Source organism: Oryx dammah, unplaced genomic scaffold (assembly GCF_014754425.2).
Source record: "Oryx dammah isolate SB20612 unplaced genomic scaffold, SCBI_Odam_1.1 HiC_scaffold_19, whole genome shotgun sequence".
Lineage (NCBI taxonomy): Eukaryota > Metazoa > Chordata > Mammalia > Artiodactyla > Bovidae > Oryx > Oryx dammah.
The window spans coordinates 80655378-80792510 of NW_024070203.1; the positions used below are offsets into that span (position 1 = coordinate 80655378).

General features: G+C 44.9%; 1 protein-coding gene, 2 long non-coding RNA genes and 2 other non-coding genes across 5 annotated transcripts; 3 read left to right on the top strand and 2 right to left on the bottom strand.

Moving 5' to 3' along the window:
• Window positions 1-23749: 23749 nt before the first annotated feature.
• LOC120878465 lies at window positions 23750-37365 on the bottom strand. The gene is made up of 2 exons (XR_005724551.1): window positions 36943-37365; window positions 23750-23806 (listed from the first exon to the last, which is right to left on the bottom strand). It is a non-coding gene; the product is annotated as an uncharacterized LOC120878465 (long non-coding RNA).
• On the top strand, window positions 37005-37086 carry TRNAS-AGA. Its single transcript has one exon. It is a non-coding gene; the product is annotated as a tRNA-Ser (tRNA).
• Window positions 37366-37471: 106 nt separating the features above from the next.
• Window positions 37472-61412, top strand: CUNH8orf37 (chromosome unknown C8orf37 homolog). The gene is made up of 6 exons (XM_040261038.1): window positions 37472-37720; window positions 42350-42437; window positions 44627-44691; window positions 45220-45285; window positions 52953-53048; window positions 58967-61412. Exons 1-6 carry the CDS (start codon window positions 37566-37568, stop codon window positions 59118-59120), a joined length of 624 nt encoding a protein of 207 aa, XP_040116972.1. The 5' UTR covers window positions 37472-37565; the 3' UTR covers window positions 59121-61412.
• On the bottom strand, window positions 57877-60421 carry LOC120878467. Its single transcript, XR_005724552.1, has 2 exons — window positions 59076-60421; window positions 57877-58750 (listed from the first exon to the last, which is right to left on the bottom strand). It is a non-coding gene; the product is annotated as an uncharacterized LOC120878467 (long non-coding RNA).
• Window positions 61413-72577: 11165 nt separating the features above from the next.
• TRNAS-GGA lies at window positions 72578-72649 on the top strand. The gene has a single exon. It is a non-coding gene; the product is annotated as a tRNA-Ser (tRNA).
• The last annotated feature ends 64484 nt before the right edge of the window (window positions 72650-137133 follow it).

The window sequence follows — 137133 nt, forward strand, 5'->3', positions numbered from 1 at the left end:
GCAGACCCTCCCTGCAAGAGTCAGCATCCCACGGTAGCACCCAAGCCTCTCAGGTGCCCTAATGCCGTTACAACTGTTCTGTCAAATAAGACCTCCCAAGCCCCTTCTTCCCTCCCACTACCCCCAGCACAGCAGAGGGAACGGGGTGGAAGTGAAAAGAACTAAATATGAAAATAGAGTAGCCAGCCAAGCCCTCCCGCTGTCCCCATACAAGAGCCCGAGCTGTGCGAAGGAAAAAGCCTGGTTCTAACTGGATTCTGCAGTGACTATTTGCTATTAGTAGAGAAGGGGAGGAAACACAGGCTCAGGTCCCAGACGTGGCGTGACAGTTGGGTAATGATATCGGAATACATTCCACACCAGTCTCTGAGTGGAGGTAAAAAGCAAACACCTGAGACCCTACGGTGTGTCTTAACTTAATCTCCTAGTCTAGGATATAGGACTTAGGAAGGGTAACATCTAGGATTTGAATAGCATGTTACAAACCACATTCATATACATTATTGCCTCATTTAACTCCCATATTCATTCCTATTTCAAAGACATGGGAACCGAAGTTCAGAGAAATAACTTACTTGGAATCAAGCATCCTAGCAAGTGAATTTGAACGTAGCCTATCTGACTCCAGGGTCCTGAGTCAGGTTACCATTCGTAAAACTCAGCTTCTAGCTTTTTGTAGAAAACTCTGGAAATTTCAACAGATATAAAGAATCTGATATCTTATTTCTGAGCTACTAATCCATAAATTGGAGAAGGAAATGGCAACCCACTCCAGCATTCTTGCCTAGAGAGTCCTGTGGATGGAGGAGCCTGGTGGGCTGCTGTCTATGGGGCTGCACAGTTAGACATGACTGAAGCAACTTAGCAGCAGCAATCCATAAATACAATCTACTAGCCGAGCCCACAAGTCAAGAATGCCCTTATAAGACTCCCCGAAAAATATTGGTTCTCCTGTGCCTTCTTAAATTCCCTAAAATACTCTTCTTAAGACTTGATCATCTTCAACTACTTAAAGACAATAAGAAGGTTCCTTTCACCTTATCCAGCTCTGGTCTCTAATTCGTTTCCTCTCTGCTGAGAGCTTGCCTGTCTGTCACTGGCTCATTTCACTGCATGGGCACACATGATGCCCTGGATGCTGTGTTTATCTACCACCCACAGCAAGCTGTGACTGTTCCTCAAAGCCGAAATGGGGCTTGTTCACATTAACAAATCCAATCCCAGCACATGTTCCCATAACAAGGTCATTTGACTAATTAAACATCATGATACACTATTTTTAATTATTTAGGTCACATTTTCTCAAACAGCATGGCAGATCTCATTAGATCAGATTATTAGCCAGAGTCCCTCTTCTCTTTCAGCAAAAGGAAGGAAGAATGGAAGGGGAGGAAGGAAAGGACAAGGAGGAAGGAAAACAGAAACTGTCCAAAGAAGTAACAGAAAAACAAAGAAGGTTAAGAGACAGGAAGAAGATGTAACTCTCCTCCACTTTCTAGTCCTTCCATTCGCCACTTCCCAGCCCTCAGCCCTGTTGGGTAAGACACTTGTTTCTGTCCCTCAGCTTCAGGGTTCTGAAGCCTGGCTTCTTACTTCACGTATGAGCCCAACCCCCTCTCCACAGGGATGGGAAGGTCTTCTTATCTGTCCTCCAGTTCCAGCTCTGCGGACCTTCCGTCCACAGATTCTCCCACTACCCCAGGGGAGGGCAGCATCCTCCAGGCTTTGGTCCCTTAGAATTTCATCCTGGTATCCCCGCCTGTGTTTACCCAGGAGGCATTGATTCAGGGGGTGAGTCTGTTCATGACACAGCACTGACTCCGCACAGCTCACCGTCCCGCTGTCCCACCAAGGCAGGTCCTCAGGGCGTTCCCTCTCCCAGTTGATCCCAGCTGCTTTCTCTCTTTTTTTCTCATCTCACTTACTATAAACCTTGCTTCTACTCCTGTCTTCCAACCCCTCCAGAAGGAATGCATGGAGCTACCAAAAGAGGTGAGGAAGACTTCTCCCCTAGAACCTTTGGCGGGAGTGCAATCCTGCTGACACCTTGATTTTAGACATCTAGACATCTGACCTCCAGAAATGTGAGAGGATAAATTTCTGTTGTTTAAGCCTCCAAGTCTGGGCAGTCTCAGGAAATTATTACTATACTTTAACTACCACCTGTTGCACACTTCCTTACTGTGTATATTAATAGGAGTATGTGAAGGAGACCATCAACGGAGCGGACCCTAAGGACACAGAGGAGGGAATCAGGTTAAAGAGGAGAGCTGAGAAATGACCAGAGCTTGACTTGATTGATCCAATGGGCAGCCACAGGTTCTTGATTAAAGCATTTTTTTTTAAAGGTTCAACTAAAATTAATGGGCAGCATGGATAGAGGGGTATAAGCAGAGAGGGGTGGTTTCTGAAAGTCAGGATAGCATTGAGAGGTTTAGTTTTAAGAATCCAGACATTAGATGAAGACTGTGTCAGAGGAAGGACCGATGGGAATTAGTATACTAAACATAAAGAATTCCAACTAGATATCAACTAACAGAACAGGAAAAAGGTAACACCTCTGCCAAAACTGAGAATAGTGGAAAGAAAAGCTAGCTCAAATGGCAGCTTAATCAGTGTTCATCTGAGTCCTCTACTTCATTGGCACAAAAACAGACTGGCTGGATTTTCAGTGTCAGAGAGAGGAGGCAGGTATCTATCTCAGTTGTCCAAAAAAAAAAATCTCTCTTAGTGAGTTTCTTAGTCATTTTCCATCCTGGCCTTCCGCCACTCACCACTCCTATCACCTTACACCTGCAGTATTCCCTTTGCAGCTAGCAGTCCCTCTGACTGGGACATTCAGTAACTATGAGATAACCCTAGTTTGATCATGGAAGTAAGCTCTGATCCACGTGGCTGGTGACTAGACATACGTCACCTTAACAAGAGCCACACTGCAGGTATAAAGAAACTCGAGCAGTTAGGATCCGAAAAAAAAAGTAATTTACTCCACCTCTGCTAAGGAGATTTTCATGAGAACTTATCTTCGGGGCCTGGAGAGGAGGGCGGTTGACATGAACGTCATTCAGTTGCAAGATGTTTTAGCCCAGTGAAATGGCTGTAAGAAGAAATGGGCTAGTAGACAGATGAGGAGGGAGCGGTTAAGGCATGAGCACTACCCATGTATGTTTATTAAACACATTTACTTGAAGCTAAACAATTCTTAGCTGCAATTTTGTTTTTTAAAATTGTTTTATTGATTTATTTATTTTGGCTGTGTCTGGGCCCCCTACATTGGGAGTGCAGAGTCTTAGCCACTGGACCACAAGGAAAGTCCTGTTTTAATTTTTTCAACTTTGTGAAAAACGCGTGCTAGTCCAGTAATGACAAAAATTCATTAAAATAGCAATGAAGTAAAAGTCCTGGCATTGAATCAGACTTCAAGTTCAGGTCAATCAAGAAGCTGTTTCAGAACTGATTGGGGTTGTGGGAGACCCCCTAGCTAACAGCATTAATAGTAAGAATCAAGATAGAATGAGTTAATTCATTTCAGAAAAGTTTATTGGGTAACTTCTATGTGCTAGACTTTCTTCGAGGTGCTGGACAGACTGTGGTAAATATGACAGACCAATCTCCCACCTCCTTAGGTGGCTTACCTAAAAGGTATGTTGGAAATGGGAGCAACAGAACTTCCCAATCCAGTCAAAAGATCCAAGTGTTGTTAGGTCCTTAAAGGTCAGTAGGATGTAGTCACACAAAAATATTAATGAAATGTAAAGGATATAAAGGAAACTCTAACCTGCTCAATTGCATTGCAGCAACATGAGCTAATAGTTCTTTCAGAGATAGAGCTTTCTTCTTTAAAAAAGAATTCGAGGATCTTTGTGGTGATGGAAGAGTTCTGTTTCTTGATAATGGTGGTATTATAATACAAAAATGTACATATGTGACTGTGGAGGTGGGCCTGGAAACCCACTCCAGTGTTCTTGCCTGGAGAATCATAGGGATGGAGGAGCCTGGCGGGCTGCAGTCCATGGGGTCACACAGAGCCTAAGACGACTGAAGCGACTTAGCACACACACACGCACACGTGATAAAATTGCATAGAGCTATTCACACACACACACACACACACAAATAAGCACATATAAAACTGGTGAAATCTGCAAAAGGTCTAATGGACTGTATCAATGTCAATTTCCTGGCTTTGTACTGTGCTCTAGTTAGGTAACAGTACCACTAGGGGAAACTGTACCACGAGAGGGACTGCTCTGCAATATTTTTACAAATTCCTATGAATCTGTAATTATTTCAAAATAAAAAATTTTTTAAGTATTAATAATCTGAGAGTAAAGAATGTAATGGTGACTCTGATCCACCCAGTGGAAGGTGGTCTGATTCTGGTCACTGTCAGAGTCCTAAGCACATCCCTAGAAGGAGGAAGGGCGATCCATGCCGCTATCCTGCTGCTGCTACTGCTAAGTCGCTTCAGTCGTGTCCGACTCTGCAAGATCCCACAGACCGCAGCCCCCCAGGCTCCCCCGTCCCTGGGATTCTCCAGGCAAGAACACTGGAGTGGGTTGCCATTTCCTTCTCCAATGCATGAAAGTGAAAAGGGAAAGGGAAGTCGCTCAGTCGTGTCTGACTCTTAGCGACCCCATGGACTGCAGCCCACCAGGCTCCTCCACCCATGGGATTTTCCAGGCAAGAGTACTGGAGGGGGTGCCATTGCCTTCTCCAGCCGCTATCCTAGAGTCCTAGAAATGAAGTTTGCTCTTTGGCAGCTCTTTTAACATTTCCCAGGATGCCCACACCAGAGGTACACATAACAAGCCATGGCAAACACTGGACTCTGTCTCAGGAAATTCTTCCAAAATGCCTCCCCATAGCTTGCTTAGAGCCTTTTCACACAACACACATGGTTCTTGGTTCTCTTGGCGTCTCACCTTGGCTCCTTCTCTGCTTATTTCCCAGGGCAGAGCTAGTAACCGTGCCCCAGACTTAGCACTAACCTAAGACTTCATGGAACAAGATTTAGTCATCACTTCACGGTTCCTAACACTGATGTGTCTCCAAAAACAACAGCTGGGGCCATGTAACCTGGAGCCCAGCATGCACGTGTGTTAGTGTTCAGTCGAGTCTGACGAACACGGATTATAGCCCTCGAGACTCCCCTGTCCATGGAACTTTCCAGGCAAGAATACTGGAGTGGGTTGCCATTTCCTTCTCCAAAGGGTCTTCCAAATCCAGGTATTGAACCCAAGTCTCTTGTGTCTCCTGCATTGACAGGTGGGTTCTTTACCAGCTGAGCCACCAGGGAGCCCCAACCTGAAGCCCAGAGGGACCAATAATGCTCCCTAGTTCCCTATCATACAATCTGATTAATTTTTTAAATTTCTTTGTTCTGGTTTTATGCTCATCTAGCAACAGTTGATCATAATTTGGACATTTAAGTGGATTTTCTCACTTCAGTGACCAGAGAAAATAATCAATGTTTATTATCATGGCTATTATATCTCATGTTTTAAATAAGGCAATCTCCATTCTGGTTTCAGCGACAGTTAAGTCTATCCTTCAGTAGAATATAATAGTTATAACTCCAGGATGCTTTTGAACTGTGGTGTTGGAGAAGACTCTTGAGAGTCCCTTGGACTGCAAGGAGATCCAACCAGTCAGTCCTAAAGGAAATTAGTCCTGAATATTCATTGGAAGGACTGATGCTGAAGCTGAAACTCCAGTGTTTCAGCCACCTGATATGAAGAATTGATTCATTGGAAAAGACCCTGACGCTGGGAAAGACTGAAGACAGGAGGAGAAGGGAATGACAGAGGATGAGATGGTTGGATGGCATCACCAACTCGATGGACATGAGTTTGAGCAAGCTCCAGGAGTTGGTGACGGACAGGGAAACTTGTCCTTGAGGTTGCAAAGAGTCGGACATGACTGAGCGACTGAACTGAACTCCAGGACCCAGCTTCTTGAGTTTAAATCCTTTACCTTCACCAGCTCTGGGACCCCAGACATGACCACTCACTTGCTATGGGGCCCCAGGCAAGAACCTCATCTCTCTGAAGCACTTTTTGTTTCCTCATTTGTAAAGTGGGTGTAATAACAGAACTTACCTCATAACAACTGCCAAAGCATTAAATGGAGTAGTATATCTAAAGTACTTAGAACTATAGGCTTCCCCGCTGACTCAGTGGTGAAGAATCTGCCTGCCAGTGCAGGAGACGCAGGTTCGATCCCTGGTTTGGGAAGATCCCTTGGAGAAGGAAATGGCAACCTGTGCTAGTATTCTTGCCTGGGAAATCTCATGAACAGAGGAGCCTGACGAGCTGCAGTCCATGGGGTCGCAAAAAGGGTCAGACACACCTTAGCAACTCAGCAGGAACAACTTAGAACCATGCCTGCACACTGTAACAGTTCTGTAGTAGTTATTATTACAGCCTGGAAATTAATAAAATAAATGTTGAGGTTTGTAAATTTAGGAGACAGACTCTGTAATTATAAGAAATGAGTTACTCCTAAGGACTGACACACTAGCAGACCCAAGCTGAGAAACAAAACAGCCTCTGAGATGTCTCTTGCTTCCAAGGCCCTATAAAATTGGTCATTGGTCTGCCTGGTGATAAAGGACACAAACCAATGCTAAGTTTTGCCCTATAAAGTCAAAACCATTTGGCAAGTGACATAAGGCAGAGAAACCATCTAGGAGTTCAGACACATCTGTTATCCTGCTCAGCCAGTTGACACAGTAAACAAAAGGAGTTGCAAAGACAGCCCGTGTCATGGCACCTGAAAGAATCCCCAGTAGCAGGATTTTAAGAGCAAGTACTGCTTGACAAAGAACCACAGCAAATTAGTACTTATGTGTGCATAGGGTTAGGGCAAGTGAAACTGTTGTAGGCTCTATCTATATGATAACAGATCCACTATTCAAGAAAAGTTGGCTGAGGGAACCAATAAATTAATCTCAATAAATTAATTCAATTAACTTGCTAGTTTAGTATAAGATTCGGTTAACTTTGTGTTCAATTCAGTCAAAGTGTTTAAACATTTTTTATTGTAATCCCAGCCTTTATCTTTAGCTCATTGCCAAAAAAATGAAAACGAAAGTTCACCAGGGAAAGATACGAGAGTTAGACAGTGATTTACCCCATTTCATAAAATTACCAAGACAAGCTAAAACTTAGGTATGGAAAGAGCTTCGAAAGCCAAGTCACAGTGCCTGCCAGTATTACTATAATTAGTGTTCCCCGAAAAGGTGAATTTGGCTAAGCTGCATAAGCAAAAACATACCTTAAAGACCAGTCACAGAATAATTAATAAATACCAAAGAAACAGCTAAATCAGAGCAGGTAATCCAGGCAATTAGGAAGGGACAACTGGATGGAGCTGGTTCCTACTGATTCCCTCAAGGCAGCCAGGGAAGTGATACAGCTGTTTTCCTGGAAAGACATAGACAAGGCTGAAAACTTCTTTTGTTTTCCCCGTGGGGACTCACCGTGCCCATCAGAAGAGCTCCAAAGGCAAAAATCCTATGCCCATACTATGCACAGATTAGGATCTCAGGAGTTAGCCAAATAAACCCAGAGATTTTTCAAAAATGAACACAGTTCCAAGGACCAATGTCCATTCACAGCAGTGCTCCTAAGGGAGGTGGTTTGGAGACTGGGGCCAGAACATGAAAGTGTCAAATCATAAAAGCCAGTATAGTTAGGGTGCTTACAGTGTGCCTTGCACTCTTCTTAAGCATTCCCACGCATAACTCATCTCATTCTCAGGAGAGCAGTGTTCTCAGCTCCACTTTACAGATGAGGAAACTGAGGCACAGAAAGAGTATGTAACTTCCTCAAGATGCACAGCAATTAGGTAGCAAAGCTAGAATATTTTATCTGGGCAGTGTGGCATCAGCATTTATTTGACTGAATATATATTCATTTATCTGCCTGAATATATATATATATATATATATATATATATATATATATATATATTTGCTTGAATTATATTCAAGGCCAAAGAATCCCCTTAAATAATGCACTATGGGGTCAAATGAGAAACAAAGAACTCTATCAAGTCCCCTTTGGCTTAGAAGTACCTCCAACAGTGGGTGTCAGCATATATAAAGCCAGTATCTGCAAAGAGGTAATCTTTTGGAGCTGTGGAGCAAACCCAATGACATCTTTAAAGAACTAGAAAAATGGGGGTCAGGGAAGAAATTGGTTCTGTGAAAAAACGCTTAGCTTGCATCGCTCACTTTCTTGAACCTTGGCAGCCCCCTCTACAGGCTGACCACATCCACAGCATTCCATGCCTGTGGGGCGGGGCAGCCGCTCTAAAGCAGCTTCCTGGCAGCTCATCTTTGCAACAAAGTTCAGAGTTACAAACGGACAATAATGAAGTGCAGCTCCCCACCCGCAGCCCTGCCAGGCCCCCTGAACTGTTTGCAGGTCCTAGAACTTGTCGGGCCCAGGGCCAGTTGGGCAAGGCCCTTCCTCCTGTTTCAGAGAGATTTGAGGAAAAGGAAAAGGTGACAAAGCCTGTTGGTGCACAGAAAAGATCTCATCAAATAAAAGCTATATCCACCTGAAAAGTGTAAAAATATTAATAACCAGAAACCTTAATTAAAGAGAAGGGGAAATTCCCACACCCTGTAACGATAGCAGAGCCCAACAGAGAAGATGACTTTTCTCTCCATCGAGGACTCAACCAATGAAGAGCCATGAACTCTTCATTTCCTCAAGCCTCCCAACTTCCTTTTCCCCTCTATGAAAGTGTTCTCCCTCCCTCGCTATGCAGGGACCTGCTTGTGGCTCACCATGTTTGCAGACTCTGACTCGCAATTCTTTGCCAATCCTGAATAAACCCATCTTTGCTGAAGAAATTTATTTCAGGTCTACAAAGATAAAAGCAATTGGTATCAGTGAAAAGTGAAACAGTCTGAAAGCAGAGAACCAAAAACTAAGTATGTCTCTCATGGAACAGTCAAACCTGGGCACAGACCAGAAAAAGAACCAGAATGGGTTAAATGGAGTTATTTACAGAAAGAAAAAAAAATCTATTTTAAAAAATCAAAGGCTCTATGCCCATCTGCAGTTAAAAACAGCTGAAATCTGACAGTATGTTTGCAGAGGGAATTGACTGGAAAACCAGAGAAGCATCCTCTGTTTGCTCAGAGTTCTTATTGGACCCCACTAAGGAAGATGGGGGGCTTCTCAAGTGGTGTCAGCAATAAAGAACCTGCCTGCCAGTACAGGATATAGAGCACACGGGTTCAATCCTGGGGTTGGAAAGATCCCCTGAAGAAAGAAATGGCAACCCACTCCAGTATCCTTGCCTGGAGACTCCCATGGACAGAGGAGCCTGGCAGGCTACAGCCCATGGGGTCACAAAAAGTCGGGCTCTACTGAAGCGACTTAGCACACACACAAGGAAGATGGAGGGCTTTTTTGTGCCTTTATCCCAGGAAGCCTGGTGTCCTGAGCAGAGAAGGGCTATATCATCTAAGCCATGAGGAGCTTTCAAGAGAAGACGGAACCGTAAAGGCAGAGCAGCCATTTCTCACTGGGTTAAACTCCCATAAAACCTTTGAAATGATGCAACACACAGGGCGCACCACGAAAGGCCCCACTGGGCTGGGATTGGAGAGTATTCTCTCCTTTTACTTGTAATGATTCAAACACAGGGATGCCAGACAAAAATGAGGAAGCAGTGGGGGGAGGAAGGATCCTGATGGAGCTTGTGTCTGCAACATATGGAATAAGTTATTGAAGAAAGTGGCTCTTACAGAATTTTTAAAAGTTGAGGGGCGGCTTTGCTTCTTTTGGAGACAGAGAAGATTGAGGGCGTGGTGAAAAAATAGCAAAACGGGATTAAGATAAACCAAAAACAGAGGAGAAATATTGGGCCAGATGAACTTTCACCTTCCCTAAAATGATTTATGTACTTATGAATAGCTAGACTGGACTTGATTTCTGGGGGTGGAAGTTGCTGGTGAACCTGCACGAATCCAGCATTTCTGCAGGGACTCTGGGCAGAGCTACAGTTGTACAGGCTGAGCTAACATCAAACAGTTGTGGTAAACAGGGTTAGTGTATAAGTGGACACACCACGACTAAGTCTTGACTTGAGCACCACACTCTGAGGAGAAGAAAATATGGGAGGGAGGGAGGGAGAGGGAGAAAGAGAAGAGAATTTGACGGTACAGAAATCAGGTTGTATAGGTCATCAGATCTAACCAGGGGATTTCATAACTGCTTGGACCAGAGAAGGCTGGGCAGAATATACTGTTAGCACACAGCTGAGCTAAATGTCAGAATATCTAAGTAACGATAGGAGCCAGGATCCCAGGGAGATGAGATGTAAAGTAGAGAAATCTTACTGGGAGTTGGGGAGTGAATAGGGAGAATGAAGACTTGCCAAGTTAAGGCCCAAGGAGTCAGTTGAATGCTGACTCTTAAGCCTTACTAAGGGTTGAGGTCCATGAAGGGCTTCCCAAGTGGCGCTAGTGGTAAAGAAAGCAGCTGCCAATGCAGGAGACAGAAGAGACGGGAGTTCAGTTCCTGGGTCAGGAAGATGCTCTGGAGGAGGGCACGGCAACCCGCTCCAGTATTGTTACCAGGAGAGTCCCATGGACAGAGGAGCCTGGCGGGCTGCAGTCCATAGAGTCGCACAGAGTTGGACACAACTGAAGCGACTGAGCTCAGCACAGGATATAGACTACAGCAGATTATACTAGACGAGGGCATCACCTTCTGTACTAGGGTAAATACTGTGCAATGAAGCTTTTTTAGTATTATGTATTATTTTATTTACTTACTTTGCCTGCGCCAGGTTGTAGTTACAGCACGGGGGGGATCTTTGATCTTCGTTGGGGCATGCGTTATCTCTGGTTGCAGTATTCGAACTTGCCGTTGCAGCATGCGGGCTCTAGTTCCCCAACCAGGGATCAAACCCTGCATTGGGAGCCCAGAGGATTAGCCACTGGACCCCCAGGGAAGTCCCTATTCAATGAAACTTTTAATTCACGGTGTGTGTGTGTATTTGTGTTTGTACACTGAGTTGTTTTATAAAATCCACATCTTACCATGTATATTTACCAAAAAAGTTTGAAACCACTGATAAGCAGAAGCTCCAGGAGAAATAGAGGTCGAGGGAGAAAAAGAGTTGTAAAATTCATGAGAATGGAGTTCTTAGCAAATTCCATGATAGTAATGCCTTCCTTGAAGAATAGAAGCCCAAAGAAGTAAAATAAGGTGCCCAAGGCTCCAGGGTTCAGGACAGTGCAGAAATGGTATCTTCCTTACTGTAAGGTCAAAATGCCTGACATTAAGCTTTTGATTGCTGAGGCATCCATTTCAAAGATATCCATCTGTAATAAATATATTACCGGTTGTCTGACACAGCTACTAGCAAAAACTCAGGTAAGTTAGACTGACCTCACCTATGCAGGTCCCTCTTTCAGAAAGCCCTGGGTCACCTAGACAGCTGACAGCTTGAGTGACTTCACTTCTCCCTTCTTGTGCCCCAGTTCTCCCTGTTGCCCTTTAAAGTGGTCAATAGTGAGCCTACAAACCCTAGACTTCCCACCTCTGGGCCCTAATGAAGGCAGAGCCCCAGGTTCCCTCTTTCTCCCTCTCTTCCCCTCTTCTGGGCTGTGTAGCCTGCAGGTGTGCCATGGACCCTCAAGGACTCCTAAGTAATAAGTCTTGTTCAGCAAAGTTCCCTGGTGTCTTGACTGAAGTGCATCCTGCAGGGACAGGAAGAACCTCAAGGGTTGCTCTAACCACAGCACTGTCCTGGGGTCGGGGATCGTCTGGGGTTGGGGCAAGGGGAGTTCCCTCCAAGTAATGCTGGCCAGGCCTGCCAAGTGCCTCAGGCATTCCAACAGAGAGCATCACCGTCAATAAGCTGGAACCCCACAACAAGGCCAGTGAGTACTGTTTTCTAAATTGTGAAGGAAAGAGGATGAGCAAGGAAGCAGGGAGGGGCAGAGGAAGGGCGGAGGAGGGGGAGGTGCTGCAGACAAACTTCTGCTTTGAGTATTGTCTTGGGTTGGTTTCACTGCTAAAGTGCACAACAGTTCAACAACCGGAAGCGTCAATTCCACCACCACTGAACTGAGAGATCTTGGGCATCCTTCAACTTCCATAACCCTGTTTTTTCCTCTGTAAGTGAAGTCATTCAGTTGTGTCTGATTCTTTGCAACCACATGGACTGTAGCCTACCAGGCTCCTCCGTCCATGGAATTTTCTAGGCAAGAGTACTGGAGTGAGTTGCCATTTCCTTTTCCAGGGGATCTTCCTGACCCAGGGATCAAACCCAGGTCTCCTGCATTGCAGACAGATGCTTTACCATCTGAGCCACCAGGGAAGCCCTTTCCTCTGTAAATTAGCACCAAATACTGGCAGTAAACCCTGTTGAGTGCTACCAGTATCCATTCCCTTCTGCTTATTTCCTAAGAGACACTAGACTTTGTTCATCCACCCCTTCCATGTCACCCAGGGGAAACAGACTCCCTGTCCAGCTCCAGGGAAGAATCCTGACTGGTCTATGCCAATCACTTCCTTGCCAGTGGGGCTTCCCAGGTGGCTCAGATGTTCAAGAATCCACCTGCAATGCAGGAGACCGGGGTTCAGTCCCTGGGCTGGGAAGATCCCCTGGAAAAGAAAATGGCCACCCACTCCAGTATTTTTGCCTGGAGAATCCCATGGACAGAGGAGCCTGGCAGACTACAGTCCATGGGGTCACAAGAGTCAGACACAATTCCTTGCCAGTAATTGGTCCAGGAACCCAAAGCCGTCATTGTAGGTCATCACCCCACCTCATTGACCCCCCTACCATGGGATAGACACATTGTCTAATCTGACTATTCAGGATAAGAGGATTTCTCTTCCATGCTTGGGTGAGAGATTTTTCTTCTTTTGAGCTAGAATAATGAGATGGGTAGCCCCAGTTGCTACTGAGATGGTTCTTAACTACCATAAGGGAAAGTGGTCTTGAGCTGATGATGCCCTGGCTAACAGCATGAAAGAGAGAGAGGAGAACTGTTGCAGAAAGGGGGACCCCTTTCAGGGCCCAAAATGAGGCTCTGGTCTAACATTTAGAAATGAATTGTCTGAGGAGACAAACATGCTTACAAAGCAAAAGACTTTATTGGGAAGGAGGGCCCAGGCAGAGAGCAGGAGGGTAAGGAAACCCACGTGGCTCAAAGTCTCGGGTTTTATGGTGATGGGATTAGTTTCCAGGTTGTCCTTGGCCAATCATTCTGACTCAGGGTCCTTCCTGGTTGTGTACACAGTGCTCAGGCAAGATGGATGCCAACGAGAAGGATTCTGGGAGGTAGAAGAACACAGGGCATCTCCTTTTGACCTTTCCCACACTATTCCAGTTGGTGGTGGCTTATTAGTTCTGTGTTCCTTACCAGGACCTCCTGTCCTAAAAAACACTAGTGCGAATGGTTACTATGGTGCCTGGCCAGGGTGGGCAGTTTCAGTCAGTGTGCTCCCCCTAACAGTACCTAAGTCCTCATCACTAATGGATTAACAAACCCAAACCATGATACCTCTGGATTTGGACTTAAGCCAATCGTAAGTTTTCTTACTGCTTGATGCCGTTTGAGTCAGGTTTTCAGTTGCTGGCTACTGACTAAATCACAATGCAACAATGCTAAAGATCAATCTATGTAAAAAGACTTTATAAACTGCAGAAAATTTATACAAATGACAGTTTTTTCCAAAATTATAAAGTTTCAACTAACCTAGACAGGTAGGGTTTTTAGGAAAAATCCATAACATTCTTTCTTTAGGGACATACTTGCCCTCTCTTGACCTCTGAACTGAGATTGTATTCTGTACAACTCCTATTGCATTATCAACACTTAATAAATGCAGAATAATGTTGTGTTAACTACAAATTGCCACCAGATGTTCTTAAGACTTTGGAACCTTCAAGTGAAACTGATTGCACAAAATAGTAGTTTAATTATTACATCATCCATCTCAGTAATGGCGAGCGTCTGTCTGTCTCAGGACTGAAAGCTCGAGTTAGACCGCTGCTGCAGTGCTGAAGATCAAATGTTCGATATGCGGTCCCTAAAGGCAGATTTTGGGGAAAACCAACAATCGGTTTCTCTATACATCATCATCTTGAATTATTTTGTTCAGAGACAAAGCTCAGCATCCAAAATAAGATGTCAAACAAGAAGAAGTCAAAAAAAGAAGTAAAGTTTCTGGTTGAAATGAAGTTTAGGAAGACAAGTACTCCCAGCAGTGCAGACAAGCAACCAGAAGCATTATCCATAAGTGGTTAATAAATAATAAAATAGGATGACAAGTCTGTTTAGAACAGCTAGAAGGAATTGCCTCCTCTGCTGAAGAGCACCAGGAAAGGATTCCTGCATTCCCAGAAAATGTTCCTCCCATGCAGTGAATCTCAACCCTAGCTGTATATTGGAATCACCTGAGTAGGGTTGTTTTTTGTTTGTCTATTTTGTTTTGTTTCTTCCAGCTGTCCCAGAACTCCACTGCAAGCAATTAAATCAAAATTCCTGGGGAAGGACTTAAATTAGAGATTCTGAACCAACATCATTAACATCTGGAGAATCCCAGGGACAGGGGAGCCTGGTGGGCTGCCATCTGTGGGGTAGCACAGAGTTGGACATGACTGAAGTGACTTAGCAGCAGCAGCAGAAATTTGTTAGAAATGCAAATTCTCAAACCCCACTCAAGCCCCCATTCAAGGACTACTGAAGTTTGAGAAATATAAGCTTAGATGACAAAAAAAGCTTCTTTTTCCTCCCAGAACAGTTACAAGGCTAAAAGTCCAGCATAGCAGGGAAGACGACTCCACACAGTCAGCTGGGATCCAGGTTCCTTCCTTTCTGTTGCTCTGTGGCCCCCTAGGACATTAACATCTACCCGGTCAAAGCTGGACCACTCCAGATTGCAACCTGCAGCAGGGAAAGAGAGAACTGGAAGAAAACCTATTATGCTGAGCCCTAAGGCCAGAAGTCCTACACAGTGTTTCTTTTCTGAATTTAGCCACAGGACCACATCTAATTCAAAGGATGTTGGGATATCTAGTTTTGTCTAGATAACTCATCTGCTTTCCTGGCAAGGACTCAGACGATGAAAAGCCATCGATTCTTCATTTTCTCTAGCCCTCCCAACTTCCTTTTTCCCTCCATAAAAGTGTTCTTTCCTTACTGTGCAGGGACCTGCGTGTTGCTCACGATTATGGTAGTCCCCAAATTGCAATTCTTTGCTGATCCTGAGTAAAACTCCTTTCTGGAGAAATATCTGGCAGCCTATTTCAGGTCACTATTTTAGTGGCCCATATGGGAACCAGAGAAGACCCCTGACAACTCTGGGTCTAATGAGCAAACAGGTGTAATATTCAAAATTGAATCCATTGTCATTCTTTTTCTCACCAACCCTGCAGTTTAAAGTATTCCTTGATCCTCACTGCAAACGCTTTCCCTTTTTGCATTTAAAGATTTCCAGGTTTTACTTGGGATCTATTTTAAAGTTTCATCTTTCTGGTTAAGGCCCTGCTTTGTATATGAATATTCATTTAGACTCAGTCAGTCTCTCTCATCAGGAAGCTTCCATAAGCCACTTATCCTTCTCCATCAGAGGGCAGACAGACTGAAAACAACAATCACAGAAAACTAACAAATCTGATCACATGGACCACAGCCTCTTCTAACTCAGTGGAACTATGAGCCATGGCACGTAGGGCCACCACAGACAGACAGGTCATGGTGGAGAGTTCTGACAAAATGTGGTCCACTGGAGAAGAGAATGACAAACCACTTCAGTATTCTTTCCTTGAGAACCCCATGAATGGTATAAAAAGGCAAAAAGATAGGACACTATCTTTTTCAACTCCCCAGGCAGATAAGTGCCCAATATGCTACTGCAGATCAGTGGAGAACTAACTCCAGAAAGAATGAAGAGGCAGAGCCAAAGCAAAAACAACACCCAGTTGTGGATGTGACTGGTGATGGAAATAAAGTCCATTAATGTAAAGAGCAATATTGCATAGGAACCTGGAATGTTAGGGTCCCTGAATCAAGGTGAATTGGAAGTGGTCAAAAAAGAGATGGCAAGAGTGAACATCAACATTTTAGGAATCAGGGAACTAAAATGGACTGGAATGGGTGAATTTAACTCAGATGACCATTGTATCTACTACTGTGGGCAAGAATCGCTTAGAAGAAATGGAGTAGCCATCATAGTAAACAAAAGAGTCCAAAATGCAGTACTTGGATGCAATCTCAAAAACGACAGAATGATCTCTGTTCGTTTCCAAGGCAAACCACTCAATATTACGGTAATCCAAGTCTATGCCGTGACCAATAAAGCTGAAGAAGCTGAAGTTGAACGGTTCTATGAAGACCTACAAGACCTAGAACTAACACCCAAAAAACATGTCCTTTTCATTACAGGGGACTGGATGCAAAAGTAGGAAGTCAAGAAACACCTAGAGTAACAGGCAAATTTGGCCTTGGAGTACAGAATGAAGCAGGGCAAAGGCTAACAGAGTTTTTCCAAGAGAATGCACTGGTCATAGCAAACACCCTCTTCCAACAACACAAGAGACCACTCTACATATGGACATCACCAGACTGTCAATACAGAAATCAGATTGATTATATTCTTTGCAGCCAAAGATGGAGAAGCTCTATACAGTCAGATAAAACAAGACAGGGAGCTGACTGTGGCTCAGATCATGAACTTCTATTGCCAAACTCAGACTTAAATTGAACAAAGTAAGGAAAACCTCAAGACCATTCAGGTGTGACCTAAATCAAATCCCTTATGATTACACTGGAAGTGAGAAATAGATTCAATGGATTAGATACACAGTATTAGATCTGATACACAGTGCCTGAAGAACTATGGATAGAGGTTCGTCACATTGTACAGGAAGGAGGCAGGGATCAAGACCATCCCCAAGAAAGAGAAATGCAAAAAGACAAAATGCTTCTCTGAGGAGGCCTTACAAACAGCTGAGAAAAGAAGAGGAGCGAAAGGCAAAGGAAAAAAGGAAAGATAAATGCATTTGAATGCAGAGTTCCAAAGAATAGCAAGGAGAGAGAAGAAAGCCTTCCTCAGTGATCAATGTAAAGAAAAAGGCAAAAACAATAGAATGGGAAAGATTAGAGAGCTCTTCAAGAAAATTGGAGATACCAAGGGAAATTATCATGCGAACATGGGCTTGATAAAGGACAGAAACACCATGGACCTACCAGAAGCAGAAAACATTAAGAGAGGTGTCAAGAAAATGCAGAAAAACTGTAAAAAAAAGATCTTCACGACCCAGATAATCACAATAGTGTGATCACTCACCTAGAGCCAGACATCCTGGAATACTAAGTGAAGTGGGCCTTAGGAAGCATCACTATGAACAAAGCTAGTGGAGGTGATGGAATTCCAGTTGAGCTATTTCAAATCCTAAAAGATGATGCTGTGAAAGTGCTGCACTCAATATGCCAGCAAATTTGGAAAACTCCACAGTGGCCTCAGGACTGGAAAAAGTCACTTTTCATTCTGATCCCAAAGAAAGGCAATGCCAAAGAATGCTCAAACTGCCACACAATTGCACTCATCTCACACCCTAGTAAAGTAATGCTCAAAATTCTCCAAGCCAGACTTAAAAAATACGTGAACTGTGAACTGCCAGATGTTCAAGCTGCTTTTAGAAAAGGCAGAGGAACCAGAGATCAAATTGCCAACATCTGCTGGATCATGGAAAAAGCAAGAGAGTTCCAGAAAAATATCTACTTCTGCTTTATAGACTATGCCAAAGCCTTTGACTGTGTGGATCACTACAAACTGTGGAAAATTCTTCAAGAGATGGGAATACCAGACCACCTGACTTGCCTCCTGAGAAATCTGTATGCAGGTCTAGAAGCAACAGTTAAACTGGACATGGAACAATAGACTGGTTCCAAATCAGGAAAGGAGTATGTCAAGGCTGTATATTGTCACCCTGCTTATTTAATTTATATGCAGAGTACATCATGAGAAATGTTGGGCTGGAAGTAGCACAAGCTGGAATCAAGATTGCCAATCAATAACCTCAGATATGCAGATGACACCACCCTTATGGCAGGAAAACAAAGAACTAAACAGCCTCTTGATGAAAGTCAAAGAGGAGAGTGAGAAAAAAAAGGTTGGCTTAAAGCTCAACATTCAAAAACTAAAGATCATGGCATCTGGTCCCATCACTTCATGGGAAATAGATCGAGAAACAGTGGAAACAATGACAGACTTTATTTTCTTGGGCTCCAAAATCATTGCAGATCGTGACTGCAACCATGAAATTAAAAGACGCTTGCTCCTTGGAAGAAAAGTTATGACCAACCTCGACAGCATATTAAAAAACAGAGACATTACTTTGCCAACAAAGGTCTGTCTAGTCAAGGTTATGGTTTTTCCAGTAGTCATGTGAGAGTTGGGCTATAAAGAAAGCTGAATGCCAAAGAATTGATGCTTTTGAACTGTGGTGTTGGAGAAGACTCTTGAGAGTCCCTTGGACTGCAAGGAGATCCAACCAGTCCATCCTAAAGGAAATCAGTCCTGAATGTTCATTGGAAGGACTGATGTTGAAGCTAACTCCAATCCTTTGGCCATCTGATGCGAAGAGCTGACTCACTGGAAAAGACCCTGATGCTGGGAGAGATGGAGGTGGGAGGAGAAGGGGATGACAGGATGAGATGTTTGGATGGCATCATCAACTCAGCGGACATGAGGTTGGGTAAACTCTGGGAGTTGGTGATGCGCAGGGAGGCCTGGAGTGCTGCCATCCATGGGGTCGCAGAGTCGGACACAACTGAGTGACTGAACTGATGATATGAATTTGGTAATAGAAGTCAGGGACACCAGGCTGTTAAGTTTGAGTGACTCTGCTGCATTTCTCAGCAAATCTGTGAAGATCTTCGGTTACTATGAGAAAGTCTGACTATTGCTTGCAGTTCAGCTTTAGTCTAGGGAGTATAAGAAATTAAAGGCTCAGCCTCTTGACCCCTAGGAGGCTTAATTTTAAAGGGACAGTTTCTGACTGGTTCAGCGGAAAAGGGAGTGGGGAGAATTTCAGAGAAAGGGGGTTTGGTTTTAATACAGAATAATACAGAATTAATACAGCAGAACTGAAGTAGAAAAGAAGGTGTTGGCAGTGTAGATGGTAAGAAGGAAGATGGCACTGGAGGCAGAGTCTGGATGTGAACAGCAGAAGGAAGACAGACCAGGTGGCTGTGGAAGCAGAGCCTCAGCCATCAGGAACCATTTTATTTCTCTTAAATCAATTGTTTGCCTCAGTTAATCTTAAAATTTCATTTTGCAGAGAGGCAATTTTTAGATTCCTGATTACATTGGGAAACCTCAAAACACCAATTGAAATAAGCATTCCACTCAGTTCTGGAAAATTTTGAGCTATTGTAGTCCAATTTGGTTTTAAGGAAATTAAATTTGAGGATTTCAAAAAGCTCCCCATGATGGCCTTTGATACCCTAGATTGTCTTTGGTCAGATTGGCCCTTTTAGTTAGAAATGTGCAGGAGGAAAGGACATAAAAGTGGCTGCATTTATTGTGTAGGGGGCACCCTCAAAATATTTAGATAATTGGGAACCCATTTATCAGAGGTTTTTCTCTAATGTAAAAGGACAGTTTTCAAATGGTTCAAATAGCTTACAGGTCAAGTCAAACAGCTTGCAAGTCTAAATATCAGCCAATTCAAAAGAAACAGCGTGGTCCTGGAGAAGTGGCCAGGCCAGAGGCTTTTCCAGAAGATAGTCCCTTCCTGAGGAATAGGCTGAAGGCTGAATGGCCGCAGTTTTATTTGAAGCAGCTTTCTCCTGAAGGATAAGCCAAAGGCATTTTAAACCACTTTGGCTGAAATATCAATAGTTTGACCTCAAGATGAGACCAAAGAGTCAGCCGTGTCTGACTCTTTGCAACCCCATGGACTGCAGCATGCCGGGCCTCCCTGTCCATCACCAAATCCCGGAGTCAACTCAAACTCATGTCTGTTGAGTTGGTGATGCCATCCAACCATCCCATCCTCTGTTGAACCCTTCTCCTGCCTTCAATCTTTCCCAGCATCAGGGTCTTTTCAAATGAGTCAATTCTTCACATCAGGTGGCCAAAGTATTGGAGCTTCTGCTTCAGCATCAGCCCTTCCATTGAATATTCAGGACTGATTTCCTTTAGGATGGACTGGTTGGATCTCCTTGTAGTCCAAGGGACTCTCAAGAGTCTTCTCCAACACCACAGTTCAAAAGCATCAATTCTTCAGCGCTCAGCTTTCTTCACAGTCCAACTCTCACATCCATACATGACCACTGGAAAAACCATAGCTTTGACTAGATGGATCTTTGTTGGTAAAGTAATGTCTGCTTTTTAATAAGCTGTCTAAGTTGGTCATAACTTTTCTTCCAAGGAGCAAGTGTCTTTTAATTTCATGGTTGCAATCACCATCTGCAGTGATTTTGGAGCCCCCCCAAAATAAAGTCTCTCACGGTTTCCATTGTTTTCCCATCTATTTGCCATGAAGTGATGGGACCAGAAGCCATGATCTTAGTTTTCTGAATGTTGAGTTTTAAGCCAACTTTTTTACTCTCTTCTTTCCCTTCCATCAAGAGGCTTTTTGTTTCTCTTCACTTTCTGCCATAAGGGTGGTGTCATCTGCACATCTGAGGTTATTGATATTTCCCTTGGCAATCTTGATTCCAGCTTGTGCCTCATCCAGTCCAGCATTTCTCATGATGTACTCTGCATATAAATTAAATAAGCAGGGTGACAATATACAGCCTTGACATACTCCTTTCCTGATTTGGAACCAGTCTATTGTTCCATGTCCAGTTTTAACTGTTGCTTCTAGACCTGCATACAGATTTCTCAGGAGGCAGTTCAGGTGGTCTGGTATTCCCATCTCTTGAAGAATTTTCCACAGTTTGTAGTGATCCACACAGTCAAAGGCTTTGGCATAGTCTATAAAGCAGAAGTAGATATTTTTCTGGAACTCTCCTGCTTTTTCCATGATCCAGCAGATGTTGGCAATTTGATCTCTGGTTCCTCTGCCTTTTCTAAAAGCAGCTTGAACATCTGGCAGTTCACAGTTCACGTATTTTTTAAGTCTGGCTTGGAGAATTTTGAGCATTACTTTACTAGGGTGTGAGATGAGTGCAATTGTGTGGTAGTTTGAGCATTCTTTGGCATTGCCTTTCTTTGGGAATGGAATGAAAACTGACATTTTCTAGTCCTGTGGGCACTGTGGAGTTTTCCAAATTTGCTGGCATATTGAGTGCAGCACTTTCACAGCATCATCTTTCAGGATTTGAAATAGCTCAGCTGGAATTCCATCACCTCCACTAGCTTTGTTCATAGTGATGCTTCCTAAGGCCCACTTCACTTAGTATTCCAGGATGTCTGGCTCTAGGTCATGACTTCACTTTCTTTCTGGGCTTCCCTGGTGGCTTAGATGGTAAAGAGTCTGTCTGTAGTGCAGGAGATCCTGGTTCGATCCCTGGGTCAGGACGATTCCCTGGAGAAGGAAATGGCAACCCATTCCAGTATTCTTGCCTGGAAAATCCCACGGATGGAGGAGCCTGACAGGCTAAAGTCCATAGGGTCGCAAAGAGTCAGACACAACTGAATGACGAATTCATATGCTCGTTGGTAAAGGCCAGACTCAACGTTGGATGGAAACTGCTAATTGGGAAAATCCTAAAAAGGCTCTAGAATTAAAACTGGGAGACCAGCCTGTTTATTATATGGTCAGGCTTGCACAATTGCTAAGTGACTTCATTGAGCAATTCCTAGGGCTTGTCTAAAACCTATTGATTGGATAAAATTCAGGCTTTCACACAAAAATCCAATGAAGCTTTTCATAATTATTACCCTTGACTTCAGCTTATTTTTAAGGAAAATTCTGGTCTTCCCTTCAGCTGCTGAGTCCACATGGCGAGTTTTTGCTCTATTTTTATTAATGGACCAAACTGAGACCTTTCCCTTCTGGTAAAAGAAAAGACCAGGTTGGAATAGGAAACTACCTCCACTGCAGATTTAGTTAATCTGGTAAACCAGCTCTCTCGAATCCTAAATGAGTCACCTCAAAAGAAGATTGCTGAAATTCTTAATCTTCACCTTAGCAAATGCAGGCTCCTAAATGAAACCAAACTCGCCTCGTTTCTGCTGTTATGCAAAGACCTAGGGTATTGAAAAGAGATCTTTACACACTTAAGCTCTTAAGGCATTTTCAGCCCTTTAACCAGCCTTTCCAATATCCTCCCAGTTCTCAATGTCAGGCCTCCAAGGAATTACAGAGGTCTTCCCAATCCTCCCTTCTAGTCAGCTTGGAGAAACGTTTCTCTAGACTGGGGATGACTCTCTTCTAGTCCTAACTGACCCTGGAGCCACATTCTTGGTACTCAACCCCACTATTGTTAAACAGCCCTGGCCTTAGAGTACTGAACATTGCAAACAGCAGGAATCTCCAACCAACCTCAAGAGGTTCCTCTTTGAACCTATTTCCTTTTGTCTAGGCCCTTGTGAAATGCACACCCTTTCCTCCTAAGTTCCTCCTCTCCTATCCATTTATTAGACCAAGACATCTCAGAGAGGTATCATGCTGGAATTTCGTTCTCCCAAAGGGGTAGGGTAAGTAATTCTAGAATTTCATAGAAGTCATCAGTGTAACCATGGTAGGTGACTTAAATGACCCTTTGACATTTTATTTCCTTAATCTCTGATGATATTAGAACTGATTCCAGAAACACTGATCATCTGTCCCCATTGAATCAGTTACCACTTTCCTTATGGACTAAATCTCTAAGTGACATTGGCAAAGTTCACCGTGTACCTCCCATCAAGATTCAGATCTCTCTAGAATTAACCAGTACTCTTTCCAGGTGGCGCAGTGGTAAAGAATCTACCTGTGAAGACAAGAGATGTGAGTTCGATCCCTGGACTGGGAAGATCCCCTGGAGAAGGAAACGGCAACCCACTCCAGTATTCTAGCCTGGGAAATCCCATGGACAGAGGAGCCTTCCAGGCCACAGTCCATGGGGTCACAGAGAGTCGGACATGATTTAACAACCAAACAACTGTAAGTAAAAGAGACCTTCAAGGCATAAAACCCATATTAGAAGATTACAAGGCTCAAAACTTCATTATCACTTGTATTGGTCCCTGTAACACTCCCACTTTACTGCTGAGAAAATCTAAGGGCCAAAGGGAGGTTTGTCTAGGACCTCCAAGCAATAAACAACATTGTTATCCCTGGACACCTTGTTGTTCCTAAGCCTCATTCACTACTAACATCCATTCCCACCAGAGGCAAATTCTTTCCGGTTATTTATGCAGTGCATTCTTTGATGGTTTATTCACTAAGTTGTATCTGACTCTTGTGACCTCATGGACTATAGTCCGCCAGGCTCCTCTGTCCATGGGATTCTCTAAGCCAGAATACTGGAATGGGTTGCCATCTCCTTCAGGGAATCTTCCCGACCCAGGAATCAAACCTCGGTCTCCTGCACTGCAGGCAGATTCTTCACTGACTGACCTGCAAGAGAAGCTATTTCAGTTGATGAAGCAAACCAATACCTTCTTGCCTTCACTTGGGAAGGAGAAGAATTCACCTGGACAGTAATGCCTCAGGCTTTTACGAAGTCTTTATTTCTTGCAAATCCTTAAGGCTGCAAATCCTAAAGTCCCCGAGAGCTTCCTTCTTTGTTGCAATATGTGGATGATTTGCTTCTTTGCTCCCCTTCTTAAGCCTCCTTACAGGAAAACAGCATCCACTTGAGAAAGCTTTTCACCTTAAAGGGACTTAAGGTTGACAAGGAAAATTTTCAGTTTGCCCAAACCCAGATTCAATATTTAGGGTATCTGATATTAGAACGAGGGTTATACCTGGAGCCAGATAGACTTAATGGATTCCTAAGTTTCCCAAAACTCAAAAGTGCCAACTTAGAAAAAACTTCATGGTTTTCTTGGGCTAGTTGGTTATTACTGAAATTAGATTTCAAATTTCTCTCTTACAGCCAAACCATTATATACTTTACTGAAAAAAAAAATCCAGACCCAATTTTATGGGAATAAGGAGAGACATAGCTTTCAGTGCCTTAAAGAAGAGTTTGATGAACTTACCTGCCCTGGGGTATCTCAATTATCAAACGCCCTTTTTCCTTTTTTGCATATGGAAAGGAAGGAGGCGCCATTGGTGTACTCACCTAAAAACACAGATTTTTGTTGAACCAAGAAAGTGCCTTACTTGTTCCACTTGTCTGAAGTACAAACCAGGGAAGCCTGTTCGTGTTGCTTCCTCACTTTTTACACAGCCTAATGGATCACCCATTCGAGGTCTGGCAAATGAATTTCATACAACTTTCTCTGTCTAATGACAAGCAATTAATCTCCAAAATATGCAAATAACTCATAGAGCTCAATTAAAAAAAAAAAAGAATTCAATCAAAACCTGGGCAGAAGACCTAAATAGACATTTCTCCAAAGAAGACATATAGATGGCCAAGAGGCATGTGAAAAGATGCTCAGCATCACTAATTATTAGGGAAAAGCAAATCAAAACTACAATGACATCACACTGGACAGAATGGCCATCATCAAAAAATTCACAAACGATAAACACTGGAGAGGGTGTGGAAAAAAGGGAACCCTCTTACACTATTGGTAGGAATGTAAATTAATACAGTCACTATGGATAACAGTATGTAGGTTCTCTAAAAAGCTGAAAACAGAATTACCAAATGACTTAGCAACCCCACTCCTGGGCATATATCCAGGGAAAACCATAATTCAAAAATACACATGTACCCCAATTTTCATTGCAGCACTATTTACAATAGCAATGATATGGAAGCAAGCTAAATGTCCATCAACAGAAGAATGGATACAGAAGATGTGCAGAAATACAATGGAATATTCAGTTCAGTTCAGTTCAGTTGCTCAGTCATGTCCAACTCTTTGCGACCCCATGAACCACAGCACACCAGGCCTCCCTGTCCATCACCATCTCCCGGAGTTCACTCAAACTCACGTCCATCGAGTCGGTGATGCCATCCAGCCATCTCATCCTCTGTTATCCCCTTCTCCTCCTGCCCCCAATCCCTCCCAGCATCAGAATCTTTTCAAATGAGTCAACTCTTCGCATGAGGTGGCCAAAATACTGGAGTTTCAGCTTTGGCATCATTCCTTCCAAAGAATATTACTCAGCGATAAAAATGAACAAAACTGTGCAATTGGCAGAGATGTGCACAGATGTCTGTCTAATGGATTTATATAAGTATATTTGAGTCAAGATCTGTATGTTTTCATACTGGACTAAAGCCTTTTCTTTCAGACCACTGCCTCTCCTGTGGCTAAAGTCCTTTAGAAAAGATTACCCCTACCTGGGGAACTCCTCTAAAATTCCTCTAAAATAGTGATTGACGAATCCATTTTACTGGCCACATACTTCAAAGAGTCTGCACTGTGTTTTCTGGTTCAATAACACTTTTGTTATCCTTATCACTCCCAATCCTCAGGTTTTTCAAACATACTAATGGCATTATTAAGACTCAATTGGAAAAAACAAAAGACTCAACTGGGGACTTCCCTGTAACTGAGGATAAGAATCCACGTGCCAGTGAGCATACATAGGTTTGATCCCTAGTCCAGGAAGATTGCACATGCCACAGAGCAGCTAAGCCTGTACACTTTAACTACGGAAGCTCGAACCCTCTAGAGTCCGCAAGCTCCAACTACTGAAGCTGTGTGCCACAACAACTGAAGGCCAAGGCCCTAGAGCCTGTGCTCCACAACAGAAGAGGCCGCCACGAGAACAGTGAGAAGCCCGTGCACTGCAACAAGAGCAGCAGCAAAGACCCACCACAGCCCAAACCAAATTGCTTTAAGACTGAATTGGCAAAAAAAATTAAAAATAAATAAAAAAAAAAAGACTGAATTGGCAAAATTTGTAAAGGCCCTCCAAGTACCTTGGTCAAAAGCATTGCCATTGTTGTTGTTGTTCAGTCACTAAGCCGTGTCCCACTCTTCGTGACCCCATGGACTGCAGCACGCCGGGCTTCCCTCTCCTTCACTATCTCCCAGAGTTTGCCCAAATTCAGGTCCATTAAGTCTGTGGTGATATCTAACCATCTCATCCTATACAGCCCTCTTCTCCTTTTGCCTTCAATCTTTCCCAGCATCAGTGTCTTTTACAGTGAGTCAGTTCTTCGCATCAGGTGGCCAAAGTATTGGAGTTTCAGCTTCAACACCAGTCCTTCCAATGAATATTCAGGACTGGTCTCCTTTAGGATGGACTGGTTCAGTCTCCGTGCAGTCCAAGGGACGCTCAAGAGTCTTCTCCAGCACCACAGTTTGAAAGTATCAATTTTTCAGCTCTCAGCCTTCTTTACGGTCCAAAAAAATCTCACATCCATACATGACTACTGGAAAAACCATAGCTTTGAGTAGACAGAACTTTGTTGGCAAAATGATGTCTCTCCTATTTAATATGCTGTCTAGGTTTGTCATAGCTTTCCTTCCAAGGAGCAAGCATCTTTCAGTTTCATGGCTGCGGTCACTGTCCATAGTGATCTTGGAGCCCAAGAAAAGAAAATCTGTCACTGTTTCCACTTTTCCCCTTCTATTAATATTTGCCATGAAGTGACGGAACCTGATGCCATGAACTTAGTTTTTTAAATGTTAAGTTTTAAGCCAGGTTTTTCACTCTCCTCTTTCACCCTCATCAAGAGGTTCTTTAGTTCATCTTCCCTTTCTGCCATTAGAGTGGTATCATCTACATATGTGAGTTTATTGATATTTCTCCTGGTAATCTTGATTCCAGCTTGTGATTTATCCAGCATGGCATTTCACATGATGTACACTGCATAGAACTTAAATAAGCAGGGTGACAATATAGAGCCTTGTCATACTCCTTTCCCAATTTTGATTTGGTCAGTTGGTACCTCTTCAGTTCTAACTGCTGCTTCTTGATCTGCATACAGGTTTCTCAGGAGGCAAGTAAGGTGATCTGGTATTCCCATCTCTTTAAGAATTTTCCAGTTTGTTGTGATCCACACAGTCAAAGGCTTTCACATAGTCAATGAAGCAGATGTTTTCTGAATTCCCTTGCTTTCTCTACAATCCAATGAATGTTGGCAATTTGATCTCTGGTTCCTCTGTTTTCTAAACTCAGCTTGTACATCTGGAAGTTTTCAGTTCATGTACTGCTGAAGCCTAGCTTGAAGGATTTTGAGCATAACCTTGCTAACATGTGAAATGAGCACAATTGTACAGTAGTATGAGGATTCTTTGGCATTGCCTTTCTAGAAATTCCCTGATAGCTCAGTTGGTAAAGACTCTGCCTGCAAAGCAGGAGACCCTGGTTCGATTTCAACCCAGGGATTGAACCCACGTCTCATGTCATTGATGGGTTCTTTGCCCCTAGTGTCACCTGGAAAGCTCCTCTTGATAACATATGGACTTTAGATAAAAAGTGCCTGAGTATTCACCCTCCTACCTCCTTGTTACTTAAATGTGACCTTAATAAGTTTCCAATCTGTTCACTTTCCCTCCAACTTGACACATCTTTCTTAACACTGAGAGACAAAAAGCCACTAAAACTTGAAAGTTTGACTCTTGATCAGGGATGCTTTCAGAGAAAGATCTTGATCAAAAAGGGAAAATATAAAAACTTGATAAACAGAAACCTCAGTTAAACAAATTAAGGAGACCAGAAGAGGGAGTCCCAGGTCCTGCAACGATAGCAGAGCTCAACAGGAACAAGAATGACTTTCCTTTTTTCCTGACAAGACTCAGTCAATGAGAAGCCGTGGACTTTGTTTACAACAGCCCTCCCAGCTTCCTTCTTCCCCCTATAATAGCATTCTCCTTCTCTTGTCATATAGAGATCTGCATGGCTTGTCACGGCTGCAGTGCCAAAATCACAACTCTCTGCCAATCCTGAATAAATCCATCTTTGCTGGAAAAATATCTAGCAGTCTATTCATTTCAGGTCAACACTGTTTTTAAAAAAATTTTTTTAATATAATTTACATACAGGAAAGTACAGAAATCACAAGTGCACAGCTTGGTGAATTTTCACAAACGGCGTACATCCACATAGTCAGTACCCGCAACATAAAAGCCAGCATATCCAGCACCCCCAGATACTCTCCTCATGCTACTTTCTAGTCATTCTCCCCAACTCGCGCAATCGTTATCCTATTTTCTAGCTGTCATTGCCTGGTTTTGATCTTTACATGAATGGAATCATACACTATTTCCCTTTTCACATCTGGTTACCTTCACTCTTTACTACGTTTGTGAGATTCATCCATGTTGTTACATGTTATGATATTCTATTATATACAAAAAATGGAATTTATTTATCCATTGTACTATTGATGGGCTTCTAGTTGGGGCTATTATAAACCATGCTGCTACGAACATTCCAGGAAATGTCCCTTGGTAAATACCTGCACTCGTATCTACTGGATGTGTGCCTGAAGTGAAATATGGTGCATGCACAGTGTTCTACTGGTAGATGCTGTCCAGATGCTGTGTAAGTCCTTCACATGTACCAACTATTTCAATCCTCACAGTAGTCCCCAAAATGTAGATACTATTATTAGCCCCAATTTATACAGATGAGGACATAAAGACATAGATTAAATAGCACAACCAGTAAATGAATGAATTTTATTTATAATAAATAGGGTTTAAATTCAAGAGTTTTAGGTCCAGAGCCTGTGCTCATAACCTTCAATCTATACTGTTAAGCTGAGATTTCTTCTAGAACTATACCATTCTTTTATTTTGCTAACAATTTTCCTTTACCATGCACTGATACAATGATTAAAGCACACATATACACTTGCATATAAGATAACCCTAGGAATGATTGATAATTTCTTTGATATCATTGATATAAAACCAGCTATAAGCTGGTCACTTATTTATATACAAGCATTTTTACTCGTACATGTTACTACTTATATATTACTACTTATTACTTATATACCAGCTGGTCACTTTCATATATACAAGCTGTGTGTATATATGAAAAGTTCAGATAAACCAAGGATTATTTTTTTTTCTGATGGAATTAAAAATATAAGATAGGCAAGACATCCTCAGTTACATACACAGTTATCAAACATTCTATATTAACTGGAAAACTTAAGAGTCATACTTATCCCAGGTTCCTATAGCAAGTGGTAGTTTTACACATGAAATCACCCAATATATTATATTATTTGTTCTAAGTGTTTTGAGGGGATGCATGGGGAAAGTATACATGGGGTGAACACATTCCCTATCCAAAAAGTCTCTCACATTCTTGTAAAGGACCCTAGAACTATGACAGACAAGAAGCACCAAAACATGGTTATAAGGCTACAGACTCACAAGGGAGACCAGACCACTTCCCGCTCATCGACAAGAGGAGACTAAAATGGTGACATTTTGATGAAGTCAAGAAAGACTGGTTTCTCCAAAAAGGGCAGTTGGGTCAGGAAGGGATAATAGAATGAACAAATGGACAGATACAGGAGGGCATCAAATTCTTCTGGAAAACAGCCAAAAGTGGAGTATGTTGGGAACCAGAGCATGTCTTGGGCAGAAAACCTCCCCACTAATGTTTACTGAGCACCAAGTGTGTGTTCTCTCATCTGACCCTCACAGCAGCCCAGAAAGGAAGGCACCCTGATCCTCTTTTACAAGTGAAGGGACAGGGACATAAAAAATGAAGTTAACTTGTCTAAGGCCACAGCACTTCCAAGTGCCACAGACCAGCCTTCAGGTCCAAAGCCCCCAGTCTGCTGCCTCCTGCCAGGGATAATGGATCTGAGGGGGCAGGGGAACTAGGAGACTTCCAGGCTGGGGACCTTGGACTTCACATGGAAAGCAACATAAGACCATCAGAGAGTTAGTCAAAGGGGCTTCCCTGGTGGTCCAGCAGTTAAGAATCCGCCTGCCAATTCAGGGAACTGTGGTTCAATCTCTGGTCCCGGAAGATCCCTCATGCCGCAAGGCAGCTGGGCCTGCAGTACCTGTGTGTCCTAGAGCCCACGAAGCAGTCACTGCTCTCAGCAACTGGAGAAAGCCCTCTTGCAGCAGTGGAGACCCAGCACAGCTATAAATAAATACAAAAAAAAAAACAGATTTAAAAAGAGTTAGTAAGAAACAGGATATAATCAGAGCAGTGCTCTAAGAACAGAATACAGCAAACTATAGGTCACTACTTACTATGCATCAATTGAAGTAGGTCTTGACTAGCACTTTTTTCCAAATAAAATGATAGAATAGAATGAAATGGAATTAAATAGAATAGGAAATATCAGAATACATCTCACATCAATTAAAATATAATTTCATAAAACTTTTGTCTCATTTTAGATAGATAATATAAAGAGGTAGATTAGATGGATGAATAGAGAGATTAATAGCAGAGAGATGTGTATACTGAGTTGTGTATACATGAACATATTCATGTTGACTCTTTACCTTAGCCAGAAATAAGAAAGACAAGGGGCTCATCCCCCAGGAAGAGCCAACACGGGCCCAGAGATATCAGAACCTTTGTAAACTAAGTAATGACTTCTTCCTCCCTAAAAAAAGATATCTGTGTCAAATCCCTAGAGTCTAATTCTCTTTAAGACTCACCCAAATTGTCCAGGAATATCTGAAAAGGGAGCTTTACCAATGTGAGTAACTTAAGAATCTTGAAAGGAAGAGCTTACCCTGGGTAATGTGGGTGAGTCTTAAAGGCAATTAGATGGATCCTCATAAAATAAGACACACAGAAGGCAATGTGAAGACAGAGGCGTGACTAGAGTGATGAGTCTACATGTCAAGGAATGCTAATAGCTACCAGAAGATGGAAGAGGCAAGGAACTAATTGTCCCTTGAAACCATCAGAGAGTGTGGTCCCGCCATATCTTGATTTCAGACTTCTGGCCTTCAGTATTGAGAGAATAAATTTCTGTTGTTTTAAGGCACCAAGTTTGTGGTGATGTATCTTTGGAAGCCCTAAGAAACAACTACAGCCCTGGACAAGGGTTTGGGCTTTGGACAAAACTTCAGCCTCAGAATAGAAATGGGAGTTCAATCTAAAAGTAGAATAGAAAGTGAAGTGAAGTGAAGTCGCTCAGTCATGTCTGACTCTTTGCGACCCCATGGACTGTAGCCCACCAGGCTCCTCTGCCCATGGGATTCTCCAGGCAAGAATACTGGAGTGGGTTGCCATTTCCTTCTCCAGGGGATCTTCCCAACCCAGGGATAGAACCCGGGTCTCCCGCATTGCAGGCAGACGCTTTAACCTCTGAACTACCAGGGAAGCCCAAAAAGTAGAATAGAGGGACTGCCAATTCAGGCGACACAGGTTCGATCCTTGGTCAGGGAAGATCCCACATGCCGCAGGGCAATTAAGCCCATAGGTCACAACTACTGAAGTCCATGCTCTGGAGGTCATGCCCTGCAACAAGAGAAGCTACCATAATGAGAAGGGCGTGCACCACAACAAAGAGTAGCCCCTGCTCACCACAACTAGAGGAAGTCCACACTCAGCAATGAAGACCTAGCACAGCCCAAAATAAATACAGAAAATTTTAAAATAAATTTTAAGGAAGTAAAAGAAATCCATCACACACTGGTTCATAGGGCAGCCAGGCATGCCAAATCATTTTAGTCATAACCTGCTCTTTATGACCCTGTGGACTGTAGCCCAACAGGCTCCTCTCCATAGGATTCTCCAGGAAAGAACACTGAAGTGGGTTTCCCTACCCTCCTCCAAGGGATCTTCCCAACCCAGGGATCAAACTGGTGCCTCTTACATCTCCTGCATTGACAGGGGGGTTCTTTACCACCAGCGCCAGCTGGGAAGCTCCATTAGATATAGGCCATCCCAGACCAATTCCAAAGCCAGCAATGATCGAGAAGAGTGAGTAGGTCCTGGAGTGACTCAGGGACTTGGTGTGTATGTGTCGGGGTGGGGGGGGGGGGAGCGGGGGGCGGGGCAGGGACAGGGGGTCGTTCATCGTGCAGGTAGGACTTTTCAGTACCAAGCAGGGCAAGTAGGAACTGATAGAGCAATCAGAGATGTTCTACCAGTCATAAATATCTGGTAGAACCTGGCTGCATGCAGTCTGAGATGATGTCCATTTTCAGGAAAAAAAAAAAAAAGAAAGACCAGAAAATATGCTGCTCCTTCTATGGAAGGCATCTGTCCCTTCATTCAAGGGCCAGGCACATGCCAGTGCAGAGGTGTGGAGGTAAGCACGAGGTCTGCTTTGACCCTCCTCGGTAGCCCTCACAGGCCCTCCTGGAGCTGAGACCTCCCTGCAAGCTCAGAAGATTCATTTTCCTTCAGCCGAGAGCTTCTGAGGCTTGAACGGACCATTCCGCACCTGTGTTAGCAGGAATTGGGGAAAGGAAGACCTAATCATCTCTACAAGCTTCTAACTCACAAGTCGTCAGAGAACCAGCCTTACTGTTAACATACAATGGGGATTTCCTAGTCCCTAAAAGTCACATAAAAGTATTTCAATTTAGATGCTCTCAAAAGGCACTCTTCTTCCCCACCTTCCTAGGCAATATAGGGCAAACAACTATGCGTCAGTTCAGCCCCTGTCCCTCAAGTTGATATGTGGTTGATATGTGGAAGTATGGCTGAGGAACTAGAGCAAACTGGTCAGCCTAAAATGCTGAGTTCCTCCCTAAGAGGCACTATGGCCAACTGGGGACCAGGAAGGCCACTAGGCACTAAACCTAAGCCCTGGCCTGCGAGACATTTCTAATGGCCTCCATCCATTTGGTTCTTACTTTGCCTGGTGGCTCAGATGGTAAAGCATCCACCTACAATGCAGGTCTGGGTTCAATCCCTGGGTCGGGAAGATCTCTTGGAAAAGGAAATGGCAGCCCACTCCAGTATTCTTGCCTGGAAAATCCCATGGATGGAGGAGCATAGTAGGCTACAGTCAGACACGATTGAGCTACTTCACTTTCTTTCTTTGCCTTCATTATAACGCCTAGCTCAAACTTTTACTCCCCCACATAGCTCCCCAACTGATCCTTTTTTTTTGAATCAGGTTTAACTTTCTGAAGGCTAAAAATCATAAAGCAAAAATTTATTTGAGACAAGGAGAGAAGAGGGAGCTGGACTCACAGAATGATAGAAGTGAAAAAAAATATATTTTAATGTCAAAGCCTCAAACAAAGGCTGGACTACTGACTCCTCAGGGGGTTGATGGGTTTGAGCCACAGGAATTAGCACTTGCCTCTTTGGGTTGATCTGTTTGTTGGTTGCTATGTGGATTGGTGATAAAATATCCATTTGGGTGGGATCAAAAATTATATTACCCTCTTAGAGCACATCTGTGAATACTGGCCTTTTGAACAAATGACTGTAGTTCACCAGGTCTCTGGGCTGTCAGAGGCTGCTTCCCAAATACCAACTTTGAGCCTAGCCCTACCATATGGACTCATGGGGGTCCATGAAAAATAGTGTTCGAGGGGCCGGAAAGCATGAGAAGTTCTGACAAAAAGTGACAGGGTTTGTCCAGGCTGCTGAAGAGAAATGTACTGAAACTAGAAAGACGAAGGAAATGCACACCTTTGGAACGTGTCTGTGGATCAAAATACATCCTAACAGATTCTTGAGAGAGCGCCGGGAGCCGTGTTAACCTTGGCATTGCTATCATTAAAAGGCTATGCTCATTTCTGGCACCTAACATGGGACACTTTGACAGCAACAGGGTTGATGGAAGAGGAAAGAATCTGTTTTGCAGTTAAAAAAAAAAAAGTTCTCGGATTTCTCAGGCCATTTGAAATCACGCCAGAGAAATACTCGATTTCAACATTCTTCAGCTCTCTGCGATGATGCCGCAAGTGGTGTCCCCCACATGTGATGATGTATTTCAGAGCCAGAGTTTTCTCAAGATGTTCCAAGTCTGCAGGCTCCTGATCCTTTTTCAAATTACAAAGATGATAGGATCCCAGTGAGAGTTGTGATTAGTCTAAACTCTCCACAGCTGTGAGAGACGAGTGTACAAATTCCAATAAAGATTCTGCGTGTTCTGGACTGAATTTACCTATGGGGCACTGAGGCCTAACTTGGGGACCACTTAAAAGAATCAGAACTGCCCCAGTGCTATTCCATCTCCAGCATTAGCAGCTGGAAGGCTGGCAACTGTTCTTCGAAGATGCCTCCCCTCACACCCACGACACTGTCACTGCCCAGCAGTGAGTACCTATTTTTGGTGTAGGGAGAGAAAAGCATTAATACATCGACCCAATGGACTGTAGCCTGCCAAGTTCCCCAGTCCATGGGATTTTCCAGGCAAGAACACTGGAGTGGGTTGCTATTTCCTTCTCCAGGGCATCTTCCCAACCCAGGGATTGAACCTGGGTCTCCTGCATTGCAGGCAGACTCTTTGCCATCTGAGCCACCAGGGAATCCCTATTAATGTATGGGAATCCAAAGAGGCCTTGCAATTCATGATGTGAACAGCTAGGACAACTATAAAACACCTTGTAACTTAAGAGGTTGGCCTGAACTGTGTGTGAGAACAGAACCAGTTGTATTACCACCTCTAACTCATTTAGATCAGTGCTAGCAAGAAGGCAGGTTCCGAGCAGTCTTCAGTTACTTGGCAAAGTCAGCAGGGCTTTAGTTTTCTTATTTTGGACACCTTTTCCCTAAAATACTTCTTTGGAATGCTAAGTAAATGTAATAATACACAGCACGCCACTTTTACCATGCTTAATAACTGTATTGTCTGAAGACTCTTGGCTATACTCCTTTACGAAACATCTGACACTTGGCATGCTTTCCAAGACTGGGAAAGAGTTAGGGGACAAGTATTCACACCACTGTCAACACATATTAACAATTACAGAGACAATACAAGACTATTTTGGAAAAAAAATGAAAAAATATGTTTTTTTAAATTGTTTTCTAATATGATTTGCATGAATTTTCCAAAGCCATGTATACATTCACCAGGTACAACCACCTCCACTGCTTAGAGTCCACTGAAGTGCACCTGGTATTGCTCCTGACATCCGGAGTTTTTCTTTTTTGTTTTTTTTGTTTTTTTTGGCCACACTGTGTGGCTTGCAGGATTTCAGTTCCTCCACCAGGGCTTGAACTTGGGCCACAACAGTGAAGTCTGGAATGTTAACCACTAGGCCACCAGGGAAGTCCCTGGAGATTTTTAGTAGTGTGCTTTCATTTTCCAGTTTATAACACAGCCATCCACATATGTGGATATGGCATTTCTCACTGTAGACATTGAACTTGACTTTCTCTAAAGCCAGAAAGACCACACAACTGAAGTCAGAAGTTCCAAAGAAGAGATGATAAGCTGTAAGTGAAATTCTCAAAACACCTACCTCTGGATGATCGACACATGATATCTACACACTAAAATGGCGGTGGGAGTGAAGGAAGAAGGAAATAAGCTTCATTTTTCCTAATATTCATATAAACAAAACACAAAATTAGAAACACTTCCTCTTTTATCTTTCACAATCCTTCATGCAAATCTACATGCTAAGTCTTTCCACTACTCATGGTATACCTCAGATTTCATCTTTTATAAAGAAAAATCAAATTATTAACTTAAGTGTATTAAACTGTATGCCAACTATGCATAACTCCCCCTGGAAGCATATTGCAAGGGTAATTTCAGTATCAAGTGGTTTACTCCTATCTTTCTGCTGGAGGTCAGTTCTGAGTAGAAATCACCCAGCAAGGCAAGTTGGGGAAAAACAAAACAAAATATCAATATACTGAGTGGGATGTCATACGATGCAACAAGATTCTGATAGTTAAAGTAAGAACCAGGGAAGCCTGACAAGTAAGGGGAACAGTTGCCTTGCTGATTTGCCTGGTGGTAAAAATTAGTGACATGCTGATAAGTGCCTGACAACTAGCTCTAGCAAGAAAAGTATTTTGTACCATTTGCAATATCCCTGGTGTAAATACACCCAGGAAGCCTAATTTCAAGCTACCCAAGTGACATCTCTGAATGGGAAGTTAGGAAGAGGTTCACAACAACAGACCACTGTATACTATTTCAGATACAACAGATGTAAATAACCTCAAACATAAATTATAATAAAATGTAGGGTAATAATCAGACCGTGAATTCTGACTACTGTTTTTGTTTTTTAATATAGTTAATTTAACTGTAAGTTTACATAATTTAATTTTTTAATAGTGGTTGCATTTAATAACTGGCTTCCAAAAGTCATGAATATTGAAAGGTTGGCTCTACATTTGCTCCATCATAGGTTGTCTGTTCAGAATATCTATCTTTAACAGATATTCTGAACAGACAACAAAAAAAACAAGTAAATGAAGCTACTAATTCATTTCGATCGAAGTATCTCCAGAGTTTCCAAGGTTGCCAACCTCTGTGCAATTCCCTTTCAAAAATACTCAAAAGTTCTGGTTTCAGTGTGCATACATAGTATTTACAGGAGAGACAATATCTTGCAGGTGTATCACACATCATACTTTTCCAAGCAGTGTCTTTAAGACACTGTGGGACATTCTAGCCCTGCATAGTGAATTTGAATCAGTGGGGAACACTATTTTAATGCGTGGTGGGTAAAAAGAGTCCTGGAGCTGTTTGTTCTTAGACAGCGGCGGGGGAGTGGAGCTGATCACGCAAGGAGGCCGGGAGGCTGATCCGGGGCTAAGATTCCCAGTTATCTCCGGAAAAATGCACACCTCTGCAAGCCAGTGTACAGCAGCACCAACCTTTCTTCCCTCTCTCTTGTTTTCTGACTAACTAGCGACTTTACTAAAATTCCGTTTTTTCTGATTGGAGATACTCTCAAGATCCCCTCCAAGAAACTAAAATTATTAAGAAGTAAAACATTCAAATGTGCGCTTAATCTGACAGAAAAGCTTTGTAGTGTTTTCCCCGTGATGCAAACATACCTGTTACTAGACACTTGTGTGCAAGCTCTACATAGATCTCACTGCCAAAACCATCACCAGCAGTAGTCGTGGCCGAGTGGTTAAGGCGATGGACTAGAAATCCATTGGGGTCTCCCCGCGCAGGTTCGAATCCTGCCGACTACGGGAAGTTAACATTTTGACACACGTGCTTATTTCTCTTTTGCAGGCTTCTCCGCAGACATTTAAGGAATTTATGAACGGCTGGGATACGACTGGGATCCCAAGGGGGCTAGACGAGGAGGAGAGGACAGAGCTAGGGAGTCGGGCGATTGTGGTTACAACCTGAGTCCAGGAGGAGCGGGAGACGGGACAAAACACTTCAGACAATCGGAAACAGGAAAGCCAGTAGCGCAGAAACGGACAACGCCGACCTCCCGCCCCGCCGCCGGAACGTTCGCGCAGCCCGGGGGCCTCGCGACCCCACCGAGTCTTTGCGCGCGAGCTTGTCAGCAGCCAAGCCTCGCGAGGCTCGGAACGGGCGCGCGCATGCGCGGGGGCGACGAGGCGTGCGCCTCGGGAGGGGATGGGGGGGTGGTCCTCGCGTTGCCCCTGGAAACCACCGGGTGCCAGAGCGACCCGGGAGCAAGACGTGAGAATACAAGATGGCGGAGGACCTAGACGAGCTCTTGGATGAGGTGGAGTCCAAGTTTTGCCGACCAGACCCACTGAGACTGGGTACGGTCGAGCGGCCCAGAGGCGGAGGCGGCGGCTTCTTCGGCAACGACCAGAACCGAGCCGAGGCGAAAGAGAATCTCAGGTTAACAGGCGGGAGGGATGGGCTGTTGTGGTGAAGCCTGCTCCACGCCCTAAGGCCACCCCTCCGCCACCAGACCGAAAGAAACGTACCCCCACCCACTCACCCCCGCCCACGACCTCCAGCTCCTCTCCGCGTTCCGGCCCAGACCCTCAGTTCCTCACTGCCCGGGGCCGCACGTACTCCCGCGCCTCGTCCTCGAGGATCTTAGCATCTCTCTCCGAGGCCCGACTCCGCCCCCGAGCAGGCCCCGCCTCTGAGAGCCGGCGGCTTCCCCAGGTCTGTTCCACCCGGACACGTCCCCGGGGCTGCCAGTGGGGCAGAGAGGGTGCAGCTTAGGCCCGTGCTCTAGAACCCCGAGGGGGTCACGGTGACCCGGGCCTACGTCTGCGTGAGTGATTCTCGTCCCCTTTTCAGGTGCGGGGACCCCATTCCCCAAGCAGAACAATCCTTGGGCCAGTTGCTGGAGAAAACGTTTGCATTCTAGTCCATCATTTGTTGTTGTTTTTCCCTTTGAAGCTCAGAATTGAATGAGGTTGGATTTCAGATAAAAGGTTTAGTTACTGATCACACTCTATTAATCCCACCACGCATCCTTCTACCCAGGGCCCCAACTAAGGGTCCCAGAGGATCTCAGGCATCCAAATTGAAATTTGGGGAAATTTCTTAAAGTCTTGGTTTTTGATCCAGAAAGTATCTTTCATAATTGTCAGTCTTTTTTTTCCCTGTGTAATTATTAAATAGCAATGACTTTCTTCTTATCTCCACTTCCCCTCAATTCCATTTTTGCCAGAGTGAGTATAGGCCTTCAAAGTGATAACTTGAGAGGCTCTGCAATAACTCTTGCTTGAATCTCTTGGAAACTTGTGGAATTACACGGAGGCAGCTTTGGAGCAAACTAAGAGAGTCAGTCTTGTTCATTTATGGTTGCATCTGTGGATTTTGTTCTGTTTTTGTGTACCTGTGTGTGATTTCCCAGAGCCCAGCACCATTGCCTCCCAATTTACTAGATTTACCTCTAATGACATGTTTGTTTAAAAACTCACTGTCACAATAAAAACGTTCCAGAGTCTAAAGTTCAGAAACAGAAGTTCTAAAAATTAGTTGAGTGCTGGGCAGCATTCTAAGAAATAAATATTGAGCCAACTAAAATGACTGCTTTGAATGGGCTAAGGCTCACTTGACTGTATATGTAAATATCACTCTCATTAATTTGTATATTGTTATCTTGAAGGCTGGACATCCTTCTGTACTGATTTCCAGCAGATCTACCATTCCTGTCCTACAACAGTGTTACCTTGCAGTTTCTTTGTTCTTTTTATTCACTCCTTTGAGGGTGGAGAGAATTTATCAAAGAGCCTTCCAGAGCCTATTCATCTTAGGAGAACTAGCACAGAGGGATAGGATAACTTGGAGCTGGCTGCTGAAAATGGTAAGGATTAGTAAGATGGACAGATCCTTTCCAAGCACAAGTCCTTTTATGCCTCTCTCTCTCTGTAAAATCCATCCATAATCCTAGCACCCCATCCCACCATACTAAGTCAAATTCTTCAATAATACATTTACAGAAGCTGTAGCAAGCCAGTCCTACTGTTATTCACATGTTAAAACTTTTCACTTGGCAGTATATTTTTAAAGGTAAATTGCACAGAAAGCACCAACAAAGACCCTAAACTTAAACATAAATGCGGTATATAACGTCAAACATTAAATTTTGTCCTGAGCCAAAATTGATACCAGAAAGTTAGGAACCTACTTATATTATGAATTTATTAATAGGAGACTACCTGCCAATTGTATAGTGATTTACTTGTATCTCTTTTTCTTAAAAGAGTTAAAATACTGGAACTATGTCTTTAAAATGACAATTCTGCAACTAATACATGACTATGCCACATCTGGGTATCAGGAACAGCTGCTAATATTTACAGATAATATCATAATCTCCTGGATAATAGGTATAATGATAACCAACATTTATTGAATCCTTTCTGTATACTAAGAGCCTTATGTGTGTTATTTCATTTAATTTCCAAATCCTTATGAAGTGAATGCTATTATTACACTCATTTTACTGACCAAACAAAGACTTAGAAAAATAGTTACTTGCCCAAGTTCATATTTCCAAGTCTACCAGGACATTGTACACCTAGATATAAGCTTTTTTGTATACCTTTCACATTTAATTGTGGCTCAAGTGTTAAACCCCAATTGTCTGTATTATGTAGAATATGTATTTTATTTTTGACAGAAACTATATTTTAAATCAAGATTCAATATAAGAAGCAAAATCAGAGAGCCAATAGCTATTTATTAACCTTTGATGAAGATTATTGTATTGTAGCATCAAAAAACCAAACATTATACCATTCTTTAAAATGTATATTTCTCAGTGAAGTGATGGCATTTTTTTCCCCACATCTATAGGAAAACATAGGCAAGCATAGACATCGTAAAATTGTGTACTCTGATAGCAGACCAGAGTCTTAATGTAAGCTGGCAGTTCGAACCCCTAACAGTGCTGAGTAGACTGGTAACATTTGAATGCATCTGATTCTTGAAATTGTGAAACTGCAGGGAAGAGGGGAATCCAGAGAGAACACTCTGAAAACCAAAGGAGAGAATTTCTCAGAGAGAATTTTGCAACCTGCTGTCACGATAGAAATTGAAGGAACTGGTACCCAAGTGTCAGGTGCTTCTGAAAGATTAAAAAGGATTGTTACTGAGAAAGGCCATTGAATGTAATGATTTGGGCAGTAGAGACTTTGAGGGCAAAAAGGGAGCTTCATTGTAGTTGAGGGATATAGAGGCCAGAGACGGAATATTACACCTGGAAGAAGTTTTAAATAGTTGTCTAGATCTGCTTGTTACACACAAAATGTCTGAGGTTCTGTGTGCTTAGTCACTTAGTCACATCTGACTCTTTGAGACTCCATGGACTATAGGCCACCAGGCTCCTCTGTCCACAAAGATTCTCCAGGCAAGAATACTGGAATAGGTTGCCAAGCCCTCCTCCAGGGCATCTTCCCAACCCAGGGATGGAACCCAGGTCTCCCACATTGCAGGCAGATTCTTTTTACCATCTGAGCCGCCAGGGGAGCCCAAGAAACAAACCCTTTACCCTCTGAGCCACCAGGGAAGCCAAGAATAGTGGCATGGGTACCCATCCCTTCTCCAGGGGCAATTCCCAACCCAGGAATCGAACTGTGGTCTCCTGCATTGCAGGCAATTCAGAGAGATTAAATATTGGGTTGGCCAAAAAGTTCTTTTGGGTTTTTCCACAACAGCTTATGGAAATTTAATTTAAGCTTAAATTCCATAAGCTTAATTTAAGCTAGGTGGATAGTTCTCAACTGTTGATGACTTTACCACTCACGGGGCATTTGACAACAGCATTTTTTGATCGTCACAACTGGGGAAGGGTGTGCTACTGGCATCTAGTGGGTAGAAGTCAGGGATGCTGTAAAACATCCTACTGTGCACAAGCCTGCTGCTGTGACACACACATCAAAGAATGATCTGGTCCAAATGTCAGTATTTCTAAGGTGGAGAAGCCCTCAGCCAGGTCACCAGCTGATGCTAAATCCAGTATATTAATACTTGTAAGGAGGTAGAACAATGGATAAAAACTGCTCTTCAGTAGTGATAAGAGAGGGTGGCAGCTTCCAGAGGGTTTTTGGAGTGCTTCTGTGAAGAGGAAAGCATCCTTGGCAAGAAACCAGTATGGTGGGAAAGCATCCTTGGCAAGAAACCAGTATGGTGGTAGTTTAGTCACTAAGTCGTGTCCGACTCTGTGCAACCCCATAGACGGCAGCCCACCAGGCTCTCCATGCCTGAGATTCTCCAGGCAAGAACACCGGAGTGGGTTGCCATGTCCTTCTCCAATGCATGCATGCATGCTAAGTCGCTTTAGCTGTGGCCGACTCCCTGTGACCCCATGGACAGCAACCCACCAGGCTCCTCTGTCCACAGTATTCTCTAGGCAAGAATACCGGAGTGGGTTGACATTTCCTTCTCCAACATTTAGTAAATGTTAGCTGTTAAATAGAAGTCCCATGCAGTGACAGTTTGTCAGTAATCCTGGGATGGCTTTACCTGCAGAAGATAAAGAGGTAGTTGAGGTACTCCGTCAAGCAACTAACACTGTTCTGTGTGGGTTTGTAATTGATCGTTTGGTTATATAACCTTTGGCTCCTGTAGTAAAGAGACTATTATTTGACTTACAGTGGAACCCTTAGGGGAAAATTAGACATATGAAAATCATCTTTGTTTATAATTCTCAGGTTTTACTTATAATTGTACATATTTTTTATTCTTAAATAAGTGGTTGATGTAATTTGGAAAAGTACATACCTAACTTTCTCTTATATATCATATGGCTTTAAATGTTATATTTTAAGTATGTAAAAGTACACATGTGAATTTGTACTCAGTAAACTACATCTTTTTCTCAAGAAACTTGGGCTATGCCCATAGTACAAAAAAAATTACATCACATTTGTCCTTCTGTTATCAACTCTAACAATAGACTTTATTGAAACAAAACTCTTCGGATACTTGACTGACTTTATCTGCACTTAAGCTTCAAATGTTTTCTTGGGGTTTTTTTGTTGTTGTTGTTTGTTTTTTCAGATCAGCAGAAACATTTGAAAAAGAAGATGATCTTGACAGTCTTATTAATGAAATATTTGAAGAGCCCCACTTCGACAAAAAAGACTTTGTAAGTAAAATGTCGTAAAGGTAACAGCAATTCTTTCATTATCTCAAGACATGTTTAGAATAATCTGAAAGCTTATAGAATTTACAAGCTATAGAATTTACAAGTCCTGAATTATGAGAAGTAAAATTGTTTAAAGAAATTATTCCACTTAGATTTATATAGGAAAGAAGTATTAGAAACTGTGTGTGTTTTGCTGTTTATTTCTCATCAAGAATGATAAATTAGAAAAGCTGTTGAACAAAATGCAACTTACAGATGAAGTTGATTGCTTGTATTTATTTGTAGACTCTAAGAGCACTCCTCTACAGGATTAAAATCAGCTTGCATTATAGGAATGTGCTTAGCATCTCAGATGCTTTGCCATTGCTCTCATCCCTGAACTAATGTGTTAGTTGGTAATATTTTAATTTTTTAAATACTTGTGTATCTATGACAACTTTATAAAAGCTTGTAAAGTAATGTAACAGCCACCTGTATATTTACTACTCATACTGAACATACCCTAACATTTTGCCAGATTTACTCGTTTGTTTTTTTTGTTTGTTTTTTTTTTTTTTGGTCACACTGCGTGGCTTGCAGGACTTTAGTTCCTCCCCTGGGAATTGAACCCGGGCCAAAGTAATGAAAGTGCCACTGAACTACCAGAAGCTGTATATCTTTGGATCAAGGCATTTCAGAAAGAGAAGGAAATACTTTTCTAAAGAAGTATTAGAGAAGATAATTTGAAACAAAAATAGCTTTTATAATCATGAAGAAATACACTTTTATACATTTCTTCTGTGTGCTCCCTTTTTTTTGAGGGTGAGGAAACAGATTTTATTTACTTATTTGGCTGCACGTTGCAGCATGCAGAATCTTAGTTCCCTGACAAGGGGTTGAACCCATACCCCTTGCATTCAGAGCTTGGAGTCTTAACCACTGGACCACCAGGGAAGTCCTTGTATGTTCCCTTTTTGAAGTTAGTTATTACATTCAGTTTTGCAACCTGCAGGAGAGAAAGCAACCCAAGTAAACTTCTGGAGAAAAGCAGATTGATGTCAAACATTGACTGGATGAGAAGTGTGAATTGCCAGTCCATGCCCAGCTTGCCCTAAGAGGCCAGATCATGCTCCTGAGAACAATACTCCCTCCCCCATTGCTCACCCATTGTGCTGTGTTTTTCTTTCTTTTTTTTTTTTAGTTAAAGTATAGTTGACTTACAGTATTATGTTACTTGCCAGTTATTTTGTTCATTAACCATTTTCAGACTCACCCAAGAAAGCCCAGAAACAGCTGCAGATGTCCCAGTGTGCCAGCTTTGAGTCATAAACGTGAGCCAGGATGGCACATGGAGCATGCCTCCAAAGACAAAAAGAGACTCAGGCACATTAGTATTTTTCAGATATGCACCAAAAATGTTTCCAGTTCTGTTTATTTAACAAATAAAAGAGTTAAGAGAAAATAGTAAAACAAAGTATTTTGCCTCCATTAAATTTCCTCACCTACTAGGTAAAATGATGGTATGTCTCTGCATAGTTTAAACTGCCTTTTCTCCTTCTCATTTCCTCTCCTTGGCGGTGGTCCTAGTATGTGGTTGGCATATGTTGTTTGGTACCTTATACCAGTTAACACTTAATAAATGCTTGCTAATGATGATGTTATGTAACTATATAGGAACTACTGTATGGTTGTGACTAGGTAGCTCTACATTTTCATTGAATATCTAATGGTTGATACCATTCCGTTTGATCAAAACTAATATTCCTGAAGTTACCCAGGAGTTTGGTTAATTTATTTTTAGTTCAGGTGAGTACCATTCACAGCCTTTAAAATGAGTCTGAGGTTTTTTTCCTCAATTGCATTTTTCCAGGATGAAGTTTTAAATAGCAGACCCTTCATATTAAATCATTGAAGTCTAGTATTAACTGAAGAGTTATAAAGTGACTCTAAATCTTAGCTTGCTAATAATGGCAGTATGTCAATTTTCTAGACTAAATGTTAGCATAGTAATTTGTAAATTCCTCAGGGAGGTCTACTTCCCTTTTGCTTTTAAAAGGTTTTGATCATTGTTTTTATTTCTGAAACTTTAAAATCATAGGAAATTTTTATTTAAGCCATTTTTAAATACTTTTGTTATAACAAATATTAGTTTTCATGTTACAATTATCTAAGTTACCTGTGGTCTTTTATTATTTTGGTTTTTTAAACAGAAATTAAAATCTAAATCTTCAGGTAACACATCTGTCAGAGCTTCCATTCAAGGCCTTGGTAAAAGGTAAGTCGGGATTGCTTCAGTAAATTACACCCAATGCTAAGCATAGTCTAGTAGATTTTGTTACCATTTAACAACATTGAGCAACAAAGCACTGGTTAGTTTTCAGGGGAAAGACCAAACCGCAGCGTTTTTGGTGCTCTTATGGTCTGTGACTCCTTAGTGCAAAGGAACTTGAATGGGAGGTTATTGCTGTTGTAAATAATTTTCTACTGTGTAAAAAAAAAGTGTGAACAGTTTCTCAGAATTAATGTGCTGTTATACTCTTCAGTATTTACTTTGTCCCTTACATTATTTGGCAAACACATTTTCCTCTGACTCATTTTAACTCTTTGAGTGGTCCTGAATGTACAGGTTTTATCCAATAAAGCACTGACCCTGGAATGAATACCTATTCCTTATAATAGTTGACTTGCTCAGGAAAATATACAGTTTGATTTCAAGAATATAGAGTCAGTGAGGCCAAATTAACTTCTCATACCTCTTTTATGTTTTGGTTTTATTTTTCTCCTCTCTGTTGAATATGTCTAGCTGCAGCCCAGTGTACATTGGCGGAAGCACTGTTCCATGTGGGATTGGGACAAATACTTCACAGAGGTAAGATGTCAAAAATACATTACACATTAATTAGGTCTTTCCAAATTGATACCCTGTTGAAACATAGTTCTTATCATCTTGGCATGAGTCTGTTTCATCATAAGAGGTATGTTTTGGTAGCCAGTCTGAGGACACTTTCCTGAAATGCATATTATACTTAGATGATAGTTGTGAAAGCTGTGATGTTGGGTATGTGGTGTTCATTGTGTTGACACCTTCTCTGAGATCCACCTGAAGTGGCTGGGTCACTTCCGTCCCAGCTTGGTTTCCACAGGACACCGGGAGCTGAGCTTCTGCTTTGCCCTGTTTCCCTCCAGGCGCTGGAGGCCAGTGAGTAGACAGGGGAACGCAGCCATGCACTATATGGTGTGTTATGCACCCTGCCTGGGCCAAGCAGCCTGAGAAGCTGCGGGTCTGGAGTACCAAAGAGTTCTTAAGCATAGTCTCTTGATTTTACTTATTTCAAAAGCAGAAGCCCTCCTTTTGGCGTCTCTTCCCAGCCCACCTTTTACCCAGTGTCTCACTCAGGACCTCGTTCAGGGTGGTCTTACAGTCACGGTGCTGCCTGTCCCAAGCCCCCTCAGACTCCCAGGCTACTCCACTGTCATTTGTCATAAAGTGGGGAAACGGACTGATCTTTAGTGAATCTTTTTTTATTGAAGTATAGTCGTTTACAATGTTAATTTCTCCCGTCCAGCAAAGTGATTCAGTTGTACATATATATGCATTCTTTTTCATATTCGTTTCTATTACGGTTTATCACAGAATACTGAATATAGTTCCCTATGCTATACAGTAGGAGGACCTTGTTGTTTATCCATTTTATATATAATAGTTGGCATGTGCTAGTCCCAGACTCCCAAACCATCTCCCCCCACCCCTTCTCCCTGACACCCAAAGTCTGTTCTCTTGTCTGTGAGTCTATTTGTTACCTAGATAAGTTCATTTGTGTCATATTTTAGATTCCACATATAAGTGATATCATACGGTATTTGTTTTTCTGTTTCTAACTTATTTCATTTAGTATGATAATCCCTGGGCCCATCCATGTTACTGCAAATGGCCTTATTTCGTTCTTTATTATGGCTGAGTAGTATTCCATTGTGTATATGTGAGGTGAAGTGAAGTCACTCAGTCGTCTCCGACTGTTTGCAACCCTGTGGACTGTAGCCTACCAGGCTCCTCCATATGTGTTATTTTCCAGGCAAGAGTACTGGAGTGGGTTGCCATTTCCTTCTCCAGGGGATCTTCCTTACCCAGGGATCGAACCCGGGTCTCCCACGTTGTAGGCAGACGCTTTACCCTCCGAGCCGCCAGGGAAGTCCATTGTGTTGATGTACCACATCTTTATCCATTCATCTGTCAGTAGACACTTAGGTTGTTTCCATGTGTTGTTTATTATTAAATAGTTCATCTTATCATTTTACTGCCCTGATAAATTTGATTCTACTTTGACAGAAGCCTACTTAACTAAATTACTAGGTTTTGTCTAATTATTTCTAAAACACTTTTTCTGGTAATTTTTTAAGAAATGAAAGACTGTGCTATATGACTACACAGTCACACTTCAGGAGAGATAATCACTGTATTGAATAATAAAAGTGGGATCCAAAAAGACATTGTTGGAGGGTGCAGCTGGCCTAGACCTTGGAGGCCCAGAAAAAAGGGCTGTGGGACCAGAGGGAAATTTGGGATCTGAGGCAGCCTAGACCAGGAAGACCAGGCCGTGGACAGGCTGCAGCAGCCCACAGGAATGATGCCTGCTGCGAGGGCTGTAAGGAAGTGTTGATAGCACCTGACTCATCCTGCGTTGAGGACTGTCTGTACAAAGAACGAGAGACACAGACTGCCCTTAGAGAAGAATTCTGTCTAGTTGCTATCAGTCCCGACTTACCTGTGTCACCCAGTTGGACTTGTCTCAGCCATTGCCAGACCACTCTGCTTTGGATCCAGGCTTCTCTCAAGTCACCCGTGAACTATACAGCGAAGGTCTCCTAGTTACCATCCACTTCTGTCTCCTGTAGTCTCACCCACATAGAGCATTAAAGAAAAGATCCCTCACATACAGTCTTGAGCACCTCTCCCCTGTTCAGAAGGAAAATGAGAGCTGACATCTGTCTCATATTAACTCTAAACTCATTGTTTGCTTTACTAAATTGTTGTCCTTGTTCTTCCTCTTCTTTTTTCAGTTCTTTTACCTCCAGTTGAAGCTTAGGTCAGATACTCTACTTCCAGTAGAACACTTGTTATGCTTCTATTAATACTTTCCACTTAACATTTTTCTGCCTTTGAGTATTTTTACATTTATTCCCTGTCTAGAATGGAAAACACACTTACAACATACAATTTGCATGTATATGCACAGGTAAATGTTTATATTCCCAGATCTTCTTCACCCATCACAAAGATATTAATCATTGACCACCCTCTTCATGACACAGATCAGCACCCACAGAAAGATAAGCACGTACATATTCATGTGCATGTAAAACATTATATGTGTGAAGTACTTTATACTGTCCAGAGTACTTTTTTTGTATATGTGTATTGGTTCATCTGCTCACAGGAAAAAACCAAGATGCAGATAGAACAAGAATTTTTAACCCCATTTTATAAATGAGGAAGCACTGGTGTTATTTTCATTAAACATGTACTAATTCATCATGTTCTTGCTAAGTCCTAGATTTTAAGTGAATACCTTGTGGCAAACAAATAAATGGACACTTCCCTTCCCTCCATGAGCTTTTAGTCTAGATAAGGAAAGAGACTTTAATTCTACAAATAACTATTTAATTTCCACATAATATGTAATATAAAAGATAAGTGCAGAATACTATACACATAGATAATTGGCATTCTAACTAATCTGAAAGGTTAGGGAAGGATTTCCTAAGCCAGTAATATTTCATCAGACTGTGATGCAATAAGTAGGAGTTAAGCAGAGAGAGGGGACCATTGGCACCACCCTGTTAAACAAAGACACACCACATTAGATGGGCACACCATGCTAGGTCATCCTGAGCTTGAGAAGCCAGAGGTTCTGGAGGAAGGGAGCAGCCAGGTGAGCTGGAGTGTGGTGAGTGGGGGAAAGGGTGGCTCCGGAAGGAGCTGGAGAGGTAGTCAAGGGGTGTTTGGTTTGGGGCCCTGAGGAGGATTTTAGAAACATAAGTCCTAGGGCAGTGGAAGCCATTGGGTTGTTAGGTTTGTTTTTTTGTTTTATTTTAAGCAAATAAAGGTGACATAATCATATTTGCGTTTCTAAAGAAATTTTGGTTCTAGAGTAGAAAACGGATTGGAACTTGGAAGGACAAGACAGGAGGGAACACTGGAAGACCAGTCAACAAGCAGTAGTTAGCAGTGGTCCAGGAAGGAGACAGTGATGGCCGCGGTGACCTAAGTGCTGGCAGTGGCTGTAGGGAAAGGGCTCTCACTTGAGATACTTAAAGTACATAAATGACAGAATTCAGTGATTAAATGGCTATTGGAGGTCAGAGAGAAAGTTGTCAAAAATGACTCCCAAGTGCTGTTCCTTGCCCAAGGCAAGGACTCAACTGTGTAACTTGATTCCTAGTCCATTATGCTTTCTAGTATACCAGTTAATTATATAATGTATGCAAGAAAGGAAGCTCTTCTGCTACTGTAACTGTTATTTTCCAACTGCCCAAACAGCAGGACTCCCCAGTACATGGTGTAGATCTGACTGAGAACCACAGAGTCTGTGCAGAAGACGGCATTGGGCTGTGTTATGGACATTTCCACCGCTAACATCTTTTTACTTACTAGCCAGATAAAAGGACAAAGCCATTGGTAACACCTTCATGTTTGTATTTTCTTACATTTTAGAGGAAAGACCTGACAGGTATCTTTAATTGGAACCATGAGTTTGTGTTAGATATTCTTTTTATATAGTTAGGAAAGAAAAATATATTTAAGCTCTGAAAATAAGCACTGATGTACATGCTGAGGGTATAAAGGAAGGTCTGCTCTACCTGTTAGATCTGTTTGATTTTGGATAAAGCTCAAGTTTGAGAGTAATCCTGAATGATTTTAGAGTGTAAAGATTTGAGTCTTTTACCCAGCTGGTGGAAAGGAGGAAGAGTAATAGCAAAGCGTGGTGGCATTGATAAGGTATAGATAAAACCAAAGCGTTATTTTCAAGCCAAACTGAATTTTACCCTGCTCATTTTTTAAACTACTTGCAAGCCTGAAGTATTCCATAGACTGGTACTAATTATGATCTAATAGAGTGAATCGTAGCAGCAGAATGATTTCTTAGCTGCAAGTTAGTTTTATGTTTCTCAGAGGACAGTGTTTGTAGGAAAATGTGGTAGTGTGAATAGATTTGAATAAACTACTAAATTTTAAATTAAAAAGCTGTATTTAACATTATGGTTGAAATTTTACACATACAAAATGTCAGGAAATTCTAAATTATAGTTCCCACAACAGCAGTAATTCAGCCAAATTGCACATATGTATTAAGGCATTAAAGTTAACACTCTGTGCAGTCATGTAATAAACTACATATGCATAAGAAAGCCAGTTATAGCAGCTTTGGGAACCATCATTTTGCATTTTCCTGACCTGTCCATTCAAAGTCCAAGTTCAGATGTGTACAAATATAAGTGTGTTGAATTTCCATATGTACAAATTCAATTTCATAGGTTTCTAACAGTTCAAAAGAAAATATGGAATTGTTTTTCAAGCTTGTATAGATTTTAAATGTTTAGTTATTGTTATAATTAATATTTTTAGAAATATAAAGCATTATCAAACTTTCAGGCTAAAATATATTTGCAATTTTGAAGTTGACACATCTGAATTTTAGAGGGAAATAAATGAAAAAATATAATGATGGACTTTATTTTTTAATTGCAGAAGTATTATATGTTTATTGAAAAAAATAAAAACAAAGTCAAAGTGTATAAGGAGAAAGATAACAATCTCCTTCCAAACCTAGACAGGATATTAAAAAGAGACATCCCTTTGCCAACAGAAGTTCATATAATCAAAGCTATGGTTTTTCCAGTAGTCACGTACAGATGTGAAAATTGAACCATAAAGAAGGCTGAGTGCCAAAAAATTGATGCTTTCCAACTGTAGTGCTAGAGAAGACTCTTGAGAGTCCCTTGGACAGCAAGGAGATCAAACCAGTCAATCCTAAAGGAAATCAACCCTAACTATTCATTGGAAGGACTGATTCTGAAACTGAAGCTTAAATACGTTGGCCACCTGATACAAAGAGCCGACTCATTAGAAAAGACCCTGATGCTGGGAAAGATTGAAGGCAGGAGGAGGCAACAGAGGACGAGATGGTTGGATGGCATCACTGACTCAATGGACGTGAGTTTGAACAAAGTCTTGGAGATGGTGAAGGACAGGGGGACCTGGCATGCTGCAATCCATGGGGTCACAAAGAGTCAGACAGGACTGAGTGACTGAACAACAGCAAAATGTTTTTATAAACTTACAAACACCTGTGTAGGAAAATCTGGGCAGTAGTTTTTACAAAAACAGCATCATGCTATATATGTTATTGTGCACCTAGGTTTGTGCACCTTTAGGTCAATAAGTAAATGTAATTATCTATCTCCCTTTATCAACTACCTGATATTCCATAGTATAAATGTTATTCAATCTTTTCCCTCTTGGATAGCTATACAGGTGATATCCTATTTTTCTGCCATCTCAGCAATACTGCAGTAGAAATTCTTGAGATATATGCCTATATTCTGGTACTTTTATTTGTAGATTCCCCAAAACGGGATTGCTGGCACAACAGCTAGGTATAATTTTAATTTTAAAATTAAAATTATAATTTGTAAAATTAAAATTATAATTTTAAGTTTAACATTATACTAAGATTTTCCCCAAAAGGTTATAAGTTTACATACCCACCAGAAATGTCTGAGAGTGCTAATTTTTGCTAACATAATTGGTTTAAATATATATTCCATAGTTGCTTTAAATTTTAATTCTTTATATAGTGTTTTAACTTTAACAAATGCTGTGTGCCAACCACTGTTATAAGCATTATCAGTATTAGCTTATACTTACTAGTTAGCTCCTCCTAATTGTGAGCATGTAAGTATTATCACCATTTAAGAGATAAGGAAACTGAGTCACAGAGGAATTAAGTTACTTGACTATAATTACACAGCTGGGGAATCAGCATTTGAACCTAGGCAATCCTGTCTACACTCTTAACCACTCATCTATGCTACCTATATTAGTGAGAGTATATTTTAGGTTTTTTTCATTTTTGTCGTTTGTAAGCACTGTTTGTCAGTATAAGTATTTGATTATGTGTGAAGGATGTTTTCTTTCACTCTGTTACTGGTCTTTTCACTTTGTTTTGGTATCTTAGAAAACCCTTATTTCCTTATAATTTTTAGATCAAATGTATATTGATTCTAGTTTTAAAATACTTCAAACAATGGAGATTTCTTTAAAGTAAATCACAGTTACTATACAAGTCAAATTGTTTGCAGCAGCAATTAATAATTCTCACTGTATGTTATCGTTTTACTCCTGATGTTACCGTATAGTACATGAATTTTGAGATTTGCGTGGCATTTCAGTTCCTCAGGTTGTCACCGACTACCTGTTATGTGCTAAGTATCGTTTTAGCAGTTCTGTCCTCTTTCATCAGCAGCATTTGGCCCTTTACTGCATCTCTGCCATCAACATACAAGCCTGCTCTTTTCCCATCTTTTTTAAATATAACCATTTCTTAGTCCCACTTTCTTTACAACTACCACTTCATCTAAAGAAACTGTTATATAGACATACCTCCCCAGTGAAACCTATGCAGACTACTGTATTTAAAATTACAGTATAGTTCCTCCCAGTGCTTCCAGTTTTATTGACTCGACTCTACTTCTTATTTTATTTAAAGCATTTTTACCATCTAACATAGTATATAATTTAGTTATTGTAAGTATTGTTTATTCTCAAATTAGAATCTCACCGGCACATAGTAGGCTTTCAGTAAATATTTTTTAAGTGAGTGAATGAATACGTTAATACAAAGTAGTGGGAAAACAGAAGCAAATAAGATATTGTCCCAGCACTTACAGGAGAGACAGATTCATTTCAATACAGTGTGGCAATTGTATGGTAAAGGTATCCTGAAATTTTCATTAGGAAGGGAAACACTTAAAAAGTTAAATTAAGTGAAGATCTACTTAGGTGCAATTTAAAAACTAAAAGATCTACACATCAGTTTTTTTCTTTAAATCTGTAAATATATATGTGTACATATATATATCAGTATGTAAGATTTAGTAAAATATGTAGGTTTATGCAGAAATTTAACCTAAAAATTCAAATAGGTAATCCTATTTGAATCCTAGTCCGTTAGTATAAAAATTTATAATCAGATTCATCTTTGTGTTTCTGTTTACTCATAATCTGTAATGTATGGTATAGTCTATGAATAAGTGCAGCAGATTTTCACATTTTTTAAATATTTTATTTATTTGGCTGCATCAGGTCTTAGCTGCAGCATGTGGGATCTAGTTCCCTGACCAGAGATGGAACCTGGGCCCCCTGTATTGGGAGCATGGAGTCTTAACCACTGGACCACCAGGGAGGTCCCAGATTTAAACTCTTCAAATTTAAACTTACCAATCATTTCTAATGTACAGTGCTTTTTCTCTGAACAGAGCATGTGACCGTCTGCGTTGTACAGCCTGTGATTTCTGGGTAGAAAGCTACAATGACTATAGGTGGGACAAATCATGTGATTACCTGTTTTTCAGGTATGTTTCTAAAAACTTCACTCTGTGAAAAATGTACTTAATGCAACTTTATATTTCTTATTGTGCTATGATGCCTCTTGGTGGCCTTGGCCAGACTGTGTGACCTGCACTCTTTGATATTTCTCACATCATCTCCTTTCCACCTGTGCTATCAGCCTAATTAAGGACATGTTAGTTCTGTACAGGAGTTCAGAAGTAGCCTTCTCACTATTTTTCCTGAGCATAGTCTCTTTTTCCAGACCACCCTTCACTTGCCGAGAATTAAAGCATAACTCTTGAGTATGCCATTCCCTTGCCCCAAACCCCTCTGCTTACAGAATAGTGTCCAAATTCCTTACCATGGCATATGAGACCCTCCACGAGTCAGTCCCCATCTGTCTATCACCCAGCTTTGTTTGTCTTTCCACCATATAGTCTTCACCTTTACAAGATTATAGCTACGTCAGAGCACTCAGTGCTCCCATTCCCTATGACTTGGTGTAAACTCTCCGCCTCTTGGGGTACCTTCCCACCATTTTATCTACCTAAACCCTACATGTCCCTAGGTACAATTCATTGCTCATTTTCCACGATTCCCTTACCACTCTCTCAGCTTGGATTAAACTCATCCTTTTTCATGTGTCCACAGCACTTTGTACCTGTTACAGTACTTAACTGTAATAAAAGGTTAAAAAGCTCTTAGGTTTGTATATGTCTGCCTCCCTCCTTATGGTTGAGATAATGTCTTACTCATGTTTTTGTAATACTGAATGCCTAATATTTTTTTTTTGGCTGTACCTTGTGACATGTGGGATCTAGTTCCCTGACCAGGGATCAAACCCGAGCCCCCTGCATTAGGAGCTCAGAGTCTTAACCACAGAACCACCAGGGAAGTCCCATGAATGCCTAATACTTTTAAGTTATAAAAATATATTTGAAAAAAAAAATATATATATATATATATATTTTTAAGCTATACCTTCACGTTTTCAAATAAAAATTAAGGGCTAAAAATTGGTAAAGTACATATATCATGCATTTTGGGGCCCCAAACCTATGCCTAAACAAAGACTATATTCTCAGATACAAGTAATCAGAATTATTACAGCACTCTTCTGTAGCATAGAAACGGGTGCATGGCTTTCTTCACACCTTTCTGGTAGCTGTTCTCATGTAAATCTATAGGAGTCTCCTCTAGTGTTAATGTAAGAGTTTTTAAACTTTTCACATCAAGAAATGTTCTGAAAATCTTGTGAAAACTTTGAATCCTCTCCATATATGCAAAGAAAAACTCAAATATGTAAATACATAGAAAAATTACAATTTGAGAAATTTCATGGTCCCCAACCCCAAAAAAAGCCTAGTGTAATCCCCAAATCCAGGTCAGGAGCCCTTATTCCTGACCTGGATTTGTGTTAGTCCACTTTTTAATCCCATTGTTGGAAAAGTTAGCTTTTAATTTCAGACTCATTTCATCTTTTCTGACTTATCTAAGCCCTCTGCTCTATGCTTTCTTCTAGTTGATGCAATGCATGGGGAATAGTTCACATATTTCGCTAAGATGAACCATCAATTTTTATAAAACTAGTATAATAGAAATGCGTATACCATCAAAACGTCAGTGAGCATGGGCATAAAGGAAGCTTTTTGGTGATTTAGTTGTCCTTGAGGAACTTAGAGTGTCTCTGAGTTATCAAGAGCAATCGCAGTTGGTTTACTGTAGATCTGGTTGTTGCTGTTGTGCTTACTTGCTCAGTCATGTCCTACTCTTTGTGACCCCATAGACTGTAGCCCGCCAAGCTCCTCTGTCCACGGAATTTTCCAGGCAAGAATGCTGCTGCAAGTTGCTATTCCTTACTCCAGGAGATCATCCCAAGCCAGGAATCGGACCCACATTTCTTGCATCTCCTGCATCGACAGGCAGGTTCTTTGCCACGAGCACCACCTAGGAAGCCCATAGCTATGAGCAACCTGGTTTTTAAAAACTACAGACTTCTAGATAGAGCTAGAAGATTCATTACACTATTAAAAATAGATGATGTTTATTGTGATTTATTTTTACACAGCATACTGAATACAGTGTTTAAAATAAGAATGATGAGTAGTTATTGAAATCAGTAGAAGATACCATCTCAGGCCTCAGGATGCTTGGGAATATGTTTGGGAGGTAAGAGAATGGAACAAATAAAGGAGAGGCTGTGAATCCCCATCAGGATATAGATCATCGATATATTTTGTAGAGCTTACTAGCATTTCTTTTTATCAGGCTTTCTTTAGGACCTAGTCTGTAGCGTTGTTAAATACCAGGCTCACAAGATGAATAGGACACAGTGCCTGCTCTCAAGCAATGCTTAGTTTTGAGAAAGAGAGACACTGTTACAACATCACATGATAAATGTGAAAGAGGAGTTTCACAGGGCAAGGTGGATACATTCCACCCTGAGGTATCAGAAAAGGCCTCAGAGCCTTGAAGGATAACCAGGAGTTTGCCTGGCAAGCCGGATGGACACTGGTGTTCTTTTAGAGGATATTTTTAAAGACACAGGTGAAACCGCATGGTGTGTCTGGCAACTTCCAAGCAGTTTGGACTGTGTGGAGTTTTGGATATAAGAGCGGAACTTGGCAAGAGGTGAAGTAGGAGCAAGAGATCAAAAAGAGCAGAGGCATAGAAGAAGTGCTGAGGAATTTGGACTTAATTTTTTTAGGCAGTGGATAACCACTGAAGATTTTTAATCAGGGAAGAGATCTGAATATTTGAATTTATAAAAGATTGCTCACTATTTATGGGAACCAGACCAGTTTAGAATCACAGGAATTAGTGATTCCTGAGATCATGGCATCTGGTCCCATCACTTCATGAGAAATACATGGGGAAACAGTGGAAACAGTGTCAGACTTTATTTTTTTAGGCTCCAGAATCACTGCAGATGGTGATTGCAGCCATAAAATTAAAAGACACTTACTCCTTGGAAGGAAAGTTATGACCAACCTAGATAGCATATTCAAAAGCAGAGACATTACTTTGCCAACAAAGGTCCATCTGGTCAAGGCTATGGTTTTTCCTGTGGTCATGTATGGATGTGAGAGTTGGACTGTGAAGAAAGCTGAGCGCCGAAGAATTGATGCTTTTGAACTGTGGTGTTGGAGAAGACTCTTGAGAGTCCCTTGGACTGCAAGATCCAACCAGTCCATTCTGAAGGAGATCAACCCTGGGATTTCTTTGGAAGGAATGATGCTAAAGCTGAAACTCCAATACTTTGGCCACCTCATGTGAAGAGTTGACTCATTGGAAAATACCCAGATGCTGGGAGGGATTAGGGGCAGGGGTAAAAGGAGACGACAGAGGCTGAGATGGCTGGATGGCATCACCGACTCGATGGACATGAGTTTGGGTGAACTCCGGGAGTTGGTGATGGACAGGGAGGCCTGGCGTGCTGCAATTCTCATGGGGTTGCAAAGAGTCAGACACAGCTGAGCAACTGAACTGAACTGATTGCAGATATTGTGGTAATCCAGTGGGAAGGAAATGAGGATCTGAGTTAGACTAGAGATGGATTCGAGTGCTATTTTAGAGGTAATCCTGACTGGAAGATGAGAGACAAATGTCACCCAGGATGGGTCCTAGATTTCTGTCTTGGTTTACTAACGTGGGCCATGATACAGTCCATTGATAGAATTTAAGAACAGTTTTGAAGGAGTCTATACGTTCATTATGGGAGCTGATGAACCTGTGGCTTAGAAGCTTAGATAAGAAATGTCTGTACAGTGGTAGTCAGAACCATGAGACTGGAAGATGTTACCCAGAAAGGTGACTTGGAAACCTGTCACTGAATGCAGAGTTAAAGGCTCATTTAGTTAAGATAGGAGATGCTTTGATGTTTATATTCCAGAGGGGAGGGAAGACATTGGAAGGGGAGGTTATGTGAGAAGCAAGGTCCTAGAGGCTTTGGTGCAGAGTGCTGATGGAAGTGAGCTGTGGGTAGGAAGAGGCCTCCTCTGTGCCTGGGTAGAAGGTGGTCATATGCTGATGTGTTCGGGGGGAAAGCTAGGAAACGGAAGCCTTTTCACATCTCATTGCCTGGTTTTATGAATGAAGATGTGATCTGCTTGAAAGAGAAGTAGAGGGGAGATAAAACACTTGAGGAGGATGGGAAATGATCACTGGGGAAACCAGAAGTAGGTGATGACCGAAGGCAATGTAAAAGTTCTAAGAGTATCCCTGAATGCCCAGCAGGACATTGGGAGCCATTCGTTTTTAGTGGTACCAATCCGCATGTTGGTTATACGGTAAAAACCATTTTAGTTGTTTCATTGTCCTTATCTTACAAGTGAGGACAGTAAGTGTGGCCTAGCTTTGACAAGTTCTAGAACTTTCTAAAATAACTGTAAGCTATACTTGACCATCCTGCTGTAATAGCTAAATAGTGAAAGTGAAGTCACTCAGTCGTGTCCGACTCTTTGCAACCCCATGGACTGTAGCCTATCAGGCTCCTCCGTCCGTGGGATTTTCCAGGCAAGAGTGCTGGAGTGGATCGCCATTTCCTTCTCCAGGTATCTTCCCAACCCAGGAATCAAACCCGCATTGCAGGCAGACACTTTACCGTGTGAGCCACCAATAGCTAAATAAAATGCTCTTATTTTTCTGTTAAATTGTATTTCCTTTATGGAAAATAATGATATTTTCTTTCGAAGCTTTTAAAATAATGCACTACTTGAAATGTATTAATTAATTAGTTCCTTGGCCTTTGTGATTTCTGTTCCTGAAGTCTGTAAGGATTCAGTCCAATCAAGTGTCAGATGTTAAGTTTGTCAAAATATATTACAGATTGAATAAAGGACACTTATTCACGTAGCCATTTAGTTTTAATCAAACATATTTAGTTTTATTCGGCTGTTCTCTTTCCCATAAAACTTATTCCTTCCTTCCCCTGTCTCACTGTAACCTTAGCTGAGTCATTGAGCTGGTCAAAGTCTCAGTTTCCTGAAGTCAGGCCCTTGGCCTTGGAAAGCCTCTCAGGTTTTTGTTGGTGTCAAACTTGTCCCTGAATTTTGTGCGGTGCTGTGTGTGGTGCCCACTGGCCGCCAGAGGGCACTTCGTACCCTGCTTTCCGTTGCAGACATCAAATAACGGCACTTTTTTTTTTTTAATTTGTACTGTATTTCATTTTTACTGTGTATTTTTTCAGCATTCCACTTGGAATTTTTTCATCTTCTTTTGCCATGGAATAGTTACATAAATTCAGTACATGAACTGTGACAATCATAGTTGATTTTCTGTTAATTTCTATGAATTAACTTCTGTAGTCTTTTTTATAATAGCACCAAGTCAGATGGTTATCATTTTTCATGAGTTCTGCCCATTGACTCAATTATGTTAAAATTATTGACATTTATTTCAGGATAGGCTTTCTTTTTTTCCTGATACTATAAGTGAATAAGAACAAATTGACACAAATGCGATACAATATGAATTCAACACGTAGAAATAACAAGCACTTTTTCTCTATTAATGAAAAATTTCTGTAGTTAACATATCAGAAGCCTGTTAACTTTATGCCTCTTACATGCCCTCCATGTGCAAGCTTTTCAAATATGGTACGAGTGAGTGTTTGAGGTTGGAAATGAACCACCGTCTTTTCCACTCTGTTCTTACTTCATGTTGCCTCTGATGGGACAAATCAGTGATTCTTCAGCTCTTTACTTCACTCTGTTCTACAGCAGCCCTAGTAAACAGACGTAGAGGATTACCATTTAAAATATTGAAACCCTCAGAAAGAGAACACCAAAGCGCTTCTTCTGTTTTGCATGGGAGAACACCGAGTAGTTTAGTGTTTGGCTGTAAAGATTGGAAAATAAAGCAATGAGGATTTCTTTTTTTTTTTAAGTCATTAAGCACTGAACAGAGCTATTATACTAAAACCTTCTTGTTTTACCAACAGGAACAATATGCCAGAATTCCACAAATTAAAAACAAAGCTGGTAAAGAAGAAAGGAACACGAGCATACGCCTGCCAGTGCAGCTGGAGAGCTGTTGAAGAACTGACTGACCTTCAGACTGACCATCAGCTTCGCTGGGTTTGTGGCAAACACTAAGGATCCAGACTTCCTACATTCAGACAGCTGCATCCACGAGCACAGTCTCTATTCATTGCCACAGTGTTTAGGTAAAGGTACATAATATCGTGCCCTTTGGAAAAGACAAAATTTCATTTAATGGCTGTACAAATTTTCAAGGACTAAATGGACTTGGGAAGATAATGTGCTTTAACATTTTGGAATTACTCCTTTTTGATATATGAGGATTTCACTTAGTAAAGTAACAGGTTATCCAAATACTTCTTTGCTAGGTTGTCTCCTGGAGTTTCATACAGATATAGAGCCATTCACTAATAATTGCCGTACTCCTGACTACTAATACACTTAGCATGAGTATTCCTCTTTATAGCAGTTAAAGGGGATAAAGCTGGCCCTGCAGAGAGGTCACTGAGGGGGGTACATGTCACCTGCTCCGGTCAGATCTGCTGTTAGCAAAAATCATAATTTAGACACATCAGAATCCATATAGTCAGTGACTGAGGAAAGGGTTTTCAAGAGTGTGGGTGAATTGTAGGTGAAAACACTGCCTGTATCTGATCTTACTTCACAAATTCAAAGTAATTCTATGCACAATAGTAAGTATATATTACCAGTTTTAACTTATTTCTCCTCCTTTTGTTCATTTAGATATCAAAAGGTATCTAGTTTTGTATTTTAGCAAATATTCATTTCTATATTAAAAAGGTTTTTTTGATGCACCTAAAACTAGAAGGAAAAATCCTGATACAGATCATTGCTGGATTTTCCAAGTACCTTCTTGCCTTTAATGCCATAAAACTCCATTAAGTAAAGAGAACAGCAAGTAAGATATTTTCTTAGGCAGCCTATTGATTTTTCTGGTAGGATCAGGTTGACGTGCTGTTCATTAGATAACTACATGAAAAGAGAAATAAAGCATAGCTGAACCAGCAGGTAACCTGTTGGGCTCCTTAATATGACTAAGACTTGAGGAATCCTACAAAGCAGCGCATTTGGAAAAGCGGTTACCTCAAAATTACCATCTCCCAGCCTCATCAGGAGATTCCAGTTTGCCAGACGCTCTTCACCGCATGTGTCTATTACGCAGTTCAGATATGTGACACAAGGCTTCCTTAAAGGGAGTAACCAAACACAGTTATGATCTGTTTAGTCTTATACTGAATCTGTTCCAGCCATTTTACTCAAGCAAAGAAAGATCTGGTCATTCAAATCCTTCTCCTAACCGTGACACTTTTGCATATGTGTATAACTTGCTCTAGTAAGTAAGTCTAGTATTCTAACAGGATACATCTCACTGGTAGATGCTCACATTTTTATATTAAGGATATGTTTACAGATCTTATCTTTCAATAAAAGTGTTTTATCCCCTAAAATTTTATCAAAAACATAGGAGGATCTGGGTTGAATTGCCTATTGCAAAAAATAGCAGAGCAGCAAGATTCACACATTCAGGACCTCATGGAATTTGGCACATTTAGTCATAATGGTGATTTTTTTTTTTTTTTTCAATTTAAAAGAGCAAATTTGCTAAATTATGGATTTGAATTTTTTGCTTTTATTATTTCATTATAACTATTCTGTAACTTAGATATATTGCCCATGTGTAGCAGTCCATAACATAATAGTTATAATAATTAATTCCCCAATGTCAGAAATGTGTAAATGAGTTCATATTTTTGTTGGCAATTTACTTTATAAGCTTTTTAATATTGTATAATTTTTAATCTAAAATGTAGAAAGTATATGTTTACATACAAATGAGTAGACTAGTACCAGATGTAACTTATTAGCCAAAACGCAGCTACTTTACTGTCAATGTAGAAGAAGAGTGTAGCTTGTAATCAATTTTAATTTTTAAATGCAAAGTCTATAAAGCTTTCAAGATGTTTTGCCCATTTGTTTTCAATATTTATAATAATTTTCTACTACCTTCAAGTATCTTATTTTTTTAATTAAAGTTTTGTTGAAACACAGTATGTAACAAACCCACTTGTTTGTCTAGTTGTAGAGCCCTAGTGCTGGCTCGGTAGTTGTGGTGCACAGGCTTAGTTGCTTGGCAACATGGAGGTTCTTAGTTTCTGGATCAGAGATCAAGCCTGAGTCCCCTGTGTTACATGAATTCTTAACTGCTGGACCACCAAGAAGGTCCCAGAAAGTGTCTGTTTTTTAATCAAGCCAGGTAGCTACTTTGTTTGAACTCTGTTGTACTCTCATACCTTTATCTTGCCCAGAAGTAAATAAATAATAAATAGCCTTACTCTGTATTTAGGTGTATTTTTTTTGTTTTATAATAAAATATTCATATGGGGATTAATGTGGTATAATTTTGATAATTTCCTTTAAAATGTCAACAAAGTTTTGCGCCATCCCGTTGAACAGAGAATGTATTTATTTGCATTGAGGAAGAGAAGCATGCCATAAGTTTCAGTGCCTGTGTAAGCATGTATGTGTACGTGCACATGTAAGAAAGTGTGGCAGCTAAAGGAACAGGTCTGCGTGTAGGAAGGAGCCTGTTGATACAGTGGTTGGTGTCCATCCAGACCCATATGATGATGTCTGTACACTTAACACCTTTCTTTTCTTGGCCCAAAGAAATGCATCAAACTGATTTTTAATGGTTTTCTCTCCTTTTCTTATTCACCTGATATTTTTTAATGCAGGAGGGAAGGGTCTTATATCTAATAAGTATTGTAATGAAGCTTAATAGTAACTCAAATGCTGATTTTTTTTTTCCAGATGTTAGGTTTTTAACGAAATCTCTATCAGCCACCATACTAGCTTTATGTATTGTTTAAGGTAATTCTGAAAGGAATGAAAAATTTCAAAATATACAATCTCTTTTCAAGTTTTACATTATATCACATTTATTTGGGTTTGTGACACCAAATGTACCCGATTTCAAAGTATGGCATGGAATATATAGGTATGGTTGATAATTAAATTTGTTTTCAGACTTTCCCCCAAATGAGTGACAATATGAAGTGTTACAAAATCAGAGTTGGAAGTCATGTCCCTTTGAAAGCTACTTAACCTTGGGGCTTTATTTGCCTCATCTTTGTGCATGATGGTATCCCTTTTGGAAGCTTGTTGTGAAGATTAAATTATATACTATGTGAAAATGATATGACATAGTATAGCATTTAGTTCAGAATAAGTGCTTAATAAATGCTCTCACTCTTCTTCCTTCTATCTAAATTAATTGGTACCACATGTTTCTTAAACTAAAGCATTTGATCACATGTTTATTCATTCCCTAACATTCAATCTGTGAAAACCTACTCTGCTGTCATTTTATCTTATTTCTAGTAAATATAAACATGTCTAGCTTTATTTTCATGTAAGTTGAAATAACTTTCAAAAACACCCACTCACTGTAGCCTTCTCTTCCTACTTTAAACCTATTTGAGCATCATGAAGGCCTCCCAGGCCTTTCACAGCATCTTTTTGGCTTCTTCTGCCTCCCTCCTCTTCCAGCTAGACCTACAGCACACTCACTGGTCCTTAGACTACTGCATGTTTTGCTGTCTCAATGTTCCTGCTTACCCTCATGTAATTCTATCAAAATTCAACTCATTTCTTAAAGTCTGTATTCTGTACGTCAGTGGTTTTCATGGTGTTTTCCATTCTCAGAGAAGTCCCCTAGAGTCTTTCAGGGGGTCCACATGGTCAGACCTATTTTTGTAACACTTAAGACATTAGTGCTTTTTCACATTTTCACTTTGTTGACATTTAATACTGTGGTGGAGAGGCAGAGGAACCAGAGATCAAATTGCCAACATTCGTTGGATCATAGAAAAAGCAAGAGAGTTCCAGAAAAACATCTGCTTCTGCTTTATTGACTGTGCCAAAGCCTTTGACTGTGGATCACAACAAACTGTGGAAAATTCTTCCAAGAGATGGGAATACCAGACCACCTTACCTGCTTCCTGAGAAACCTGTATGCTGGTCAAGAAGCAACAGTTAGAACCCAACATGGAACAATGGACTGGTTCCAAATTGGGAAAGGAGTACATCAAGGCTGTGTATTGTCACCCTGCTTGTTTAACTTATATGCAGAAATACATCATGCAAAATGCCAGGCTGGATGAAGCACAAGCTGGAATCAAAATTGCCAGAAGAAATATCAGTAACCTCAGATATGCACCCTTATGGCAGAAAGCAAAGAAGAACTAAAGAGCCTCTTGATGAAAGTAAGAGGAGAGTAAAAAAGCTGACTTAAAACTCAACATTCGAAAAACCAAGATCATGGCATTCTATCCCATCACTGCATGGCAAATAGATGGGGAAACAGTGACAGACTTTCTTTTCTTGGGCTCCAAAATCACTGCAGATGGTGACTGCAGCCATGAAATTTAAAAAAACATTTGTTCCTTGGAAGAAAAGTTATGACCAAGCTAGACAGCATATTAAAAAGGAGAGACATTACTTTTCCAACAAAGGTCTGTCTAGTCAAGGCTATGGTTTTTTTCCAGTAGTCATATATGGAAGTGAGAATTGGACCATAAAGAAAGCTGAGCACTGAAGAATTTATGCTTTTGAACTGTGGTGTTGGAGACACCACAAGGAGTCAGACCAGTCATTCCTAAATAAAATCAGCCCTGAATATTCAGTGGAAGTACTGATGCTGAAGCTGAAGCTCCAATACTTTGGCCACCTGATGGGAAGAACTGACTCATTAGAAAAGACCCTGATGCTGGGAAAGATTGAAGACAGGAAGAGAAGGGGACAACAGAGGGTGAGATGGTTGGATGGCATCACTAACTCGATGGACATGAATTTGAGCAAACTCTGGGATTTGGTGATGGACAGGGAAGCCTGACAAGGTGCAGTCCATGGTGTCACAGGGAGTCAGACACAACTGAGCAACTGAACTGAAGTGGGAGGGAGGTACACAGAAAGCACTTGTGCAGTTGAGTTGTGAGCTGAACAAACCACTTTTTTCATGGAATCCATTTTTGCCTGAAAGAACAAGTGACAAACTAAAATTCAGACTTTTTAGCACACATTTTCTCAAAAATTAACAGAGTCACCTCCAGGAAAATAACTGGCAGTATTTGTTACCAATGATAAAATGTTAAGTCTTCAAGCAAAAATTAGAATTTTGGAAAACTTGGATCTACCACTCTGAGCATATGACTTTCCAGATGAAACTAGTAGTGATTTGAACAAGTGATTTGTAATGGATTTAAGTTAACTAAATAGTTTTTCATGTTCTCAGTTTTAACTTCTAATATGATAAATATCAATAGATATAACCACAAATAGAACAAGCTCTTCAGGGTTCGCAATAATCTTTAAAGCAGGAAAAGGGTCCTGAGACCAAAAAGATTGAGAGCTATCGCACACTCTTGATCACCTCCCTTCCCGTACCTCACCCCAGGCTACCGGTGTGATTGCTCCCCCTCCCACCGTCTCTCAAGCTTTCATTCCTCCTGTAATGCCTTGCATTTTAATTATTTGTGTGCTTGTTGTATATCCATCTTGGAGATTTATCTCAAGCTCTTTATGGCTTTGAAGGAACTCCTAGAAGTTCAGGGAAAACTGTCTGGACCGTTGTTCCACTAACTTCCTGGAGCACCGTGGGTAAGCCACTGTGTCTTGGGCTTCAAATTTAAAATGAGAGTTGCATTGACTGACATGAGTTTCCTTCCAACTTGAGATACTTGAATCCTGTTCCTCTCAGAATACAGTGCTGTGCTAGCCATGCTTTGGGAGATGGGGTTTGTGTTGTGGGGAAGAGCCCACATTCTGGCGTCAGGGATGTGGGGTTTCAGAAACACATGATCTGAATCCTCTTGGAGCTTTCAGTCAGTGGTGGAAAGAAGTGAACCACCAACTGCTGAGACCTTGAGTGCTCTCAGAGAAAAGTAGTCAGGGTTCTTACAGAGCACAGGCGTTGAAATCCAAGTGGGAGAGAAGGAGGCTCTTCCTTCTTGTAGATGATTCTTAAGTGGCCTTTAAAGAACTAGAAGTAAATTTCCTTGGCTTGCTTTATACTGTAAGTGTAGGAGAACGGTAGTAAGAGCTGAGGCTGCACTGGGGAGGTAGGATTGAATTCAGAACCTGCCCCATGTAGTCCCATGGGACAGAAATGGAACTAATTGGAAGCAGCAGTTGAGGGAGAAGATGACAAACTCTTTTTCCAGGTGGCACATGCTTTGTATGTGGTGCTTTTGTTCACAGTTCCTCTTTCCTGTCCCTCCAGAAGACTGCACGTCCTCATCTGAACTCAGGCAGAAAAGAATGGCATCTCAAACTTGTAGAATGAAAGGACCTCAGGGAGGCATCCCAAGAAAGCCATGTTTGTTAAGAGGGTATCAGGGCGTGTGGAGTTCATCACAAAATGGACGTTCCAGAAGGCATGGGAAATGGAGTTGGCCAAGAGGCAAGAGTAGTGGGAGGTGGGGCAGCAGGGGATTGCTAGAGATGTTGAGCAGTGTTGAGATGAGAGCCTGGAAGGAACTTATATTCTATCCAAAAAAACTATAGGGAGAGAGCTCTGGGGGTTGGCTGGCCTCACAGATCTAATCAACTCTGGTTCCAACAAGAAGCCAGATGGTTTCTGTGCATGACATAGGCTCAGGGCTCGGATGATCACCCAGGTGATGACCCAGGCTGCTGGACTGCTGTTCTTGCATCTGGTCAGCAGCCTACACCCTTTACTCTTAGATTTGAATAGAACTGATTCTGATAAAATCCAAACTGTTAGGAGACTACAGAGTTCATGTCTGGCTAGAAGAATACAAAGTACCCATGAAGAGAGGTTTTGTAATGTAGTCATTGTCTTCAGAAGACCGTTTAGAGGAACTCTGAATATTAGTGATCTAGGCCTTTCTCCTCAAGGATTTGTTCATCCAAACAAGTTGTTGTCAGGGGCCTGAGAGGATTGAGATTCGAACAGATAAAGACAACTGGAAAAGACTGCTGGCCTAGGCTTCAGTTTTGCTGGAGATCAATACCAGAGGAGAGGCAAGAAGGCTGGACTCTAGAGATCGTTTTATCATTATTCTTATTTACAGATGAGGAAACTGAGGCACAAAGAACTGGCCCCAAATCACTTAGGTTGTAAATAGCAGAGTAGGATCTGAACCTTGGTCCACTCTACTCTGCATCTGTGTGTAAGGGAAAGGAAAAGTTGATTTCTGCAAGATGAGCTGCAACCTCAGTTGTGTAACCAGGGCTTTCACCCTGGTATTCCCCAGCAGAGCCCTGGTAGACTAACTGATAAATACACTGGACTGTGAAAATATACAATCCTGGCTTTACCAAAATAGTACTTGAAGATATTTCCATGACTTTGTTTAGAGGAAGCAGGTGTACTAGGCTTCAGGTTGTCCCCCAGTGCTGAAGGACAGGTGGTAAACTCATGAGAAGGAGGCCAGGTTAGATGCAGCGAGAAAGAGCTCCAGATTCCATTAGTCAAGTCTCTCAAGGGCTCTGGGGTGAGGAATGAGAGCCTGCCCTGAATTTGACAACCCTGGAATAGTAGGGCCCAGATTCTTGTCTGGTGCAGTGGTTCTCAACTTTGGCTTCAGTTGAGTTGCCTGGTGAGCTTTAAAAAGTGTCAGGGCCTGGCCCTAGGCCCAGAAACTGATTAATTTGTCTTGAAGTTAAGGCCCAAGCATCAGTATTTAAAACAAAAAACTCCCAGTTATTTCAGTGTGAGGCCTGAGTTGATAATCTCCTAGTAGTGATAATGACCTTCAGCACATCACATTCCTCTTTGGTCTTTAGTATCATCACCTGTTTAAAAAAAAAATTATTTGCTAAAAGCTGTCATTGCCAATATTTTTATATGAGGCTATACTAAGTGATTTTTAATGTCCCAGGATTAAATCTTCATGAATTTCTTTTCATGATGTAAGCGTTTTAAAGTACTTATTTCATTTAGGGTTCAGAGTGTACTGTCATCAGTGTTTCCATTAGTGCCTAGAAACAGCGTGGGGTCAGTGCTGAGTCTGAGGCTTGAGACTCATAATAACTCATTCACCTTAATACAGAAAAGAACAGCAACCTCCAAATTTGGACCATGCAAATCCTTTGCCACTAGAAGAAGCATCTCAGAGATGTAGCCCCCCAGAAAGTGAGTCACTGGCACCATCTTCCATTGCAAACAGCAGCCCTCACTAATAATATTAGGCAGAAAATAGGATTCTAGAATGTGCATGAAAGACAATTTTAAGTCAATAGAGAAATTTGATGTACTTTCAGGATTCATATTAACAGCCACTATGGAGAACAGTATGGAGATTCTTAAAAAAAAAAACTGGGAGTAAATAGAACTGCCATACAATCCAGCAATCCCACTGCTGGACATACACCCTGAGGAAACCAGAACTGAAAGAGACACACGCACCCCAGTGTTCATCTCAGCACTATTTACAATAGCTAGGACATGGACACAACCAACATGTCCATTGGTAAATGAATGGAAAAGGAAGATGCTGTACATATACACAATGAAATATTACTCAGCTATAAAAAGGAACGCATTTGAGTCAGTTCTAATGAGGTGGATGAACCTGGAGCATATTATACGGAGTGAAGTAAGTCAGAAAGAGAAAGACAAATACTGTATATTAACACATATTATGGAGTCTAGAAAGACAGTACTGACGATCCTACATGCAGGGCAGCAAAGAAACCCAGACTTTTGGACTCGGTGGGAGAAGGCAAGGGCGGGATGTCTTGAGAGAATGGCACTGAAACGTGCATTGCCATATGTAATATAGATGACCAGGGCAAGTCCTACGCGTGAAGCAGGGCACCCGAAGCCAGTGCCCTGGGACAACCCAGGGGGGTGGGGTGGGAGGGAGGCGGGAGGGGGAAGCACAGGTATACCTGTGGTCCGTTCATGTCCATGTATGGCAAGAACCATCACAATATTGTAATTATCCTTCAATTAAAATAATTTTTTAAAATATACAAATTTTTTTTAAAGATTCATACATACATTCAAGATTTTTCTTTTTAAATTGACATGTGTAGGGGAAATTACGAAAGATTTGCTCTCAAAGAATACTGTGTTTTATTTTTACATTTTTCTAAGGGGTAGAGGTTTAAACAAAATTTTTTCCCAGCGGACGGAGGCATATCCTCTTATAAGTGTCTTCAGTCTCAGCATCTGGAACCTTCCCAGTCCCTTCTCTTGGTTTCATTCCACAGCGGGCTATGCCCTGAAGACCACTTGGGCTTCTTTCCACTCAGCTTCTATGGCAGACGTTTAGACATTTAATCGACAGCACGTTTATTCTGAAATATCCACGGTCCAATAATAAACCCAAGAAATGAGACGGAAAAATTTGTATGGCCCCACCTGTAAAGGCATAGATGACGCAGGTATGCGTGTGGCCCCGTGTCCTCAGCGAAGGGGCTCCGTGACCCTCCTTGCCTTGGCCCTGTTCATCAGCCATTAGTGCCATAGACGAGTGGCTGGAATGGGTGAGGTGAGGAGCACGGACCTGGAGGCAGACGGCCTGGCTTGGAGTCCTGGCTCTGAGCTCACGGGGGATGTGGTCATCTGCAGGTTTCTCATCCACCCCGAGTCCCTTCTCCCCAGCTTGTGCAGGATGATACGAATGCTGACATCACAGAATTGCTGGGAGGAGGTGAATAAGATGATCCACGTAAAACATTTAATGTGGTGCCTGGCGCTTAGTAAGTGCTTAGTAAGTGTGAATGCATACCTTAAAGATAACTCCCCTTTCAGCATTCTCCATCTTGCCTTAAACATGTCTTAGTACCCGCAAGCTTGCCTTATAGCAGGAGACCCGAAGGTACCCACTTAAAGGGAACATCAAAGCACAGGCGCCTTTCACCTAAAGTGCCCTCCTGCACTGTGCCAGGTTGTGGGAAGAGAGGTGCCAGTTTCCAGTCAGGAGTCGAGTTGGTAACACATGGGTCACTTCCTAAGGAATCATGATAACAGGTCTTTTACTTTACGTGTCTTGGACTCTGGCCAATGCCAGACATCCAAGTGTGGACATCTACAGGCAGAGCTGGTGCAAGGCGATGACTTCCCCACTGCGTGAAATTCACCGCTGGACATCCCCCGGTTTGCTCATCATTGACTCCAACGTGACAAAAATGGAAACTGCTAACCCATGTGTCAGTACTTTTGCTAGAAACAGGCCCTGCTCCCCAGGAGGGAGAAAGGAAAACACTCGGTGAAACTTCCCCTTTCATAGTCTAAAATCCCTGCTGCAACTCCGGGTCAGCTGTCCAGTAATCAACCCACAATCTGAGCCCAGCACCAGCCATCCCCAAGACCTGGACCAGCAAAGGAAGGAAGTCCTGAAGAAGCCTTCACGTGGCTACAGCTCGTCGCAGTGGACAAGAAAGGGGCGATTTTTACTCCAGGAACCTGGGGATTTTAAAAGTCCCATCTGAGTAGGGCTTCCTCGGTGGCTCGGTAGTAAAGAATCCGCCTGCCAATGCAGGAGACACAGGTTCCATCCCTGGGTGGGGAAGGTCCCCTGGAAAAGTAAATAGCAACCCACTCCAGCATTCTTGCCTGGGAAATCACACGGACAGAGGAACCTAGTGGGCTACAGTCCGTAGGGTCTCAAAGGAGTCAGACACAACTTAGCAACTAAACAACATCACTTTGTTGTTGTTCAGTCACTCAGTTGTGTCCGACTTTTTGTGACCCCATGGACCGCAGCACGCCAGGCTTCCCTGTTCATCACCATCTCCTAGAGTTTGCTCAAACTCATGTCCATTGAGTCAGTGATGCCATCCAACCATCTCATCCTCTGTCATCCCCTTCTCCTCCCACCTTCAATCTTTCCCAGCATCAGGATCTGTTACAGTGAGTCAGTTCTTCACATCAGGTGGCCAAAGTATCACCTTCAGCTTCAGTATCAGTCCTTCCAGTGGATATTCAGGATTGACTTCCTTTAGGATTGACTGGTTTGATATCCTTGCTGTCCAAGGGATTCTCAAGAGTCTTCTCCAGCACCATAGTTTGAAAGTGTCAATTCTTTAGCGCTCGGCCTTCTTTATGATCCCAACTCTCACATCTGTACATGACTACTGGAAAAACCATAGCTTTAACTATATGCACATTTGCCTGCAAAGTCATGTCTCTGCTTTTTAATATGCTGCCTAGGTTTGTCATAGTTTTTCTTCCAAAGAACAAGCATCTTTTAATTTCATGGCTGCAGTCACCATCCACAGTGATTTTGGAGAGAAGATAAAGTCTGTCACTATTCCCATTGTTTCCCCATCTGTTTGCCATGAAGTGATGGGACCGGATGCCATGATATTGTTTTTTTGAATGTTGAGTTTTAAGCCAGCTTTTCACTCTCCTCTTTCACTTTCATCAAGAATCTCTTTAGTTCCTCTTCACTTTCCGCCATTACTGTGGTATCATCTGCAGGTCTGAGGTTATTGATATTTCTCCCGGCAATCTTGATTCCAGCCCGACATTTCATATGATGTACTCTGCAGATAAGTTAAATAAACAGGGAGACAATATACAGCCTTGACGAACTCCTTTCCCAATTCTGGGAAACCAAAAATTGAACCAGTACAAGCTGAATTTAGGAAAGGCAGAGGGACCGGAGATCAAATTGCCAACATCGGTCGGATCATAGAAAAAGCAAGAGAATTCCAGACAAGCATCTGCTTCATTGACTAAAGCCTTTGACTGTGTGGATCACAACAAGCTGGAAAATTCTGAAGGCTGACTTAGTGACCCTAATAAGTTGAGAATCTAGCCCATAGGGGGCAGACCTGCACTGAGGACTGGATCTCATTTTTTTGGTTGGACTTTGGTCTCTGGAAAAGCACCCAGAAGAACATTCTTAAACATCAGGCATTTCAGTTTTTCATCAAAATCCGCCTTCTGTGTTTAAAGATACCTTGTAGTGCTGGAGCTAAATGTTTTTTCTCTGGCTGAGAATAGAAACCCTCCCTAGTCTAAACCACCTTCCTTGTTCTTAGAAAAAAAGGACAGGCACCAAAAGCAGCTGAGCAGTCTCACCCAGGAAGTTTCACAACCCTTCATACCCAGAAGCACTTGTCATCTGAGCTTGTGAACCCACCTGGAAAGTGGAACACTTTAACTGATTCACTTCAAAATTCAACTCCTTGAGCACTTCAAGGAATATAATTGGACCTAAAGTTAAGGAGGAGCAATGAAATGACTCCTCACAACAAAAGATGGGAAAGCAAGGTGATGGACTTGGCAGAGGCGATGGAGGAAATTGCAAGGGTGAGCCAGTTTGTGCTGACGGGCCTTCTGAGACCAGGAAACCTTATCTTCATGACCTTTAAGCCTGATTGTTCAGCACAGATGTTCCCAGAATACAGTGATTTGGTTTTATTTTAAGGCTTTTTTTTTTCATATACACAGAAAGCAAAACAAAATAAACAATTATTTTATATGCTCACTTTTTTTGTGCATCAACATACAACATATAAAAATGCAAAAATCTCTCCACTACCCCAAAGGTAAATATTGTTCATTTGATGTCCATCCTTCTGAACTTTTGGATGGATGGATGCTAGAGATAGTTCCTGACTTTTTTTCTTAACAAAAATGGAGTACTGATACATAGATATATTACCCTGCTATTTGTTTGAGTCTTTGAGAGGAGGGAGCTTAACCAAATAGTATATCATAGATATCTTTCCAGACCAGTATGCATAGATTTATCTCATTTATAATGGCTCTGTGATATTCCATGGTTATGGATGTTCTAAGATTTAACTATTTTTCTGTTTATGGAGATTTCTGTTTCATAATTTTTCTGTTAAAGACAGTGCTTCAGGCAATACCTTTGTAGAGATATCTATACACTTACTAGTATGTAATATTTCCTACAGATTATTAAAAATGGAAATTCTGGTCAGATTCTGCATCTCTAAGAAGCTTTCAGGTGATGCCTGTAGTGCTGGTCTATGGACTGTATTTTGAGCAGCCAGGTCATGTAAACAGTCCATCAAATAAAAGTCCAACTAATCTAAGATCTATCCACATGCTGAAGAGACCCTGTATAGACCTTCTGGTTGATGATGCTGGTGGAGCCAAGCCTTTCATACTCAGTAAAGTTATCTTAAACCATCCTAATAAGCCCCTCTGCCATCTAAATACTAGCAAATGACCACAGTTGATGTGGAACAAATGATTTGCTTAGGCAAGCCCTGTCTGAATTCATGGTCCATAAAATTGTGAGATTAAATGGTGGTGGCTTTAAGAAAGAAAAAAAAAAGGATTGCGTGATCAAATTAGCACATTTTAAATTTTGATGATACTGTCAAATTACCCTTTCACAAGATTGCATCAATTTATGTAGTGGTGTGAACTATGGATGAGAGTGACTAGTTTCTTCCCTAAAGGAATGGGATGAAGAGTCTGTATTTGTTTATCATTATTAGCATTTTAAAATATATTTAATGATGAAATATTTCAGATATACAGGAAAGTATAAAGAATAGGCTAAAATAGTGGTTCATACACATTTTTATTATCCCTGGTGGCTCAGAGGTTAAAGCGTCTGCCTGGAATGCAGGAGATCCGGGTTCGATCCCTGGGTTGGGAAGATCCCCTGGAGAAGGAAATGGCAACCCACTCCAGTACTCTTGCCTAGAGAATCCCATGGAGGGAGGAGCCTGGTAGGCTACAGTCCATGGGATCACAAAGAGTCGGACACGACTGAGCGACTTCACTTTTCACACATTTTTATTACTTTTTGCATTAAATTTAATAATTATTTTTCTCCAGAAAATTGCCCACTTCAGCTGAATGTTAAATTGATGTTTCAACCCAAATTTGGTTAACTTCAAAGCCTAAACTCATTTAGGCCTGGAGCAGAGACGGAGGGCAGAGCCCTGTGCTCAGGATGCCAGAAGACAGCTGAGCCAGCCCTTCAGCTGCTGTTCCAGTTCCCTGTTGGCTGCCTGGGCAACCACGAGCCCATCACCCAGGGGGCCTCCAGGAGGATGAGGCTGGCCCTCCTCCAAACACTGTGACTCCCAGTGAGAAAATGAAGGCTCAAAACAAAGTCACAGAAATACTGATATTGTTTTAATTATTATATAGAACAAATTACTGATCACAAAAACCCAAGCCATGTAATCATAGAATTTAATGACATATATTTGCAAAGCAGAAAAAGACACAGGTGTAGAGAACAAATATATAGATACCAAGGAGGAAGGGAGCGGATGGGAGGAACTGGGAAACTAGCATTGACGCAGGTACACAGCTGATGCTGCGTAGGAAACAGGCAACGAATGAGGACTTCCTGTGGGGCACAGGGAGCTCTGTTTAATACATGAGTGGCCCAAAGGGGAAGGAGAGCCAAAAGGGAGGGAACACATGTATACGCATGGCCGAGTCATTTCACTGTGCAGTGAAAACACAACGCTGTACACTCCCAATTAGTTTACAGTTATATAACTATATATATCTCCCAGTTATAGTTTATTGGAGTATAAACTATACTCCAATCAAAAGTAAAGAAAAATGACATATAGGTAGTACATAAACTGTATATCTGTATTTTTTTCTTTTACAGTTCATAACAGGCAGTAGGGTCTAGAGGGCTGGAGTAGCATCTCTACTCCCACTCTCTTTGCCCCTCCGTGAGCAGCTGCTGCTGTTCTTACCATAAAGGCTGGATGCCAGGAGCTGCCCGTTTTATGTGATGTGACAAGCAGCTTTCGGTTCTGTCACTCTAACTCGGTCCCTGAATTGAGTGACTCATTTGCTGTCATATCAAAACCTAAAGCTGAGTCCTTGTGAACATTCCCACTGGGCCACCTGTCTTCCTGCCCCTCAGCAGAGCCTGTTCCTGAGGGACACCCCTCCTCCAGCCCCACAGACCAGCCTGGGTGCTCCATCATCACCCCACACCAGGTCAGAGTTCTTCCAGTCATCACCAAATGCTGCCCATTGCCCATCCCCCTTCCCAACTTGCTGCCCCCTGACCACGGATGACCACAACAATTGCTACCACACTGTGCTCCAAAGATGAGGGTCTTCCCATTCTCACAGGGGTTCTCTCAGAGGTGACAGCCAGCAGCCTTTCCAAGGTCACAGTCACTGGCACAGGTTTTCAGCTCTGCAGAAGCCCACTGGCCAGCGGGGGCACATTGCATCAGGAGGGCCACAAAGGAGCTCCCAGGTGCAAGGCAAATGGGGCAGGAAGCACATCAGCTACACAGTCAACTGATACACCACCTGCTCATCCACTTAACTCTACTGAGCAACATTTAAACACGGGAAGGAACTGTGACTGCTCTTGTTAGGTGCTCTAACAGCCAAGCTCTCTTCAAGGTCTAAGCTTGGCATGTCCTGAAGGTATATGAATTGTTCCCTGTGTCTTTTCTGAACAGGGGTCTCAGGGAGAGAAGACATCATCATCTTAGTAAAAGAGCATCAGAACTGGAAAGGACTTGGGACTAGGTCATTAACCTGGCCCTTTTGTTTTATAGATGAGTCAACAAACAGGCTTGGAAAGTTGAGGGTTGTGCCTGCATATACACAGAAGAGGGGTGTCCGGAACTTTTTTAAATAAGAGGAGTCTTGTGTGCTGTGTGCTTAGTTGCTCAGTCGTGTCCGACTCTTTTGCGACACCATGGACTGTAGCCCACCAGGCTCCTCTGTCCATGGGGATTCTCCAGGCAAGAATACTGGAGTGTGTTGCCATGCCCTCCTCTAGGGGATCTTCCCAACCCAGGGATTGAACCCAGGTCTCCCGCATCACAGGTGGATTCTTTACCATCTGAGCCACCAAGAGGAGTCTTGGAAACCATCAAGTCCACCCAGGGACAGATGGGCCCCTGGGAAGGAGGGTCTTTAATGTCTTACCCTTCCCTTGACCTGCCTAATTCTCCTCCCCCTCACCTTGTCAGATATGTGACACAACCACAGGGTCCCCTGAATGCTTTGTCCCTGTATCTCCCCTTCCTCAACCAGGGCAAACCACTCTTGCCTAATCTATCAGTGACTCCCCCAATGAAACCAGCTCCCCCAGTTGCAAAAGAAGCTGGTAAATAAATGCCCCCCTTCCCAGCTGTTAAGTGCTGACGATGGCTTCTAGTGGTTCTGCACTCTCATGGATATTCTCTAACTTAATTTTTTTAAGGTAACACATTCAAATGGCCCAAAATTTAAACAATATAAAAATTATCATTACTATACCCACCTGCCTTCCATTGTGCCGATTCTCATCTCAACTCTCTGCAGGTAACTGTTTTTTTTAGCTTCTTGTGTATCTTTTCAGATACTTTATACTCATATAAGCAGATATATATTTACAAAGAACTCCTAAGAGGTCTCAGAACTGTAAGCCAAAGAAATCCTGATAATAGTAAAACTATAGACACTCTGAAAATCTGAGCAACAGGTCTTTCCCAGGACCCTTTAGTCATGACTTGTGGCTGCTTTCTTGTAATTGAAGTTCTCAGCTCTAAAGAAAACTGGTTCCAGTGGGACTCTGTAACAAGTTCATCACCCAGAAAGAACTACAACCATTGCCTCATTTCTAGGTCTGAAAGGAGGAAAGGGTGAGATTAGGGGAGCTCTTGAGACCCATCTCTTCATTGGTTGATTCATTTGTTGACCATTCCTATGGACCAGGCACTAAGCCAGGTCCAGGACATGGATATAATGCCTGTGCTCACTGCAAAAGGAAGACAACTTAGACCAAGGCTATTATTTAGATGATGTCAATTGCAACTGACAAAATATCCAACACAAAGTGTCTCTGTTTTAAAATGTCTATGTAGTCAGAGTTATGGTTTTTCCAGTAGTCATGTATGGATGTGAGAGTTGAACCACAAAGAAGGCTGAGAGCCAAAGAATTGACACTTTCAAACTATGGTGCTGGAGAAGACTCTTGAGAGTCCCTTGGACTGCAAGGAGATCCAACCAGTCAATCCTAAAGGAAATCAATCCTGAATATTCATTAGAAGGACTGATGCTGAAGCTGAAGCTCCAATATTTTGGCACCTGCTGTGAAAAGCCAACTCATTGGAAAAGACCCTGATGCTGGGGAATGTTGAGGGCAGGAAAGAAGAGGGTAACAGAGGATGAGAAGATTGGATGGCATCACTGACTCAGTGGACATGAGTTTGAGAAAATTCAGGGAGATAGTGAAGGACATGGGGTTGTAGAGAGTTGGACATGACTTAGCAACTGAACAACCGAAATATGAAAACATAGAGTTGACTTTAGATACTGCTCAATTCAGAGCTTCAGCAATGTCACTAGGAGATATCTCTTGGCTCTTTTCCCTCTGGGTTGGTTCAGTTCTCACTCATGGTTGTCCAGGAACAGTCGGGTTCATATCATCACTGATTCAGGTTAGTGGAAGTGAATCTGTGCTTCCTGCAAATCCAAATATCCAGAGGTTGAGTGTCCTTAGCCTTGATTGGCTTAACTGGATCACCTGCCCATTTCTAAACCAATCACTGAAGCCCACAGGGATGGACTATACCGATTGGTCTAGTCTAGGTCACATGTTCCACTCTCAGTGCCCAGGGTAAATTTTTCCCAAAACACATAGGTCTAGAGTGAAGGAGAGGTGGTACTCCCCAAATTAAACAAGGGTACTATAGCCATACACACAAAACAGACTGCTGGGGCATAAAAATGGGAAGTATCCACTCCATCCATGCAATTACAAGTGCAGTGAATAGTGCAAAGGGGAACTGCAGGGTGCCATGGAGAGTCTGCCCCCAGGGTGAGGCATCAGAGACTTCTCCCTGCAGAAGTGGGCAGCAACCCAGTGAAGGTTGTGGGTTTATATTCATGGGAGGGAAAACTTGTCTTGGGAAAGCCCAGATATGGGAAAGCATGAAGCCCTTTCCCAGAACTAAAAGATCTATGATATGACTGGAGCTCAGAAAGCAGGAGTGGGGAGAGACTGAGACCAGCTAGGAAAGGAGCCAATAGGGTGGACTTGCCCCTTTAACCCAGGCCGTGACCCCGTGCCAAGCTCCACACGTGATTTATTCCTTGTGTTCAGTCCTGTCACCCAGCACAGTAACTGGAGACCCAGTGCTGCGTGAGTGTGAGGATCAACTCTCACCAGGTCACTTCCTGGCCCTGCCCGCTCTCCAGCTCCTGTTTCTCCCACTCTTGACTTCTCCTGACCCTGCTGGCCCCACACACCCAATTCAGAAGGGTGTTTAGAGGGAAATCTGGCCAGGTGGGCATACAAGCTGAGAGCCAATCCTCAGGACCTAGCCTCACCATACTTATCAAGGCTGCCTCTCCACTGAACACCAACCCTGTGAACTGAGGCCCAGACATACACTGTCTCAAGGCCTGGCTTCCAGGACAAACATGGGGAGTGAGCAATAACCTTCCAAAGTGAGCAGAGGGCAGCAGAGCAAGGGCCGCAGGACCAAAAACATGGTCCTGAGTGTTCTCTGGGCTCTGAAAGCTGCTGAAAGCTGACCCAGGCTTCAGCTTTGAGTTCCTGGGGAAATATTTTGTTACCAAGTCCAAGCTTGCTCTGCTCACTGCACAACAGACCAGTAAAATAGGAGACAATGTGCTGAGGCAAGGAATATGACTTTATTCAGAAAGCCAGCTGACCAAGATGGTAGACTAATGTCTCAAAATAACCATCTTGTTTGGGTCTGGATGCTAGGTTCTTTTATAGAACCAGAAAGAGAAATGATGAGGAAGTTAAGTGAAAAAGGCAGACTAGAGAGGGAGAGACAGTGATGAAGTAAAGCAAAAAGGGCAATCAGTCTTGCAAAACATCTCCTGTAATGACCAGCCTCCAGGGAGGGATGTGTTAGTTTCTTCTTTCTTGCCACCATTCACAGGTGGGCAGGGTCAGATTATCTCCCTGTGAGCTGAACATTAGTTTAACAGTCAGGCAGAGAGGCAGGGTTCTCTGAGGCAGGCCACTATGTATGATTATAACAACAAAAGCAATGAAAAGTAAAGTTTAAAGTCAAATAAACAGATCCAGCACGGAGTCAACATCGGCTCTTCACGGTAACAGTTTCATAACTCATTTGATGAGAGTCATAGGAAATGCCACTTCTTCAGAGTCTCTTATACAAGAAAGAGAAGAAAGCAAGACAAGAGAGCATCAGATCTACGTTTAGTGCCGAATGCTATTTGCCTTAGGTTCTGGGCAGAACTTTCTCTCCACTTCCTCTCTAGTTGCTGCTGTTTCTGACTTATTTAAAGCTGCCCAGTTTACACAGGTGTTTTTAATTATAAGGTGCCTCACTTTCTGAAAGTAGATTAATAAACAAATGAAAGAAGAATATTATGAGAGTTGGTTTTTGTTTTTTTTTAATTTCAGGCCCTCTCATGTTTTAAAATTTGTCCTTCTCTCAGGTCTATGCTCTCAAAGTGGAATCAGAGCCACCACGAACGGACAGCCAGCTTCCTCTATTTAATCAGTTGCTCGTTAATGCACAGTATACAGTTTCCTCCTGACAGTCCAACAAGGGTAACCACAGCTGCAAACACACATCTGTGTTTAGCTAACAGACCAGCAAGGCTCACGCCAATCATCTCTTTTATGCAATACTTTATGCAAATGTGGATAAAGCTCACAGGGGGCCCAATGTCTTCTTGAAGGTGCTTTATGTGCAGTAATTACTGTTTGCATTTTCTCATTCATCAGCTTGAAAATGACACTCCTCCCCATCTGCTCTTAGTATCTGACTTTAGGGCTCCCCTAACGCAACCCCTGGTGGCCAAAACCCCATAGCTCCAGATCCTGCCAGCGCACCATTCCTCCAGTTTAGCACAATTCAGTAATCTCAACTTTATATTTCTTGACATTAGAACTATGTGAAACCAGCGCAGAGCTGCTTGTTGGCTGATACTATGACTATCAGAAAACCCAGGAAGTCCTCCCACCTGAGTTGTTACTGAGCCCATGATGGCTCTGCTTGCCACACAACAGGCCAGTAAATTGGGGGACAAGGCCTGAGGCAGGGAATAGCGACTTTATTCAGAAAGACAGAAGACTGAGAAGATGGCAGGTTAGTGTCCCCAAAACAAACCATCTTTTGGGGTCTGGATGACAGAACAGAGAAAGGGAGGAGGTAAGGAAGTAAAGTTAAAAAAAAAAAAAAAAAGAGTTAATTTTGTCTGGCTTGGCCAGCATCAGGGAGGGGTTGTATTAATATTGATTTCTTCTTTTCAGCAACCATTCACAGGTGGGCAGGCTCAAATTGTCTCCCTGTGAGCTGAAAAAAGGCACTTTAGTTTAACATTCAGGCAGAGGGGCAGGGTTCCCTGAGGCAGGCCATTATAATAACAAAGGCAACGAAAAGCAAACATTAAAGAAACGAGAAAAAAAAAAAAAACAGATCTAACTTGGAGTCTGTTTTGGTTCTTCAGAGAACCCAATGGCATCCACCCCCTATCAATGCCAGGGGCCCCTCCCCAGGCCTCACTGATTCTGCCATTTCCCCTTTCCTCTAGAACATCTCCCAGGCACATTGTGGAGACGGCTGCCCGCTCTTGGAAGCAGGACTCGATCTATCTGTATGTCTGTGTAGCCATGGCTTCGCCCTCCTCCCCCTCCTCCCCACAGACACTGGAGCTGCACAGAGATGGCGCGGAGGCGAGGGCTCTGGGCCCCTCATCTGGTCTCCTTCCCAAGAAGGCACTCCTCACTGCCATCAGCCAGGGCTTCCAGGCACCTGCCAAGCCCCTTCACAACAGAGAAACTGAGTCCAGGGAGGAGCCTGACAGCAAGCATCCCCCACCCAAGGGAGGTGGTGTTCTGGAGCAGCCGCCTTTCTTGCCAAGCCTCATCCCCCTCACAGTCTTCTTTGAAATAAGCCCTGGGTGACTCACCTCCCACATGCCAAGCAGCCTCTAGGACATTTTGCTGACTTTAAAGCCATCCTTTCTTGAGACAACTATGCCCTCCCTCCTCTCTCCCACGAAAGCAGCAGCTCCTGTGATGGTTCTTGGCTGTACATCAGAAATTTCCTCCTCTATTTCAGGAAGATTCATCTGACCAGTGAGCAGCCTGCAAGGAGCTGGTGAAGGTTGGAAGTGTCAGGAACGTCAGGAGAGCGGCCAGGGCCCTGCAGAGGTGAAGGTATGTGCCTTGTCCTGGCCCTGGAGGATGGAGTGGGATCACCAAAGAGCTTGTTAGAAAGGCAGGTTCACAGCTCCCGCCCCAGGCCCACTGGATCAAAATCTGCCTTTTATAGATCCCTGGATGACTTGAACAGGAAAGTTTGAGAAGCAGTGGATTCTCTAGGACCCTGTGATTGATTGGATCCGAGTGAGTCAGGCAGTTCAGTCGCTCAGTCGTGTCCAACTCTTTGAGACCCCATGAATCGCAGCACGCCAGGCCTCCCTGTCCATCACCAAATCCTGGAGTTCACTCAGATTCACGCACATTGAGTCAGTGATGCCATCCAGCCATCTCATCCTCTGTCATCCCCTTCTCCTCCTGCCCCCAATCCCTCCCAGCATCAAAGTCTTTTCCAATGAGTCAACTCTTCCATGAGGTGGCCAAAGTACTGGAGTTTCAGCTTTAGCATCATTCCTTCCAAAGAAATCCCAGGGTTGATCTCCTTCAGAATGGACTGGTTGGATCTCCTTGCAGTCCAAGGGACTCTCAAGAGTCTTCTCCAACACCACGGTTCAAAAGCATCAATTCTTCGGCACTCAGCCTTCTTCACAGTCCAACTCTCACAGCCATACACGACTACTGGAAAAACCATAGCCTTGACTAGAGGGACCTTAGTCGACAAAGTAATGTCTCTGCTTTTGAATATGCTATCTAGGTTGGTCATAACTTTTCTTCCAAGGAGTAAGCGTCTTTTAATTTCATGGCTGCAATCACCATCTGCAGTGATTTTGGAGCCCCAAAAATAAAGTCTGACACTGTTTCCACTGTTTCCCCATCTATTTCCCATGAAGTGATGGGACCGGATGCCATGATCTTCGTTTTCTGAATGTTGAGCTTTAAGCCAACTTTTTCACTGTCCTCTTTCACTTTCATCAAGAGGCTTTTGAGTTCCTCTTCACTTTCTGCCATAAGGGTGGTGTCATCTGCATATCTGAGGTTATTGATATTTCTCCTGGCAATCTTGATTCCAGCTTGTGTTTCTTCCAGTCCAGCGTTTCTCATGATGTATTCTGCATAGAAGTTAAATAAGCAGGGTGACAATATACAGCCTTGACGTACTCCTTTTCCTATTTGGAACCAGTCTGTTGTTGCATGTCCAGTTCTAACTGTTGCTTCCTGACCTGCATACAGATTTCTCAAGAGGCAGGTCAGGTGGTCTGGTATTCCCATCTCTTTCAGAACTTTCCACAGTTTATTATGATCCACACAGTCAAAGGCTTTGGCATAGTCAATAAAGCAGAAGTAGATGTTTTTCTGGAACTCTCTTGCTTTGTCCATGATCCAGTGGATGTTGGTTCCTCTGCCTTTTCTAAAACCAGCTTGAACATCAGGAAGTTCACAGTTCACGTATTGCTGAAGCCTGGCTTGGAGAATTTTGAGCATTACTTTACTAGCGTGTGAGATGAGTGCAATTGTGCGGTAGTTTGAGCATTCTTTGGCATTGCCTTTCTTCGAGACTGGAATGAAAACTGACCTTTTCCAGTCCTGTGGCCACTGCTGAGTTTTCCAAATTTGCTGGTATATTGAGTGCAGCACTTTCACAGCATCATCTTTTAGGATTTGAAATAGCTCAACTGGAATTCCATCACCTCCACTAGCCTTGTTCGTAGTGATGCTTTCTAAGGCCCACTTGACTTCACATTCCAGGATGTCTGGCTCTAGATGAGTGATCACACCATCGTGATTATCTGAGTGAGTATCCAGGTCCTTTCTGTAACCTTCCCCACAGCACCTTGCATAATTAATGCCAAGTACAAAAGTCTTCATTGCACACAGTAAGAAAGCACAACTTCCCTGACTTAATCCTCGTCGCAGCCCTGGGGCTTGGAATTGCTATCCCCATTTCATAGAGGAAGGAGCTAGGCTTAAAGAGGTCAGACCACAGGCCCAAGATTATAAACTCAGTTCAATTCAGTTCACTCACTCAGTCGTGTCTGACTCTTTGTGACCCCATGGCACACCAGGTCTCCCTGTCCATCACCAACTCCCAGAGTTTACTCAAAGTCATGTCCATCAAGTCAGTGGTGCCATCCAACCATTTCATCCTCTGTCGTCCCCTTCTCCTGCCTTCAATCTTTCCCAGCACCAGGGTCTTTTCCAGTGAGCCAGTTCTTCGCATCAGGTGGCCAAAATATTGGAGTTTCAGCTTCAGCATCAGTCCTTCCAATGAATATTCAGGACTGATTTCCTTTAGGATGGACTCCAAGGACTAGGATTTCTCTGGAGGCTGCTTGACCTCTAGAGCTGCCGCTTGAAGCAGGAATTCTCTGCTTCAGGGGCTACACTTAAACCAAAGCCCCAAGGAAGAAGCATCTTGACTCCCAGCTGACAGTCACTCTAGAAATCTGGGCGGCGATTCCCTGGGCCTCCCTGAAGAGATGGGAGGACGAGGAGGGGCCGGCAGGGCTGTGAGCTGCTCCCAGGAAACAGCAGGGTGCAAGCCCCAGCACCCGGGGCCTGTGTGGGCCTGTCCTTCTGCAGCAAGCTCCCACTCCCTAGGACAAAACAGAGCCCTCTGAGCCTGGGCCCAGCTTAGCAGCTCTGGGGCGGGCGGGGGACACATGCCCACAGATCTCCTGCCTCCTGTAGCTCCTCGAGAAGCTGCCTTGCCTCGGCATCCTTGGGTCACAACCCCAAGCCCCAAGACCTCTGTCCAGAAATGCAGTTTACAGCCTCCCTCTCAATAGCTCCGCTGGTAAAGAGTCCACCTGCAATGCGGGAGACCTGGGTTCCATCCCTGGGTTGGGAAGATCCCCTGGAGAAGGGAATGGCTACCCGCTCCAGTATTCTGGCCTGGAGAATTTCACGGACTGCATAGTCCATGGGGTCGCAACTGAGCGACTCCCACTCTTCACTTCTCTGAATCTGGTGCCAGTGTCACCCCTCTGCAAAGTCTGCGCAACAGCCCCAGGCAAAATTAAAGCTTCTAGAAGCAGGGACAATTCTACAAATGTTAACTGGATGTATATCCTGTGCCCAGTGACTCTGTGTGTGTGCGCGCACACATGTTCAGTTGCGTCTGACTCTCTGCAACCCCATGGACTGCAGCCCATCAGGTTCTTCTGTCCATGGAAATTTCCAGACAAGAATACAGGAATGGTTTGCCATTTCCTACACCAGGGGATTTTCCCAACCCAGGGGTCAAACCCGCATCTCCTGTGTCTCCTACATGAGTAGGGAGATTCTTTACCACTGAGCCACCTGGGGAAACTCAGGAACTATGCAGGATGTTTTGACTTGTATCATCTCATTTTATCCTTCACCTATGGAGATAGGTACTATTATTCCCATTTTACAACTATGAAAACAGAGGCTAGTGGGTTATGGGGCTAGAATTTGTTGACTGAAAATATTATGCACCATGTGAGATTTGTGAGTTAAGTTTTATTTGGGGCAAAATAAGGACTACCTGAGAGATAGCATCTCAAATATCTCAGAGGAACTGCTCCAAAGAGGTAGTGGTGGGGTCAGTATATATGTGATTTTGGTGAAGGGAATATACATGCAATTAAGCACACATTTTGGCAGAACTTGCTGTCACGAGGAGCAGATGTCTCTATGAATGATTTTAATGCTTCTCTAGATATGAGAAGATGCAAGTTTTAGGGTTCATAAAATCTTCTGAAAATATCTATCTAAAAGCCTGTTCTGCCAGTATTTCCCAAAGCAGAGAGCGTCTCATTCCTAATCTCCACACTAAACTCTTCTTGTGAAGTTGCTCAGTCGTGTCCGACTCTTTGCGATCCCATGGACTGTAGCCTACCAGGCTCCTCCATCCACGGAATTTTCCAGGCAAGAGTACTGGAGTGGGTTGTCATTTAGGGTGTGTTAAAAGTCAGAGAACACAGTGGCTAGTTAGTGACTTCGTCTTTGTAGAGGCAGATGGCAAGTGGCCGTTTTCAGTTGGCAGATTTAAACCCAGTCTTTACTCCAGATCTAATACTTCTCTACCCAGGAGCTGCATTCTTCGTGGACTTAATGTGAGACTTACCGTATCACTTGATAATGACTTAATTGCAAGAGTGTGCCCTTTTCCAGTAGACTGCACACCTTTAAAGGGTCCCCAACTTCATCTTGTATCGCAATGCTTGCCGTATAGTGCCTAGAACATCACATACATGGAATACACTATGTTGAACTGAATTACCTTCAGCAGACTTTTACCAAGCAAAATACTATAGGCCAGACTCTGTGCCTGGAGCAAGGGATACAAAAATGAAAAGGAAGAAAGGGAGTGGATTAGGCACAAACACTGCAGTAGAATTAGGTACTTGAGAGACTAGAAGAAGGCACCCATTGCGGAGGCGGGGCGGGGGAGGGGGGGTGGCGCGCCAGGGGAAGGAGCACTGGAGGGCAGGAGCGGGATGGGAAGACCCCATGGCTGAGGCAGAGCCTGAGGGAGCCTGGGAACAAGAGAGGAATTTGCAAAGAAGGATGAGCCGTTTCAGGGAGGGAAGAGCAGAAGCTGAAGCATGGAGGTGTGAAAGACCCTGGTTTGGCTAGGGTTTTAGGGGAATAATGGGCATCCCTGGTGTTTCAGAGGGTCAAGAATCTGCCTGCGGTGCGGGAGGTCTGGGTTCGATCCCTGGGCTGGGAAGATCATCTGGAGAAGGGAACAGCAGCCCACTCCAGTATTCCTGCCTGGAGAATCCCCATGGACAGAGGAGTCTGGGGGGCTATAGTCCGTGGGGTCGCAGAGTCAGACACAACTTAGGGACTTTCACTTCACTTAGAGGAGTAATAGACAGTACTGTAGAGGGACTGGGTTCCCCCCTAAACTGGGTTCTTCCTACCTAAAACCACAGGCTTACCCCCCAACCTAATCAATCAACACTGCAAACGCACTGAATACATGTTTCGGCAGGACAAACAGGAAGACACCCGGCTGAGAGTGCCAGGTTCTTCCTCCTGGGTCACAAAGAGCCCCCTCCAGCCCCAAGAGAACAGGGTCGGCAGGGTGGTGGCGGGAGGGGTGGGGACTGCTTCTTCCTTCCTTGCGGTTCCCTTAAGTGAAAGTGTAGTCACTCAGTCATGTCCGACTCCTTGCAACCCCACGGACTGTAGCCCACCAGGCTCCTCTGTCCATGGGATTCTCCAGGCAAGAACACTGGAGTGGGTTGCCATGCCCTCCTCCAGGGGATCTTCCCAACCCAGGAATCGAACCCAAGTGTCCTGTGCTGCAGGTGGATTCTTTACCTACTGAGCTACAAGGGCTATAGGGAGGCGGAAATTCCTCCTTGTTTAGATGCTGGGCATAGCCCAAGGAGAAGACGACGCTGGGCACAGACTCCACCCTCCCCACCCCCACAGTGCTCAGAGAGGCTGGACAGGTGGCCAGGTCTCATGTGCCCTGCAGTCCCCAGGGTGAGGGGCAGCCACAGACCCAGGGAGAGCAGGATGCAGACCCGACTCCGCAGGCACTCTGGGGACCCCAAGGTGAGGAAGACATGACCGGGAGAGAGACCTGTCAGGGCCCCCCCCCAGAACTGTGGCCAGGGCTGCTGCGAGGGCAGAAAGGAAGGCACGGGGGTCGAGTGGTGTTTAGGAGGTGACACTCGGAGTCTATAATTAATTGGGTGTGGCGGAAACTGGGCTGCCCTGCAGGCTCTGGCGGGGCGGCTGGCTGGGGCGTAGGGGGTCATCGCCCGAGACTGAGAACAGGAGGGAGAGCAGGCAGCAAGGGGGGACATGCTGGGTCTGAGAGCTCGGATGCCAGAAGCCAGGGTGCCCAGAGGTGTGGGTACCGGAGAGCAGGCTGGCCTGGGGAGACCCAGGAGTCAGCTGACTAGAAGGCACGCTTCCCAGGCAGCAGGAGTCTGGAGTGAAAAGGAGCGTGACAGTGAGTCACCAGGACAGCCTCCTTGGCCTGCGTCTCCCCGCCTACTGGGGGATTCCAGCTCCTCTCAGACACAGTCCAGGAACGCTTGAGCTTGCTCACTCATTCGAACTCACTTCTTGAGCTAGACCTCTGCGGCCCCGCGGTTTCCACGGCTCTCCCCTCCTCGTTCCTGCCCACCAGCGACCACCCAGACTCAGACCCATGCCTGGGTCCTGATGCCCACCCAAGAATCACGGCTCCAGCTCTGACCCACTGGGGCCAAGGCCCTCTGGCAACAGCATCGATGTCTGCATTGAAAGAATATATGTTCCACAAGCAGGTAAAGATGAAAACCAACAAAACCCACAGCAGGCCAGGCCCCACTAGAGCAGGGCTAACTCAGCCCCCCACCACCACTACCATCACCCCACCATCACCAGGAGTGTCCCGAGCACCTCCACACCTGCAGAGGCAAGCCCCCTGGACACCCTAGCCCCAGCCCAAACCTGCCTCCAATCCTGCCCCATATTAGCATCTTTCCGTAATGACTGACTCGGAGGACTCGGAGAATATCAGTTCGTTTCAGGGGAAAGCAAAACCTCTAGTCTACCGAGACTGGGCAATCTGAAGACACGATCCAAGACAAGGATCGGTACCCAGAGTCTGGATTATCCAGCTGGTGGGCCCAAGCATTATCATTCTGATGGCATGACCCTCAACTCCCAGGAAGATTCTAACCACTTCTCATCACCTCCAGTGTCCCCAGCCCAGACCCAGCCACCACTATCTCTTGCCTGGGTTACTGCCACAGCCTCCCAACCGATCCTCCTGTTTCTACCCTTCAGCCCAGCCTTAACACAGTAGCCTGAATAAATCATCCACCAGGCAGTGCTCTGCTGAAACCTCGTCCTCCCACCTCAGAGGAAAACCCAAATCCTCCCAAAGCCCTGTGGTCTCAGCCTTAACATGACCACCACCCCCCACAAACCCCGGTGATGCTCTGACCTTGACTCTGGGCTGCTTGTCCTTACTCCCGCGGTTCCTCCAGTCCTTGGGCAAAGGACCTTTGCTGTCCTCTCAGGCCCTCTGCACTTGCTGTTCCCTCAGCCTGGAATATTCTCCCTGCACATGGCCACCCACCCCCTCTCCAGTCTTTGCTCACAGTCTCAGTGATGACACCATCTCAGATGTCAGCACCTGTACACACACACACACACACATTTACCTCCACACCTGCTTAATTTTTCTCCTCAGTGTTTCTCACATCATAGCTCACTTGTTGATCTTGTTTATGTGTGTTTCCACAGAGACCAAAATTTTATGTTTAGTTAAGTCCCCTCTGACTTCCCTCCCCCGCCCAGTGCCTACAAGAATGCTCACGACTGTGTGTTGAGGTAGATCTGTTGGTTGACTGTGATGCGGGAATGAAAGAATTTCTGGGTTCTTTGCAAGAGACCCCCCTGGTTCCCTTATAAATAGACCTGGCAAGTCTGTCTACTGGACTCCTGGACAGGCCCAAACATGCCTGAGAACTGGGTGAACTTAGCTTTCTTCAAACTTCTTTCAGCCCAGCCCTGCTGGAATGCAGGGAGCAGTGCAGTGAACCCCTGAGTGTGAAGGAGCTCGGTGGGGAACATGGCCGCTGAGAGAGCAGAGGGGCCTGGGAGGAAGGCTGGAGAACCGGCATCTCCAAGACACCGTTGAACAGCAGTAACAAAGCAGTTTGGTAATGAATGTGAGGTCCTTTGTTCAGGGGGCAACAGTCCCAGGGCGGGAAGAGTGCTGTGTCTCACAGCAGAGGAGCCATCCGCCCCAGGGATTCTGGCAAAAGTAGGTTCATAGAGCTTAGAAGTGAGGGCCGGAAGCAAGGCATGGTTGGCTAGGGGGTCAGTGTGTCCTTACGAGGCCAGCAGGCGCTCTTTTCTAGAGTGAGGTACACTAAAGCCAAGTTAGAGACTTGTAGGTGTGAGAGCAAACAGCCTCCCTCAGAGGGGCGCAGTTGTGTCCTTCCTTAGCTGAAGTGAGAAGAGAAAGATTCGGACAAGAGCCACAAGCCTTGTGGGATAGAACAGGGTTTCTAAAAGGCAAAGCTGAGAGGTCTGAGAAGGAGCTCACAGTGAGGAATTGGGAGGCCTCAGGTCAGAGCTTGTGGGCTGAATCTCAAGACAGCCTGTACTGACGACAGAGGTCAACAGTGGGAGCCAAAGGCCTAGCCAGGCTCCCATTTTTTCAGGAGCATTTAGCCCATCTCCTGCTGAACTTGTTGGGGGAGGCTGGGCTTCCTTCCTGCAGCCCTCCTGCTGGTAGACAGATGGGCAGGAAGCCAGGCCAGGGTGGGGAGGGCAGAAGGCTCGGTGTTGGGGGCAGGTTGCCTAGCACCATGGGAGGGAGGGGGCTCAGCTGAGAGGTTCTGAGGTCGGTGTTGGGGAAGACCCTTGAGAGTCCCTTGGACTGCAAGGAGATCCAACCAGTCCATCCTAAAGGAGATCTGTCTTGAATATTCATTGGAAGGACTGATGCTGAAGCTGAAACTCCAATACTTTGGCCACCTGATGTGAAGAACTGACTCATTGGAAAAGACTCTGATGCTGGGAAGGATTGAAGGTGGGAGGAGAAGGGGACGACAGAGGATGGGATGGCTGGATGGCATCACCGGCTCAATGGACATGAGTTTGAGTAAACTCCGGGAGTTGGTGATGGACAGGGAGGCCTGGCACGCTGCAGTCCATGGGGTCACAAAGAGTCAGACACGACTGAACTGAACTATGGTGGGGCCCCTGTTTCCCACTTTGTTTCCTCGACTGCTTTAGGCCAGTACTCTCTGTGTTTCTAGCCCAACTTCTGTATTAACTTCAGAGGACTCTATGCTGCTATTATGAAGGGCTGACCCTCAACAGGGTTGCAAATGTGAGTGCTGGGCAAGTGCGTGGTTCTTGAAGAGGGCCGTTTGGTAGGAGGCGGCCTGATTAAACAACAAAAAACAAAGCCTGCCAGGCCTCTGAAGAAGGCAGACTTCTTCACACTTGCAGTGTGCAGCCAGAGTTAGAACCGTGTGGTTGGCCTCTGGTTCAGCCATAAGGCTGTGTGACTTCGGGCAGTTTATCAAGATGGCTTCAGTTTTTTTTGCGTGAAGAAGGCCTGTGCAAAACTAACCTGAGGGAGACCCTGGGAGGAATGGCAGCGGGATAGGAACTTGGAACTGTTAATTATAAAGGGGCAGCCACAGGGTCAAAGCCTGAAGAGAGACTTGTCCCTGAGTGAAAGGCAGGGCCGCACCTGAGAAGAGGAGCTGCATTCCCGGTGAAGCCTTTGCACAGGAGCTGGGCACTCTGGCAGTCACCTGTTAACCCAGTCACTTTGCAGACTCAGGACAAAGTCCAGAAGTCAGTTTCAGGGATTTAGCACAGGGTTGGCTGGATTTGCAGCCAGGAATGCTTGCTGTTGTTCTTGCTGTTGACACACACTCTTGAGCTGATGTTGCCTCAAGCCTTCCCCACCCCAACCCTGCCCAAGGTGAGACGTGGCAGAGGACTCAGGTGGGATGGGTTTTGCGGCTTCCAGCTGTGAGGAGGGGCAGCTAGCAGAGGTCAAGGATCAGACAGGGCCTGACAGATTTTGTGGAAACTGGTAGCCATGGCCGCTGTCCTGAAACTCATACCCCTCTTCCTTCTATTAACCCCATCTGGAGGGAGTTAGCCATGCTGCCAGCAACAGCTGCCCAGACCCATGGCCATGGTGCCTCTTTCCCAGGGACCCTGGACTTGGGTTTGGGTGGACTCCGGGAGTTGGTGATGGACAGGCAGGCCTGGCATGCTGCAGTTCATGGGGTCGCAAAGAGTCAGACACGACTGAGCGACTGAACTGAACTGAAACCAAATATACTTCAATTAAAAAAAAAAGAAACACCTGTTTAAAAATGCAAGTTCCAGAACCCACCCCCAACCCCCTAAAGCAGAATCTCCAGAAGTCAGGGAAGATGTTTCTACAAGGACCTCCAGGCCATTCTTATCATAGGAAAGCAGGTTTCCCCCCCACCCTTTTTTTTTTTTTTTAAATGCAGATACCTCCCAGAGAGTCACTGTAATGGGGGTGGGGGTGTTGTGGCAGCTGGTGGAACCAGGGTGGACTGATGTTTTGAATACAGTGGCTCTGATACTTAATCTACTGAGAATCACTGCTGACCTTCAGGCATACTTGACCCTATTCTTACCACTTTGATCAAAAAAGCTAAGCTTCAACTGGGCTTTGTAATAATGATTTCAATCAGACTTTCTCCCTTTTGGGTATGATATGTTTGTTTTATCACCCTTGTTTAAAAACAAAACATAAACAAACAAAATCTCTGCTTTTGGAACGGTCCTGTGGGTATTGGCCCTCACGTGACCCTCTCAACAACCCACCAAAATTGGTCCTATTGTTGTCCCACTTTACAGATGAGAAAATAGTTTGCTTAAGACCGTTGAGCTGCTAATGAGTAGTGAAGCCATTCTCACCAAATCCAAGACCATCCCCGGATGCCGGATGCCGCAGCCCTGGGCTCAGCTTGCTGGAACCCGCCCACAGCGCAGGATGGTTCTGAGCCAAGCAGCCTCCTTGTGGAAACCAGTTTTTCAAGTTGAGAATGAGGCTCCACCCTGAAGCACACACAGCTGCTCTGCATCAGGCCAGCCACGGCGGGCTGTGTTGGGAGCACCTTTAGGTCAATCATTCCCACTTGATGGTGCTTCAGAATCACCTGGTGAAAGTGAAAAGTGAAGTCGTGTCCAACTCTTTGCAACCTCATGGACTGTGGCCAACAAGGCTCCTCCGTCCATGGAATTTTCCAGGCAAGAATACTGGAGTGAGTTGCCATTTCCTTCTCCAGGGGGTCTTCCCGACCCAGGGATCAAACCCAGGTCTCCCACATTTCAGGCAGACGCTCTACCATCGGAGCCACCAGGGAAGCCCGGGGGAAGGTGTTAAACATGCAGGTACCTAGGTCCTGCATCCTCAGAGGCTTTAACTCTGGACTGGGGTGCAGCCCGGGAGTCTATGAGTATAGGCAATGATTCTGATGCAAGCAATTAGAGGGAGAGGATGAAAAAAGAAAAAAGATGGGGGAAGGGAAAAAGGAAGGAAGGAAAGTAGAAAACAGGGCCCGGGTGAGCAGTCAGCCTTGGCAGAAAGCTAAGAAATGCCCGTGGAGGGGAGGGCGGGGCGGCCGCAGCCTGAATGACTTCTCTCTCCCTCCACACCTGGACCATCTCCACTCCTTCAAGCTCGGGTTCCCAGGTCACACCTCCTCAGTGCGGTCTTTTTCCATAACTCCAGAAAGAGTTAAGGAGGCCCCCTTAGGAATGCACAGCCTTTAAAGTTAGGCACTCATGCATTTTCCTTATCACGTTGGCTCAAGTGGTGGTTTTCACTGCTTAATGCTTTGTGGCTGAATTAATCACCCTGCGGGGGTGCAGCCACAGCTCCGGGCTGCTGTCTGCAGAGCGGCTGCTGGGGAGCTGGAGGAGACCCAGCTGGCAAGCAGAGTCCAGGTGGGCCTGAGCAGACAGATGTTCAGTCAGTTCAGTCGCTCAGTCATGTCTGAATCTTTGTAACCCCGTGGACTGCAGCATGTCAGGCTTCCCTGTCCATAACCATCTCCCGGATGTTCAGAGGTTGACAAGAGCTATAAGTGCTCCACAAGTGAAATGCCCACATCCTCCACACTCACACATAAGCCAAAACTCTGGGCCACTTTCCTGAACTGCCAGCACCGTGCCCAGCGGTAGGCTTGGGATCCATGATGCCAGTGGGTTTCATCCAGCTTGTCAAGCCCCAGCCAGAGGGCAGCAGCTGCCTGGAGGGCCCTGAGATCACCCTGGAGGTGGTATCAGTCTCCCTGGGAAAGAACACTGAGAATGATTAGTATTGTCTGCCTAGGGCCCAGGCAGCTGGCCTTGTTCGCCAGATGCATTAGCTTCCTAGGACTCCCACAACCAACCAGCAAAACCTCGGTGGCTTACAACTACAGAAATTTATTCTCTCAGCCTTCTGGAGGCCAGAAGTCTGAAATCAGTCTCACTGATTGAGTCAAAATCAAGATGTTGGTAGGACTGTGCTCTCGCCAAAGGCTGTTGGGAGAATCCTTCCTGCCTCTTCCGGCTGCTGGGAGCCCAGGTGTCCCGTGGCTCATGGAAGCATCACTCCAGTCTCTGCTCCCAGTCCCTCACTGCCTTCCTCCCGGTCGTCAGACTGCCCGCTCTTTTCTTTCATAAGGACACAAGTCATGGCATTGAGTACCCACCCCATGGACTACAAGGAGATCCAACCAGTCCATCCTAAAGGAATTCAGTCCTGAATATTCATTGGAAGGACTGACGCTGAAGGTGAAACTCCAATGCTTTGGCCACCTGATGCAAAGAACTGACTCATTTGAAAAGACCCTGATGCTGGGAAAGATTGAAGGCAGGAGGAGAAGGGGATGAGAGAGGATGAGATGGCTGGATGGCATCACTGACTCAATGGACATGAGTTTGAGCAAGCTCTGGGAGTTGGTGATGGATAGGGAGGCCTGGCGTGCTGCAGTTCATGGGGCCACAAAGGGTCAGACATGACTGAGCGACTGAAGTGAACTGAACCCATTCCGAATCCAGGATGACCTCATCTCAAGCTTCTTAACAATTCCATCTGCCAAAACCCAGTGGTTGGGACCCCCTTATTGGTAGCTGGGACCTGGACCTATTTGGAGGCGGGAAGGAGCATGCCTTCAGCCCACTCCCCCAGACTTGTACTAAATCAGTGTTGGTAATGAAGTACCACTTCCTGCCTTTGTGCCGCACCTCCCACGCCCTTGCTCACACCTTTCAAAGCCTGATGCTGCTGAACCTCTCCTCTCCCCAGGGACACACGTGCGCATCCAGCAGGGGATGCAGAGGACAGAGAGGAAGAGAGGCAGGGAGCCTGCTGCTCCAACAAAGATGTAGAATGTGTGCCAGGCCCTCTCCGAATGTCCGCAGGAAATCACGAAGCCGGGTCTCCCCCAGGTGTACCAGATGCAGAACCCGGTATATGAGTGTGGGTCAAGGCCGTGGGCAGGTTGCCCTCATGCCCCTGATTCATGCCACCCCCGTGACCATCATGCTCCACCCCATCTAAGCATCTCCGGCTCAAAGATCACCCACATCATGAAAGGCAGTTGCGGCGAAGATCAGGCCACAGATGACCTGCTCCGAATCCCCCTCTACCGCCCTGTGTGCAGGCTGACCTCGTTTCACTCCCCCGAACCTCACTGTAAAACCAGGCCAATAACGATACCTGAGTGAATGGAAGAAAGTTGCTCAGTCGTGTCTGACTCTCTGCGACCCGGTGGACTCTACAGTCCATGGGATTCTCCAGGCCAGAATACTGGAGTGGGTAGCCGTTCCTTCTCCAGAGGATCATCCCAACCCAGGGATCAAACCCTGGTCTCCCACACGGCAGGCGGATTCTTTCCCAGCTGAGCCACTTAACTGCTTTCTCCAGTCAGACCAGGTGTTATCTCCTCCTTCACAGGCCAGATGGGCTGAATGAGTAAGTGTGAAGGTTCCAGGCCCGCAGGAGGGCTTCCATCGACGTTTTTATTTATTTTTTTAAACTGAGTGAAAGTAGCTGACTGCACAGCGGGTGCATGATTGCAGCCTCACCAGGTCTGTACACACTCCTGCCTTTAACCAGCGCCTGCACGTTGGTAACGCCTAAGTCTCTCCTCCTTCCGCTGACCCGTATCTCAGCGTTTCCATGGTCAGACTCTGCCTGCCCCACTCCTCACCTGCTCCTCGTCCTGGGTCTTCAACTGTGTGAGTAGCCACCCAACCTGACACCTGACAGGCGTCTCTCCTTTATCCCCGAGTCAGCCAGCAAGTGTCATGGGTCCTTCCCCTTCACGTGCCTCGAATCTCTCTCGACCTCTGTGTCCACCGTGTCCTCACATAAAGTCACATCATTTCTCAGCTGAAACAATGAAACTCCTTCCCTTTTTGGTCCCTTCCCTGCACAGTGTATGTTCACCAGGCTGATTTTTGTGTTTTTTTTAACGTTTTTGGCCGTGGTGCAAAGCACGCGGAATCTTAGCTCCCACCACGAATCGAAGCCATGCATGCCCCCTGCCTGCCGTGGAAGTGGAGTCCGAACCACTGGACCGCCAGGGAAGTGCCAAGGCTGACATGTTTTAAATGCATATCTAATCACGTGCCGGGGCTGCACAGGTCTTTTAGGCCAAAGACCACCCTCCCCAGGGTGGCTGCGAGGTCCACCGCGCGACCAACTACCCTCCAGCCGCACTCCCACGGCCCCTAAACCAGAGCGCTGTGCAGCTGCTGGAGTTCCCCAGCTCCGCTGGCCCAGCCCCTCTCATTTCTCCATGCCTTTGCACATCCTGCTTGCCTTCCTGGGAACAGGAAATTCTTTTATTCCTTCCTCACATTAACCCTTTCTCAACCTTCAAGACTCAGGTCCTTCAGAAAGCTTTCTTGTCTCCCCTCTTCCGGCCCCCATAGCCTCTTGCCCTATGTCTCTCACAGCACCTACACCGTAAGTGCCTGTTACTTACCTACCCGCCCCACACTCCACGCCCCCCAACGCCCTGCCCCAGACTGGGAGCTCCTTGAAGTCTGGGTCTGTGTCTCTTCTCTCTGTATTTCCAGCACCTTCCACAGTGCCTGCCAATAGTGCCTCAATCAACATTTGTTGAATGGCAAGGACAGAGCAGCTTGATAATAAGAGATGTATCTTGTTGACTCTTTTTTTATTCATGTTTTTTTGTTTGTTTTTAGCACTCCATATTGCAGAAGGAAATTTCTACGCATGAGAAAATCCTTTGTTTAGTAAATCACACAAAAATCCAACAGAAATTGTGAAAATTCTGAAAGACAACATGGTCGTTTTGGAAAAGACAGAAAGATAAACAAGGTATGAGCTAAAGCAGTAACATTATTATACAAAATGTGTATTCTGAATCCAAAAACCAATGTGAGAGCTTAATGAAAAATCCTAAACAGGGTCTGTGATACACACATAGCATCTCTATGCTGCTGCTGCTGCTGCTGCTAAGTCGCTTCAGTTGTGTCCGACTCTGGGCGACCCCATAGACGGCAGCCCACTAGGCTCCTCTGTCCCTGGGATTCTCCAGGCAAGAATACTGGAGTGGGTTGCCATTTCCTTCTCCATATATGCTCCATTATAGCATCTCTATAAATGCATCCAAAATTTTTAAAGCTTTTTCCCCAGCTTTACTGATATATAATTGACATGTAATTGGTTGATTCTTATATAAAGTAAAATACCATATTATTCAATGAACAAAATAACAAGCAACAGCCTTAATGTTTTATTGAAACATTCCAAAGTGTTCTTCATGTGGCCATTTCTTCCAAGGGCTTAACACAAGCTCCAACACAGTGAAGGTCTTTTGCTAGGTGACTGGGCTAACAGAGTCCTCTACAGAGCTTGTATTAAATGGTGGCCAGCATTTGACACAAGAATCACTGTTGAAAGCAGCATACCCCAGGGGGGCCAAGCTTGTGATACAATCTAGATCGCTATCGGTTCAAGATTAAATTTCCTGAGTAAGGCCGATGATGCGCACATCCTGTGTGGTTGATTAAAGATTTGTTTTTGGATAGCAGATGACAAGAATCACAGTCTACGTGAAGGCTGAGCAGCCTATTAAAGAGATGAAGCCTGCTCCATCTCTATGCAAACGTGGGTCACAGCCTCCTCTACATAAATCCTACACCCCAGGGAGGCTGCAGCTCTCCTTTCTCCAGATCCACCATGCATCTTCCCACATCTCTGCCATTTTCTCCACCTGGAATGCCCTCCCCCTCTATTCCTTCCCAACAATACCCTGTCCATATGCCCAGGCCCAAGTCATTGAAATAGAGATAACAATCCCCCTGTTATCCCTTTCTTCCACAATGAACTTTAGGCTGGACACTTGGCCACCTGGCTATAGACTACATTTCCCAGCCTCCTTTGTAAGTAGATGTGGCCAAAGGCCAAGTTCTGGCCAACAGGATAGGTGAGCCACTCTGGAGCTGTGTCTCAAAGCATCTCTGCGTTCCTCCACCATCTCTCTGCCCTTGCCACGAGGAGGGAAATCGATGCAGCCATGACCAAGCATCAACCCTGCAGCTAAAGACAGTAGATGATGGTGGAGCAAAGAAATGAAAGGGCATAGAGCACAACTGGTCCCTGAATGACCCTGCAAGGTTGAGCCATCCCACCAGCCTGGTACCACCTGCATCTGCACTGCTATGGGACAGGGAAACGAAATTGTATCTGAAGATGGACCTGAGACAGACTACTGTTTTGGGATCTCTGCGCCATAGCTGATTTATCCACCATCTCCTCTAGAAAGGCCTCCCTGAGAGCTCTCTGAAGTCCTGCCATGACTTTGGCGGGAACACTCACACAGCATCACCCATGTGCCATTACAGCCACCTCCGTGCTATTTGTCACTCGTGGACTGGAAGATACTGGAGGGCAAAGGCCACACCGACTTCATCTTTGATGTCCCCAGAGCAATCAGCACAGTGTCCTTACACGGAAGCTGTGTTTGTTGAAGAAGCGAGTGAATACACACGGCTGCCCACTCGGGTGCTGATTTTAGAAAGATAGCAGCGGTGGAGTTGGCACACAACACACTTCAAAAGAAACCAGAAAGAACTCGGCTGACAAATAAGAGGCCTGCAGTGCCAAGCTGGGAATAGTAATTCTTCAAAAATGAACGTATTGTGGTAACAAAGCCTGAAGAGACCAAGCTGCAAAAACACAGATGGTCACTGCAGCCCTGGAGCAGGCCCTCCCTTCCGTCCAGTGACCGCGCCGCCCTCAGGAAACTGAGGTGGGCCTGGCCCCATGTGCTGCAGACCTGGACAACCACTTCTGCAAACCGGGGCCCCTCCCGCCGGGCACCGGATGTGGTACCGAGTGAGAGAGGTGCCAACACTGTCCTCCCGGACCATGGCAGTGTAGGAAGCAGAGAGGGTTTCCAGGCCATCAGGAAAACAGTTGTGAGGGTATGAGGTCTGGGGGCCCAGACTGCTGAATGTGAATCCCAAATCAGCCACTTACTAGCTGTATAACCTTGGACAGGTAGCCTAACCTCTCTGCACCTCCATATTTCCTCACCTGTGACACAGAGAGGGTAACAGCAGCTCCTTCCCAGGTTGCTGCAGGACTGAGTGAGCTCACACACGAAGGCACCCAGGACAGGGCCTGCCACACCGGCCATGGCAGGTGCTCATCAGCATCGCCTTGCCTTTGGCCGTCACCCTCAGAAGGAGCTCGCAGCACAGGACCCTTTGTGCAGCAGGCAGAGCAACAGAGAATGCCTGATTTCCAGACTAAAGGCACTGAGGGGATTACGTAGCCTGCCAGGGGTCACTAGGAATAGAGGCAGGACCCCAGCTGCCCCTCTGGCCGCCCAACTCTAAGTCATGTGCTAACAGGGAGCTCTGCGGCCTCCACGTGGGGCCTTCCGCTGCTTCCAGAAGGGTACCTGGGCCTCAGGAGGGAGCAGCCTCGGGGGCTATGAGCTGAGGGGAGACGGTCGCTCCCTCCTGTCTGAGGGGCCTCTCGGGAGTCCAGGTGAGGAGCCGGACCTCTCTGCCCGCCACCCACCACCCAGCAGCCTCCTGACCCACCCAGGGGCCCCAGGGAGCTGAGCCTTCTCTGCAGGCTGCGTGGGGGCAGGGAGGCCCCAGGAAGAAGTTTGGGTGTTTGCTGATAAAAATAGATGGAGATATGTGAGGGGACCAGAAAGTCTCAGATGACACTGTGAGTGAATCTGTAGAAAGGAAAGGGTGAATGAGGAAGTACAAGATGAGAAAACAGAAAAAAAAAAAAAAAAAAATGTGCTCGCGCCGTTTCGGAGCACAGGTGCTTCCTGTGAAGTCCTGGCTGAGCCTCTTAGCCGAGGTGACCCAAATAAAGCCAGATTCTGTGTGTGTGCGTGTGCGTGTGTGTGTGTGTGTGTGTGTGTTGGGGGGGTGGGGGGGAGCGGACAGGTGGCATCGATGCGGACACAGCAGGCGACAGAGAGAGAGGAAGGGTCAGGGAGCCGCACGGAGATAAGAAAGGACGGAGGAGCGGGGAGAGGAGGCGGGCATCACAAACGAGGCTGAAGCAGGAGAAAAGAGGGCCTAGAGCCACGCCATGGCTCACTCCGAGAGCTTCCCTCAGCAGCTGAACAGAACGAGGCTTCTCCCGGAGAGGCGCGCTCTTTCAGGAACGTGCTGGAAGGTTCCAGTTGCTGGGCGCTGACCAGTACTCCAGCCCCGCTTCCTAGCTAACCTCCTCCCCGTTGTCTCTTCCTGATTTGCTAAGACCCGCCCCCCTCTTCCCCGAGGTCTGTTTCTCCCCAGAAAGCCGAAGAGCCCATCACGGCCGCCCTCTCGTCCGACTCCGTGCGCCGGGCAGGGGGAGCCCGGTGGTCCGGCGTGGCCCGCGGACGGCCTCTGAGAAGAGGCCACGCACGTTCCCCGCCGCAGCTTGGAGTGTCGCGTGACGGCCGAGGTCCAGAAACCCGCAGGCCCAGGGTCAAGGCCCGGCAGTGGTGGAGCGCCCCGCGGACGGAGCAGGCACAAAAGTGACCTCAGACCACAGCTCCGGGGAGCCCCGTCTGGCCCTGGAGAGGCGGCGGGTGTGCTCCACGCAGGCTGCCCCTGCCTGGGGTTGTCCAGTGCCCGCCCCCTACATCTCGGCTTTGAGCCCAACAGGTCTCCTGGGGCTTGGCACCTCCACGCTCAACCCTGTGCACTTCCTTCCAGGTCAGGCAAGACTCCAGGCCACGTTCCTCCACCGCCCTTGTTTCCACTTCCCAAGAAACAGGAGCCAAACACCCTCCTTGGGACACAAACTCCTGACATCTGCTTTCAGATTCAGATTTCAGGCTCCAGGCCCTTTCTGCCCCCACACCTGACCCCGGAGCAGGGTCAGTAGGATGGGCCTGGGGTTCCCTGCACCCCAGCAACTCAGCCCACAGCCTGGTCTCAGGGCCACCCAGACCCAATTCCAAGTCGCGTTACATCTGTGGTCCCAGCTGGTCTGCCACATAGCAGGTGCCCAGTGAGGATTCCTGGACGTATGGCTTTCAATGTCTCATTTCCGGAACCTCTTTCAGGGACTACCCTGGCAGTCCAGTGGTTAAGACTTTGCCTTCCAGTGTAGGGGGCACGGGTTCAATCCTTGGTTGGGAAACTAAGATCCTACATGCCTCACAGCCAAAACACCAAAATATAATACAGAAGCTATATTGTAACAAATTCAATAAATACGTTAAAAACGGTCCACATCAAAAAACCTTTCAGACCGACACTGGTGCAGCTTGGCCTCCTCCTCAGTTTCTGCTGCAGGCACAGGGACCACAGAACCCCTTCTTGGTCCCCCAGACGGCAGAGGTCAGAGGACTGCAGACCCTGAGGTGTTTCTGAGCCATCCCCCAAAGCGGGTATATCCGTTTCCTGTGGCTGCCATATTAAGTCGCCATCAACTGGGTCTCTTCAAACAATAGAAATTTATTCTCTCGTGGTTCTGGAAACCAGAATTCTGAACTCAGTATCCCTGGGCTGAAATCAAGGAATGGGGAGACTGGCTCTCCCTCCAGGGACTCTAAGGAAGGAAAGAATCCGTTCCTTGCCTCTTCCAGCTTCCAGTGACCATCATGGGCTTGTGGCTGCAGCAATCCAATCTCTCACCTCCGCGGTCACATCGCCTCCTCTTCTCTGTGTGTCAAATCTCCCTCTGCCTCCCTCTTCAAAGGATACATGTGATAGTGTTTGGAGCCCACCTGGATAATCCAAGATAATCTTCCCGCCTTGAGATCCTTAACCACATCTGGGCTAAATTTAACTTAATCGCATCTGGATTATGACAGTGTGTGTCAGTATGTGCTCAGTCATGTCCAACTCTTTGTGACCCCGTGGACTGTAGCCCACCAGGCTCCTCTGCCTACGGGATTTTCCCGGCAAGAATACTGGAGTAGGTTGCCATTTCCTTCTCCATGGGATCTTCCCGACCCAAGGATGGAACCTGCATCTCCTGCACTGGCGGGTGGATTCTTTACCACTGGTGCCACCTGGGAAGTGACATTCACAAGGTGAATATAAGGAGGGTGACATTCACAAGTTGTGAGGATGAAGACCTGCATGTATTGGAGGAGAGGGGGCATTATTTATTTGAACATTCCTGACAAGGCAAGAACTCTGGATGCAGGAAGATCTAACACTTCCCCATCCGTAAATCCACACCCTCCTCCCACCCCCACTCCAGCCACCTTGGAGAGTCAGCCTCACTTGAGTGACTGAAGATGGAGATGGTGACACAGAAGCAGCAGCACTGGGCTGAGAGTCCTGGCCTGGAGTGTCACCTTGCCCCTTGCTAGAGCTGTGACTTGAACAAGCTGCTTCATTGATCCAAACATGTACTGAATGTCTTCTGTGTGCCAGGCACCGTGATAGGCCTCAGTTCCCTTCCAAAGGGAGGAAATGGTGTGATTAGTACTATGCTGATGTATGGACAGTGTCTGGAATTCACGGTAAGCACTCAATAAATTCTAGAATGCTCTGTGGTGACCTACATGGGAAGGAAATTCAAAACAAGAGGGGATACCTGTGTATCCATAGCTGATTCACTTTGCCGTACAGCAGAAACTAACACAATATTGTAAAGCAAATATACTCCAACAAAAATTAATTTAAAAATTAATAAATTCTAGCTATTACTGCTTTCTGTAGTACGTATTCAGTAGGGGGGATTTATTTTTAACACCCAGCTCACGTAGGCATGGAAAAACCAGGGGAAAAGAGAACTGTGGAGGACAACAGAAAAAAAAGAATTCCTGCATACCTTGTTTGATTTTCACAATTCTGTGTGAGTTGGGTGATCATTTATTTACCAAGGAAAAAGTAAAGCTCAGAAAGTTGAGATCCAGCACATACAGCTGATGCTCACCACGTATCCGTGTATATCCCCCAATTTCCCAGCTCCCCTTGTAGCTAGACTGCCCATGTGACCACTTCTGTCCAGTGGACTGAGAACAAAAGTGACAGGTGTCATTAGCAGGATAAAGCAGAGAAAGTGCCCCCGAACATCCCCTCAGCCCTCCCTTCACCTGCCACGGTTCCCACAGAGTTCTCATGCCAAGACAGTATAACCATTATGGTGAAACAACACAGAGCCCCGAGGCACTGCTGGACAGCTGGCTGATCCACAGAGGACTTCACACAGCAAGTGAAAGAACAAAACCAAAATACACAACTTGTGTGTGTTGAGCCGCTGAGGCTTGATGTTTGTTTGTGATCACAGCATAGCCTGTCCCTGACTTACTTAAAAATCCTGGTCTTCTGACGGGGTGTTTCTCCACCATCCTTCCTCAACCAAGCTTCTGAAAGGGGTTGTCCACACTAATAGTCTTTACTTCTACACCTGCTGCTTACCTTTTACCCTCTGGTCAGCCTCTGCCCATCTGTCTACTGAATTTGCGCTGTGACCACCAGACTGTCAAAGCCCAAAAGACAGTATTCTTTTTTTTTTTTTAATAATGAATTTCTGAGGAGTATGACTGCTGAAATATTTTCTTCCCTTGGTTACTCTAATAGAAAGTAACAGAAAACCTAATCCAAGCTGGATAAAACAAACACAATTCATTACATGATATAGGAAAAGGCTCGGTGGAAGAGTGGATTCCAGAGATGGCTGTGAGAGGAGATCACCAGTGTCACCAAAGATTCCAGTTCTTTCCTTTTCTCCTCTCCACCAGCTTTGGCATGTGGACTTGCTCCTTGGGCTGGGTTTCCTTAAGATCACAAGATAGTTGCAAACTGTTCCTGGTATCCCATACAGACTGGAAAAAATCCAGAGCTCAAACAGAATCTCATCCTTGCCTCTGTTTTTAGAATAGGAAACCTTTCCCAGAAACCCTTTAGAACTCTTCGTCTCCTGTTTCATTGGTCAGGATGGATCACATGTCTGTTCCTAAACCGATCACTGTCAAGGGGAATTAGGGTTACCACTGGCTTCCACTGTCTAGATCCACTCTCCAGAACGGAAGGGCCCACATACTTATGTCAAGGAGGACAGAGGGAGAGACCTTTCTTAGTGTCCTCTCCTGGATCCTCTTCCTCTGAAGGTATCTTGGGTTTTTACTTTGCTGAGGGTTTTATGCCCAGATTCTTCTGGTCCTACTCCACAGCCTCTCCCCAGCAGTCTCATGCATCCCTACTGTTTAAATTTCCATATATATATATATATATATATATATATATATATATATATATACACACACACACATACACATATATATATCCAGGAGTCCAAATCTAACCTCCTGCTCTGAACCCTCCCTTGAGCTCTGGACTCAAATATAAAAACCGTTTGCTACACAAGAATCCTCAAACTCATTGTGTCTAAAACAGAACTGATCTAGACCTTCTCACCCCAACTTCCTCAAAGTTGTTGTTCTTGGGTGCCAGGAGCCGCCATGGGAGATCCCACCCATGACAAGGTCATGTGGAAGAGAACTGTTAAGCAAGGCTTCAGAACTCAAGGGGCTCCCTAGGCTTTCTCGAGCATCTACCCCCAAACCAGAATCTGTCTGTTTTACTGTTTCATGACTTTCACCAACTCCTCTGACATTAACAGGGGGCTAACCCTGACCACCTTTCTCTGGAGAAAATCAACTTAGGGCTATAGCTAATAAGTCTCCTGGACATGAGAGGAATATTTCAAATCAAACCCCCTCTGTTAGCATTCTAGCTTGCTTGGCAGGTTATCCAGACTCTTGCAGCTATGCATACAATTATTTACAGCCTCCCAACTGTGAGAAGCACGAAAAGCCCAAAACATAGAGCCTTTGAAAGAGTTAAAAGTTATTAGAGTAGTGCTAGTGTTAATGTAGGATTTCATTATTAGGCCAATGCTTGTTGCTAAGTTCCCATATCTCTTATCCACTGTGCACCTGGGAATGCATTAGTTAACATAGTGAAAATGCTAGAAAAACAAGTGTAGCCTTGAATTTAACCATATCAGACTTTTGAGCTAATTGTTGTTTTGTTTTGTTTTTTTTTCTTGCACCTTTGCTCTGTGAAAAACGTAACTCTGTTTGGCATTTTCTGAGGCTGACATAGATTAGAAGTATAAAGAAAAAACACTTTGAGGGAAAATAAGTTTTCTGGTTGAGCAGCCTTTATCAAAAGAGGGTCATAAGATGTTCACAGGCCTCCAAGGCCAAAAGATACTGTACACAACATCTTTTGTGAAAAAGGTATGCAGAAAAATCATGGTTTCGATAAGGGCAATACTGCTGGAATGTTGGGCTGACTCTGTATGACCTTGCATCTTTCATTTCCCTCTATGTACAAAAAAGGTATATAAGTACCGTTTAAAAATAAAGCTATGGATCTCGCTTATCAAAGCAGCTTGATCTCCTCGTGTCAATCATTTTCCTCCTCTTACTCTCTCTTTCAGGCTAGTTCCCATCTGGAGTACAGAGATCCGCCATGTCTACTTATTTGCCTGGGTTTCTAAGACCTGAACGGGAAGGCGCCCTTCACTCTCCCGGGAGACCGGGAGGGCACCTGTGGCCTCACGTAGACGGTGCAAGTCTCTTGTCTTGAGACTTTATTGATTTTCTGTATAAACCAAGGAACACCAGCCTCTTTTCTTCTCTCCTCTATATTCTTATCTACAACATTCTTAACTCTCTCTCTCTCTCTAAATCAATCGCAATCGCCGATGCCGTTTCTCCTTCGGGTTTCCCTGAATCCTGCGGGGGCTGGACCCCGGCGCTTGGGTCTAAGGTTCAAGTTGGTGGCATCACCTTCCACTCTCCACTGCTCCTTCCACCACATTGGATTAATCCTCACACCTCAGGTTTCCAGCCTGAAACCACAGATCCATTCCCCCTCCCCATCCTCACAGCTGCTGCCTGGGTTCAGGACTCATGTTGCTTTCCTGGCGCATCACAGTAGTCTCCTGACTGGCCTCCTTGCTCCAGCCTGGTGGCCCACAGTCCACTTAGCACTGCCTACAGAGCAATGCCATTGTGCCCCTTCTAATCCTCACCCCCAGCTTCTGAACACACCTGCTGGGCCTTCCAAGGGCACATCCTGCCCCTGCTGCTCTTTCGTCTGCATCCTGACAACACCATCCTTCCATCTGATGCCACCACTCTGGGCCTTTGCACTTTCTGTCCCCACTGCCTAGAACACCCAGCAAACTTCTGTTCTTCCTTTAGTCATCACCTCCTCCAGAAAGCCCTCTCTGATTCATGCCTGATAAAGTTAACCAGTGCCTCCTCTGTGTAGCAGCTTCTTTCAATGATCCAATAAGCTTGGGCTGCCAGCTTACTGTGTGCCAGGCACTGGGGTAAAATGAGACAGACCCAGCCTCCGCCCTGTGGGAGGAAGAGGAAAAGGAAACAAAGCTAAGAGATGTCAACAGGAATTAGAAGCATGAACAGGAGGGCCTCCGGGAAGAATTCCATGGCCACCTGAAAGATAAGTCGGAGCTCCCCAGATAAAGGGGAGAATGAGGTTTGGGCGGAGGGATTAGCACGTGGCAAGGCCTAGCAGTGGTAAAGTGAAGTCACTCAGTCGTGTCTGACTCTTTGTGACCCCACGGACTGTAGCCTACCAGGCTCCTCCGTCCATGGGATTTTCCAGGCAATAGTACTGGAGTGGGTTGCCATTTCCTTCTCCAGGGGATCATCCCGACCCAGGGATCAAACCCGGGTCTCCTGCATTGCAGACAGACCCTTTACCCTCTGAGCCATCAGGCAAGTCCTAGCAGTGGTAAGGAACACCTCAAGTTTAAACCTTTCACCGGCTTCTCTTGCTGGATATCCCACACCAGGCTCACCTGAGGGTCTTCCCTGCCAGGAAGAGTCCTGAGAGGGCAGGCTCCAGGATGGACTCACCCCCTCCTCTCTCTGCTGTGGGACGTGGCACCCAGGAGCTCAGGGTTTTGGGGGAGAACGGAGAGACAAGGATGAATTGACAGAGGTGTCACATGTAAACTGGCTGCCATTCTGCACAGATAAGCTTATTCCCAGGGAAGAGGCTGGGAGTGGAAGCCCTCTTTGTACCCACCTTCATGTCCACACCCACATGTGCCAGGAGACCCCTGGCCCCGCAGAAGGCAGGAGAGATGCTGCCCCATTGCCCCTCGGGAACAGTGCTGTTTGTGTCCCCTCGAAATTCACACAGGGACACCTGATCCCCAATGCGATATCTGCAAGGCAATGCCTTTGGAGATGGGCCTTTGAGAGGTGACTAGGCTTAGACGAGGTCATGAGAGTGAAGCCCTCATGAGTGGGATTAGTGCCCTTATAGAAAGAGACACCGGAGAGGATCTCTCTCCACCATGTGAAGACACAGCAAGGAGATGGTCTGCACACCGGTGTCCAGTGAAAGAAAAAAAAAAGCATAACAGCTGTGAGTCCGGTGTCTTCAGGGATCTTACTGAGCACTATGGGCTTCCCTGGTGGCTGCAATGTGGGAGACCTGGGTTGGATCCCTGGGTTGGAAAGATCCCACGGAGAAGGGCATGGCAAGCCACTCTGATATTCTTGCCTGGCTAATCCCCACGGACAGAGGAGCCTGGCGGGCTATACTCCATGCAGCTGCAAAAAGTCGGACATGACTGAGCGACTAAGCACATGCACACTGAGCAGTGCAGCCCAGGAATCAGCCTCTCGGAGAGCTCTGAGGAACTGCTCCCAGAGGCCGGAGAGCAGCCGGGGTATAAATGACTCTGGGGACTAGGAAAGACAGGTAGTCAAGCATACATCTTGGAAAAAGATGACTGCTCATCACAAAGAACACATGTGTGAAATTAATGATTTTATGCTTTTCTAGTATGGGAAGACTCAAGAATCCACGGCCTCTGAAATTCTTCCTTAGAAATGCATCTTAGCTATCTAGAGGCCTGTTGATCTGAAGCACAGAGCGCCTCACCCTGTTTTTTTCCATCCTGCGTTCCCCTCCGGGCACACTGTCCTGAGTGGCTGCAGTGGGCTGTAATTTAACCCCTGTATAATGGGATGATGAGCAACACTGTTCTGTTTCGACCAGGAAGAGAGCCCTCACCAGAAGCTGACCGTGCGGGCAACCTGGACTCCAAAACTGTGGGAACTGCATTTCTGTTGTTTAAACCACCTGTTCTGTGTATTTTGTTAGAGCAGCCACCTCCTGGCATATCTGTTGAGGCCCTTCTCCTCAGCAAAAGGAGGTGAGATTCCGCCCCCCAGCAAGGACAGAGCAGAAGGGGAGGATGCAGACAGCCTTCCAACCTCACCCCCTTCCTCAGCTCCACTGTGGCCCCTGTACTTGAGTGCACCTGGGGACCTGGTCCCCACTCTCTGCATGGCCTAAGCCGGTCCTTCGCTGGTCCTGGAATAAATAAAACACAGGGGACACAGTTCAGACAGAAGTAGAGCTGTGTGCCTCCTGCTCTTTTAAGAGGGCTACAGATACAGACAGAATAAACCTGGGCTTCCAGACCCAGACTGGGTCCTCGAGCCAGTTCTAACCCGGCAGAGGCCTGGGAGGAGCACTAGAAAGATCCTTATTTTTCAGCCTCTTTCACCCCATCCCACTTTAGAACAGCAGAGGGAGGCCCAGGGATGCTGTCCTGCCTGTGAAAACTCAGTGATCCAGGGCAAAAAGGCCAGCTGATTCTCCACTCAAAAGGCCACCTAAGGCCAGCTGATTCTCCACTCAAGACTTGGCCAGGCACCCTACAACGGCTCTCAGTGTCTTCTGGGGCTGAATCAGGTCAAAGGGAGCTACGCACAAATGGAGGGAGACTTTGCTGGGACTCATCCGAGGCACAGATAAGGCAATGGCAACCCACTCCAGTACTCTTGCCTGGAAAATCCCATGGACAGAGGAGCCTGGTGGGCTGCAGTCCATGGGGTTGCTAGGAGTCGGACATGACTGAGCGGCTTCACTTTCACTTTTCACTTTCATGCATTGGAGAAGGAAATGGCAACCCACTCCAGTGTTCTTGCCTGGAGGATCCCAGGGACGGGGGAGCCTGGTGGGCTGCCATCTATGGGGTCGCACCGAGTCAGACACGACTGAAGTGACTTAGCAGCAGCAGCAGCAGCATCAGAGGCAACGCTCCGTCTAGGAGGACAGCCCGACTTAGAGGACACCTGCCTGCTCGGAGGAAGATGTGCCTCGTGCCCACCCCACCCCTCACCCAGCTCCTCCCCAGCTGGATGTTAGGACAGACCTGGGCAGAGCCATCCTAGAATCATGCTCTGTTTGAGTCTCATTTTTCTCTGGGGACACAGCATGGGAAGCCCAGCCACAGCAACAGTAAGACCAGTGAACATTTAGAGAAAATCCACAGAGTAGAGAATAAAAGACTTCAATGACACAGGTCCCTAAGCCATAGGTTGAAACACTATTCAGAAGCATTGAGGAGCAGGGCATCCAGTAGGAAGGCAACTGGAAGGCAAGTGAGCATGGATAAACCCGCTAAATCCAGCCAACCAGCCCCTGTCTATTTTCTTCAGCTCAGTTCAGTTCAGTCACTCAGTTGTGTCTGACTCTTTGTGACCCCGTGGACTGCAGCACGCCAGGTTTCCCTGTCCTTCATCAACTCCCTGAGCTTACTCAAACTCATGTCCATCGAGTCAGTGATGCCATCCAACCATCTCATCCTCTGCCATCCCCTTCTCCTCCTGCCTTCAGTCTTTCCCAGCATCAGAGTCTTTTCCATGAGTCAGTTCTTTGCATCAGGTGGCCAAAGTATTGGAATTTCAGCCTCAACATCAGTCCTTCCAATGAATATTAAGGACTGATTTCCTTTAGAATGGACTGGTTGGATCTATTTGCAGTCCAAGGAACTCGCAAGAGTCTTCTCCAACACCACAGTTCAAAAGTATCAATTCTTCAGCATTATTTTCTTACAGCCTTTCTTTTTCATCATCTCTTTGGGGACAGAGGGTAGCAGCAGAATCTGCAGGTCCTGGGGATCAGAAAAAGCAAAACTTGCCGCAAGTTTGAGCCTGACAGCTTGGTGCGGCTTCTTCCTTATCTGACCTTTCTTTATCTGGCATCTGACCTTTCTAAGTTATCACTACACCCTTGTCTGCCACTTCCCCTGCCCCTCACTTACCAGGTTGTGGGCGTGCAAGAGAAGGATGACTGATCTCAATCAGAAAGAGATAGAGTTCCCTACAGAGACACCCCAGGAAGCCCTAGGACCAGGGTCCTCCTGGGGAAGGGATGCCTTTCCCAAACCTGTCATGCCACCTGAGATTCAGGTCGAGAACCTGCTCTGGGGAGGCGAGTGTGGGTCTGCTGAAAGCACAAACTCTGAGGGTGACAGGTAGTGGTTACACCTGGTTCTCACCTGTTCATAGTAATATAGTCCCCAAATGTGGGCATGAGGGCTCCCCCATGAGCCAGAGACCTCTGTGACACTTTCCCTGAATTCGTAGTGTTCAGGGACGTATGCATCCTTCCCCGCCCCACAACCACACTGCTCAGTGAGGGCCTGCCCAGCCTTGGGTGGGTTTCTATCCCCTTTGTGAGCATGGTAGGCTGAAACATGGCCCCCAGAAGATTTCCACTTTCTACACCTAGAACTTGTTAGTGCTACCTTATACAGAGAAAAAAGGAGGCAGGAGAATTTTGCAGGTGCCATTAAGGGTCTTGAGGTGGGGAGATTACACTGGTTGTCCTGGTGGGCCCCACATGCAATCACATGAGTCCTTATAAGAGGGAGACTTGACGCACACAGAAGAGAAGGCAATGTGACCGCAAGGGCAGACATTGGAGTGACGCGGCCACAACAGAAGAAGGCTGCAGAGGTCAGAAGAAACAGGAGTGGATTCTCCCCTAGAACCCCCGGAGCGTCTTATCTCTGCTGACACCTTGGTTTTGTTACCAAATCCAAGCTCACTCTGCTCGCTGCACGACAGGCAAATGAATCCGAGAGACGGGTGTTGAGGCCAGGAAAACGACTTCATTCAGAAAATCAGCTGACCAAGAAGGTGGCAAGCTAGTGCCTCAAAGCAACCATCTTGTTGGGATCTGGATGCCAGGTTCTTTTATAGAGCCAAAGAGATGGAAGAATGAGGAATTCAAGTCAAAAGGCAGACTAGAGAGGGAGAGGCAGTGAGGAAGTAAAGAGGGTCTTCAGTCTTGCAAAATATCTTCAGGAAGAGCCAGCCTTTGGAAAGGGGTGTGTTACTCTCTTCTTTTTTCATAGCCACTCATAGGTGGGCTCGTATTTTCTTTGGCTCCAAAATCACTGCAGATGGTGACTGCAGCCATGAAATTAAAAGATGCTTGCTCCTTGGAAGAAAAGTTATGACCAACCTAGACAGCATATTAAAAAGCAGAGACATTACTTTGCCAACAAAGGTCTGTCTAGTCAAGGCTATGATTTTTCCAGTAGTCATGTATGGATGTGAGAGTTGGACCATAAAGAAAGCTGAGCACCCAAGAATTGATGCTTTTGAACTGTGGTGTTGGAAAAGACTCTTGAGAGTCCCTTGAACTGCAAGGAGATCAAACCAGTCAGTCCTAAAGGAAATCAATCCTGAATATTCTTTGGAAGGACTGATGCTAAAGCTGAAACTCCAATCCTTTGGCCACCTGATGTGAAGAACTGACTCATCTGAAAAGACCCTGATGCTGGGAAAGACTGAAGGTGGGAGGAGAAGGGGACGACAGAGGATGAGATGGTTGGATGGCATCACCAATGGACTCAATGGACATGAGTCTGAGTAAACTCCGGGAGTTGGTGATGGACAGGAGGCCTGGCGTGCTGCAGTCCATGGGGTCGCAAAGGGTCGGATACGACTGAGCGACTGAATTACAGGTGGTTAGTGGCAGATTATCTCTCTGTGAGGTGAACAAAAGTTCTTTAGTTTACAGTCAAGCAGAGGGGCAGCGTCCTCTGAGCCATATTAAGTATGATTACAATAACAAAAGAAACGAAAAGCAAGTCAAAGGAACAGTTTCAACGTGGAGTCAGAATTGTCTTCCTCCCTGCAACGAATTCAGCCCAGTGATACTGACTGTGCCCTTAACGGCCACCAGAACTGTAAGAGAAAAAATTTCTGTTGTTTCTGTTGTTTTAAGCCACCTAGTGTCTGGCAACTTTTACAGGAGCCACAGGAAATAAATACAGTGAGTGGCCTCATAGAATTCATTCCTTTTATTCATTGGACAAGCATCTGCCACGTGCCCACGCTATGCCAGGCACTGCTGTTGGTGCTGAGATGCATGGGACAGAGCAGGCCTTGCCCCACGGAGCTGCAGTCCAGCTGCGTGATGAGGGCCCAAGGGTGTGGAGATGACTGTCTGACAGGGCTTGTTCCAAATAATTATGGACGGCATCACAGAAGAGGAGAAGGAGAGAATGGTCATTTTGAACGGATCCTTTGTAAAGGCAGCTTTTCAAAAACCACATAGACCGCCATAAAATAGCTGCAGCTCCTGCGCAAATTACATGCAAATACTCTTGTGAGCACAGATGTGCTCTTCAGGGAAACAAAGGTCTCTGGATCCGACCCACACCCCAGAAGGCCTTCTGTGCCCGCCTGCAGGCCAGCTCCAGTCGGCCCCTGCACCTCTGCCCTTCAGGGATCACAGGTTCCAGCAGAGGGGTCAGGGCCTCAGCCCTCACAGGCCTGTAGAAATTACCTAACCTAGCAATAGGGTCCTGAAAGAGTGGCTTTTCAATGCTAACATAGAGACTGGCAGCACGTAATTTACACCAAACCTGAGGATGAGGTCATGACTCCGGTCTCACTTTAGATGAGTCAAAACACATTGGGCCCAGAAGACTCCAGGCTTTCCCACATGTAAGCTGGTCACATCTGCAGCTGGTGACCTCATGTAACCACCCGGCCGTTGAACCCTATCTCCAAAGCTGGTTAAGCTCCTAGCATCACCCAAGCATGACCGGGTAACCTGATTCTGCAAAATACCTGCTGATCATCTTGGCCACAGGATCCACTCTGTCTGAACAGCCAGGAAGGAAGCATGGGGGCAGTCCAGGGCAGGGAGGAGGCCAGGACGGTCCACAGTCTGCCCCACCACCAGGGCCCCCCACTTCTGGGATTTAACAGTAATCCTTCTTTCCACCTCTTTTGAGAATTAACACGTTCAATATTTGCAAATACACTTTGGAAAGTGGTAGGTGTGGAGCCAAGTCTAAGTGACGTTTTTAATCATTGTCATTATTCAGTTGCCTCTGGAAACAATGAACTCTACATTGGTCTTTGTTCAGTTCAGTTCAATTCAGTCTCTCAGTCGTGTCCGACTCTTTGCGACCCCATGAAACGCAGCACGCCAGGCCTCCCTGTCCATCACCAACTCCCGGAGTTCATCAGACTCATGTCCATCGAGTTGGTGATGCCATCCAGCCATCTCATCCTCTGTCGTCCCCTCTTCCTCCTGCCCCCAATCCCTCCCAGCATCAGAGTCTTCTCCAGTGAGTCAACTCTTCACATAAGCTGGCCAAAGTACTGGAGTTTCAGCTTTAGCATCATTCCTTCCAAAGAAATCCCAGGGCTGATCTCCTTCAGAATGGACTGGTTGGATCTCCTTGCAGTCCAAGGGACTCTCAAGAGTCTTCTCCAACACCACAGTTCAAAAGCATCAATTCTTCAGCGCTCAGCCTTCTTCACAGTCCAACTCTCACATCCATACATGACCACAGGAAAAACCAAAGTCTTGACTAGACAGACCTTAGTCGGCAAAGTAATGTCTCTGCTTTTGAATATGCTATCTAGGTTGGTCATAACTTTTCTTCAAACAAAAATCTTCCTCTAAACCAGGTTTCAGTAGCTACAACTATGTGTGTTGGCTAATTCCCACCCCACCCCCACACTCATTCGCCTCCAAGATGGCTGCTCCGAGGCTGTTTCCAGAGTAGAACCTTCCACAAAGGCAGGTCTGACCTGTGTCCTCAGCTCCTGCACGGCATCACTAAAATTCTTAAACTATCCTGACTGATAAGCCTTTCCCTGGGGCCTTGGACCACACTGGATAGTCTAATACTGTGATTTATGGTGGGGACTTGGGCCACATGGAGACATTCAACCTCCAGAGGGCTGGAGATGAAAGGTCAGCCAAGCAGGTGGTCCACTCTGGCTACTTGACTGAGCCTAAATGAAAATTCTGGAGAACAGGGCTCAGGTGGGCTTCCCTGGTTGGCAATGTCCCAGGTGCACTGCCACACATCATTGCCAGGAGAAGTCGGTGCTGTCCAGGACTCCACCAGGAGAGGACAGCTGGGAGATCCCCTCTTGGAAATTTCTGCCACAGTTGTTTCTTCCCTTGGCTGAGTTATGGTAATAAACTGTAGCTAAAACAGCTCAGTTAAATTCTGTAAGTTCTTCTAGTAATTTATAAAAATTGAAAGTGGTCTCAGCAACAATGATGGACCAGAGATTATCACACTAAGTGAAGTAAGTCAGACAGAGAAAGGCAAATATCATATGATGTCACTTACATGTGGAATCTAAATTATACAAATTAACTTGTTTACAAGACAGAAATAAACTCAGGCGTGAGTGCCCAGTAGGCGCAGTTGTCTGACTCTTTGCGATCCCATGGACCATAGCCTTTCAGGCTTCTGTGTCCATGGGATTATCCTGGCAAGAATACTGGAGTGGGTTGACATTTCCTTCTCCAAGGGATCTTCTCAACCTAGGGATCAAACACACATCTCCTGCATGGCAACCACCTCCTATATTAGCAGCTGGATTCTTTACCACCAAGCCACCTGGGAAGCCCAGACCTAGAAAACACACGTATGGTTACCAAAGGGAAAGTGGGGGAAGAGATAGATTTGGAATTTGGGATTAATGGATACACACTACTGTATAAAATAAACAAGGGCCTATTGTATAGTGCAGAGAACTATATTTAATATTTTGCATAATGTAAAGGAATAGGAAAATGAATACACGTACATACGTATAACTGAATCCCTTTGCTGTACACCTGAACATTATAAATTAACTATACTTCAACTGAAAAACAGAAACAAAAAACTGAGGGTGGTCTTGGGGACCCCACCTCTTGCAGTTGGCATCAGAAGTGAGGGTGGTCTTGGGGACTGCCTCTGCGCTCTATAAATTCTTAACATTTTCATACCCTGGATGCCTTCAGCGGTCCGTCTGGTGAAGCCTGTTGACTTTATCCAGGATACTGTTCTTAACAGCATAAAATAAAATATAAAGTAGTTTTTTAAAAACCCACTTACACTGAAATGTAAGTACCAAAAGATGTGCTTCTCTATTAACACATTAAATGACAAGCTCTAACAGCAGATTTGCTGTCTAGTTCTGTAGCATCAAGCGTAGCCAATATTTTATGTGGACTGCTATCGGTGTCAAAATCACAGGTGTTGTTACTACTAGTGTGTGTTGTTGCCTAGATTCATCATTGGAGGAGAGTCTTCATTTCAGTTAGAGGTTAGTAAGAATAAACGGTCTAATTTTTTTCCTATCCAAGGTCACAAACTCCATGAATTCGACCCACAGACCATCAAGGGGTCCAAGGGCCCTGGAGTAAGAGGCCCAATCAAGGGCTTGGGAGATAACATCACGCTTCACAGCTGTGTAAGGCCTGCCGCTCTCAATATTATTATTATTAACTATAATAGCTACTATTCAATGCTTGCTCTATGCTAGGCATAGAAAGGTGAAAGTGTCTCACAAATCCGAACCATTATGTTTATATTATATCAATTAAGTTAATGGTTGATTAACAAGTGTCAGGAAGCACTTAACAGGAGGCTTCCTGTGTGCTGTTTTGGATCTGCCAGGAATTCTCTGTTCCTTATTAATTCCGAATTAAGAGGAGAGGAATTAAGAGGAGAGGCTGAGGAATCCAGGCATTTCCTTCCTTAGTTTTTCTATACGGTGATAAGTACCCTCTTCCTTTTTATGAACCATATGGTAAAAGTGATTATTTACAACTCTATAATATGGATCGCCTAAGTTTTGTAAGTCTGGAATTTTAATCTTTATCTTTGCTGAGAATAACTACAGTATATATGCCCACACCATGTTGATTAAAACACCTTTGCTCCATCAGAGCTTTGGCCTTCGTGTCTTGCTTTCTCTCTCTCTCTCTCTCTCCTTCGCTCTCTCAGGCTATTTCTTTGGAGCACAGAGGCTCTCTGAGTTCACTTTCCTGCCCTGGCTTCTAAGACCCTCTTGAGAAGGTGCTCTGCGCCTTCACCCCACTGAGAGGGTGCCTGAGGCCTCCGTGAACAGAGCAAGCCCTATGTAGGGACTTTATTGGCTTTCTGCGTAAACCAAGGAATATCAGCCTCTTTCTCTCTCCTTTACTTTCTCATCGGTCGACTCCGGACCACCAGGTTCCAGTCCATTAAAGGACCTCAACACAGAAGGAAATGGCAACCCACTCCAGTATTCTTGCCCTGGAGAATCCTATGTACGGAGGAGCCTGGTAGGCTACAGTCCACAGGGTTGCAAAGAGTCGGACACAAATGAGCAACTTGACTTTCACTTTAAGAAAACAATAGGTACTGCTTTTGGTGAGTTCGACATGGCCAGGCTCATGCCATATGCTTCCAATGGATTCTTCACTTAGGCCTCCCTACAACCTCATGAGGTGAGTCTGCTCTTCCCATTTACGGAAAAGGTGAGTGCGTCTCGATTTAATCAACTTACTCAAATCATGGTGCCAGTAATTAGTAGAACAAGGATTGGATTTCAAACCCAGATCTCTTTGACTAAGACAAAGCACAGCTCCCCCAAATTGGCAGAATGGCACTCTGCAAACAGAGAGGGCTGCAAGGTACCACCAGGTGACATGCCCACAATGTCCACTTGTGCTCTGGCAGAAAGACGGACCACTGAGGGGAAATAGAGACAACTCAGCACCAAGTCCTGCATGGATTAACAAGCCAACGATTGCCAAGGCTGTGAGGCAGTTCCTGTGATAATTATTAGCATCTAGATTCCAGAACCACAGGGATCACCGAAGACAGCTGCCTGGTGAAGGGCCTTCCTGGTTTCCCTGAGAATGCCCTTGCTCTGCACCCAGAGAAACCCGCAGGTGCCCCACGGAGCAGCAGCACCATCTGCACCGGGCCCTGTGGGCACCACTTTCTCCCAAGAGAAAAATCTTGGAGTTCCTATGTGTCGGGAACTCTACGTCTACAGAGAAGCTTCCCGCAGGAAAGCCCATGGCAGAGTCCAGCAACGGGCTACCGAGCCCTGGAGCGCTGCCTCCTGCTTGGTGGGGCTCAGAGGGGAGACAGAGACCTTCTCGGGGACCAGCAAGTCCTCAGTGTTGGTAGCGGCAGCCGTTCTCACCCGGAGGGAGCCGGCCGGGTCCACTGGGCTCCCTGCCCAAGCCCTGTGGGCAGTCAGGTGGGAGAGTCTGGGCAGACTGGAAGGTGGGCCCGTGGTGGGCTCAGCTCACCCAGACCACGTTAGCACCACCTGTCACTTGACATAAACAGCCACCCTCCCTACTTCTACCCATGGGAAAGGCACATTTTTAGAAACATGTCAGCCTCTCCCAGCACTTTCAAATATTTTGTGTGGAGCATGTCACAGTATGTAAAAAACCTCAAACAGGTAACGTTTCTTTTACTCTTGTATGAGGTCTGAGAGCTGTAAAGGGAAGATCATACAGCCATTTGGTAAATGAGGCAAGAGGTTCTAGAAGTGAAGTCACTCAGTCGTGTCTGACTCTTTGCAGCCCCATGGACTGTAGCCCACCAGGCTCCTGTCCATGGGATTTTCCAGGCAAGAGTACTGGAGTGGGTTGCTGTTTCCTCTTCCAGGAGATCTTCCCGACCCAGGGATTGAACCTGGGTCTCCCGCATTGTAGGCAGACACTTTACCACCTGAGCCACCAGCGTGTGAAAAGCCACCACCACGCAGTAAATAAAATGACAGAAAAAAACCCAGGTCTGAGTGGGAAGCCCCAGCTCCTTCCACTATATCACACTGGCTCCCACTGAGCTGATACCACAACTGCAGCCCTTCGTCCTGATGCGGTTCCTGGGGTACCTCGAAGCAAAGGCAGCATTAGACAAGGATCTCTGGGTGCTCACAGCCTCCCCCAGCCTGCTGCTCCTGCACTTTGCAAGCCTTCCCTCAGGCCCCATCTCCCACCCCCACCTCCCTGGCAAGCACTGCTGGAGCCAACAAGTTAGGCCATTAGACACTCGCCAACATGTGGTCAGCCTTCACCGACCACGGGTAGGGCAGGGAGCAGCTGAAATGAGAGGGTTAGACAATCCTGTCTACACAGGGATCATAAATGTATAATCCTCTGCACTTACCTCCAGCTTTTTTGTACAGAAAGCATTTCACAAATAGGTCAGGCTTAGTGTGAGTCAGACAGAAGCCATCCTATCTGCTTAGGTCAAGAAAACCCAGGTGGAGAGAATGTTCTAAGCTGTTCCCTGCAGACAAGACAGTCATCACGTGGAATTCGAGTGAGAGGCCTGCTTGGGGGGATTTTCACAGGGCCTGTTCAGAAAACTCCAGGCACACACCTTTCAGTCTCACCATATTTTCCTTTTTGGTAATGGAGTTTGGGCCTGGTTCCCCAAAGCAGCTCAGGCCCAGTCCCGAGAGTTGGCCAGGCCACGAAAGGTCGTTCAGTGCACACACGGTCCTCCTAATTCCTGAGGTCCCCTCTGGAATTTCTGCCCTTTTCCTCACCCTCTCCCCTCACTGTGGTACCGGAGCATCCTTCCTGGCCCAGAAAAAAGCAATTTAGTAAAATGATGGCAGGCTAAGATGTCACGTTTCCCAAGAGAGGTGATAGCAGCTCAGCAGAGGAGAGCGTGATGGTTCGGTAAAAGAGGGCGCTGGGTTACTGCCTGGACTGATTGTGTAACTGGACGTCACCTTTCCTTTTTTCTCCCCGTTGCCTTTCAACCCTTTTTGCACTTGGTTTTCTCTTCTCATCCTGGGACAATATCTTGGGAAGGTCCCCAAATGCTCTGGTCACTTTCAGATATTAACCAATGATTCTGACTTTCAGACATTAAATATTCCAGGCCAATCTAAGTGAAAACCTTCATCTCAGCCAGCTCAAGGCTCATTCCCTCTTCTCCTTCGGCCCCACACCTGACGCAGACACCCGCCCTGGGGAGGGCCCATGGCTCTTCCGCCTCACTTTCTACTCCTTCCATATTCACTACCTGCTTTGCATCTGCAGGTGTGGAGCCCTGAAGAGAGATGAGAAGCAGAGGAGGCAAGTGTCCTTCTAGCTAATGATTTTCTACTCCTCTCTGGCCAGAATTAGCAAATAAAAAAGCAGGACACCCAGTTAAACCTGACTGTCAAATAAACAATGCATAACTTCTTGGCATAAGAATGTGGCCTGCCATATTTGGGCAGCCTGTGTTTTTCCTCTGGCAGAGATACACTGGCTGTTGAATGCCTCCAAGTCATAGAAGGTAAATTTGTTTCTCATCACTGCCCTAACAAACTGCCACCAACTTAGAGGCTTAAAGTAACAGACAGTGATTCTCTCACAGTTCTTGAGATTTGAAGTCTGAAATGGACTGCGTTCCTACTGGAGGCTCCAAGGGAGAATCCCTCTCCTGGCCTCTCTCAGCTTTTAGGACCTATCTGCATTTCTTGCCGCGTGGCCCTCTCCACCATCTTCCAAGCCAGCACCATCTTCTCTCTGACTTCTGTCCTCATCCCTCTCTTAAAATGACTCTTGTGATTATATCGGGCCTTCCTGGCTAATCAGGATAATTTTCCCATTTCAAGATCCTTAATCACATCTGCAAAGTCCTTTTTGTAATTAAGGCAATATAACCACAGGTTCTGGAGATTAGGGCATATCTTTGCCAATCGTCTACAGGCAGGCTTTTCCCCTATTCTTCAAGGGGGCCATTGGTGGGTTTTTAAAGACCCCTTGCTGGGGATCCCCAGCATTGCCCCGTTCTCTGACCCAGGAGACATGGGTGATGCCCCCTCCAGCTAACTTTCTACAAACATCCCTTAGCTCCTGCTTGAAAGTTCAGCCCACAGAGGCACTTTTTTTCACTGGGGTGTCCCTTCCTGAGCAGGTGGAAATCTTGGGTGGGAAGCTTTCAAGACCCATGAGTCTAGGTATCTCCCAGGGTATCAGTCAGGTCAACTTGGACCCCAAGGAAACATTCCAGCCACGGCCCAACAAATTCTGGAAGTGAATGCCATATTCAAGAAATAGTTTAATGAAGCTACCTGAGGTGGTATGTTTTTCTCATTAAAGAAATCCTCAGATCTCTGAGCAATCTTTAGATTTTCTTAGATCTAGGCTGGAGGTGGGTGATATCCCAAGACCAGAAGTTGCCAAACCGGTTTGGATACTTCTTAGCAAATTCTTCATGAATGGTCTAGCATCTCTTTTTAAAATGTATGTGTTGGTAGAAGTGGGGAGTGGGGAGCAGGAGGCAAGGGGGGAGGGTCACCTATTATTCTAAACTTTGGATTTTAGCCAATATCCCCAGACCACTGGAAAAGTCTAGCCCATCCTTCTGGACAAAGAAAAAGATGAGCCCGAAAATAAATTTGCAGTGAAGGGTGGAGTCACCTGTCTCAGAAGTATTAACATTTAACAGAGGAGAGAGCAATGATTGACGCGAAAGTATGCAGCACTGATGGAAAACTGCCTCACATCAGTGATACACCTCCCCAGGAAGCCTGTCCCGCGCCCGGTGCTGCCTGCCTGAGTCCAGCATCCGCATTCTGCAGGGGGACACGGCCTAAGACATGCCTTCAGGCAGGAGATAGAGGGGCCGCAGGCTGAGCAGCTGGAGTTCCCCTCTGTGGACAGATACTCCAAAACAGCAGGAGCAGGAGACAGCTGAGCCCTGCTCAGATAAGAGATAAAAGACTACATATTCCTCATTCTCGAAGTTAAGGAAACCTCCTTGACCACATGTGCACAGAAAGGCTCCTTGGAAGTCAAAAAAGGGAGGGGACGTCACCCCATAGTAAGTGATGTCAACCTACCTATCCACAGGCCTCCTCACTGGATTCATCTTGGCTAAGAGATGCACACACAAACACGGGAGGCTCTGGAGATAAACCAAATATGGACTTAGAGCCAGGCAAACCAAGGTGATTGGCCCAAGGAAACCCAGAATAAATGCCCCGTATGTGATTCATAGGACTTCCCTGGTGGCTCAGAGGTTAAAACGTCTGCCTCCCATGCAGGAGACCTGGGTTCGATCCCTGGGTTGGGAAGATCCCCTGGAGAAGGAAATGGTAACCCACTCCAGTATTCTTACCTGGAGAATCCCATGGACGGAGAAGCCTGGTAGGCTACATACAGTCCACGGGGTCGCAAAGAGTCGGACATGACTGAGTGACCTCACTTCACTATGTGATTCAAATTACCGCAAGAGCGCGACTCTCTCTCTGAGCCCGCCCGTGTGTCTGTTTGCATGTCCCCTTTTCTCCTCCTAATACATTACTTGTTTCACTCCTTTCCATCTCTCCGTTGAAATTCATTTCTACACAGCTGATGGGCCAGGGCCTTGCCACTGGCCTCTCGTCTAGTGGCTAAGATTCAGTGCTGTCTCTGCCGCAGCCGGACTTCACTCCCCAGCTGGGAATCTAAATCCTGCTTCAAGCCACTGCAGGCCGAGATCAACCTGAGTTGGCAGGAAGAGCCCACGATGACCCATGGGACAGCAGCTGGAATGGTGCTGGGAGGGCCCACAGGCAGGGCTTGCATGCCTACTCTGCAGGTCTGGAGTGGCTGGCTGTCTGTGGAAGGGCACTGAGGCTGCCCTGAATTTGGTGAGAAAAGGGATCTACACCAGTGTCCACCTCTGCCGTGGACACAGGATCCGAGCAGTGACTTGGAACGCTCTGAGAGCCAGAAGGTGCCTGCTGAGTCGGTTGCAAGCAACTGACTGTTGCTGTGTGACATCGGGGTTCTTGCTTAACCTGTAAACCCCCATCTCTATAAACTGATGGAAAGCTATCTATGATCTAGGATTCTTATGAAGAGTAAACGAAGTAATGTTTGCAGAGCACCTGGGGCCCAATATATGCTATGTCTCTCCTCTTCTCACCTTCTAAGGTGTCCTCATGTCAGACACCTTTTCTTTGTGTCTGTATCAGTGGGTTTACCATTCAGTCCCTCCTTCATGCAGACGCAGATCCGTCTGGGACTAAGTACAGAAGCATCCTTCAGCAGTGACCCATCCTGGGTGTGGCACAATTTCTCTAGCATTGACTTTCGGGTGTGCCTCTGGTTGGAATTCTGCAGGGACGGGTTTTCAGTTTATAAAGATCAGGTGGTTTTGCTGTGAGCCCGTGAGCTGATTTCACCCCTTCCACACTACACACACACACACATACCCCTTACTGGAGGTCAGGGAGAGGGGAGCAGAGCAGAACCCTGCCACCATCCCACCTCCCACCCAGGACAGCTGCATAAAGCAAGGTGTCATGGAAATCTTTCCCGATTACTCCAGAGAAACCATCTCAACCCAAGGTCAGAGTGGCCCTTCCCTCCTCATATCAACACCAGGTGCTGGACTAAGCACTTTAACTGCATCTTCTCAGGTCTCTGTGAGACTGGCGGTTTATTACACCTAACTCGCAGAGAAGGAACAGGACACAAAGAAGCTCTAATATGAGCTGACAGCATCTGCACCAGCGCTGACCCCGGTCTACACAGCAGGGCCTCCGCTCTCCCCGCAGGTGAGACCTGCTCCGTCCCCCCCCTGCAAGTCATCTGATGCCATACAAGTGTCAGAGAAGCTTCCCCCTCCAAGAGCAGTGGCAGCCGCGCCTTCCCTCCACCCCAAGTACCCCCCAAAGGCAGGAGGAAAGCCCACCGCACTGATCTGCTCACAGAGTCTCCCAACTCTGACGGGCAGGTCATCCCTCCCCCCACCTTCCGAAAAGCCCAGAAAAGAATCTCCGCTGCAGGGCAGGCCGGAAGGCTTCTGCCATTAGAGGGGCCAGAGCAGAGCTGATTCATGGACAGGTGTGAGCAGAGCCCGGGGAAGGCATGGGGATGGGAGGCTGGTGAGCAAGAAGCGGCTTCTCCGGCTTCTCCCCTGCCCTGCCCTGCCCGTGACCCGGCTCCTCCTCTGCAGACCCAGCGGGAGGGGACAGACACCACCTCCAGCTCCAGAAAGAGATCAGATGCAGTTCTTCTGGAGCTCCCAGTCCAAAAGGAGGCTCCAGAGACTCAGTGGCCACCCTCACACCAACAGCTCGTGTTTGAGCAGCCTGTGACCTTTTTTTAGGCCATTTCATGATACAAGTCCACAGTTTTGATTAACCAACTGCTACCCCTCCATCTTTATGCATCTCCCCTACCAGCCCAGCAAGCCTTTGTTGATTGAATCCCTTGGTGGGAATTCATGAGAGCCTCCCAGGGGCTTGGGAAGTAGTCAGGGCTACAAATCTAGGCTTCCAGATGGTAGGAAGGGAACTGACATTCGTTAGGGCTAGGGTGCTAGGCTTAGCAAATGAAAGCATAGGGTTCCCAATTAAATTTGAACTTCAGCTAAACAGCAAGTAAGTTTTTCAGTATAAGGGTGTCTTATGGGTATCTGGGATATACCTACCCTAAGGGCAACCCACTCCAGTATTTTTGCCTGGAAAATCCCGTGGACAGTGCAACCTGGTAGCCTATAATCCATGGAGTTGCAAAGAGTCGGACATGACTCAGCGACTTCACTTTACCCTAAACAAATTCTTAGGTATATCTCAAATTCAGATTTACCCAGCATCCTGTATTTTGTTGAATAACCCTAGCTGGAGGCCCGGTATACACCAGATGTCGTCTCTACCTTCTCTCATTTGAGCCTCATACAGTCCTGGGAAGGAGCGATTAGTAAGTTATATTGACCTCACTGTACAGATAACAAAAAGGATTCTCAGGGAGATAACCTGATTTTTTTAATATACCTCAGTCCAGAAAAAGGGGGTGAAGACTAGAGCCTTGAGTCCCTGACCTGCCAGGGTAAGGCTGCCTCCTCTACCCTACAATTTAGGAGGCCGGGGGTTGCAGAGCAGAGAAGGGCTTGGGGGATTCCACATCATTATGGTCAGAGACAATGGATTCTGGAGGAGACTCAATTCTCAGAACATAGTCCAGGCACCTGGGCCAAGTCCACCAGGGCTCCTGGGGGCAACACCACGCAGGTGGACAGGGATGGGCCCGCGGCACCTCCCAGCACAGTTCACAATTAGTGCCTTTGCACCCAAGTCTTTTAGGGTCACGTGTGGAATGCCTGCATGCTACATGAATAAGGACCCAATACTAACAACACTGACAACAATAACTGTCGTAATATGCACCAGGGGCTTCCCTGGTGGCTCAGATGGTAAAGAATCTACCTACAATGCAGGAGACCTGGGTTCGTTCCCTGGGTCGGGAAAATCCCCTGGAGAAGGGAATGGCAACCCACTCCAGTATTCTTGCCTGGAGAATTCCAAGGACAGAAGAGCCTGGTGGGCTACAGTCCATGGGGTCACAAAGAGTCGGACACGACTGAGAAACTAACATTTTCAATATGTACCAGGCACTGTGATAACTCTTTATATCCATTTCTCCTTTTAATCCTCCCACCACCAAAGAAACAATAATTGTATTACTGTTACTGACAACCACCAACTGTTGCATGTTACTACATGCCGGGCCATACAGGGACTTTGTGTTATCACCCCATTTAATACAAATAACAACCCTATAGTTATCCACATTTCAGATGAGGATCAGAGAAGTTAAGGGCCAAGATCAGACACATAGCTGTCAGAATTCAAACCCAGATTTAACCTGAAGCCCAAGTACTTTCCACTGCCCGACACAGGCCCTCTTACCAAGGGAGCTTGTCCGTGTGGAAGGTCCCCAGACAGAACACAATGCTAGTTGCAGCCAGCTCTTCCACACTCCTCCTCCACCCAGATAAAGGAATCCATATCAAAACACAGCCTCACTTCCCCTCAGGGTCAATCCGTCCTGGAATAAAACAAAGCCCTATAACGCCTCTGGCTGATCAATTATCCTTGTGAGTGCCTCTGTGATCCCCACAGTTCCTGGCCTCTTCCTCCATAAACCTGCCTTCAGTTCAGTTCAGTTTAGTCGCTCAGTCGTGTCCGACTCTTTGCGACCCCATGCATCGCAGCACGCCAGGCCTCCCTGTTCATCACCATCTCCCAGAGTTCACTCAGACTCATGTCCATCGAGTCAGTGATGCCATCCAGCCATCTCATCCTCAGTCGTCCCCTTCTCCTCCTGCCCCCAATCCCTCCCAGCATCAGAGTCTTTTCCAATGAGTCAACTCTTCTCATGAGGTGGCCAAAACCTGCCTTAGAGAGTGCCTATTGTGGTCTGGTTTGTACCTTTCCATTGAGGTCAATTTCACCTCCATGTCCTTTGACCTAATTCAATTAATGAACTAAACATTATGTCTGAGAGACCCATCAGGTTCCTAAAAATGAGAAGCCGAAGTGTCAGTCTTCCCAAATTAATTTATGGCTTCATTAATCCCATTCAAAAATCAAACAGGACTTTTTGGTAAAACCTCACAAATTTGGAAAAACAAATGGCCAGGGAAAACCAGAGCTTCCCTGGTGGCTCAGATGGTAAAGAATCCGCCTGCAATGTGGGAGACCTGGGTTCAATCCCTGGGTTGAGAAGAAGGATCCCCTGGGGGAGGGAACGGCTAACCACCCTAGTATTCTTGCCTGGAGAATCCCCAAGGACAGAGGGGCCTGGCAGGCTACAGTCCATCGGGTCCCAAAGAGTCGGACATGACTGAGTTACTTTCACTTTCTTCTCTTAGGGAAAACCAAAGAAAATTTTAAAGGGAAAAATAGTAATAATTGGGGACTGGTTCATCTTCATTTTAGCACTTCTTATTAAAATATCAAGTATATGCAAGTTATAAGCAAACGTATTAGCAGGGAAAAATTAAGAATCCAGAAACAAACTTTATACAAAGAACCTGACAAAGGACACGCCTCAAATAAAAGGCTAAAGAATAGATTACTTTTAAAAGATTCTGAGAAAGAATACAGTGGAGAAAGGACAGTCTTTTCAACAGATAGTGTTGGAATAACCAGACACCCACATGAAAAGGAAAAAATCTAGACAAAGACCTTACATTCTTCACAACTCAAAACAAATCAAAAATGCAAAACTATAAAATTCCTAGAAGATAACAGGAGAAAATCTAGGTGACCTTGGGCACGGCAATGATTTTTTTAGACACAACACCACCGGCACAGCTCATGAAATATCTGATGATAAGTTGGATTTCACGAGAATTAAAAATCACACAATGAAAATGACACTGTCAAGATAGTGAAAAGACAAGCCACCGCCTGGAACAAAATGCTTGCAAAAGACCTATTTAATGAAGGATTGGGAATCTAAAATGCACAAAGAACTCTAAACCTCAACAATGAGAAAATGAGCAACTTGATTTAAAAATTGGCTAAAGCTCTTAACAGACACTTTATCAAAGAAGACAGAAGATATACAGATGGCAAGTAAGAATATTAAAAGATGCTCAACAACAACAAAAGGATGGGGGGACTTCCCTTGTGGTCCCGGGGCTAAGACTCCGGGTTCCCAATGCAGGGGACCCAAATTTGATCCCTGATCAGAGACCTCACAGGCTGCAACAAAGACCCAGCACAGCCAAATATATGCTGCTGCTAAGTTGTGTCAGTCGGGTCCGACTCTGTGCGACCCCATATATATATATATGAAAGATGCTCAACACCATATGCCATTAGGGAAATGCAAGTGAAAACAGCAATGAGATGCCACCGTACACCTAACAGAATGACTGGAAACCAGAACACTGACAGCACCAAAGGCTCACGAGGATGTAGGGCAATGAGAACGCTCTTCCCTTCTGATGGGACTGCAAATAACTACAGTCCTTTTGGAAGGCCATTTGATGGTTTCTTACAAAACTAGACATACCCTCACCTTAAGATCCAGCAGATTCGCTGCTTGGTATTTACCCGAATGAGATAAAAACTTATGTCACTACAAAAACCTGCACATGGATATTACAGCAGCTTCTTTATAATTGCCAAAACTTGGAAGCAACCGAGATTTTTCTGCAGGAGAATGGATAAACTGGTATATAATGGTCAATACAATGAAATATTATTCAACACTAAAAAAAAAAAAAACCACAACAACAAGCTACCAAGACCTGAAAAAAATATAGAGGAAAGTTAAATGCACATTACTAAGTGAAAGAAGCCAATATGAGATGGCTGCAAATGGGATGATTCCAACCTCAGTATAGGATTCCAGCCGTATGATGACACCTTGGAAAAGGAAAAGCTATGGAGACAATAAAAAGATCTGTGGTTGCCAGGGGTTGGGGATGGGGAGGGGTGAATAGGTGGAGCGCAGAGGATTTTCAGAGCAGTGAAACCACTGTGTAGGATGCTATAAAGGTGGACACGTGTCATTACACATTTGTCAAAACCCGTAGAACCTACAACACCAAAAATGAACCCTAATGTAAACTACCGGAGAAGGCACTGGCACCCCACTCCAGTACTCTTGCTTGGAAAATCCCATGGAAGGGGGAGCCTGGTGGGCTGCAGTCCATGGGGTCGCGAAGAGTCAGACACAACTGAACGACTTCACTTTCACTTTTCACTTTCATGCCTTGGAGAAGGAAATGGCAACCCACTCCAGTGTTCTTGCCTGGAGAATCCCAGAGACAGTGGGCCCCCGTCTATGGGCTTGCACAGAGTCTGACACAACTGAAGCGACTTAGCAGCAGCAGCAGCAGCAATATAAACTATGGACTTTGGATTATAATGTTGTGTCAATGTAGGTTCACCGATTGTAACAAATGTACAACTCTGGTAGGGGCTTTTGATAGTGAAGGAGGCTGGGGGTAGGGGGGTGAGGGGGGAAATAAGGGAACTCTGTATTTTCTGCTCAATTTTGCTGTAAATCCAAAACTGCTCTAAAATATAAAGTTAATTTTTTTTCTTAAAGTCATGGGGAAATGGAAACTTGGAAAAATATTTAGAACACCATGTGATTTCACACTGAAAAAAATTTTAAGTTAAAATGTAAAAAAAAAAAAAAATTGACATCAAGTATAAGAAAATATGGTTACTTCATCTTATACCTGGATAGGGAAAGACTACATAAGCATAACATCAACAAAATAAATTATAAAGGAAATGATCAATTAATTTAACTACTAAGAAGGCTGAGCGCCAAAGAATTGATGCTTTTCAACTGTAGTGTTGGAGAAGACTCTTGAGAGTTCCTTGGACAGCAAGGAGACCAAGCCAGTCAATCCTAAAGGAAATCAATCTTGAATATTCATGGGAAGGACTGATGCTGAAGCTGAAACTCCAATATTTTGGCCACCTGATGCAAAAAACCCTGATGCTGGGAAAGATTGAAGGCAGGAAGAGAAGGGGGCGACAGAGGATGAGATGGTTAGATGGCATCACCGACTCAATGGACATGAGTTTGAGCAAGCTCTGGGAGATGGTGAAGGACAGGGAAGCCTGGTGTGCTGCAGTCCATGGGGTTGGAAAGAGTCAGACACGACTGAGCAACTGAACAACAACAATTAAACAACTTAAAGTGAAAGAAAGTGAAAGTGTTAGTCGCTCAGTTGTGTCCGACTCTCTGTGACCCCGTGGACTGTAGCCCTCCAGGCTCCTCTGTCCATGGAATTCTCCAGACAAGAATACTGAATGGGTTGCCATTGCCTTCTCCAGGGGATCTTCCTGACTCAGGCATTGAATCTAGGTCTCTTGCATTCCAGGCAGATTCTTTAATGTCTGAGCCACCAGGGAAATCCAAACAACTTAAAACTCAAAACTCTCACTATTAACTCAAATTTTAAAAATATTACTATGACGAAATGTTACTATATCTGTAATAGTTAATTAAAAGTTAAGCAGCAGTACTTCAACAGAAAAATGCATATGATATGACTAGAGAATTTACAAAAGTATCTAGTGACTAATCTGTAAAAAATGAAATTCAAATAAAAATAGCAATGGAATATCATTTACTCCCATTAATTTAGCAAATATTATCCAGAGTAAGAATACTCAATATTGATAAGGGTGTAATAAACAAAGCTATTTCATACCTTTGATCTAGTAATTTCACTCCAAGAAAATAATCTGAAATATGAACAAACATTGTGCACAAAAAAGTTCATTACAGCACTACTTATAATACTGAAAATTTAGAAAAAATGTAAATGCCTAACAATAGAGGAGCCTGGTGGGCTGCAGTCCATGGGGTCGCGAAGAGTCAGACACGACTGAGTGACTTTCCTTTCACTTTTCACTTTCATGCATTGGAGAAGGAAATGGCAACCCACTCCAGTGTTCTTGCCTGGAGAATCCCAGGGACAGGGGGGCCTGGTGGGCTGCCGTCCATGGGGTCGCACAGAGTTGGACACGACTGAAGCAACTTAGCAGCAGCAGCAGCAACAATAGAGGAACTGTTATTATTTTACAATGATTAAAAATATTTATGGATAGTTTTCCCCCAAGGAAAACTGTTATTTTGATGATAAAAATAGTCTGTGTTCATCATAATTCCAAACACTAAAAACGATAAGCAAAAAATTGACAACTATGCCAAATTCTATCATCAACAGGCAATCACTACTAATAGTCTAACAAATTATTTTACAGACGTCTTACTAGGCATATAATTTTACAAAATGGAATCATGATATCCATTTTTTTCAAATGCTTATTCCACTGAGTCTCTAACAGACATTGTTACATAATAATAAATACAGACATATTTTGGGGCCATTAATCTGAATGGCCATATTGTATTCTAGAATACAACTAGTTCCCTACTGGTGGACATTTCCTAGATTTTTTGTTATTACAAAAATGTAGGAAATTTCACAAGGAGCACACTCATGCAATCACCTTTACACATATGTCCAATATCTTCTTAGACACAATCAGAAACCAGCCTCAAAGAATATGCCTCTCCTAATAATAACACATACTGTCAAGCTCCCCTCCAGAAAGTCTGAACCAATTATACCCCCAGCAAGAGTTTCAAAAGCCCCTGCCCCACCACGTGATACTGTCCCTCTTTGCAGTTGCCACCAGTTACCACAAACAAGGACTATCATTATTGCTTTAATTAGTATTATTTTAATTATGAGTGAGAATGAACACATTTTCATATATTTATCTCATTTGCTTTTAATCTTTTGTGAACTGCTATTTATATCCTTTGCTCATTTTTAAAGGCCTTGCCTTATTAATATGAATTTGTAAATGTCCTTTGTATCTTAGAGATATTGACTCATTGTCATAATTGCTGCAAACATATTTCCTTCGTTTGTCATTTGTTTTTCAACTTTATTATTCTTTTTTTTTCAACTTTATTATTCTTAATCTTCAAACTGTTTTATTTAATTGTATGTACCTGAATCTATAAAATATTCCTCTACCATTTCCCTTTGGTATCTTACCTTCTGCGTTTCAGGACAATAAAAATAGTTACCCATATTTTCGTATTTTATGGTTGAATTTTAATCTTTGAATTTTTAGTATTTACAATTTATTTTGGTATAAAAATTGAAGTAAGGATCAAGCTTTATGGTGTTTCTGCTAGGTAGCTGTCAAGGGTTTGAAACGCCACCTTTGTCATATACATATAAACATTGTCCTGGTTTGTTAGGGCTGCCATAACAAGCGGCAGACTGAATGGCTTCAACAACAGAAATTTCTTGTCTTTTTTTTTTTAACACCAAAACACCTTGTATTAGAGTACAGCCGATGAACAGTGTCGTGGTACTTTCAGGTGAACAGCAGAGGGACGCAGCTGTACATATCCACGTGTCCATTCTCCCCCAAACCCCCATCCCATTCAGGATGGCATGTAACAAGAAACTCATTCTCTTATAGTTCTAAAGCCAGAAGTCTGAGACCGAGGCGCCAGCAGCGCTGACCTCTCCTGAGTCCTCTCCCCTCGGCTTTAGACAGTGGTCTTCCTGGTTTTCACACAGTCTCCCCCTGTGCACAAGGTCTGTGTCCCAATCTGCTCTTACACTGACACCAATCATATCGGGTTAACGTCAACCTAACAGCTTCATATTAACTTAATGGCCTCTTTAAAGACACTCTAGTATCTCAAATCCATCACATCCTGAGATACTGGGGGTTAGGACTTTTACTTATGGATGCTGGGGGGGACATAACTCAGCTCACAGCACACACACACTCCAGTCTGCACTATCTTGTTTCATCTGTCTGTTCCAGGATTGATATCTGGAACAGATATATCAGCCTTATAATACCTTCTAACCCACTCCAGTATTCTTGCCTGGAGAACCCCCATGGACAGAATATCCTGGCAGGCTACATTCCACGGGTTCACAAAGAGTCAGACGTGGCTGAGTGACTCAGCACAGGAGCACAGTACCTTTTAGTACTAAGTGGGTAAGTACCTCCTCGTGACTTGCCTTTTCCAGAATTATCCTGGCCATTTTCTTATTGTTCCTCTCCCACTATGAATTTCAGAATTCATTTGGAATCACCTGGGATTTTTATAGAGATTACATAGGATTTACAGATTGGCTTAAGAATGTGCCTCTTTCCATGCGTCCCAACCTTATTTCTCTCCGCAGAGTTTTGTACAGATTTTATTCTATTTTGTTTGGGGTTTAGTTACATGTATTCCTAGGTATTTCATTTTCTTGATACTTTTGTAAGTAGAATATCTTTTCCATTACATTTTCTAATTGGTTGATGCTGAAATATAAGAAACCATTCATTTTATATATATTTAACTTGTACTTGTAAACTACAGGGAATGCTATTACTTCCAAAAGCTTTTTAATGATTCTCTTGGTAAACAATCAAATCTTCAAATGAAGACAATTTTGCCTTCTTCTCTCCAATATTTAGACTTGTTTCATTGTCTTGCTCACTATATTGACATGCACTTTTAAACAAGGAGAAAAGGGTGCCATTTATTTTTCTTTGACTCTGATAGAACTGTGTCCAATCAAGGGTATTACTGTTAATTTCAGATTTTTAAAAATCATGTGAATTTTCATATGACTTTTCAGTATCAAAATGATCATATAAAGTGCGCACATAAGACTGAGTAACAGATTTCCTAATATTCTTTATCTCTGCATTCCTGAAATGAAATTCACTTGCTCACGCTACATTTCTTCAAGCAGACTGATGGATCTTATACCCAATATTTTATGATAGTTTCCATCAATGTTTATAAATAAGACTGAAATGCAAAATATGTGTGTTCCCCATGTGCTATCATTTCTATCTAGTACAATTAAAGTTTGTGCTATGATTTTTGTTTGGGGAAAATGCATATTCATTGTTTGCCTATATGTACAGGGCAGAAAACAAAGGTAACAACATGGTAGGGTAATAATGGTAACGCTGGTTACCTTAAGGGGGAATTATTAAAGTATTTTCCTTCAATTTTCTATAACAATTGAGCATCATATTTATAACAAGATGTTTTAAATATATGCCACTAAAAAAGAGTGGGTGAAAGTGTATTAGCAGTTATCTCTGGAAGGGGGAATGAAACATGATTTTTATCTTCTCTGTCCTGCTATGAATCTGTCTATCCATCAGTATTTCCCCTTTCTGTCCATGCCCTGACCCTGCTGATTAAAAAATACAAATATACACAGTTACATTATTACTTTCTTTTTTTAAGAAACTATGATGAACTTAGGACTTCTCAAATTATAGTAAACCAAGGCAAATAGGTGTAAACTCTCCTCGGGATGAAATGAATAGGAAATTACATGGCTATTAGTAGGGTCTAATTAGAGAAGGTTCTCAGCTATGACTACCCTATTTTGGTAACTGGAGTCAGGTATGAGCTACATCTCTGCTTATATGAAAGCAGATGATTTGTCTGGGATCTCAGCAAAACGAGGAAGTTTTGCTCCTTTAGGAAGTTAGCATCTTAGCTTGAGTGGTACAAGAGGGACTTTAAACAGCCTACAGCCTCACAAGCCAAACCTTCAGTCTCACACAAGGCACCAGCGCACGGCTATTGGCATCCTTCTTCCAAATAAGCCTAAGCGCTCCACCCACTTTGACTAGTGTTCTTAAACTGTCTTTTAAAAAAATGTCTGGGGACGTCCCTGGTGGTCCAGTGATTAAGACTAGACCTTCCAATGCAGGGGGTATGGGTCTGATCCCTGGTGGGGAAGTTAAGATTTCCACATGCTCACAGCCAAAAAAAAAAAAAACCACCCACAAAACATAAACAATATTGTTACAAATTAAATAAAGACTTTTTAAAACATGGTCCACATAAAACATCGCTGGAATTTATGAGGGAAGATGCTCCACTCCGTCCGCCCCGTAGCCGCCTCGGGCCGTTGCGCCTTCCCAGCCGAGGTCCCGACACTGCAGCACAGACAGGGTGGCCCAGACAGACAGACAGAACCCTGTCAGCGCTCTGAGTCACGAAGCGGGGGACCGTGGTTACACGGCAAGAGATAACTAGATGCTTACTCTAGGTTTATTGGAAAACAAGCTATCTTGCAACTGCTCAGGATAAAGGATTCCCTGCAGCACTGCGGAACTTCCACACAAACTACGAGAGCCAGATAAGCCAGATAAGCCGCAAGGTCACGCGCATCCTGCTAAACAGCCCCACCCCAGGAAGCAGGGGTTCAGCTCTGACTCCTTACGTAGGAGCCCAACAATGGGTCCCCATTCATCATCGGGCTTCTCAGAGATCAGTGGTGAAGGGACAAATCTGGTGAAAGTTTTCAAAAAATAAAATAAAAAATTTACATCATCCTGCCGAAAAAAAAAAAAAGATCAGAGTTGTGAGTCTTGGAAAAGTTTCATATTGCCTTCATGCACTGATCAGGTTAGCCCTCGACTGAAGGCAAGAGCAGGGCCTGGACCAGTGTGGGCTCTGGCTCCTGAGGACACTTCATCAGCCCACCAGTGGCTACCCTGACTGTTAAAGGAGAAAAATTAATCATTCAATCAACAGCGGAATTCAGTTTCCAAACAGTTACCTTATATGTATGCCCTTCTCCAGCTTTCCAAGTGCTTTTGTAAACCTTGCTTCATTTGATCCAAAGAACTGCTTACAACAGAGATGGCAGATACCATCATTCCTAATAAAAACAGCTTCCATTTTATGCATGACTACTGTGTGCCCAGTACTGGCCTAAGAACTTCAAAAACCTTCTAACCTCTGAGCTTAGAACAATTGGTTTTTGTTTTGTGGGTTTGTTTTTTGCTTTGGGGGTTTTATTTATTTATTTATGGCTGTGCTGGGTCTTCCTTGATGCCCACCGGCTTTTCCTAGTTGCAGAGATCAGGGGCTACTTTCTAGTCGCAATGCTCGGGCTTCTCGTCGTGGCAGCTTCTCAATGCAGAGCACAGGCTCTAGGCATGCAGGTTCAGTGGTCTTTGAGCAGGGGCTCAGCAGCCCTGTGGCGTGTGGAATCTTCCTAGATTCCTAGGGTTCCAACCCACGTCCCCTGCATTGGCAAGTCAGATTCTTAACCACGGGATCACCAGGGAAGTCCCAGGAACAGTTGGTATCCCCAGTTTACAGTTAAGAGAACAAACAACTTGAAGAAGTTAAGGAAATGCAAATTCAGTTAAACACTTATGTCCCCAGTTTCTGAAGGAAGGAATTGAGGCCTTAGTAAAGTTGAGTGACTCTGCAAGTTCAGAAGGTTCGTAACAGTACAGACTGACTCTCAACCACAGGGCCACCTGATTCCAAAGACCACGATCTTAACGTTTGGCTGCCCACTCTCCTGGGGTCATCGTTAAGTTACCACGGGGACGGGAAGCCTCCGGTCAGCAGTCAGCGTGGCAGAAGAAGCCTCACTATTCCTGTGTAGGCACCATGCCGCTTCCCAGTTAGAACCATCACTGCCGATTCTGAGACTTTGGGGAAGAGTTTTTACATTTTTTCCTGTGAAAAGTTTCCCTTGGGAAAAGTCAGACGCTATCACCTTCCCCCACCAAAACGGTCTGACTCTAAGGGGCCCGTTGCTGCTTCCTCTGTGAGGCTGCCTGACTCATGAGTGGATTTAAGAACAGCACCCCCAGAGGCCAAACCAGCAGTGCGAAGTGCCAGGGGTGCTGGCATGTGGCTGAGAGAACCCGTGGGAGCAACCCAGGCCATGCTGTGGCCAGTAAGCCCCAAAACAAGGCTGCAGCAGCGGGGAGCCGTGCCCCGGCCTCACCTCCCGAACGGGGAGGCTTTGCTTGCCGTCCTTCCAGCTGGCTGGTGGGGGCCGGCCGCCTGAGTCACACAGAAGGGGCTCAGTGGCCTGGGCTTACCACGTTCCCCTCTCAGATGTGTCCAGAAATGCCTCCACCTACAGCTTGCAAGGAACCCTGGGCCAGATGTTCTGGAAGGCCTCCCAAAGCCAGAGTCAGCATTTATTTCTTCCGCAGGCTCAAACGGATGACAGACGACAGTGACGCCAACGTGGAACACGCTAAGCTGGGATGAAAGACAGGAAGCAGCTCAGCGGGGACAGATCTCATGATAATGGCTGGCAACTCAAGGATTAAACGAGCCCACCCCCAGGGGTCCGCCGCTCCCACTCCGGCTGTGACTGCCGTGCAAAGGGAGGTGGGCCGGAGCCCCTGGAAGAGCACGTGCACCCTTGGTTGGCCAGGCTTTGGGACCGGGGACCTGAGACGCAACTTCACCACTCTGTTGTGGCAGGTGGATCTGTATCTGAAGGACTTTGATCGTCCCTTTTTCTCCCCAGGCAGGAACTGAGGGTAGAGGGACCTTAGAGGGGTCACCTGGGCACCCAGAGCAAGGGAAGACACAACAGGTGAACACGGTCCAGCCCCAAGTCTTTCTGGTATTTCATCTCCTCCTCTGAGGGCTAAGTCAGTATATTTGTTTCAGCAACAGGCCTAAAGTTACATTTGTGTAAATAAAGTGGGACCAAGCCACTGCAGTTGGAGAAGGAAACGGCAACCCAGTCCAGTACTCTTGCCTGGAAAACCCCATGACAGAGGAGCCTGCTAGGCTGCAGTCCATGGGGTCACGAAGAGTCGGACACGACTGAAGTGAGTTAGCAGCAGCAAGCTACTGCAGGGGAAAAAATATCTCAAGCTTTTCTAGAACGAAAAAGAAGTTTGACTTGCTTCTGGCAGTAAACCTACAGGAGAGAAACTCTCCACACTCAGTCCTCCCACCCAAGAGTGCTGGTATGGCCATGGCCAGGTTAAGATCCCAAAACAGATCCCTTCAACCTTGGCTATGTGTTAACTTAACCAGGGCAGCTGTTAATAAATTCTGATATCCAAGCTCACTATTGGATAGTGACTATGAAACCTCAGTCTCAGGGGTAAGGCCTCAGTATTGGTTATTTTTAGAGAAGCCTCCCTTCCCCACCCTCACCCCTTGTGTGCAGCCAGGGTTAAGAACTGCTGGCCTGAAGGCTAAGAAGGAAGAGGCCTCAGCCACCTGGAGTGCCTGCAGCAGCCACTATAACGTTCAGACACAAAATACGTCAGCAGCATCCCCAAGCTACAGACCCCAACTTATGAAATCATGCCCAGAGGTATGGTTAGTTTCATGTTGCTTTCCTCTCCATCCATCCCTCTAGGCTACTCCAAGAATGCACAAGCAGTGCTAGTAGATGTCTGTTGCTTTTGGAAACAAACATCTCCATGTCTCTTTGTGGGTGGTGCTACTGTCCATCAAGGTCCTCAGCTCCCGGCTGAGGAAGCGACATGCACGTGTGCTCAGTCACCCAGTCGTGTCTGATTCTTTGTGATCCCATGGACTGTAACCTGCCAGGCTCCTCTGTCCATGGGATTCTCCAGGCAAGAATACTGGAGTGGGTTGCCATGCCCTCCTCCAGGGGATCCTCCCAACCCAGAAATCAAACTCGCGGCTCTTGCGTCTCCTGAACTGGTAGGAGGGTTCTTTACCATTGCACCACCTGGGAAGCCCCAAGTGAGGGGCAGATGACCCAAACTAAGATGATACAGCCCTCTCTCCCCAAAATCTGACTCTTGGGTGGGGTAACAAAGGAGCAGAAAATGGCTGGAGCTGAGTTGTGCTGGTATCAGCCTAGGAATAACTAAGAGTGTCCTGGTGTTGTCTTGCTGCCTAAGACCCAGACTTTTCTTCAAGTCTGTGAGCTGCCCCCAGAATCTAACAAGTGTCTATTTGCTTTAGTTAGCCAGAACTGGCTTCTATTGCTCACAATCAAAGAACTCTAATTGACAATTTCATTGATCAGAGCAGATGAGGTTATGCTCGGTAAAGCTCCCTGCCATCCCAGTCCACAGGGGCCCTGCTCTGTCACCCCGTCCCTGGCACCCAGGCTGATGGGGAGCCATCCCTGGAATACTGCCAGTCACTATGGCAGAGCTTCCCTCAGAGGATCTCACACTGTCTATTAGACACTGGCCTTGGGTGACACGTGCCAGGGCCCACGGCTCATCAGCCAGAACCAATCAGAATTCCCACGGCTCCACCCAGCAACCAAGTGGAATCCCACAGTGCAAACAGCACTAATGGCCTTTAGCTCCTCTAATCCAACAGCTCACATATACTGAAGACAATCTGCCAAATTATTGTTTCAGTACATTTTTCAGGTCTAGCTTGGAGAACCGACCATGATTCAAAACAATGTTCCCAAGAGAAATTAGGTACCAAGTTCTAAGTAGTTGATTTGTAAAAGAAGGTGGATTCTTGACTGGAGAATCCCATGGACAGAGAGGCCTGGCAGACTACAGTCTATGGAGTCCCAGAAGAGTCAAACACATCTTAGGCACTGTCAGGAAGCATTTAACAGGAGGCTTCCTGTGTGCTGTTTTGGATCTGTCAGGAATTCTCTGTTCCTTATTAATTCCTGAATATTCAGGAATTAAGAGGAGAGGCTGGAGAAAGCGATGGCCCCCACTCCAGTACTCTTGCCTGGAAAATCTCATGGATGCAGGAGGCTGATGGGCTGCAATCCATGGGGTCGCCAAGAGTCAGACACGACTGAGCGACTTCGCTTTCACTTTTCACTTTCATGCAATGGAGAAGGAAATGGCAACCCACTCCAATGGTCTTGCCTGGAGAATCCCAGGGACGGGGGAGCCTGGTGGGCTGCCATCTCTGGGGTTGCCCAGAGTCGGACACGACTGAAGCGACTTAGCAGTAGCAGTAGCAAGAGGAGAGGCAAGCCTCTCCCGGGGGCTGAGGAATCCAGGCATTTCCTTCCTTAATTTTTCTATACGGTGATAAGTACCCTCTTCCTTTTTATGAACCATATGGTAAAAGTGACTATTTACAACCCTCTCTCTTTCATATGGATGACCTCATGTTTCCATATAAGTTTTGATTTTATCTCTGCTGAAAATAGCTATCTTGTAAAACAGTATAAATACCTACACAATGTTAAATAACACCTTTGCTCCATCAGAGCTTTGGTCCCCGTGTCTTGCTTTCTCTCTTCTTTCTCTCTCTCTCACCCTCGCTCTCTCAGGCTATTTCTTTGGAGCACAGAGGCTCTCTGAATTCACTTTCCTGCCCGGGCTTCTAAGACCCTCTAGAGAAGGCGCTCTGCACCTTCACCCCATCGAGAGGGCGCCTGAGGCCTCCGTGAACAGAGCAAGCCCCATGCAGGGACTTTATTGGCTTTCCGTGTAAACCAAGGAATATCAGCCTCTTTCTCTCTCCTTCACCTTCTTGTTGGTCGACTCCAGACCACTAGGTTCTGGTCCATTAAAGGACCTCAACAAGCCACTAACCAACAACAACAACAAAAGGTGGAACACAATCTGCTGGTAAGTTTGGCTTCTTGCTTCTCAGGTTGCTCAGTGCTAAAGCAGGAGACTTGGGTTCGATCCCTGGCTCAGGAAGACACCCTGGAGAAGGAAATGGCAACCCACTCTGGTATTCTTGCTTGGGAAATCCATGGACAGAGGAGCCTGGCAGGCTACAGACCATGAGGTTGCAAAGAATCTAACACACTAAGCGACGAGGCACAGCACAGCACAGCAATTAACAGCAGTGGCAACAATACTTACATAATTATTTAAGAAACAAGACCCCAGAATTTGATAGACCGGACTGGATTACTCAACCATAGCCGTGACAAACAGGGCCGG

Bases quoted from the DNA above. Each gene is read 5' to 3' on its own strand.
- CUNH8orf37 (XM_040261038.1), top strand. From the start codon at position 37,566: ATGGCGGAGGACCTAGACGAGCTCTTGGATGAGGTGGAGTCCAAGTTT. The intron at 42,438-44,626 runs GTAAGTAAAATG...TTTTTTAAACAG, and splicing joins ACTTCGACAAAAAAGACTTT to AAATTAAAATCTAAATCTTC. The intron at 53,049-58,966 runs GTATGTTTCTAA...TTTTACCAACAG, and splicing joins TGTGATTACCTGTTTTTCAG to GAACAATATGCCAGAATTCC.